Raw genomic sequence first — 128432 nt, forward strand, 5'->3', positions numbered from 1 at the left:
TCACCTTCGAGTGTACATATGTCGTATCTTTCCTTTTTCGACTGCTGTAGACTTGCTCTGAATTGTGTCTCACATACACTAGTACTTTGTATGCTATTAGGTTTTTAATGATTCGTACTTTTATATTACTATACCTTTAGCTTCCGCACGCGCACATGGCTACGTCACCTTCGCGTGACGGCCAGCATGCCCTGATCTCGGTCGGGGTGTGTCAGCTTGGTATCAGAGCCTAGGTTTGGCAGTCCTGTGTCTTTGTGAGTATTCTAATAGTTGGTGTCTTCTGTCAGAATCATGCCGCCTCGTCGGGAACCACGTCGCTCAGATGAGTCTAGTTTTCCTGATCTTACTCAGTTGGGGGAAGTGATTGCTACAGCCCTTCAAGCAGTGATGCGCCCTCCCCAGAGGACTCCTCTGGAGACTATGTATAACTTGAAGTTGGATAAGTTTAAAGGTAACGAGGGTCACGAAGGCGCAGAACGTTGGTTGGAACACATAGAGAAGACTTTCCGTGTGTTGCATAACCAGGGGAACCTTCCTATGGAAAGGTGGGTTGAGACAACCTCTTGGTTTCTGGAGATGGAGTCTGCAGCTTGGTGGGAGCAAGAACTTCGTAGGTTGACTCCAGCTCAGAGAACCGATTGGAATGTTTTCAAGGACGTGTTTCAAAGGAGATTTGTACCCCCTGAGTATATCGACCGAAAGAAACAAGAATTCACTGAGTTGAAACAGCGAAAGTTGACGGCTAACGAGTATTATCGTAAGTTCACTGATTTGTCTCGTTACTATCCTGATGTCGCTGGTAATCCGGCGGAGATGCTTCGTCGTTTTCGCTTGGGCACTAAGAAGAAATGGCGTTCTATGGTAACTACTACTCACTGTGAGTCATATCAGGAGTTCTATGAGATATTGTTGAGGGTAGAGGACTCTGAGAATATGTCAAGTGATAGTGACGAAGAGAAAAACGGCAATCAGAAGAAAGACGACAAAGGAAAAGGTCAAACATCGTTGGGGCCTCGCCAAACTCAGAACTTTAAAAGGGGTGGTGCAAGTTCAAGTTCGTCTAGTGGTGGTTTCAGTGCCTCTGGACAAGGACGTGGAGGTAGGTTTTATGGAGGTGCTCGAGGCCAGAGACAAGATGATGGTGGCCGAAACCGACTCCCATTTTGCCGTAGATGTAATAATCGACATTTCGGCGAGTGTAGGCGTGGCAACGGTGCTTGTTTCACGTGTGGGCAGATGGGACATAGAGCGGTGAATTGTCCCCAGGGTCAGCAACAGAAGCCGCAGCAGACCTTTATGCCGCCACCTGCACCGATTCGGCAAATCCAAGGTCCGAGTAATTATGGTCAAACAGGTAGAGGTGGTGCCTATCATTATCAGGGTGATGCTGTTCCCTATGCCCCGGGACCGTATCAGTACCCCCAGGACCCGTATTCACAAGGTGGTTATCCCCCGTATCCCAGCAACTACATGCCGTATCCTCCAGCTCCAACAAGTGGTTCTCAGTGGTACCAAGGAGGACAGTATCAGCAGAATGAGAATGCCACTAGTAGTGCAGGGTCTTCGAGGCAGATGGGTCAGCCCAGTCAGGGGCGTGGAGCTCAAGGTCGCGGTGTTCAAGCGAGCAGAGGTCGTGGAGGACGACAGCAGGGCCAGGGGCGTATTCACAATATTTCCCTGCAGGATGCTCAGAACAACCCGGACTTGATAATGGGTACGTTAAACATTCTTGGTTATTTTGCTAGAGTCTTAATTGATTGTGGAGCTACACATTCCGTTATTTCTCATACATTTGCTCAAGTAACGCAACCTCGCCCCACACCTCTAGGGTACGATTTAGAGTTCGCTATGCCTAGAGGAGAGAGATGTGTTGTAGATTGTGTGTACCCAGGATGTCCAGTGATAGTAGAGGGTGTAGTTATGCCCGCGGATCTTATTCCGTTAGATATTGTCGATTTTGATGTGATTTTGGGCAATGATTGGTTGCACTTCTATCGTGCCAACATTGATTGTTACGGGAAAGTAGTTACTTTTCACCGTCCTGGATTACCTGAGGTTACTTTTGTGGGTGAGCCGAGTGGAGTAAGACATGGTGTTATTTCGGCTTTACGAGCGAAGAAGTTGTTGACTAAAGGTTGTCAGGGGTATCTAGCTCATGTGGTACTAGAGGAGGCCGTTCCAAGCAGAATTGAGGATGTGAGAGTGGTTAGACACTTCCCTGATGTTTTTCCTGAAGATTTACCTGGTTTACCCCCAGATCGAGATGTGGATTTCACTGTTGAGTTGCTTCCAGGTACCAATCCTATTTCATTAACTCCTTATCGAATGGCTCCTGCTGAGTTAAAGGAATTGAAAGTGCAATTACAGGAATTAGTGGATAAGGGATTCATTCAGCCTAGTATTTCACCTTGGGGCGCTCCAGTGTTGTTTGTGAAAAAGAAAGATGGGACTTTGAGGCTGTGTATCGACTACAGACAATTGAATCGGGTGACGATTAAAAACCGTTATCCATTGCCTCGTATCGACGATTTGTTTGATCAGCTGAGAGGTGCTTGTGTATTTTCTAAGATAGACTTGAGGTCTGGGTACTATCAGCTGAAGATTAGTAGGGATGATGTTCCTAAGACGGCGTTCAGGACTCGTTACGGTCATTACGAGTTTCTGGTTATGCCATTTGGGTTGACGAATGCACCAGCAGCTTTTATGGATTTAATGAACCGGGTATTTCAGCCTTACCTGGATAGATTTGTCATTGTCTTCATTGACGATATTCTGGTGTATTCTAAGTCCAAAGCGGAACATGTCCGACATCTTACTTTGGTGTTGAAAAGGTTGAGAGAACACCAATTGTATGCTAAGTTTAGTAAGTGCCAGTTCTGGTTAGATCAAGTCGCGTTTTTGGGGCACATCATTTCTGCTCAAGGTATTCTGGTTGATACTCAGAAGGTTGCAGCTGTGGAGAGTTGGGAGCAACCACGAACCGTCACTGAGGTGAGAAGTTTCATTGGTTTGGCGGGATATTATCGGAGATTCGTTAAGGATTTTTCGGTAATTGCTTTGCCACTGACGAGGTTAACAAGGAAAGATGTTAAGTTTGAGTGGAATGATAAGTGTGAGCAAAGTTTCCAGCAGTTGAAGCATTGTCTTACTAATGCACCTGTTTTGGCACTTCCAGACGATAGTGGTGATTTCGAGGTTTATAGCGATGCTTCCTTGAATGGTCTGGGATGTGTATTGATGCAGCATGGTAGGGTGATTGCTTATGCTTCGCGGCAGTTGAAAACCCATGAAATGAATTACCCTACACATGATTTGGAGTTGGCTGCTATTATCTTTGCATTGAAGTTGTGGAGACACTATCTTTATGGAGAAAAGTGTAGGATCTTCACAGATCACAAGAGTCTTCAGTATCTCTTTACCCAGAAGGAACTTAATCTTCGTCAACGGAGGTGGTTGGAGTTGCTCAGCGATTACGATTGCACGATTGATTATCACCCTGGTCGTGCGAACGTAGTAGCCGACGCACTTAGCAGGAAGTCACATGGCCGTATCAATGCGTTGTACGCTAGTCGTATTCCTCTTTTGGTGGACTTGCGTGCTACGGGAGTAAGGTTAGAAGCAGAAGATCGAGAAGTGGCATTACTTGCTAATTTTCAAGTTAGGCCAATCTTAGTTGATCGGGTGCTTGAAGCTCAGGTAGCTGATGAACAGATTCAAGAACTAATTCGAGCTCGAGATCAAGGAAGGAGGCGAGATCTCAGAGTTCGTGATTCTGATGGCATGTTGATGTTAGAGGGTAGAATGTTCGTGCCTAGTAATGTGGACTTGAAGAAGGAAATTCTTGATGAAGCACATATCTCGGCTTATGCCATGCACCCAGGGGCAACCAAAATGTATCATACCATTCGACCATTTTACTATTGGCCGGGTATGAAAAGGGAGATAGCTGAGTATGTGAGCAGTTGTGCTGTTTGTCAGCAGGTTAAAGCAGAAAGAAAGAAGCCGTTTGGATTGTTACAGCCGCTTCCCGTTCCAGAGTGGAAGTGGGAAAATATCACTATGGATTTTGTGTACAAGTTGCCGCGTACACATAATGGCTTTGATGGCATTTGGGTGATCGTTGATCGGCTCACTAAGTCGGCACATTTCATTCCAGTAAGAGAGAAGTATTCTTTGAGCCGGTTAGCGGAATTGTTTATCTCAAAGGTTGTGAAGTACCATGGTGTCCCTGTAAGTATTGTCTCGGATCGTGATCCACGATTCACATCAAAGTTTTGGGTAGCCTTTCAGGAAGCTTTGGGTACGAGACTACTTTACAGTACGGCATATCATCCACAAACGGACGGACAGTCTGAGAGAACTATTCAGACCTTGGAAGATATGCTGCGAGCATCAGTGTTACAGTTCAGTGATGCTTGGCACCAGCGGTTAGATTTGATGGAATTTGCTTACAACAACAGTTTCCATTCGAGCATTGGCATGGCGCCATTTGAGGCTTTGTATGGTAGATCTTGTCGCACTCCGTTATGTTGGTCGGAGGTTGGCGAAAGAGTTTTAGTAGGTCCGGAGATTGTCGAGGAGACTACTCAAAATGTTCAGGTAATTAGGTCTAACCTGAAAGCAGCTCAGGACAGGCAGAAAAGTTTAGCAGATCGACATGCTACGGACAGAACGTATGAGGTCGGAGATTGGGTATTTCTGAAGCTTTCACCGTGGAGAGGTGTTGTGCGGTTTGGAAAGAAAGGGAAGTTGAGTCCCAGGTATATCGGACCGTACATAGTCACAGAAAAAGTTGGTGAGGTAGCTTATAGGTTGGAGTTGCCTCCGGAGTTGGCTAAAGTGCATAACGTTTTTCACGTGTCTATGCTCCGACATTACGTTGCTGATCCATTGCATGTGATCCCTCCTCAACCGTTAGAGATAAATCCAGATTTGACGTACGACGAGGAACCGTTAACGATCTTAGATTGGAAAGAGAAGGTTCTGAGGAACAAAACGGTGAATTTGGTGAAAGTCTTGTGGAGGAATCACTCGGTTGAAGAAGCGACATGGGAGACAGAAAATAGGATGAGGGATTTGTATCCAAGATTATTCTTTGACCGTTAGGGGTGTAATTAGTTAGTTTGAATTTCGGGACGAAATTCTATTAAGGTGGGTAGGTTGTAACATCCCGTCCCGAAACTAACGAAACGTACGTGTGAATTTACAATTTTACCCCCCTAGCTGTTATTTTACGTGTATTTTTGTGTTGTGTGGTGTGGTAGGACCACACACAATCATACATTTTCTTTTTCTTCCCGGGATTCCCTCCCTCATTCCCTCACTCTGTCTCTTCTCTCAGTCTCTCTCTCTCTCTCTCTCTTCCTCCCCGAGTTCACCTTCTTCTTCTTCTTCTTCCTCTACACACGGACACACATACAAACCTAATCAAATCTTCACCAAACAAGAAACCAAGACCACCATCGTGTTCGTGGAGCTGAGAGGAGTTCAAAGGTGCCATTTTCAGGTAAGGAAAACACCATTTTCACGTCGATATCACGAGGTCCGATTTGAACACTGTTCATGCAAACCTAAACTAGCTTGTTTTTGGAATTTCTAAGCTTGTAGTTGTGCTTGTGAGGTCCCAAGGAGCCTCGGAGTAGTTCGTTGGGTGAATTTGGACGTCGGGATCGTCCTGTACGAAGTTGGCCGATTCTTGAAGTTGAAGACAGGTATGATCTAGCAATTTTTAGGCCTTAAAACTAGTCTAACGTGATTCTACTAGTCCTAAGCTTCATTTTGGTATAAAGAACGTGAAAAATGGTTGAAAAACGAAGGAGAAAACTTAGTTTGAAAATTACCCAGTTTTCCGGCGCCGTCGCCGGCGCCGGCGTCTCGCCGGAGAAGAAAGGAGAATATTCCGTTAAGTCTAACGGAATATTCCTAACGGCAGTGACAGAATCCGGTTAGATTTGACGGAATATTCCGTCAGTTAACGGAATATTCCTGACGGCGTCAACTGACGCCGTCAGTGTGCAGTGCACGTGGGCCGCGCGTGGGGGCGCGTAGGTCCGTGCGTGTTCAGGCGCGTGGGGGCGCGTGCGTGGTCCAAAAATTTTTCTAAAAATATGGGCGTGATCCTGAGGTTGTGTAGGTCACGTTGGTATATTCATTTGTCCAATTTGAGCAATGTATGAGAAGTTATTACGAGAAGTTGCTTAGGTGCTTTTAAATTAATGTTTTCGTAACTTTGTCGCGTATAGGTGATTTGTTTTCCGAGGACGAGCGTACGCACTCGAGGCAGGGGGGCTACGACCCTTCTAATTATCAGTGAGTGGGCTTTTGTTTTCCGTATATACCTATATACATATTAATTCCCAGAAATTAAATAGAAAAGGTTATATGTTTTATGCCATGCATCATTTGAATATTGTTTACGCATCATCACGTGCGTTGGTAGTTGGCATACATATATAAAGGTGTATTTGGTGCTGTGGACGCACAGGTAAGTGCCAGGTAAGCGGTATTCATGTGGTTATGCATTCCTGTTTATTATGCAATAGTAGTTTGAAATGCTTAGAGAGCTCATAATCTGCACCCCCGGTGTTAGTGCTCCCGCCCAGGGCCAGGGCACAGTCCTTCACGTGATGTTCACCAGCACCACACGCTCGCCTTGGATCCAAGTTAGGTGCAAGCCTTGTCGTACAGACCACATTAGGTGGTTCCGACTCGTAGGTGACCCGCGATTATTCGCACAGTCTTCACGTGATCGTAGCACTAGAGCGTATATATTACACCCAGTCTTGTCGTACAGACCACGTTAGGTGGTTCCGACTCGTGTGCAGATTCAGATATTGAGTTGAGATTGAAGCTCTATATGCAGCCGTACAGGTCACGTTAGGTGACTCCCGGCTGCCAGATTATATATATTCGATGTGAATTACGCTTGAGCATTTATAATTGATTATGATATTCTGTAATGGCATATTCTCAAGCATGAATGGCATATTGCAAAGCATGAATGGCATATTGTGAGCATGAATGGCATATGTGGAGCATGATTGACATATCTATACATACGTATATATGTTCATTTTCTGGGAAGTATACAGGTTTTACGGCGAGGGGTTAGAATGTGTTTTGCTAAAGAGTTTTCAAAGAACTTTGTTTTTGCCCACTCACGCTTTTGTTTTTGCGCCCCTCCAGGTTCTAGTGGTCTAGCAAGTTCGGTGGTCTATCCCAGAGGGCGTCCCGGCATTTCTGACAGACACTCACCATTGTAGGGTCACCTTCGGGTGTACATATGTCGTATCTTTCCTTTTTCGACTGCTGTAGACTTGCTCTGAATTGTGTCTCACATACACTAGTACTTTGTATGCTATTAGGTTTTTAATGATTCGTACTTTTATATTACTATACCTTTAGCTTCCGCACGCGCACATGGCTACGTCACCTTCGCGTGACGGCCAGCATGCCCTGATCTCGGTCGGGGTGTGTCAATGAGCGCCAACAAAGATTATGCATTCATATACGAAAATACAGCAGAAAAAAACACGTTAAATTGTATGGCATATATAACATATCATTTTTTATGTCTATATTTTGTGGTGGAAAAATCACCAGACGCATCAAATTATTCTCCAAGCCGGGCGTTGAAAACTCGAACCCCAACAAGCGGCAGCAGACAAATTAATCAAATGCAGGCATATACGTTGTGGTAGTTGACGCCATTTGGAAGACTAATATATAAAATCTGTCTTTTTAAGTGGAAACATACTTCACAAAAAATACGACATGTATATTTTTCAAATGCATGGAGCCATTGAGTCCTTGACTTTGAAGTCGAGCGCCCTTTGCGTTCACATTGCATTCACATTGCATTCGGGCTTAGATTATCTCTAGGACACTGAATCTGAGATTGTCCTGCAAAATATGAGAATATGTAGATGAAAATATTGTGATCTATATACGGAGTTTCTTTTACACGCCTTAATAGTGATCAAATCTTGATTAACTCCACCATTAAATACTAAAATAAAAAAGCCGTGCATTTACATTTGAATTCCTTGGTTTCATACGAAAAATTATAGAATAGTTATATGTAGTGGCAGATCTAAGATTCAAACATTGTAAGGATTTAGTGTTAAGGTTCAAGTTTTCTAGATAGAAATAAAGTGCGAAACACATAAAAAAAAATCAATTTATTCACTGAGTCATTTTTTTCGAATATTTGGTGGTTTTGTTGTCGTTAGCCAAACCATGTTGCCACATGTCAACAAATATCAACATATATCGCAACAACTTGATGAATGATAGCGAGAGAGTTTGTCAATTGTTGTTGATGCAACTTGTCGAGATATGCTTAACAAACATTAAACCAAACACACCAGGGCACCAAAAAACTCTTACCAAACATTCAGAGGGTCCTCAAAAAACCTTCATGCGTATATTTTCTGAAGTCGAAATAATCTTGAGACTACCTTGGTCTCAATGCACATTCGCCTCTTGTTGCCTGTATTTGAATGGGATAAAAATCTAGAAAGAGAGAAAAAGGATTAATAATGGCACTGCTGCTGCATGCTGTAAAGTGCCTTAAATAGTCTAATTTCATCTACTTTGTTTGTTTGCTATATATTTATGAGCTGTTTAATTATTCAAAACTATGATTCAAAGAAAGAATTATTATTTTCGTGGACCAAAAAAAAAATTGTTCAAAACTTGTGTAGCAAAAAGAAACAATGAACTTATTCAACATTACTTAAAGGAAAATCATTTTCTAAGTCATAAAAAAAATACTCTTCAAAAGAATGAAAATAAATAAGAGTCAATTTAATTTTTCATAATCGTTTGCTCGCAAGAGAAGAGAAAACTCGCCACTGTATATATCAAGTGAAAAAAATCCAGCAGAAATAGACTACTTTTATACTTATCTGAAATTTTAAAGAATACGTAACCGAGACAAATAATTAAAATCGATGTTTCAATAAAAGAGGAAAAAAAGAAGAATAATGATGTCATTGTGAGCAGAGAAAAAAAGAAAAATGATGTCATCTAATTGACAACAGAGGCATGATTAATGATGCAATTTATGACTATATGAGTAGTCAAACAAACACACAGATAGAGGGAAAGAAATTAGAGCCAAAAAAACAAAGAAAAAAAAAAAAAGAGGGAAGGAAGAAAAATGGTCGCTTTCAAGTTTTGAGCACCGGCAGCAACTCCACCCGCCTAATTAAGAAACACAGAAAACAGAGCACCTCGTGTCCCTCTACGACTCGCGATTTTTAAAACCAAGAGAGACGGGCACTAAAGCTTTCTCATTTTCCATTTCCTTTCCTTTTTTATATTACAAAGATTGAATCTTTCTCTCTCTCGCTCTCCATGGCTGCTGCCAGAAACAGATGCTAAAAGGATTCGGGACATCGAAACTTGATCAGTAGTCTGCAAATCCACCAGGTGGGGTTTTTTTTTCTTTCTTTTTTTTGTTGATTTTCTTGGTTGCAACTTTTGGAAGCTTAATAAGTTTCATTTTTTTGGTGTTTTGATGAAGTTTTTGTGATTTTTTGTTGTGAAATTTAGGATTTTGGCAACAGGGGTCGGTCCAAATCTGATTAGGGAAGGCTCTCTGATCGAAAGGGAGCTGTTTTCTGAAAATTTGTTGAGGACCCAGAAGGCAGAATTTGATTATTGTGGACAAATTAATATGAGTTGCAGCTGCTTCGGTGCTTCAGCTGCTGACAGGAAAAAGGGTTCTGGTTCTGGTCGATTTGGCCGTGATCAGGATGGTACGGACATGAATAAATTGTTCCACGCTCTTTGGTTTTGTTACTTTTTTTACCTCCATATTTGGTCTTTGTTCGTGTTAATGGGCTGGATCATCATTGTTATTGTGATTGATTGTTTGTTTTGTGTGTTGCATAGAGAATTTGCTGGAGAATACCAAGGCTTTCTCCTACAACGAATTAAGATTGGCGACGGATAATTTCCATTCGAGTAATAAGATAGGGAGAGGAGGTTTTGGAACTGTATACAAGGTACTCAGATTCTGCAGATGTCTTGTAATTGGTTCCATTGGGAAGTTTGCACCATTTTTTGAGAATTCATGATATCTGTGGTTTGAATTATGTTGTTTTGTTTCCAATCTGTCGCAATGTGAAATGAGTTGGCTCAAAACATCAAGCATTTAAAACCTGATAGCTGACACTGGGAATTGGGTTTGCGTTTTAAGAACGCTTCAAGTTCTATCCTTCTGTTTTTCTAACACATAGATGCATTGTTTCGTATGGTGAAAACTCTCACCTGTAGTTCAAGATTTGAGGGAAAAAAAAAAGAAAAAGAAAAAGGATTTTGTATCTTCCTTGTATTTTGTTTTTGCTTTAGATCATGTGGTGATTAAGAATGCTAGCTACCAATTTGGATTGAATTCTGTGACTTTTAAACACAGTTTCCAAGCTTTCCTTGCTGGTCTTAATTGACTTTTTAACCAAAATGGTTCATGAGATTTGCCTAGCACCTCACTTTGATCCCTGGTATTTGAAATCAATAGAAGTGGTCCTGAGATTGTCCATCATCAACCATTTTGGTCCCTTAGTGAAAAGTTATGTTAAATAAGGATCAAAATGAGAAAATTACCATCAATACAATAAACAATAGGCCAAAATGATTTGACAAAACTTGAGGGTATTTTTGTTATTTTATCCTTATTTTATGGAGATTTTTCATGAAAGAGCCAAATTGATTGATTGTGAACAAACTCAGTGACCAAGTCTATCGATTTCAAATCTTAAGGATCAAAGTGAGGAGTTATACAAATCGCATGGACCATTTTGGCAAAAAAAAAAACCTGTCTTAATTTTCAAAGGACAAACTATAATAATGATTTTGCATTAATCAGAACACGTAGATGGTTTTCGTCCATGGCACTTCATATTATCTTAGTTGTTTAGCTACGTTTTGCCAGGGGATCCTGAAAAGTGGAAAGCATGTTGCTGTCAAGACACTTGCTGCTCGGTCGAAGCAGGGAGTCCGTGAATTCTTAAATGAGATCAACGCTATCTCAAATGTCCGGCATCCAAACCTTGTTGAGTTGATTGGGTGCTGTGTTCAGGGAGACGATCGAGTTTTGGTCTATGAATATGTTGAAAATAAAAGCCTTGATCATGCGCTATTAGGTAGTTGGACAAATTCTTTAGCATGTAAAGAAAACTGAAGGTACGTATACACAAGGATGGATTTACAAGTCTAATTTGTTTTCGTTTTGTTTGTAGGTCCAACGAGTAGAACCATCCAACTGGATTGGGAAAAAAGATCAGCCATTTGCCTGGGTACTGCCAGGGGTCTTACGTATCTTCATGAAGAACTGGTGCCACATATTGTACATAGAGATATCAAGGCTAGTAACATACTTTTAGATGGAGATTTGAACCCGAAAATTGGAGACTTTGGGTTGGCTAAACTCTTCCCTGACAATATCACTCATATCAGCACAAGGATTGCGGGAACAACGTACGTTATTTCATTTTTCTTGTTGATTGCTATTCATGATTTGACCTTCTATTTTCCATGATTGAACCAGTTAGGAGATTCTGTTACATCGTAACTGTTTTCCTCGCTTAATTCAATCGTTATAGAGAGATTATGTGATAAGTGTGAGAATTTAGCTGCTTATGATTTAGTTTCGGTTTTGCAGTGGTTATTTGGCACCAGAATATGCATTGGGAGGTCAGTTAACCTTCAAGGCCGACGTTTACAGTTTTGGCGTTCTTATTCTTGAAATAGTATGCGGCGGAAGCAGTGCCAAGGGAAACTGGGGTGGGACAGAAAAGTTTCTGCTCGAATGGGTGCGTTGTTTATTTCCATTTTTCGACAAAACTCTTGGCATCATCAGATTCATTCCATTTTTTCCATGATCATATGCGCAGTTATATACTGCGATTTTTGTGTGCCTTTATAGCAACTGAGTTCTTATAATTTTTTGTACCTGTTTCAGTTTCTATTTACGTTCTTTTCCATGATCATACTCGCAGTCTTATTCCGCTTTCTTTTACAACTCTTTCGTTTCTTCACTAGGCATGGCAGCTCCATGAAGAAGGGAGACTGTTGGAGCTAGCTGACCCGGAAATGGGAGAGTTTCCCGAGGAAGAACTCCTTAGGTACATGAAGGTGGCATTTTTCTGCACCCAAGCAGCAGCAAGCCGAAGGCCAAAGATGAGCCAGGTTGTTGACATGCTCTCGAGAAACATCAGAATCAACGAGAACCAACTTACAGCCCCGGGTTTCTTCAACAGCGCGGAGAGCCTAAGCGGGCCTTCGAGTAAAAAATCAGGTTCCGAAACCACTACCTATCAGATGACTTCCGTCCCCGACACCATAACCCAAGTAACACCTCGCTGAAGAACAAATGTAATTGCAATTCATAGGAGGAAGGTGAAATTATCTGCATATCCACAACAAATCATTCAACGGTTTATACCGTTGTTTTCGTTAACCTTTTTAGACGATTTTTTATTTTTTATTAGCCGTGTTGAGTAGGGCTTGTTTGAGATACTGAAAAGTACTTGATTTGTGTAGCCAGGATGACGGTTAATATTAACGGGAAACACTTCAAGAATCAAACAAGAAGGAAAAAAAACATATAACAAAGTTTTGAGGGTTTTTGACCAAAGCAAGAATGTCGGATGCCGTAATAGTTGGGTTTGAGGGTTTTCATTTTTATTTTTCGACATGGAACTTCATATTTTTTGGTCTAAGAAAGTTTTAAGAAGCCTCTTTGTAAAAGAGCCATGGAAATTTTCGGACAATACAATATTTGTAAACTCCAAGAATGGGGTTCCAAACTTAAATGCAGAAATGAAAACATAATTTTCTAACTAACTTGACTAAATCCGTAAATATTTAAACAAGATGATCAAATGTATCATGGTTGAGGGAATCTACAAATTTAAATTCAAACTTTATACCCAAAGACTTCTTTTTACTTCTTTTTACCTAATTCTGACCCAAAAAGACGCTGCTCTGGTCCAAAAAAGTAATATTCATAAAATGTGTGTAAACAATGAAAATTCCAACTCTCAAAAGCCAAATATTACAATATTCTGATAAGCGGTAGCAAATGAATCCGGCGATACGTAGCCGATAGTTGATTAGAATCTCAAAAATAATAAAATCGATCAATAAAATACGGAAGGAATCAAATCAAGCAGTGAGTTCCTCAGTAGGTGCCGGAGCGGCTTGTTCGGGTGCATCTGAAGAACTATTGGAGGTGGCATCCTTGGCTTCTGAAGCAGGCACCTCAGCTTCTGCAGACCCATTAGCTTTTGGTGCTGCATCCTTTACATTTTTGGTATCTTTGGCAGGAGCCTTCCCATCTTTGGCGTCTTTGGCATCTTTGGCGTCTTTGGCGTCTTTGGCTGGAGCGGGTGGGGGTGGAATCATGTGAGGTGGAGTTTTATGCTTCAGCTTCACAAGTATTTGCCGCAGACGCGAAAGATCAGTGGGTTTTCCAGGCTTTGGGCCCTGAATGACTTGGATCCCTGGTTTCTTTTCCTGGTCCTTCTTGCCTCTCCTCTTCTCAATGTTGGGAACCTCGTGAGGAATGAGCTCCGCGATTGCTTTCCAACTTTGCTTGTCAGCATTTTTATGGAAATTCTCTTGATTAACCAAGAATAACTGCTCAACGCACAAACCAACTTGTTAGTGTTAGGAACAAAAAACCAAAGCTGGTGTCATGAAAAGAGTAGTTAATAAAGGCATTCCAATATTTACCTTCTCCTTTTCTCTGTTCTCGACCTTGTTGGTCTCAACGTTAAGCTTCCTTTTCTCGTAGAATGCACGCTTGAACTCCTCAGCCTCTTCAATAATTTGGTTCCTCAGTTCTTTCTCCCTCTTCTCCTTCTCCTCAAGTAGGATTGCATTTTGACTATACCACAAAAGTCAAGTTAGGTCATTAATTTTCTAGTACCACTAGTTAACTTGTAGTTTTCTGTGCAGATCAACCAATGCGTGCACAACTCACTAAAGGAAAAAACTACTATCAACTTATCATTATCCTTGTGTGTTTTTTCTTTTCGGAAGTATGATCAAATGACTACGATCAACTTACCGTAAAGTCTCAAGTAACACAGTGCTGCCACATCATCATGCTATTTAAAAAGTTGTCGAATCTACGTGATGTTAATGACATAGATTCCGGTAATAAATGATACTGAGTCCCGTCAACAACGATAACATGTTATTTCATTATTGGTTTCTTGTAGTTCAACTGTTATACCCAAGACTTTTCTCCTAACGACCATCCCATTGGATTCGTTGGAAAAACTGAACCACCCTTTTTTGTCAACGAGTTGATTAAAACTCAGATGAAGTTTGATTACCCTCAAATCAAACTAAATCACATAACTCACTAACTCTAGCAACGAAATAAAGAACTTATTCTTATATGATTATCTAAACAGATAATTTTCCTTCTGACAATCAGATTCAGATCCAAGAAAATCAATAGCAACCCTCATTCCCACACACTAAATTTGACTTGAAAAGCACTACAATTTGGTTTACAAGCAGCTCCAAACTACACAAACACACTATCAACAGCTGATCTATATGTTTAAATACAGCACGAATTTAACAATCACAAAGCTTTACTTTGATCAATGACTTACCGAAAATCGCAACTAAAGAACTAACATTTCCATACCTTCTGGTGATCATAACTACAATAAATCACAGATCCAACAGTATTTCCATACAAACACCTACAATTAGCTCAAAATCTAAGATCAAACGGATGCAATTTCCATAAAGATGCAGAATTTCACAGATCTGAAGCAGCAGCTCACAAAGCAAGCAACTAAATTTACCAAAAAAAAGCGAATCGGATCCGAATCTTACCGGCGCCACTCACGAAGAGCTGCACCTTCCTCGACAAACTCGCTAGGTTCCGGGAGCACGGGACCGTCCGATGTGAAGACGCCATCGTCGATTCCGTTCTCGCCGACGCCGTAGCCATTGCCGTTGCCGTTCTCAACGGGAACGGAATCGAAAGGAGTGGAGTGGGAGTAGTTGGGGCTGGGATCTTCGAAACCGAAAACATCCGGGGAGGCAGGGGCGGCGGCAGCGGGGTCGGTGTAGGAGCCGTAGTCAGCGTAGCTCTCGACGACGACGTCGTCCTGGTCAAAGTGGCTGTTGGGGGCGTGGAGATCGTCGCCGTCCATGCTGAACGCGTCGAAGGAAGCCATTTTTCGCGGTGGTGATTTCTCCCTCTCTGTCTTTCTGTCCGAAGAGGATTTCAGTGGAAATGTATCGAATGGGAGGAAACTTGATGGAAGGAGCTCTAATTTTTTTGACTCTTTTTCCCCTTTTTATATAGTTAACGGAGAAGGTGGGCGACTGAAATATAGAACAGAGTAAATTGCCGTTGGATCCCTGGCTATTACCCAATTGAAATTGACTCCTTCAACTATTTTTTCGGTAAATTAATTTTCTAAAAACATCTTTAAAGGAGATATCAAATTTTAACTATCAAAATGATAGTTGATAGCTTATGTGACAATTTGACTGTTTGTAGTACAACATCTTGCTCTACCCGGTATGTTAAATAATAATGTCATTTAATAATTTTTTTTTATCTTTTTGTGGAGTTCAATAAATAAGGCAACCAATCAAATATTTCAAAAACATAACAACATTTATTATATATTATATTAATCTATTAAAAAATTATTTAATAAATTTGACAGCAAAAGGCTTTGCCTTCAAATGACTCAGCGCCACGTAAGAAATTGAAGGTTCGGTTGGAGAGCATTTGCTGCCATTTTTTACTGTTGTATGCCTCTGTGGCAATTTTGACATCTCATTTGGAGATGCTTTAAACTATTTGAAATTAGCAAATTAATCTCTCACCGTCATATTTGATGAAATTTTATCCACTTTGCTGGTAAATTTTGTTACGTGCACGTGATTCACTCTAAAGAGTAAAGTTGTGCCAATTTTGATGGCAAAATGGATGATTATCAAATCTGACCGTGAGGGTTAATTGGTTGATTTCAAATAATTTAGGGGGTTAATTTACTAAAAAATTGTTTGGCCATTTTCATCTTAAGTATTAGCATTTTTACACTACATAATTGGGTAATTGATGTACATAATCAACTTACACTATTGTAGATGGTTATATTAACTTGAGCGGATGTGCTCCACTATATACACCAGATTCAAATTCTTGCATACAATTTTTTTTTTTTTTTCAATTGAGCGATAACTTTCGTAAGTTAAATAGTTAGTTGTTAGGGACGGAGAATTAGTAGGAATCAAACCCGCACCAAGATACATATGCATACAACTAACAAACGAATATCAATTGTAGAAGAAAAATAGAATGACGAAATAAATTTGTTAATTGGCAAGACATGTACATCAAATTTGCATTATGTTATGATGGATGTTTGGTAACCACTTGAGTCAATTTCAAAGCAAAAGCACCAACTAGCAACAAACCGATTTGCACACTCTACTCAACATGTCGCATGCGTATACTTCCTTCTGTTTATCTCTCTCCTCGCGTGACGGTATGTCCCGACGTTTCTATTTTGTGCTCGTGCCGCACCCTGCGCTTATGCGAGGTTGCTACCAGATTCATCAAAGTAACAACAAACGGAATACCGGTACAGAAATTTCCATTCCGTCGGCGGTGGGTGAACCATTTTACATTAGCTTGATTTACATCAGTAAGCCGTTCCACCTCAGGTAACATATCCGGAAATGGACATTTTCGCAGAGATGGACACTGAAAGAAAACTGGCAATTGGACTGAAATAACTGTCAATGGTTAGAGTGTACCGTGACTACATATCCGCGACTTTGAGCATAGCCAAAAGCTGCCCTCGAAGCCTCTGTGTCCCGTTTACTTCCGGTAAATAAACATCAATACACTGTCAATCCGACCTAAATAGGCTCTTTCAAAGGTCAGGGAAGAAATGCATCAACCACACAAAAAAGGAGTTACACGGCATTGCCTTCGGTAAATGTGCGAGGAGGCTTATAAGCATTTGGTTGGGGGGAAGGAAATCGTTACAACGACTGGAAACCCCAAGAATGTTAGGACTGTAGTCGCCTCACAAGCACCTCCCCGTTCTTTCAGAAGAATCTGGAACGAAGCTGCAAGCTCAATCTCGTCTGCATTGTAAGAGGTTTGGGCTCTCCATGGTCCTCGCCCTTCTCTATAATATGTACGGCAGACATGTTGCCTCAGTAGCTATACCAAAATGGGATGAAATGGTGGTATGACTTTCAAGGAACTGGCGGAGCATTTTTCGGATATCTAGAAGAAGAGGGCATCCGTTGCAGAACTTGTGGAAACTCCTGCTTCATACGTTTATTTGGCATCCCTTGGAAAGACCTTTTTTGCCAGAAACACCAAGTTAGAAGGGAAGAATACACATAAGTTCTAGTTTGTTGGCCACAGCTGTACAACTAATCAAAGCTGCAAGAGCTTTCATGTCATGTGCACCAAGAGCGACGAAATAGAGCCAACTGAAATATTGGCTAGCTTTTGGGGATGGTTGATCCAGCCATAGTTCAAACTTCAATAAAAAACTGGCAAAAATAATTAAACGCTTGCAGCTGATGAATTCACACACCTTGGAGAACCCTGACGTTTCTGAGCAAATAGAGTTGATCTTAGACTTCTGAGCGCTTTTTCAGCAGCCTAAGGAAAAGGTTGTTTAGGTGCTCAGATATTAAATTTTGAAAAGAATTAAGACCCCACGAAGGGTACTCGGAATTGGAAGAGTAGAAAAATTACCTGCATCTTAGCCTCATCCCACGTCAACCCAATCCCCTTCCCCAGAACCTCTCCATCTATTTCAACCTGTAACATGATAACAACACAGAATTATAAAGAAAAGAAAGAGAAAAGAAACATGCATCAAGGTTACTGAAAGATTGTCCACGAAAAATCATACAGCTCCAAATTCAGTGTCAGTACCGACACTTCTGGAAAGCATGACCAAGAAATGATTCGTACTTACTACAGCCATCGTCTGGAAGTTGATGGCCCAAACAAAAATTCTCAGAGCTCATGAATTATTTTTCTTGAACCCCGAAAACAACTTTCAAACCCCCAGTTCTAACTTTTCCCTCACACCACCCTTTAATTTCTTTATTGATTAACCAAGTGGAGGATGCATTATTCTATATCCAGTACATAAAAAAAGCACCCAATCTCAAAGGGAGTCTGCTTCCAGATTCAAATTAAGAAGAATAGATATTGTGATCTGAATCTGAAGTTCTTAAATTATTTTTGTGTATTTCTTTCAGCATTTAACTGAGTTTCCTCAGGAATTCTGTGAAGGGCGGTGTTCTACAATTCTATACGATGAAATGTAGAAACTTCAACACAAAATTCAAATGTCATTCAGAATAATGAAGCATGTAATATTGGCAAATACAAACCTGTACATGCACTTCATCTTTCTCGACTGAATTAGCTGAGGGTGGAGGTCGCGGTTGAAAAACTACACCACCAAGGCCCTCCATCATACACTAAAATAGTACAAAATTATGGAAAGTCAATAATCATAACATCATTCAGCACCTGCAAATAAGGGAGAAAAAAGAGAGAGACTAGCAAACTATCATGTTTTGAGTCTTACAAGTTCTTTGAGGGCAGATACTGAACTCATAGATTTTTTAGAGCCTTCAAGCCTAGGGTCTAGCGGCCTAGAAGACTCTGATGAAGATGAAAGGGACTCATCTTTGGGAAATGACTGGATCCCAAAAGAATTCGCATTACCCACAAAACCATTGTTGTTAACATTAGGAAACTTGCTCATTTCCCCTTGAACAGGCACAGAATCATGCTTGACGCGGGAAAGGTATATATCTGCAAAAATGTTGTCCAGGTTTCTCATATACACACAATAAAAAAGGGAAACTAGAGATATGTCAAGAATACTTTCCCATCTATGAACAGAACCAAGCCAACCCAATATTCCCTAGTACAGATCCTGTTTTGTGCAATAATTTCATAAGCAAGTTGACTTTGTTTTGGCTCAGTAGTTCCTCGGCCAGTAGGTTCATATTTTTCTAACACTTAATTGTACACTTCAAAACTTTCAAAATTGATTGACTGGCATCTTTAACCCCTGATGGAAAGCTGACAAGTTCAAAATAACCCCTCAATCCTTCATCCATGACTTTTGCTAAAAAAGCACTTTGTTGAGCAGAATAATCATCTAAGATCAGCTCCAGTATGATTATATCAGCGACTCGAGAGTTCACAATATTTAGCTGATATCAGAAACATGTGATCAAAGCAAAGTAGAAGATAGATCTTAAAAATATGTCATATATTGACTTAGTATTCTACAATATCCTTTTCCATCGGAAGTTAAGAGATTGTAGCGTTTGTGGCTGAACAGTCAAGGACAGAACTTCTTAGAACTCTTTGCCCTCATTTAATTCACTCGGAAAGAAAATAAGCAAATAGAATATTAGCCTTGAGGTGGGCTTCACATGTCAATATCAATTAGTTGTCAATTTGTTTTATCACTGCTCTAGTATCAAGTTCAGGTTGTTGAGCACTAATTTCCCAGTATAAGAACTACTAAAAGAGGCACGACAAGAATTATTGAGACATATCGCCCCCTAGCTAGTGGCAATAAATACAGCAATAAGGAATCTTACTGGCTAAGTTTTTTAGAGAACCCTCAGCAGCCTGGAAATGAGCTTCCCTTCTTGTTTTACCAGTTCCTTCACCAATTTTCTCTCCTGCAAACCAAGCCTATAAAAGGCAAAATGGATAAGCTAATTAACGTGTAACAAAGGAATAGGCAACATTGTGAAGTCAGAAAGTAATAAAAACAATTTCTGGGAATAGCTACATGGTATCAGTTTGACCTACAAGGCATATAAAATTCATTGATTCAGATAATCAGGCCCATTTACTACTGATTACCAACACTAATTACACCCATTACCATCAATTAGATCTGCTCCATTCAATTGTACTGTATAGCTATGAAATAGGGAGTGCAAATATTTACTATTTCAGATCTAAAATATTAATATGATCACCAAACTTAGTAAGATGTGGTCTTTAGAAGCAAACCATCATTTCAATACGAAATAAAATACAAACAGAATGTAATTTACTGTATAGCTCCTTCTTCACTTGAAGCCAAAATTACAACTCATGGACATAAAGTCCCTAAAATATCAAAAATTGAAATGTACATCAAAAGTCACATACTCATACGACTTACTACTGAATTGCTTAACTTTTCATAAGACAAGATAAATTATTTAAGTAGTCTTGCATTTATGCATTTACGCATCACTAACTCTCCCCAACTTCAAAATATAAAAATAAAAAAACTCTCCCCAAGAAAACATTAAACTATGGTTAGATAAGTTCAAAACTTGATATCCCAAAAACTAATGTGCAATTATAAGGTAGCAAGTCAAAGAAATGAAAGTACCTCAACATAAAACTGCAGTTCTGTGCTAGCAACCAAAGCTGGCCTTAACTCCACCTGTAAATTTCCATTTAGAAAAGGGGGGAAAAGGGGAAAAGAAATAAGATGGAGCACGAGGGTTTGATATATGCAAACATGAAGACTAAATTTTCTATTGCAACACAAACAGCTCAAAATACCTTGGCTCCACACTTCCTTGCAATTTCCTGTAAGGCTCCAGCAGGAGTTTCTGCATTTGATATAGATCGTCCAGATTCAAAGTCCACATCTCTATTCATGGAAGAGGAACGACTCAAGGGAATCTCCTCACCTTCAAAATTCATATCCCCATTATATAACACCACTCTCATGATAATATAACATAAATAATTACATATAAATTAGAAGACTGTTATTGACAGTTACACATTTTAAGAAAGACAAGAACCATTAATGTTCCATTTGGATAAAAATTCAAAATGAAGATCAGATAAACCAATTGGGTAATAATACTCAATTAATAACCTTCCAAAAAGGAAATAATCATCGCCACAGTATAGTTTCAATCATGTGAAACTCTAGGCAAATTATGATAGTAGACTGCTAAAGTACTTTTTAAAAATGTTAAGCATTGAAAACAGCATCTATCAGATATGTACTAAAATAAAAAAAATAAAAGCATGAAAATCATCGTAGTACTCAATTGTGCACGTCATAGTTCACCTGACATTGAATGATAGCCAGCCAATTCATGGTTGAATCTCAGCCGATCATCTCTATGAAATGCCTGGAAAACAATAATCTTTTAGGACTGATCTTGTCCAAATCCAATCACATGCAACATCCACCACTCAACATAAAAATTAGGATTTAAAGCCAAAACAACAAAGTGTAAATACCTCTTTGGGCAATCTTTGATTTTCTTGAAGAATCCGATCAGATGCAATAGAATTATCAACCTTAGAGAAAAAAGATGAATGATGAGGTCGATGCTTCTCAATCTGCATTGGATCTGGATCTAATGGAAGTTCTTTGGGTACCATCCGGCTCAGTTGCTGTGGGCTCATTTCTTCTTCCACTGGAAACCAGCCTGAACGCGGTTGCACCCGTGGAACAGAGGCCTGTACTGGAGGTCTGACAGGAAATGGAGGCTCACTCGGTGGTGGTTCTCTTGTATCTTGGCCATGCTGCAAAATCAGTAGCCTCCGTCTTGTATCAGGGTCTAACTCTGATTCAGGTACCTCTCCCTCCTCTCTAGCAGGAGAACTATGCAAGCTTGGTTCTGCAGCGCCAAGATGACCCAACGGTTTAACTACTGAAGCTGCCTGAGGGAACTGTATACTAGGAAAAGGCATCGCTGATGGCTGACTTGATGGCAGTGAAATTGTGCTAGAGGAAGGAGCCATTGAGTACTGAAGAGGAGCAAGCCTTGGATCTACGTTAGTGACTACTGAAGAAGCCGTTAAAGCAGCTGAGGTTGCTTCCTATGTACCAGCAATAGGTCAACAAGCAAATCAACATTCACAAAATCACAAATGCGGATGCAAAAATACGTTCATCCAGAGTGTAAAAATTGCATGTCAATAAAAATACTTCTGTCGGTCGGGCTTACAAGCCAAATGGTACATGTATCGAAATTGAATCTTTAAATACCTTCAGTCTTCTTTCAACCTCAACGTCTGCCATGCCATCAAAAGTAAGTGGGTCCCTGTTTCCATTTATAGCAGAACCGTCATCCTGAACAACAAAAAACTATTAGTGAAACTATTATGGTAATCGTGGAGTGGGTAGAGTTTTCAGGAAGAATGTTATAAAAAATTTAAAGAGTCATAAAACTGTTCCAACTGACCTCTGAAACTAGATAATTGCTCACATCAGGCGAAGGGACATCTTTAATATCATCTTCAAAAAAAATTTCAGGAATCTTTTGTAGAAGACTGTCATCAAATTCTCTGTTATCACATCCAAAGGTGATGTCATGCTAACAGAACACCATTATGCTCATAAACAGAGCATGGCTTTACATAAAAACAGTTTAGAGTCATTAATTTAATTCCTTTACCTAAAAAATCCACCTCTAACATTGCACGCAACATTTCTTGCAACACACAGGACAGGGACAGTATTATTTGCCTGTAATATTAAGAGTTACAATGCGTTCAAGTTAAAGAGGAAAAAAAACAATTAAGCAAAACGGGCATTTTTGACAATAGAACAGTTTTAGAAAGTTAATAGCCATATAAAACAAAGCAAATATTTTACTTCAGCTTGAGGAGCATAATACGGGGCAAATGCAGGAACAACATGCACCCGAGGTTGATCTCTGTCATCCCACACTTTCAAGCGATCATCAATTACCAATGCCATCTTAGGATGACATAAGCTTTCTTGGAAGACACTGAACAACGACTTTCTTGAACCTATCATAATATATGGAAGACATCAGTTAAAAGGAGAAATGTATGAGGCTTTCAGTGCAATTGCAAAACAAAATTTATAAATGAAGTATAACAGTTACCAGACTTCACACAGACAATGCGATCCAGTAGTTTAGTTGGGTTTATCAAATTTGAATCAGGATCAAGAAGCCTCCACATTTCTAAAGCATAATCCCTTTCAGCCATTGTGCAAACATAAACCTCAAACCGCTTGCGCCCCCTTGCAGTCAAGTAGCTCCGAAGATCCTCCCATGCAGGTCTCAACCTCACGAGAACACTTGTATCACGAATCTAAGGCAGAAATTCTATGTTACTTACCCGATCAAGCAGATGTTGAACAAAATGACCAAATGGGGATAAATAAATGAATGACGAAGATAATAAACAAGGTAATTACATACGTGCGGATTAATGCGAGTCAGTATAATATTTTTCTCGTGTAATCGTATAAGGGGCCGAATAATAGGTTGATGATTGTCAGACAAGGCTGGAACAACCTCAGCTTGAGTTTTGATGACCCTCGCATTATCAACAACTTGATCATTTTCAGCATATTGTTTCAATATACTCTTGTCATCTTGATACCGCTTGATCTCTGCAAGCATACCAGAAATGCGTTGTGGGTCCACCTCAGTGCTTATCTTCCTCTGCAAGGCCTCAATTCGATCTTCAAAGGAGCGCATTGTATTTGCAACAATGAGTGTTTCATCAAGATCAAATACAATGCCCAGACATCTAAGATTCAGCATGACAAGGCAAGAATTGTAAAGTCCTGATGCAACATAGAATCCCCAGAAACATGGACACTGTTCATCACCATTCCTGGATTGCATGGCAACCAAATGAAGCTCCTCCCCTCCTAGTGGCATTACTGCAGTCTGAAGATAAGCATGACGGGAACCATTCATTCCGGATAACATAGGAAAAGACAAACTTACATTCCAATCAACATTAACACATAAAGATCAAACCATAATAAGAAGTGGGCAACTGCAGGTTTCCATTTTATAAAGGACTCTATGCTGCATTCCAACAGATAACAAAACTGAAAACTTGTAATCCAGAATTCTAGAGTTCTTCATTAAACACTCTAACATCCGATTGCAGCAACAACAAAAATAAAATCATCCAATTTTCATAAATGAAATATTCACGCTATCGTCATCTCTACATGGACAGCAAGAACAATCACAAAAAACCATATGGTATATTCTTAGCATCAAAACATTCTGTCATTGTACAATACTCAGTAAGTTAAGAAATAAAGCTCATCTTACAGTTCTAGGAAGTAAGTCCACAGCTTCAGTTCAAAACAGATAGTTCCCAAAACAGTTAAAAGTTCAAACAGCTCATGTAATTTGGGGCAACAATTTTACTGGGTTCATTCAAAGTTTCAAACTTTACAGTGAAATTCAAAAATGGGTCCCTGTAACATTGTTCAGAGTCCTCAGTAATAACATTATAAAGTTAAAAAGGGTTTTTTAGAATCTGGGTTTTCAATTTTTATCTTATATTTTTTTTCAAATTCTGCAGAGTTGATATTTTCTTGGAGGTGGGAGTTTAATTCAATGGTTGTGCTGCTATACCTTGTTCTCCTGAGTCATGGAGGAGTGCAAAAGAAAGAGCGGCGTGTCCGGAGACGTCGACGTCTTTGACTCCATCATTTTGAAGCAAACTCCATTGGAGGAGCTTATGGTATGAAGCACTGCCACTGGTGGACATCTTTCACTTGGTTGAGAAAAATAGCTTATTCTGATTTCCTTCAACTCATCCTGAACATTCTTGTTCTCGTTCTCTGTTGGATATATCTCTACTTCCCCAAGTAAATCTTCACCTTTATACACCGACTTATACATTTTCTCACTTGCCAAACACCAATTTTCTCACTGCCCAAACACCATCCAAGAAGAACCCAGAAATTTTATTCCCTCCTTTGATCTCTCATCAAAGTTTCATTCAATAAAAACATCGATTTCGTTGATTTCTTTCAAAATCGTCGTCATCTCCAAAAGAATCCCAATTTTGGTCTTAAATCACTGAAATTCATAGAAAAAAAAAAGTAAAAAGAATAAAAATTAGGGTTTTATTTTCGAGTGAAGATCTTAGATCCTTGATTGATTTACGAAATGGAATTGGATTTTTGTTCTGAATTGTGGTTCTAAAAGCTAGGGTTTGGTGGTGACGATGAAGAACGAAGGAGTCTTCGAGAGGAGAAACCCTAGATCCAGATAGCAAAAGGTCAAATTAGCACTGCAACTCACAACCGAGATAATAATAATATTTATAAAACAAGACTTTAGTATCAATATAATACTAAAACGACACCTCGACTCTTGGGCCATTTTCCTAATTTATACTTCTTTCATGCTATTTTTATAAATTTCCAATTCTGCTATAATTTGTAATTTCTCAAGATTTTGTAGTACGATGTTTAAACTACTTTTAATCTACAAAAATAGATATCAAATTGGATTCAAGTGAAATTTTATAGTATAATTATTAACACGCTTGCCTACTTTGAAAGAAAATATTCATGAATCAAGAAAGTCATAAACAGAAAAAAGAGAATGAACGAGATAGATTCACTTTTTTCGTGATCAATCTAATTTCAAGTTGTTTAAGTTTTAAATTCTTAATATAATTGTGACAGCGGCGCAATTTTAATCAATGTAAGTTAGTAAACGCATAGGAACTAGAATAAAAAAAAATTATGACAACCGTGCCTTAATAAAAACAGAACAAGTCGTAGATCAAAATAATGTCGATAGTCGTTTTAAGTAAAACGTCATAAATTTTCTCGTACGCGTACACTATATTTGGATGAGGGAAATAAATTTAGAATTTTGACAAAAGTTAGAATTTATAAATTGACATGCACCAATCTCCTTGTTTGGATTCATAAACATAAAAATTAGAATCCAGCGAAAAAAAAAAAAAAAAACTTTTGGAATTTGGAACCTCCAATTTCCAAATTTAAATTTCATGTAAATATGTGTCATTTCTCCCAAACAAGAAAATTCAGAAATTCTAGAAAATAAAATTCCCTATTTCAATTTCCATTATTTTAGAATTTCATAATAATCTTAAATTTCCTCATCCAAATAGAATGTTAAACTGTTACACAAAGTTAAAGTAAATGTGACGGTATTTAAAAGCAGGGGCTCAGGTGAAACGTGAGTTCATAAAGCTGGGGCGAATAAGCAATATGGAAAGTTGTGGGTGACAGGTTAGAGTTTGGGTCGTAATTTGTGCCAGATGGATGTTGGTTGACATTATGTACAGCTATGGTTTTAAGATTCTCAAATTTTGACTTGTCTGGTGAAATATTACACTTTGCCCTCGTTCTGTCTGCCAACTTTCATTTCTATATATGAGATAATCCTGTTATAATTTCTTTTTCTATATGTGCGTATTTACGACACTCGAAACATTTCATAAAGTTACTGCACACAAAACGTTTAATAGAGTTGCAAGTTTACTAATTTTGGTTTTGTTGGGCATCCAATTGGAATACTTTGAGCCTTGAAATTTACTAATTTTGGTTGAAAAAAATACGTATACATACTGATATTTTGCAATCAAAGCAAACATGAACGTATTATGGCCCACCTAATCTCAACCCACCCCCACCTACTAGAAGGATAAAATTTTTACTCTGCCAGAAACACGACATATTACATAAAGTGTCATAATACAATTGGCTAGAGTTTTTCTTTAAGTTTTCAACCAATTGTATTACTACATTTAGTATACCGGACCGTATTTCTGACACACTAAATAATTTCTCATAAATGGTTTCCCTCACTTTTTATAGATGATTGTTTAATTATTTTGTTGAACTACAATTCATTCCATTTCTTGAAACCTTGATTTCATACATATGTTATGTACAAAGAACCTTCAAAAAACGTTATGACTACCACAATACAAATTGAGAAACAGTAAGTCTACAAAAGTAGTCCCATGATCAAGACTTTATATGTCATTTATCTCGTTTAATTTTTCAATCTAATCTGAATCTTTAAGAAAAATCTTGATATGATTGTACCTTCTAATGTAGTATATTCGTGAGTAACGAGCTTAGGTTTTTACTCTACATTTTTATTTTTTTTTCATATACTCTATCTTCTTATACGAATTAGTTGAAATTAATGAATATTGTATATCTTTTAAAAAATGATAAAATGTTAAATTAGTTAGGCAACATTACCCAAACCTTATAGTAATCATCAACAAGCAGTTCCCCCACCCCGAGTCCCACTAAACTAAAGAATAAAATAAAACAAAACAAAAAAAAATTAGGCAGTTGGTTAATATGGGCTGGGCCTGATTTCCTTGCACATAGGCCCAGGCCTATCTGAAAGGACTTCGGCTCCGAAAATATATGCCCTGCAACCAAATGGAACTTAATTAGCTTCTGGTAATGTCCTCAAAAGCTTTAGCTTTTGTAATTTAAGAAAAAAAAAGTTTAAGCTTTTGCAACTTTCAGCTGGAGATGTCGTTTCTAAGACATGACATGACTACTTTGGTTATGTCCAGAAAAGGGGAATTAAGATTTTTTTCGGCTCTTTTGTGTCCGGAGGCGATAAGACTCGAAAATTCAAGCTGTTAGAGAGAGAGAGAAAGAGGGATTCAGACCGTTTAAGAGTTTAATTTATGTAAAGTGGGCTAGTAAAATGCGTTAATCAAAACCACATAATTTAAATTGAGTGGTTCATATTTCAAGTCCGGTGACTCCAGACATAGAGATTCGAAAAGGATCTCGAGTCTTGAAAAGGTTTAAGCTTTGCAACTAGGAAAGTATTTGTCGGTTGATTATCTATCACGTCTTGTATATTTGGATTAAAGACTAATTACTTGGTTATTTTGAATAATTAGAAGCAAAGTGCTATAACAAGTAGCAACTCCGTAATTTTTGAATTTTACAAGGAAATTAGAGTTTCCAATGCTTCCCTAATTTACCTCACTCCGCTAAGACAGAAAGAAAAAAAAAAAATGAAAAAAAAAAAGAGGCTTCGAAAAAGGAAATTAGAGTTTCCATTGCTTCCCATTCCCAGTCCCAATTATGGAAGAAGAAAGGGATTGAGGCAAATTAGGGAATTTTGAATTATATCCTCCCTTGAAAAACAAGTAGCAAACTAAGCAATTAGAAAGTGACAAAGCACAATTAAGCACTTTCTTGTGACGTGGTTGGACATTTATAATTATAGTAATTACGAATTTTTTTCCCCATATAAAACATAATCATACTGTCAAAGTAAGTAGTAAATTGTTATGGTGATTAAACATTTATCCTTGATCCACTACATATCGAATCCAAACTTTTTTTGAATATAAAATAACGCTCGTACCCAAAAAAAAAAAAAAAATCTTAAATTATATTTTCAATAAGAGCACTTCTAGTGTAGAAAGGCCCCCCATGTCAATTGACAATTGAATCCTCTCTACTGAATAGTAACTGCCTTTAATGAATAATAATTGTCTTTTGCATCTCCACTCTTAAACTGAATAGCCTTGGCAATATGCAATAAAATATTAGCAATTTTTATTTTATAAAATAATAAAAAATATTTTTTAATTTCAAATAGGATTTTTAAATAATCTCATCAAACCATGTGTCATTATCCGAAAGTAAAATTTTTGTAGATAGATTATAATAAAATTTTTAACCAATTCCGTCTCGCAACATGCTCTTAATTGTTTAAAATTGTTGAAAATATTGAAAGGTGTAAAGTGGGAGAAAATGAAAAGGTATTTATAGAAAAAAAATTATAATTTTTAAAATTTTTTTTGAAAATTTTCAAATCTTTAATATTTTTTTTAAGAAAATTTATTAACTTAATTAATATGGACAGTTGGATTACAAAAAAAAAAAAAAATTGAAATCCAACCGTCCATAATGTGACATTTGGCCCATCATAACATTTCTGGTTTTTTTCCATTTTTTTTCTTTTTAATTATTAAAGCCTAAAAACTTGGACCGTTAATTCAAAGGTAACTGAGTGGGGCTGACATGCGGGTCCCAACATCTTAAAATGTGCCTTCACGAGGACATGTTATGCACGCACCTGACGCAAAATTTTTTATAACGTGATTGACGTCATTCTAACGTTAGCTTTGCATCAATCCCCTCAGATGCTTGGGCTTTGAACTCCTGTCTGCCCTCTCCCACAGGCTCCCCCTTGGCCCAATCATCCGAATGGGCTGGAGTTAGTTTGGGAGGGAATTGGGTTGATTTAGTTCCCTGTCCACAGGGCTAAACCCAACGCTGGATTTGCTCTTAGCCATCATCACTTCTATCCCATTGTTATGATTTGATTTAAATCCCAAAATGTATTAAATGACGAAAGTACCCTTAGTTAGATATAATCAAGAAAAATGTGATTGGACAAAGGAGAGGAAAAGGGCACAGAATTTCACAAAAGGGCAGCCCAAGCATTTGAAAACCAAACCAAACCAAATCGAAAGCCAAACCTAAAACCCCGATCTCTCTCTCTCTCTCTCCTCCGCGACCCAGTTTCTCTCTCCTCAATTTTGGCACAAGACCTCCTTCTTCGTCTTCTTCAGCTGAAGTACCAGTCTTCCAGACCTCCAATTTTCCAATTTTGCCCTTCAATTTCAAATCTTGAATCCCCCAGAACAAAAACCCTTGTCCATTTCTGTTCAGAAATGCCCATCCCGAACTGATAACGCAGAGGAAGGAACGCCGCCGTTTACCAAGATGATCGTGAGAACGTACGGCCGTCGCAAGGGAGGGGGTATTCCCAGAACTTATTCCGACACAGAGCTAAACGACGCCGTTCACGACGACGACGATGTCGGCAGCGACCCCTTCGGATTTTCCCTGTCGCAGCCGCAAGAAAGCAGCGACCCTTTCAATTTCTCGTCTCAGGAGGACTCGTCTTCCGGGTGGGCCCATTTCGATTCGGACCCCTACGTCACCAAGGTCGACTCCTTGAAGCGCTTTTCGCTGGACGGCGTCGTCGCGGGGGGTTCCAAGAAAGCCAAGACTCGGAAGGAGGTGGTGGGAAAGAACTCCTACAGGCCGCCACCGCCGCCGTCAATTCTTGCGACTTCGACTTTGATGGAGGCCCAGGAGTTTGGGGAGATGATGGAGCATGTGGACGAGGTCAACTTCGCTTTGGATGGGCTCCGGAAAGGTCAACCGGTTCGGATCAGAAGGGCTAGCTTGCTCTCATTGCTGTCTATTTGTGGGACGGCGCAGCAGAGGCGGCTTCTCAGGACTCAGGGGTAAGTTAGGCTGACTTTAAACTACTTCTTCATTGGTTCTTGGATATAAAAATTCGACTTTTGAAATGGAGTTTATTGAAATGTCAAGAATTTCTTGGTGGGGAATTGGAAATGTTAGTTTGAAGTCGTTTTTTTCTTATGGATATTTGAATTTTGGGTATGTGAGGTTTTCGAATTATAAGTAGTTCTTGATAGGTATGTGAATTTGGAGAGTGTGGGGGTGTGTATTTTAAGTAAGCCTTGATTGCACTTTGAGTTTACAACTTTGCTTTGAGGTTTTGGAGATCTGTGGTTAGAGATGCATGGTTTTTATTCGAATTTTGTTTACTGGTATGTAGATGCCTAGCTGTGTTGAATGTATCCGAGGTTACATGATAGTGCAATAGAAAACTTGATTTGACTGCTAATTTTTCATTTCAAATTATCAAGTGTATTTGCATCTTCTTTGGGGCCCATTTATTCCCAATATTGTGACACTGTGTAATGATTGCCTATGATATTGTTGTTTATCAAGTTTTTGCTTACTCCTTGTTTCTATCAAAATTATTGTGCGTTGTTTTATGGGTTATAAATTGATCGGTAGTCCCTTCGTTTCAGGATGGCTAAAACAATAATAGAGGCTATAATGGGTCTCAGCTTTGATGATTCACCTAGCAATCTGGCTGCTGCAACTACTTTCTATGTTTTGACAAGTGATGTAAGTCATTTAGTATTTGAAAAGTGATGATTCTAACTTGAAGTTTTTATCATTATAAGTACCTTTCATGAAGTTTTCTTGTGCACGGCTCATGTCTGCTGTGAGTCTGTAATTTTTCAAGAGTACATACAAAGAAGTTTATTTTTTTCTTACTAGTAAACCTAAGGGATTGTCATCTTTTACTGTTGCAGGGTCAGGATGATCATCTTCTGGAATCACCGAACTGTATTAATTTTTTGATTAGGTTTTGCAAACCAATTGTCTCAAACACCACTGAAGATAAAGTACCAAAAATTGGACGTAAGCTTCTAGCATTGCGTATCGGTGCTGACATCTCGCAGTGTACGACAAAAAGATTGGACTCCAGCTCTGCCGCTATCTTTTCCAAAGTTCAAGAAATTCTTGTAGGTTGCAAGGACTTGAAGCCGAGTTGTGTGGATGATGGAGGAATGGAAAAGCCGGAGTTATGCCCAAAATGGATAGCTTTGCTGACTATTGAGAAAGCTTGCTTATCTACTATTTCTCTTGAAGGTCTGTTTCTGTGTTGAAGCTGATGGTTTTCTGGTTATGATACACATTGTTATGTTTGATTTAGTCAGGATCTCAAGCATTCATAAGATTGTATTTTAATGTTTAATTTAGGCATGAGATTATGCACCATGTAGAACATCACATAGTTGCTTGAACTGTTTCATTTGTGTTAAAACATCCACTGTGCATTATAATTTACAATGTAGAGGGAACAGTTATAACGTTCAAATAGTTCTGATGACTATGCAATAGATTTTCAAATAGTTCTTCCTTAATCCTGGGTTGGGATGAGTAGGTAACCATCATGTTTCTTTTTGTTTTACATCCTTATTTTTTTTTTCATTTTCCTCTTATTTATTCCTGATTGTTTTGTTTTCCAATTGGCCTGCACTTTCAGAAACCACTGGCGCAGTAAGGAAGTCAGGGGGCAACTTTAAGGAAAAATTACGAGAGCTTGGAGGTCTAGATGCTGTATTTGAGGTGACCATGGGTTGCCATTCCAATTTGGAGGTGTGAACCTGTATGTTTGTTTGATCTCATTGTCTGTTTCATCATGTCAGAACTTACATTCTGTGAAAAATAATGCATGCCCATGGTAAAGAACCAAAATGATAGTGGGCAGCCTTAATTGTATCTAGATTCACAAGTTTCTTCTGTTTCTTCACCCATATGCTTCTTTAGTTTATGAGCAACACTGACTACACATTATAGTAAGAAATGGGCAGTTATCTATTTGATAGCATCATCTTCTTTATTGTTCATTGTAGTTCCTGATTTTCTTCTTGGAGTAACATGAGTGGCTTTGCATGCTAACAGTATCACTTCTCAATCATGAATTTATTGAATTTATCTCTGCTTTTGAACAATTTGTTTATGGTGGTGCTATCCACACACCCCAACCCTGTTAAATTCTGTCCTTTGATCTTCTTCAATTCATTCCATCCAATGGCCGGAAATTGACAGGAGTGTTTGGAACATAAAAAGAGGTATGTGGATAGCACCACACTTTGTTTTATTTCTTTATTACATGCACATCATACATGTTCAGTTGTGATAAGTTGGTAACGAACCATAGTCACGACTCACAATGTAACTATTTCCTTATATACTTTCTTGGTTTTTCATTTGGAACCTGGGGTCTATATGGTACTCAATTGTTATTGGTGAAATTGCCCTTTTAAGCACAAGAAACTAATATGCAGGGTTGGCTAAAAGATAGCTCGCATTCTATTTGGGAAAAGGAAATCGACAAGGTGCGGAGCCTGGTTCTTCTTTTGAAATGTTTGAAGATCATGGAAAATGCGACATTCCTAAGTAAAGAGAATCAGGTATTTTTAATGTGATTTACTCCCGCTCTGTCCGTTGGTCTGTCTGTCTATCTCTCTCACGCTTTTCTTCTCCTTTTTAGTTTGTAAAAATCATACTGCATTATGATGTTAGGATTATTGTTAACTATTGAAAGGGGTAATAAATCTCCACATCCATGTTTTCTAAACAGAGCCATTTGCTAGGAATGAAAAGGAAGTTGGATCCCATGGCAATTCCTATGTCTTTTACAGAACTTGTTATAAGTGCCATCAATATTCTATCAGGTAACTATTAGTTTTTGGAGTTACGTTTGATTCTTAATCTTTTTGGGTTTCTGATAATTAATGGCATTGTTTTCTAGGTCTTTATCTGCAGGAAAGTTCCTCATCTGCCTCTAATGAAGAAAAATCTTATAGTCTCTCTAATGGGGTTGAACATGTTTCTGAGAAGAGATCCGATATATGTCAGAGCAATCAGTTAATGTCAACGCCTCGCTCAGGGTATACTATATTCAGTTCGGAAACTACCAGCACCTCCATGACTGATGCTTATTCATTGAAGACAAGACTCAATTCTTCTAGAAATGGTTCTTCCAATGGTGTATCAAGCCATGTAAGCAGTGGAATCGGTAAATTTAGTAATCTTTCCACGAGGAATGCTGGTTTTAGACGGCGATCCTCTAACTTTGACGACTCCAAAATTGATCTTTCAGAAGAGAGTCAAGATCCTTTCGCATTTAGCGATGATTCCAGGATGGATGCTGATCTCAGTCAGAGATCCTATATTTCCCAAGACTCGAAGACTGATCTTTCACAGGGGAGTCAAGATCCTTTTGCATTTGATGAAGATGATTATAAACCTTCTAAGTGGGACAAGTTATCTGGCAAGAAAAAGTTCTCTCTTTCGCAAGAGAATGCAACAGCATACAGAGAAATTGATGACATTTGTCAATTGCAGCTTATTATGAGCCAAGAAGCATCGAGTAATGGAGAAAACCATCAGACGCAAGAGACCACCTGTTCAGGTGCTGTTAACAGAGAAGGTTCCAGTCTTGTAGCAGACTGCCTTCTTACCGCTGTCAAGGTAATTCTGCAGTCCACTATATTAAACCTTTTTCACATCGCATTGAACTTTTGTTGCTCTCCCTCTCAACTTCTATGCAGTTGAGGGTGGGGTGGTGGTGTTACTGGTGTACAGTGTAGTTGTTTTTTGGTCTCTTGATCAGATGCAGGTTTTATTTTTAGATTCATTAGTTACTGTTTACTTCTCTCTTGGTCTACTAACAGCTCTCAACTATGACTTATTCAGTTATTTTCCAGTGTAAGTTTTATGTTTATAATACTCATCAGCTGTTTGATTATTTTGGTTACTCATATTAATGGAAGATCGCTTTTTCAATTAATCGAAATCCCATCGTCCATGCAGTGTGTTGGAACACAGAAAAAGCCATTAAACCGTGCAAACTCATTAAAGTCTTTCTTGGCAGGTTCTGATGAACTTAGCAAATGATAATCCTGTTGGGTGTCAGCAAATTGCTGCCTATGGAGGACTGGAAACCTTGTCTTCCTTGATTGCCAACCACTTTCCATCTTTCAACTCATTATCTTCTCCCTTCAGCGAGAGAAGTGAGAATACTTCCAGCATGGAACTTGACCATCAGAATGATAAACGTCTCACTGATCAAGAGCTGGACTTTCTTGTTGCTATTTTAGGCCTGCTTGTGAACTTAGTGGAGAAAGATGGCCAAAACAGGTTAATTTCCATCTCATTTTTTGTCCATCTGTTTATACATTCTCATTTTAACAACCGACCTCCATTTTTTAGCTCAATTTATAGTTCAACTAAGAGAACACGTTACCACAGTTGGTTCCAATGAAGTGGTATCGTTGAGAGAGTGGAAATGTCTTCCATATCCTATTCTTATAGAGTCCAAATTGCTTCTTAAGGTGTAACAGAGATGCTCCTTTTAAAGTATCTGGAATAATATGCACGAATACGTTACTGTTAGGCCAGTTTTGAATAATTGTATGGATAGGATGAGGGGTCTGTACAAGAATTTGTCCAATATTCTTGTATACATGTATGTGGAGATAATGGCAGGGTTATAGAGGTGACTGCTTCCATTAAACAACTTGTAGATACAAAAAAAATTAAGTCAGTGAAAGTTGCTATATTGTAATCATAGTGCTTGTCTGCGGATTAACTAGTCTTAGTGTCTAATTCAGATTAACTAGTCTTAGTTTCTAATTCTTTATAAATTATTCTGCCGCATTAGGACTGTCATGCTCTTAAATTTAACAAACTTGCTTTTCATCCAGATCGCGTCTTGCAGCAGCTAGTGTTCACTTACCTAGTTCAGAAGGGTTTAAAGAGGGGAGTCGCAAGGATCTAATTCTGCTAATCTGCTCTATCTTTCTAGCCAACCAAGGTGCAGGCGAGGGAGGTGGAGAAGAAACGATTTTACCAGTATGTTCCTGTTGACTATGGAAATTTCAGTTTTGTTGTTTAAGTTGTGATTTCTTGAAAACACAAGTGCCTGCCTCCTACTGTCTTGCAAAACAAAGACAAGAAATTGAAATTTTATTTACCATATAATTGGTTGTGCTCTGGTTAACTGTTTTCATCTCATATCTGATATTAGTTGATGTTTTCTAACTTTGATTTTGTTGTATGGGTACAGACTGATGAGGCAGCTGTCTTACAAGGAGAACAGGAAGCGGAGAAAATGATAGTAGAAGCTTATTCTGCCTTGCTTCTAGCATTTCTTTCAACTGAGAGGTAGGTTTGTTTGCTCTCTTTCCTGTTTATCAAGCACATCGTTGTGCATATTCTCATCAGAATTTGTTTGCTGCCCTCAGTAAGAGTATACGTGATGCAATTTCTGACTGTCTCCCAGACCGCAACCTGGCTATCCTAGTACCTGTGTTGGACAGATTTGTGGTATGTGTATTAAGTTCAAAACCATGATATATATGATGTTAGAGCTTAACAGAACGAAATTTGTCGATGCCAAGTTATGCTAGATTTGAAACATCAAAAAATTGGTGCACGTAGTTTGTTAACTGACGGAAAGTTATAATTGCTCTAATGTGATTATATATATCTATGATTTCTTCCTCAGGCATTCCATTTGACGCTAAACATGATATCGCCCGAGACTCATAAAGCTGTGAGCGAAGTAATTGAATCATGTAGGATACGGTGAGAGCTTCAGAGATGGACGAGAATCCTGTACAGATTTGGCTTTCCTTTTAGAAAAATGGTTGTTTACCCATCTCCACGACGCTCATCGAGCCTGGATTCAGGTGCACGCCGTGTTGAGCTGACTGCAGGCAGGCCTGTTTGCTTTGTTAATTTTTTTAGGTTTTCGTTTTCCTTCCCCATGTCACGCTATTCTTTTGTATCTTTCTTTTTTCTTGCCCCACCATTTTTAATAGGTCAGAGGCAGAGACCATACTTGTATACGAAGAATAGTAGCTTAATGAAAATGTCTTGCTTTCGTTGTAATTAGCATTTCTTCCTTTTGTTTTCCCCACTATTTTTTGTTTTTGTCGTTCGTAATAATGAGTAATGTTCTCCTAGATCCGTGGTCTAAGAAAATTGTGGTCAATCACCGTTTGTTTTTGTCTTCCGAAAAGGTATTATAGGCTAAAATCGGACTCCGAGATCAAAAGTTGTGCTAAACCGTTGGGACGAAGATGTTCATATTTGGGAGATGAATGTTGAGGATGGCTGTTGTTACAGTATTTGACACAAGGTTTGCTTATTGCCCAGGAAGGAACGAGAGAACTACAAATTTTGCCTTCTGCATAAGATTCCTCACCACTACATTATTGGCAGTTTCACATCACATGCATCTTTTTCCCAAGGACAAATCTCACTTCCATCTCTGGCAATCTTCAAGCAAAGCCGTTTCAAATGTGCTTTCCGAGGAAGGTGAGGATAAGCTGATTGACCTCGTCAGGTGACTGTTCTTGAACAAAATGCGTTCCTTCGGGAAGAAATACAATCTCCAAATTGGGGGCAAACTCTTTGAACTTTCCACTGCTTATGTAATCCTCTATCCCTGGAAATTTGTTCGAATAATCCTTGCCACCCCTTATAAGAAGTGCCGGAGCTTTAACTACTGGATTTGATACAGCAGACTCGTCTCTAATTGCCCTATCAATGTGCAAAAAAGAGTTCAACACTCCTTAAAATGTGGTTACAACTTGGTCGAATGCTGGGTGCGATCGTTCCACACTAGTTATGACAGCAAAAACCACTTTCATCAACTGCATTACCTGTACGGAACTTGCAGCGCAGTTCGGAAACCTGATTTCTCATACAAAGCTCCATATGCTGCAAGATCTTCCTCACTGAACCAAGGGGGAAGAGGCGTAGATGGATCCACGAGGTCCATAATCTCCTGGTCTTCTGCAGCTATTGGTATTTCGCTTCTGGAGAAAAGGATGTAAACATTACGAACAACTGTTTTCGCATCAAGGCGCCCAAAATCAGCCTCTGCCCGTCCAGGTTCCTGCAACAGAGGTAACAGTTAGTTGCAAAACTCGCAAGCAAATCATGCTTGCAAAAGTATAGAACATGTAATAAGGTAAATGCACACCTGCCATCTTGAAATGTAGAGACCTTCTTGGAGAGATTTATCGATTCTACGAGGGCCTGGTGGCATGATGGGCGCTCCCATTGTTACAACGCCGAAGATCCTCTCCGCGTGCAGAAGGGAAAATAATGTCGCCACCCCAACTCCAAAATCTTTTGCAATTAGGAAAACCTATGCAGATTTGAATACAATTTTTAGAGCCTTAAATCTTGAATACAATTACCAATTAGCTCTTATGTGTAGTGATACTTTGAATTCTACTTCGATTACAACAACAACAAAGCCTTATTCCACTAGTTTGCGATTTTGGAGATGCCACTGAATCACATCCCAAACTAATTATTCGCCGACATGCATAACAATGACATCTCGTCATATGTAAGTTTCTCTCAACTTCTACCAAAACAAAAGGGAGAAAGACTTGTGTAATTAAAAAAAATTAATCGGAATTAATAATTAAGGAGAAGAATCCGGAGACAAGGATTCTTTCTAACAAGTACCTTGGGAATAGCAAGGGAATCAAGAATTCCAAGGATGTCACTGGCGAGGTCACGGTACGAGGTCTTCTCCGATTGGGGAGGCGGGTCGGATAGTCCGTATCCGCGGTAGTCGGGAGCGATGGCCCGGAAGCCGGCGTTGGCTACCGCAACCATCTGGTGCCGCCACGAGTACCAAATTTCCGGGAAACCGTGCAGGAACACGACCACATTGGAGCCTATGATAAACAAAAAAAAAAGACGGGATCGATTATATTAAGAATAATAAATGGTGTGCGGACGAGGAAGTGGGGAGGAAGATAATCTGACCTGTTCCGATGTCGGCGACGTGGAGCTTCAGGCCTTGTACGGTTACGTACTTGTGCTGGATTTGCTCCATTTCAGGTCGTTTATCAGGCAAGACAATGTGTACGAACAAGAGAGGGAGAGTTCAGTTTTAGTTCCGATCAGTTCCGACAAGACAATGTTTGGACTTGCAAATTAATGAAATTTCCTGTCTTAATGACACGTAGACAATGTTTGGACTTGCAAATGTTAATACCAAAACGCCATGTCGTTCAATGCAGTTTCTGTAAAACTATAGATCGCTGCCTTTCTCACACAGGACATACTCTGATCTCGCGGCAGACCGAGTTTGACTCAGCGTGTTTATTGTCTTTTCCTAAAAAAGGCAGGATCTTTTCAGATTTTGCCCTTGAATCCCTCAACTCTATTGCTTGTATCTGGCACCGTTGGATTATCTTTGAGTAGTATAATAAGAATGACAGAGTCGCCACCCTTCAAATTGAAGACAACGTTTGATATCTGTGTCATCCAAAGGTAATCGTGCTAATTTTGTGATTTGGATGTATTTTGTCTCCTGTTTGATTGGATTCATTGGGTTCGAGAATGAACAAAAAGAATAAGGAATGTTTCAGTATGTGACGGCTACATAGTTATGCAAATGCATCAACCATTACTTGATTTATATATGAGAGGGATTGCCAACTTACATTCTTATCTCTAATTGAGCATGATTTAATGATTACGTTTTATGAAATGTTTTATGAGATATTATGCTTACTGCTAATATTTTGGAATATCATATTTTATCAAACTGATGTTCTTTGTAGTATATATGATGGATGACTATATGCTATGAAGATGATGGATGACTTTATACTATGAAGATGTTTCGAGATATATGTACCTATGTTTGGAAAGACTATATTTAACAGTTTTGTGCCTATCTAATGGTCGCTGTTCTGCGAATGGGCGAGGGATATGGTAGTTGGTTGCAGGCCGAGCGAAATAATCTCTGGCTTCGGGCCGAGAAACATGGAGCTGGCATTGGGCCGGGATATATTATTATTGGATACCACTATTTAGCCCACTATATTATAGATATGTTTTATGAAAGGTTTTATGACATGCTAAGGTTTCGGAAACCTATTACATATTATGCTATTGATGTTTTCATAAAACTTTGAGGGTTAGTATGTTGATAACTGTTTCAGTATTTTATATATATATATATATATATATATATATATATCAACTTGGTCTACTCATGTTTGTTTTGCCCCCCCTTAGGACTTAGAATTGAGGTGTACAATCCTGACGTTAAGGCACTTCCGTTTCGGCATTTTCGAGTCCTCTCGGTGTAGGACCTATTCTCTTATTCATTAAATTTTATATTATTTTCTTTTTAGTGTTCTAGATTAGTTGTATGCTTTGAACATGTTCCTCATTTGCATAATCATTGTATTTTAATTCATAACTTTTATTCATATTCGTTGTTCTCATGCATTCTAATATGGCTTCGTCACCTTCGGGTGTAGGCCAGCACGTGCCTACCCTGGTGTTCGGGGAATATCAGAGTCGGATGTGTCATAAACAATATAGACTCCTGATATCGTTAGGAATTTCCTTTAAATTGCAGCCACCAAGACGTAATTTTATTAATGCATGCATGCCCATTAACGAAGGAGGTAACTTCAAAGACCTACTATAAATATAGAAATTGAATATTCCTCTTTCATTCAATACAATGAATAATTACAACAATGTTTATTATATATACTTGTGGGCTTTCTTACAGATTACACTAATGCCCTTAACCAAACTAATAATATACAAAACTCTCTAACAAACTATAACTAACTCTTAACAACAATTTTGATAACTAAACTTTAGCTTCTTTAGGAAATACCTTAACTGGAAACTCTAATCACATCATGAAGAAGAATCGAAGTGAATTACCTGAAGAAGACATTGTCAATGTTTCACGAAACTTTTCTACTCACGTGAGACCTTATATTCTTATGGTGGTAGAACCCTTTATCGTAGAATGGTATCTCTTAGTGAGCAGGGAGTTCCTCCATATATAGTGCCAATGGCAGCCAACTTCCATCCATTATGGAAAGGTGGTTTATGTCCCGTTGCACTAAATCCCGATAAACATGAAGTAGTGGAGTTGTGCTATTGTGGGGGAGGTGGTTATATCCAGTATTCAGAATGTGTTACCACAATAATAGTACATTAGCTTATTCACGTATTCAAACTCTTATAAAATTGTATTATCGACATATATATTTACAACTTCTCCATTATCACAACTAGTTAAGTCCAAATAGGTTTTTTACAAGACCACCTCAAGTTACGCAAAGAGAAGTACTCGAGCTTCTCCAGTTGTAAGGTGGAAGATGGTACTTTTGTTATGGCCGTCTCATCTGCAAGAAGTGTTCTCAAGGATGCCATTTCTCCCAAGTCCTCAGACAAGATTTGGAATCTTGAACATCCTATAAGAACAAGAATTTCAGTAGTTTTCAACTTGTAGAAACTTCTCGGGAGATCGTTAAGCATTTTGCAGCTTTCCAAATTTACCAAAGCAAGACTCTTCAGATCTCCAATCGATTCGTGAACATTACACAATCTCTTACAATCATTGAGTATCAATTTAACAGGCTGGGAGCCTGGGAGTTGCTGCTCAAGTCTTTTCTGCTCTTCTCCTTTTGGAACTCCATTCTTGTTCGCCTGTGTTACTCAGTTAAACGTCAATCTTTTGGAAGGTCTATGAATTGTGTCGTCATCATAATCATCATCATAATCACCATAACCATCATCATCAGAATTAGAATCATCATCGTCATATATAATCACCACAATAATCATCATCATCAGAAGCAAAATCATCATCATCATAATTGAAAGATAATTTGTAGATGGCCTCATCATAAGGGATTGAACCCTTAAGAAAAAATGAAGATTCGAAGCTAATAAGTTTGTCAGATACTAGACGTACCCCTGTTTTCGTCACCCTGATGAGCTCAGTCTCACTGTGTTGTACTTGGATTTGTACAATAACATGGACATAGTCGCCGCCCTCCAAATTGAAGATGACGTTTGGTACATGTCCCATCCAAAGGTAATCTTTAAAGCGAACAGGTGTGTAGAAATCGATTATAGAGGCAAAAATGCAAGTGCACTTGGTATGGTTAATAACAAAAATGTAATTTCCCAAAAAAGGGTTCAACTCGTAATGACGAGAACCGATGCACACAGCCAACGCTTTTAAATTACAACCGATTTCCTAAGGCACTTGAAAATAGACTTGGTCACCATTGTTGTTGACATGATCGAACCAAGTCGGAATATGCTTTCTTAGAAGAGAAATATATCCACAACCAGTCCATCCCTGTAGATGTTCAACAGGATTTGTATAAGTAATCTGTGTGTGTGTGTGAGAGAGAGAGAGAGAGAGAGAACGAGCTTGTAGTGTGCTATCCTTGAGTAGGAATTTAGTGATTCTGTTGTGTGCTCGCATGCCAAGTATCATGCCCGTGTTTAACATGCTATCCAAGCCCCGAAACTCAATGAGCTTGGGGCAACCATCTAGAGACAACACTTCTGGCCTTCCCGGTAAGTTTGGCATTCTTTCTAGTGCAGTGCAGATGTTCATCGATAGGTAACCCAAATTTGGTGGTAAATCATCAGTGATTTCAACCAGGTTGCTGCAAAAATCCAAGCTTAGTGTTTGAAGCTTGGAGAGGCCATTGAAGCTTGGAAGGCTATGGAAACCATTGCGGTCCAGATTTACCTCTTCTAAAGAAGATAGATTCCTGATATCGCTAGGAATTTCCTTTAAATTGCAGCCACTAAGATGTAATTTTCTTAATGCGTACATGCCCATTAACAAAGGAGGTAACTTCAAAGACCACCTCAAGTTACACAGAGATAAGTACTCGAGCTTCTCCAGTCGTACGATGGAAGATGGTATTTTTAGTATGGCCGTCTCATCTGCAAGAAGTGTTCTCAAGGATGCCATTTCTCCCAAATCCTCAGACAAGATTTGGAATCTTGAACATCCTATAAGAACAAGAATTTCAATAGTTTTTAACTTATAGAAACTTCTCGGGAGGTCATTAAGCATTTCGCAGCCTTCCAAATTTACCAAAGCAAGACTCTTCAGATCTCCAATCGATTCGTGAACATTACACAATCTCTTACAACCTTTGAGTATCAATTTCTCAAGATTTGGGAGTTTTGAGAAGTCTGGCGATCGTGTTAGGTCATGGGAATGGCTGAGATTTAGAATCTTCAACTTGTTAAGCAACTATTAGACAAAACCAAATTGAAAATCAAAATCAAAATCCAAAAAGAATATAAAGAGAGCATGATGTTATGCAAAATACCAGAAGGAAAAAAATTATTAATTTGGTTGAGGTTACATAGTACTTACCCCGGAATCCTCACAAAGAACTTGTTTGAGGTTGCCATATCGCATGTCGATCGCAACTATATTTGGTTGACACAAGTCTTTTGGTATGAACTCTAGAGAGAATCCACGCCAGCACAACCATTTTAATTTTTTGGAAAGATATTGATATCCTCCTGTGAGCTGAACGTACTTGAGTTGGAGCAATCTGAGTCTCTTCATATTTGTAAATGCCTCAGTACTGAAAGTAGCCTCTTCATCAAGACTCGGCAAATTCAAAGCCAGTCCTTCAATTTCTTCAGTTCCCTGCTAAATAAGTGAAGGTTTTGCATGCAAAAAAGTTCGATTACTTACGTATATATGCTTCTCTTCTATATTTCTATTACTTACACATTTGACATAAAGTTTGATTGGTAAAGTACTTACAGATTTGTCTATTAATAAATCTTTTACGTCTTCAGGATACCAGAGTTTACTCCGTTTTCCAGGATACTTAGGATTTTCTGCACGCACGATTTCTCTTCCCATGTCCCGAAGCAAATCATGCATCATCAGCTTGTTTTTTCTATTAACAGTTACAAGGCATCGTTCAAGGAGGACCTTGATTCCTGCCGTTGCGGAAAAGCCACAACCATCCAAGATATACATGACATCATTCTTGTCCATTCCAATGAAGAAACAAGATATATCGCAGAATATCTCCCTCTCATAATCATCATTTAGTCCATCGTAGCTTATTTTTAGCTGTTCCTGAATTTTACCAAGAGGAATTTTTTTCAATTTATCCAATGTACTTTTCCATTCTCCTATGCTTCCTTTGAACAGGGTAGAGCCTAAAACTTGAAGAGCTAATGACAGTCCTCCACAGTAATCGACAACTTCTCTTGCGAGGTTCAGATATTTTCTAGGACAACAACTACTTCTGATAGCATGCCAACTAAAAAGCTCAAGAGCTTCTTCTCATTCCATTCCTTGTGACCGATATATCAAATCAACTACAAATTCATTTAACACATGTTCATTTCTTGTTGTTATGATAATTCTGCTCCCCAGACCAAAAGAGTGGCGATTTACAACTAATTCGTCTAGTTGCTTCACATCATCTACATCATCCAAGATGACAAGTACTCTTAAGCATCGAAATCTTTTCCCTACCAAGGCGGTCCCTTTGGCAATACTGCTTACTTTTTGTCTTAGTTTGCAAGATATCAGAAAGAAGTTGGTTTTGCAAGTTAACTAGGTTCTTTCCCCTCATGTTTTCAAGGAAACTCTTACCTTCAAACTTGTCACAAAATTGGTTATAAATGGCTTTAGCAATTGTTGTTTTACCTATTCCACCCATACCTGAAATTCCAATCATGCGAACACCATCCGAATCTCCGACACCTAAATAATTACTAGTATCTTTAACTCGAGATTCTATTCCTACTTGGTATTTCACTACATTTAAGTATGTGTTGTTCAGCTTCGTACTGACTTCATTAGTAATCATCCCGATAAACTTTGCTTCATTCCTGGCATTAGTCAAGTTGAGAAGGAAAACTAAGATTGTTATACAACTACAAGACTAAATAATAAAACTAAAGCATATTATTAATCACGAGTACCATGGATTTTCAAGGCAAAATATATGTTAACTAATTTAAGCTGCGCTCACGAAGTTTGGCTGAATCAAATCTTTCATTGCCCTTAATTTTGTTGAACTTCTCAAACATTCATAATTAAAGAGGCCAAATATTGAAAAACAGTACATAATAGTACATGATGGTGAATAAATTATGTAAAATAAAATGAAAGAGAAATTAGTAAGTACCTGTCCAAAGTGTTATTGAGAACCCAGCCAGACAAATTCGAAGCTTCAGTAAGAGCAGTCATCCACCTTCCTGCCTTCTTTTCATCTGTATGTTTCAGAAACGATTGTGCAAAACTACCAGTCTGTTTCCTGACATGCAAAGGATCAACGTCATAGAATATCGGCAAAACTAATTGCCCCAGCGTTGTTTTACACTCCATGATCTTAACCAGCTCCTCGAGGCACCAGCTGGAGTCCGCGTACCGTCTTGAGAAGACAATGATAGAGATCCTAGAACCCTGAATTACCCGCACAAGTTCGGTAGTTATATCTTCTCCTCTTCTTAGTTCTTCGTCGTCAATAAAGGCGTTGATTCCAGCCTTTGTTAATGCTTCATGGAGGTGGCCCGTGAAGTTTTTACGTGTGTCTTCACCTCTGAAGCTTATGAACACTTCGTAGGGTGAACCTTTCAAGAAGGAGAAAGATGAGGAGGAGGACAAGGAGGCGGAGGATGATGAAGAGGAGGCTTCATCGGGGACTGAGATGTTCATTTGGCGAAAGACAAGGCCGATGGAGAAGAGGATGAAGACGAGGACAGCAAAGTGGTAGGACTCTAAGCAACCACATACCAGCACCATGATTGACAGCGCCACTAATTTCCGCCAGTTATCCATTTCTTTGATTTTCTTTAGGATAATTGAAATGGATATATAACACACAGCTAGCTCGTCCGAAGGTTGTTTGGTGAATGGCGATTTTAACAATAAAGTTCGATTTTAACAATATGGATTTTAACATTTACAAACCGACATTTGTGGAAGTTTCCTTCTACATTTGATCTCACGGCAAGACTTGTTGATGGATGACCCGTTGACCCATGCTCTTTATTAATTTTAAAAAAGAATTATAGAAAAAAAACTAAATATAAACAAAAGCAAAAATACCCAACTGATAATGTTTTATAAATTTAGTATTTTGTATGATGATGTTGGAAGGATTGAAGGCACCAAGGATGGTGATGTTTGCACAGAAATATAGAAGGGAATATCGGTTAAAAGAGCTGCTGTGAGCTGCTCCTAGACAGATATATAGGTGTGTGTGTAAATTAAGAAGAAAGAAAGAGTGAAAAATTAACTAATATTGTAGCTAACAGAATAGACATGATCACCTGGTGCCGTATACCTGATTGTCGCGAGGGTCTTGGTTCGTGCTGTAGATGCCCCTACGCCCAAGATTTTGGAAATGCCAAAATCAGATACATGCGCAACCATATCTTCATCAAGAAGAACATTGCTTGGCTTTATGTCACAATGAACGATCGGCATTGAATAACCATGATGCAGATACTCCAACGCTAATGCAACATCCACAGTTACGTTGAGTCTTTGCAGCATGTCCAAAAAACAGTTGTGAGAGTGCAACCATTTCTCGAGGCTTCCGTTAGGCATGTATTCGAGTATCAAAGCTTTGAAATCAAAACTGGAACACTGATTTTGATGAGATTTCTGTGGCGGACATTTCGCAGTGTTTTACATTCAGTATCAAAAGTCTTGGAAGCTGCTTCTGCTCTGTGTCCCTGTTGAATACCTTGATAGCCACGTTCTCATTGAAAAGTATTGCTTTGTATACATAACTGAAGCCTCCTCCGCCTAGCAAGTTGCTCTCATCGAAAAAATTCCTGGCAAGCAGAAGTTTGTGGTAGGAATCCCTTTTGGCGCTGGTAAAGGGGATGATGCATCCTCTGGATTTAGTACTTTGCTTTGCCTTCCTATGATATTTTTTTCCTTACAAGTACACAAACTAGTAGCAGCATTATTGACACAGTTGTTGGCAGTACAATCTTCAATACACGCAACTGACCTCTCCTTGCTTTCGCAGGTTTTCTAGTGCAGGCTGGGACATTCAATCTAGCAGTGCCATATAGTGCTTTGTTAATCATAAAAGATTCAGCTGCAAAGTTGGACCCCTTTTTGGAATTTCTCCTTCCATACTCTCAGGTTCGTTCATCAGCTAGATTTGCTAACAGGGCAGCTGCCAAGGATGATGCATTGAATGAGTTACGAGCAAAACGTTTGAAGAAGCAATACCCTGAGGCTTACCGCAAGTTGAAAGATGCTTCTGGAGGAGGAAGTTCAAGCTATCAAAATTTCTCACACCTGAATACAGTGGGTTGGAGTAGCTCTAGTCAGAGTGACAGTGATAGTAGGTCTCGCAGTGAAGATGAAGGATCATCAGGGGATGACGCAATGATTGACAGTGACGATGAAAGGTCAGAGGGACTAACGTTTGATGATATAATGGAGATTACCATTCGAAGGTCAAACTTGCAAAGTGGTTTATGAATCCGTTCTTTGAAGAGTTAATTGTGTGTTGCTTTGTGAGGGTTGGAATTGGGAGGTCAAAATCTGGGCCTATCTACAGGCTCTGCATGGTCTGGAATGTTGATGCGTCAGATCCTGATCGACAGTACGAACTAGAGAACAAAACCACACATAAGTATCTAAATGTTGTTTGGGGCAATGAGAACTCTGCTGCAGGTGGCAGATGGCTATGATTTCCGACTGCGCGCCGCTGGAGGAGGAGTTTAAACAGTGGGTTAGAGAGGTGGAGAGAAGTGGTGGCCAGTTGCCAAGCAAAGAGGATGTGTTGGAAAAGGATGATGCCATAAAAAAAAGAACTCATTTGTCAACTCAGCCGTAACCGTGAAGCAGATGATACAGGAGAAAAAGTCTGTTTCGTCAAGGCCATTAAACATTGCGCTTGAGAAGAACCGGTTGAGGAGGGAGTTAGAAGTTGCAAAAAGTAAGCAAGATGATGCAGAGGTGGAGAGGATTCAGGCAAGATTGCAGCAATTAGCAAGCCGACAATCACAGGGGAAAGATAGCATGGCTATTAGGCTTGCTGAGATGAACAGAAAAAACAGGGTTGCAAAAAGAATTAAAACCTAAGAATATAGGTTTGAAAGCGGGGGGAGGCCAATTATGATCCTTTTTCAAGAAGATGGACTAGGTCAAGGAATTATTGTGTCAAAGACCGGTGAACAAAAAGGAGAGGCAGACGCAATTGCCGAGGCTGATGAAGCCTTGGCAGATATAGAAAGTAACGGAACAGCAGTGGTGGGAGCAGTATGGGCATGTATGGCAGCTACTGCGGCAGCTCTGGAAGCTGCAGCTGGTGCGGGGAAGCTGATTGATAAGAGTGCTACTCTTGATTTTGGAATAGATTCAAATCTAAGGCACAATTTTGAGCTGCCAATGTCAATGGCCGCTCTTCAAAAGTTTGGCGTGCCACAAGGAGCTCAGGAAGGGTTCCTGGCAAGAAAACAGCGAATAGAAGCAACAGTTGGGTGTCGAGTCCCAAAGAATGACGGGCAGAGGCATACACTGACACTTACAGTTAGCGACTACAAGAGAATAAGAGGGCTTCTCTGAAAAGCGCTAGAGCCGAATAACAGCCACATAGGCAATGATAGAGTCAGCATGAGGTCATTGGTTGTCTTTGATCTCAACAACTTCAAAATCCCCCATGTATATTTGCTTGTATATTGTATTTGACTCCTATAAACAGTTAAGACAAACTAAATTACAACTTCCTCCTCCTACTTCTATTTTCTTCTATTATATTTGTCATCCTATTCTCTCTTGTATGAATACTTTAGTTGAAAAAGTCTCGGTAGTCGTCAACATTACTTCACAATATTCTACATCCATCCTCGACAAACCTCTACAAATAACAATAGATGTTGACATATGTTGACATAACTTTAGGCATATGTTAATAAGGATTGGCAAATGCCTACTAGGTACTAGACGAAATGGCCCTATAAAGCTTTTTTGATTGATATTATGACCCCATTGTGTAAAAATCCTGGTTACGCCACTACACAGAGGCGATATAGACATTATCTTCACCAACAAACTGAAAAGGTGGTGCTGGTCTTCAAAAGTAAAAGCTTTAGGGCTTGTTTAGATGTGTTTTTGAAATGGCTGAAAGCGCTTTTACAGAAAATATTTTTGGGTTTCAAAATACTTTATGTGCTTTCTGCAAGAAGCACTAATTATGTGTTTTTCCATGAAGCATTTAAGTGCTTTTCCAGGATTTACTTGCATCAAAAGCGCTTTCAGTTATTTTAAAAGGACATCTAAAGCGCTTCCAGGATTTATTTTCATCAAAAGCGCTTTCAGTTATTTTAAAAACACATCCAAATGAGTTCTTATATTACTTGGAAGTTAAAGCTATAATTACACTTGCTTCGAGCAGTAAGTGTGATGGCATATTGAGGTCTTTATAACGAGCATTGATTCCTAATTTTGAATAAAAACATTGGCGTGTTTTATTTGTTTAAAGAGAAATCACAAAATGCAGCTTGTGGGACTTGATATGTAGAACCTTAATAAGATCACTGTTGTTTCAATAATAAGTCATAAGTTTATACAATTTCTTTTCGTCATTTTCTGGATGGATGAATTCGGTATGTTTTCTCGAGCGCTGCCGAGCAAAATTGAAACTCAGCATTGTTTTTGTTGATACAAGCGATATTTGCTCGTTCATTGTTGGCATGTCTCAAGTACAAAAAGTATAAATTAAAAACAAAATGTTAAACGACCACTCACAGTCCCTAAATAACAACAATGAGAGACTTAAGAAGACATATCTCAAGCGTTAAACGACCACTCCCAGTCCCCAAATGCTCGCTCATTGAAGACATATCTCAAGTATTTCTTTTTTAAATTGCTTTTCCAAAACTTAAAAATGCATTGATGATAGAAATTAACCACCACCGCAACAGTTGAAAATAAAAAGGTATTAACCACACTGAGTGAATGCATTTTTAAAGAAATAATATAACCACACTAGGTGAAAGCTGATCCGTCTCTGTACACGTATCAAACCTCAATCTCTAATGGTCTATGATAAATGATCGTCAGCGTCGTCCTTGTCGTCATCATCATCATGATCGGCATGATCATCATCATCGTCATCGTCATGATCGGCATGATCGTCGTCATTGTCATGATCGGCATGATCAAGATCATCATCATACAATTTGTTGATGGCCTCATCATAAGAGATGGAACCGTAATGAATAGACGAAAAGCTGAAGTTAATACGTTTGTCAGATACTAGACGTACCCCTGTTTTCTCCACCCTGATGAACCCAGTCTCAATGTCTCGGGCTTGTACAATAACATGGACGGAGTCGCCGCCCTCCAATTTGAAGTCGTCGTTTGAGAAATGTCCCATCCAAAGGTATTCTTCCAAGCGAGCAGGCGGATAGAAATCGGATACATCGGCATGAATGCAAGTGCACTTGGTATGATTGATAACAGAAATGGAATATGTCAAAGGAGAGTTCAACTTATAAGGACGACAAGAGAAGCACACAGCCAACGCTTTTAACTTATAACCGATTTCATGAGGCACTTGAAAATAGACTCGGTCACCCTTCTTGTTGACAATATTGAACCAAGTCGGAATATGATTTGCTCGAAGATAAATATATCCAGTACCAGTCCATCCCTATAGCATGTTCAACAAGATTTACATAAGGTATATGACATTGAGAGAGAGAGAGAGAGAGAGAGAGAGAGAGAACCTGTAGTGTGCTATCCTTGAATAGGAATTCAGTGATTCTGTTGTGCGCTCGCATGCCAAGTGTCATACCCGTGTTTAACGCCCTGTCCAAGCCCTGAAACTCAATGAGATTGGAGGAACCATCTAGAGCCACAACTCTCGGCCATCCTGATAAATTTGCCATTCTTTCTAGTGCTGTGCAGTCATTCATACTCAAAAGACTCAAATTTGGTGGTAAATCATCAGTGATTTCAACCAGGTCTTCGCAACCATTCAGGCTTAGTCTTTGAAGCCTGGAGAGGCTACTGAAGCTTGGAAGGCTATGGAAACCATTGCGGTCCAGAAGTAATGATACCAAAGAAGATAGACTCCTGATATCGTTAGGAATTTCCTTTAAATTGCCGCCACTAAGATCTAATTCTCTTAATGCGTGCATGCCCATTAACGAAGGAGGTAACTTCAAAGACGACCTCATGTTACGCAGAGATAAGGACTGAAGCTTCCCCAGTCGTGCGATGGAAGATGGTACTTCTGTTATGGCCGTCTCATCTGCAACAAGAGTTGTCAAGGATGACATTTTTCCTAAGTCCTCAGACAAGTTTTTGAATTCTGAACAACCTTTAAGAACAACAAATTTAGCAGATTCCAACTTATAAAAAGTATTGGGGAGATTCTTAAGCATTTTGCAGCCTTCCAAATTTACCAAAAATAGACTCTTCAGATCTCCAATCGATTCGTGAACATTACACAATCTCTTACAACCTTTGAGTATCAATTTCTCAAGATTTGGGAGTTTTGAAAAGTCCGGTGATCGTGTTAGGTCATGGGAATGGCTGAGATTTAGAATCTTCAACTTGTCAAGCAACTGTTAGACAAAACCAAATTAAAAATCAAAATCAAAAACCAAAAAGAAGATAAAGAGAGCATGATGTTTTGCACGGTACCAGAAGTAAAAAAAAAAATATTAATTTGGTTGAGGTTACTTAGTACTTACCCCGGATTCCTCACAAAGAACTTGTCTGAGGCTACTATATCTTATGTCAATAGCAACTATATTTGGTTGACACATGTCTTTTGGTATGAACTTTAGAGGGAATCCACGCCAGCACAACCATTTTAATTTTTTGGAAAGACAATGATATTCTCCTGTGAGCTGAATGTACTTGAGTTGGAGCAATCTGAGTCTCTTCATATTTGTAAATGCCTCAGTGCTGAAACTAGTCTCTTCATCATGACTCGGCAAATTCAAAGACAGTCCTTCAATTTCTTCAGTTCCCTGCTAACCAAAAACAGGCTCTAATAATGAGAAGGTTTTGCATGCAAAAAAGTTCGATTGCTTACGTACACATATATGCTTCTCTTCTATTCCTTACGCATTTAACATAAAGTTCAATTGGTAAAGTACTTACAGAATTGTCTATCAATAAAGCTTTTACATCCTCAGGACGCCACAACCTACTCCGTTTTTCAGGATACTTGGGATTTTCTGCACGCACGATTTCTCTGCCCATGTCCCGAAGCAAATCGTGCATCATTAACAGTTACAAGGCACCGTCCATGGAGGACCTCGATTCCTGCCGTTGCAGAAAAGCCACAACCATCCAAGATTTGCATGACATCATTCTTGTCCATCCCAATAAAGAAACAAGATATATCGCGGAATATCTCCCTCTCGTAATCATCTAGCCCGTCATAGCTTATTTTCAGCTGTTCATGAATTCTTCCAGGAGGAATTTTTTCCAGTTTATCCAATGTACTTTTCCACTCTCCTATGCTTCTTTTGAACAGGGTCGAACCTAAAACTTGAAGAGCCAATGGCAGTCCTCCACAGTAATCGACAACTTTTCTTGCGAGCTTGAGATATCCACTCGGACAATACTTACTTCCGAAAGCATGCAAACTTAGGAGCTCAAGAGCTTCTTCTTGTTCCATTCCTTTCGCCGGATATATCTCATCAACTTCAAATTCTTGTAGCATATGTTTGTTTCTTGTTGTGATGATAATTCTGCTCCCTAGGCCAAAAGAGCGGCAATTTCCAGCTAATTCGCGTAGCTGCTTCACATCGTCTACATCATCAAATATGACAAGTACCTTTAAGCGTCGAAATCTTTCCCTTACCAAGGCGGTCCCTGCAGCGACACTGCTTACCTTTGTCTTGGTCATTTGCAAGATATCTGAAAGAAGTTGTTTTTGCAATTTTTCTACTGCCTTTTCCCTCACTTTTTCAAGGAAACTTTTACATTCAAACTTGTCATAATATTCGTTATAAACAGCTTTGGCAATCGTTGTTTTTCCTATTCCACCCATGCCTGAAATTCCAATCACGCGAACACCATCTGAATCTCCAATGCCTAAATATTTACTAATATCTAACACTCGAGAATCTATTCCGACTTGGTAGGGCGCTACGTCTAAATATGTGTTGTTCAGTTTGACAAGGACTTTACTAGTAATATGTTCGATCAAATTTGCTTCATTCCTGGCATTAGTCGAGTTTAGAAGCAAAACGAAGATTGTTATACAACTACAAGACTAAAATGAACTAATACACAAAATTATTTATCATGACTAGAGATTTTTATTTAAGACAATTTTTCTTTTGAGATGTTTTGTTTAAATTTAGCAAACATCAAGTAAAATTTAAATTTAAATAAGAAACACAAACAAACAGAACCCAGCATCCCCTTCCTACCGCAGCCATTCGCCGGCGGCTTCCCTGCTGTGATTAGTGTAGCCTTAACAGTTTAGCTTTATTGTATGAATTTATTAAGAGAGGTTTAAGAATTCACAGTTGTATGTATAAACATGGTCTGAAGAAGGGAAAGGTTTTCCTTTATTTTATTTTATGTTCCACAGATTCGGAGGGGCTTTTTAACTTTAATCCTTGAAAAAAATTGAAATTTTATAAAAACCTAGTGTTAAACTACATATTGATTATAGTCCATTGATATGTTCTTAATTCAAATTAATTATTGTGTATTTTATTCAACGTATCCCATTAAATATTTGATTTTATTAATATACACATTTTAATTTATTTTTTTATCGAAAAAAGTTTTTTAATTTATTAATTTTATTTAGCATTTTTTAAACTTAAAAGACTCAGTTAATGTACCTAAAATATATGTACTGAAATGTATGAACCGAATTGTATACATTAAAATGTATTATATTAAATTAATGCACTTAAATGTGTGTAACGAAATGTATGCACAAAAATGTATTATATTAAATTAACGTACCGACATGTTTGTACCGAAATATATATACTAAAATGCATGCACAGAGATGTATTATATTAAATTTAATATACCTGATCAAGATATATTGCATAACAAAAATTAGTTTATTTAAATTTTTACAACAAAATATATTATGATGAAGGAAATGAAAATAATAATTAAAACTTTAAATATAATTAATAAATGAGGTGATTAATATCAAGGACTAAAATTAAATTTTAACCGTACCCATGATTCCCGGCAACCCAGCCAGCCAAATTTGCAGCATGAGTAAGAGCAGCTCTCCACCTCGCTACATTCTTTTTATCTGTATGTTTCAGAAACGATTGCGCAAAAGGACCTTTCTGTTTCCTGACATCCGAAGGATCAACTTGATAGAATATCGGCAAAACTAATTGCCCCAGCGTTGTTTTACACTCCATGATCTTAACCAGCTCCTCGAGGCACCAGCTAGAGTCCGCGTACCGTATTGAGAAGACGATGAGAGAGATCTTAGAACCTTGGATTGCCCGCACTAGGTGGGTAGTTATATTTTCTCCTCTTGTTAGTTCTTCGTCGTCAATAAAGGCGTGGACTCCGGCATTTGTCAATGCTTTATAGAGGTGGCTTGTGAAGCTTTTACGTGTGTCTTCGCCTCTGAAGCTTATGAACACATCGTAGAGCGAACCCTTCGACGAGGAGGACAAGGAGGTGGAGGATGATGAAGAGGAGGCTTCATCGGGGACCGAGATGGAAGACGAGGAGGACGAGGTGGTGGAGGATGATGAAGAGGAGGCTTCATCGGGGACCGAGATGTTCATTTGGCGAAAGACAAGGCCGATAGAGAAGAGGAGGAAGACGAGGACAGCAAAGTGGTAGGACTCTAAGCAACCACATACCAGCACCATGATTGACAGCGTCACTAATTTCAGCCAGTTATCCATTTCTTTGATTTTTTTTCTACTCCAATTGACCACGTGAGGGAAGGAAATCTCAGAATTAGCGCCGCCGCAACCCCAATTGAACCTACGATCACATGCTCTCTAGCATTTCGTTGGAATGCAAACGGATCGTCTCTCTGCTGCAGAGGGCCGGCATTTCCAACTTGATTGGGGTTCAGGGTGCAGTTAATATCCAAGGAGAGGACCAGAAGAAACTTGATGTTGTCTCCAATGGATGTTCTCTCTCTCTCGGTGGTCTCTGTGGCTCCAAGTAGCAGCGGCTGCAAAAAGTTCAAACGAAAAAGAGGAGGAAGGGGGCACGGTTAGAGGGCTAGGGTTTTGGAAACAGAGAAAAATATGCAAAAGTAAAGGAGGAAACCCTTGGGCCTTGGGCTGCTGCAAACATGCCGCTGGGCCCAAATGTGTCTGGTTGTTGAAATTAAAAATCAAAGGGAGGGTCACAGCCACAACGTAACAAGGAGAGCAATTTAGAATGAAGCAATAACCCTATGTTTGGATAAGAAAAATGAACTTGAAATTTTGACAAAAGTTATAATTTATAAATTGATATGCACTAATTTCTTATTTAAATTTATAAACATAGAAATTTAGAATTTTCGCGTTGAAAAAAACTTGGAATTTGGGATCTCAATTTCCAAGTTTAAATTCCATGTAAATATGTGTCATTTCTAAATTTTCATGAGCGAAAGTTTATAAATAATAAATTTCGTATTTAAATTTCATTGTTCTTTTAAGTTAACCAAACAATAAAACTCACAAATCTTGAGATGACCAAATAACTCTCGAGAGATGACCATATAATTTTTAACACTATTCCGTTGCCATGCGTAACCCATTATCCAAATGACAAAGCCATTGTATCTTTGAGAATCCATTTTCTTATCCCCTAAAAAACGTTTTCTTCAATTTTTATTTTTTATTTTTATTTATTTTTATGCATACGGGTCCGTTGATCCATGTCTCCATCACCATATTATATGGTGGAAGTTTCCTTGTTGATACATTTGTGGAAGTTTCACGGGAAGACTTGTTGATGGATGACCCATTGACCCATGACCCCGTCACCATTGAATTGCTCATTAAAATTTTGAAGGAAACAAAACAATGTTTGTTAGATAAAATTGAAATGAAAAGGCAATCCAACCAATTTTTGGCATGAAATAACCTTAGTTAAAAAGAATCTAACACTTTGATGGAGTCAAAAAATTTCTTTAACGGAGTAACCTTAATCTGGAGTTATATTTGAGGTAAAAAAATTCATCATAACCATAACTTCGTTGCCGTTTCTTTTTTCTCAGACTTCATTAAACCACAACTTGTAGTTATTACAATGACGGGGATATAAAATGGTTGTTTTCCTGACTCCACAACGCTCATATAACCGGGATTAGGCACGCCATGTTGGGCTTACTGCAGGTCTGTTTGCTTTGTATTATTTTTTACTTCCCTCTGTTACTCTATTCTTTTGTATCTTTCATTTTTCTTTTCCCACCATTTTTAAGCATGTCAGAGACCATACACTTGTATACGAAGAATAATAGCTTACTGAAAACGTCTTGCTTTCGTTGTAATTAACATTTGTTCTTTTTGTTTTCCCCATAATTTTTCTTTGGCTTAAATGTCAAAATGGTCACTGTGTTTTACTTCATTAGCTAAGTTAATAATGTGTTTTCAATTTGGCCAAATTGGTCATGTGTTTATATCTGTTAGCTAATTCAACACATTCCATTAAAGGACCTGTAAAATTGACATGTGTTAAGCACGTGAGAGGACAAAACATAATTTTATGCACACCCACTAAGCAAATACGGTGCCTATCTTTAGAAATTAATGTTTCGTTCGATTCACCTGAGTACTATGTGATTTAGGACATGTCAGTTTTAACAGATTGTCTTGAATTGACTACTAGATGTAAACTAACTGTTTGTGGTCTCAAACTAACTGTAGGTGGCCATTTAATTTTTATTATTGTATTTTCTCTTTCGCACTTGGATTAAGATCAGTCTCCACTTTGCATCATTAACATTAATTCCGAAACGCTTGGGTTTATAAGCAGGACTTCTTAAATTGTACAAGAACTTAAATTCAGTGACTTTATGTGGACCTTGATTCAACCAAATTGGCTAGTGTTGTGTGCTTCAATGCTTTGCACCCAATTTTGAATCATTTTTTCGTAATTCAGATAAATTTAGTGTAATTATCCTCATTGTTGGACGAATTGGAGCCCCCAATATTGATCCAAAACATGATTGATGAAGGATGTATTAACCTTGTACAATGACTAGTTTTATACCGCTGGGGATTTCCGCCTTGTGATGAACAAGCATTGAGAGATTACTACATCATTTGCAATCCATACACCAGGCAATCGGTTGCTCCAGCTCCCCGCCAGAATTCGACGTCTACTGCAATGACACCTTTCGTCGTCCAGGTTTTCCTTACAAAGGAACGTTGTACCGGGCAGGCGTATTGGTGGCATTATGGCGTTGGATCTGTTGGCGTACAACGGCAATAATCTAGTAGTGCTTGTTATGGTTGTGAAGTTTTTGAGAAATGTTTCATAGAAATTGATGAGGTTAAGCTGCCTGTACACCTTGACAAGTTTGTATGTGAGAGTCGAGGCATGTTATGCCTCGTAGTGTTTTGCCATGGGGACGAAGATATTCATATCTGGGAGATGAATGTTGAGGATGGCTGCTGTTTCAGTATTAGACACAAGGTTAGCTTATTGCCAAGAATGGAACGAGAAACGTTACATGCCACAACAGAATTACAAAGTTTGCCTTCTGCATAAGATTCGTTGCCACTACATTACCGGCAGTTTCACATCACATGCATCTTTTTCCCAAGACAAATCTCAGTTCATCTCTGGCAATCTTCACGCAAAGCATTAGCGTTTCAAATGTGCCTTCCGAGGAAGGTGAGGATCAGCTGATTGACCTCGTCAGGCGACTGTTCTTGAACAAAATGCGTTCCTTTGGGAAGAAATACAATCTCTGAATTAGGGGCAAACTCTTTGACCTTTCCACTGTTTATGTAATCCTCTATCCCTGGAAATTTGTTCGAATAATCCTTGCCTCCCCTTATAAGAAGTGCCGGAGCTTTAACTACTGGATCTGATACAGCGAACTCGTCTCTAATTGCCCTATCAATGTGTAATCCTTAAATGTGGTTACAACTTGGTCGAATGCTAGGTGCGATCGTTCCACATTAGTTAGTTTCCATCAACAGTTAGGAGTATATGACAGCATAAACCACTTTCATCAACTGCATTACCTGTATGGAACTTGTAGCGCAGTTCGGAAACCTGATTTCTCATACAAAGCTCCATATGCTGCAAGATCTTCCTCACTGAACCAAGGGGGAAGAGGCTTAGATGGATCCACGAGGTCCATAATCTCCTGGTCTTCTGCAGCTATTGGTATTTCGCTTCTGGAGAAAAGGATGTAAACATTACGAACAACTGTTTTCGCATCAAGGCGCCCAAAATCAGCCTCTGCCCGTCCAGGTTCCTGCAACAGAGGTAATAGTTAGTTGCAAAACTCGCAAGCAAATCATGCTTGCAAAAGTATAGAACATGTAATAAGGTAAATGCACACCTGCCATCTTGAAATGTAGAGACCTTCTTGGAGAGATTTATCGATTCTACGAGGGCCTCTTTCTTACTATAATAACCTGCTTTAGTAGATCTAGAATAAGCAGGTGCCTAAGCCAGCTAACAGCTAACGGGGCCACGAAGCGCCCAAGGAATTGCGACTGCCTGGTGGCATGATTGGCGCTCCCATTGTTACAACGCCGAAGACCCTCTCCGCGTGCAGAAGGGAAAATAATGTCGCCACCCGAACTCCAAAATCTTTTGCAATTAGGAAAACCTATGCAGATTTGAATACAATTTTTAGAGCCTTAAATCGTGAATATAATTACCAATTAGCTCTTATGTGTAGTGATACTTTGAATTCTACTTCGATTACAACAACAACAAAGCCTTATTCCACTAGTTATTCGCTGCGATTTTGGAGATGCCACTGAATCACATCCCAAACTAATTATTCGCCGACATGCATAACAATGACATCTCATCATATATAAGTTTCTCTCAACTTCTACCAAAACAAAAGGGAGAAAGACTTGTGTAATTAAAAAAAATTAATCGGAATTAATAATTAAGGAGAAGAATCCGGAGACAAGGATTCTTTCTAACAAGTACCTTGGGAATAGCAAGGGAATCAAGAATTCCAAGGATGTCACTGGCGAGGTCACGGTACGAGGTCTTCTCGGATTGGGGAGGCGGGTCGGATAGTCCGTATCCGCGGTAGTCGGGAGCGATGGCCCGGAAGCCGGCGTTGGCTACCGCAATCATGTGGTGCCGCCACGAGTACCAAATTTCCGGGAAACCGTGCAGGAACACGACCACATTGGAGCCTATGATAAACAAAAAAAAAAAGACGGGATCGATTATATTAAGAATAATAAATGGTGTGCGGACGAGGAAGTGGGGAGGAAGACAATCTGACCTGTTCCGATGTCGGCGACGTGGAGCTTCAGGCCTTGTACGGTTACGTACTTGTGCTGGATTTGCTCCATTTCAGGTCGTTTATCAGGCTAGACAATGTGTACGAACAAGAGAGAGAGAGTTCAGTTTTATTTCCGACGAGACAATGTTTGGACTTGCAAATTAATGAAATTTCCTGTCTTAATGACACGTAGATAATGTTTGGACTTGCAAATATTAATACCAAAACGCCATGTCGTTCAATGCAGTTTCTGTAAAACTATAGATCGCTGCCTTTCTCACACAGGACATACTCTGATCTCGCGGCAGACCGAGTTTGACTCAGCGTGTTTATTGTCTTTTCCTAAAAAAGGCAGGATCTTTTCAGATTTTGCCCTTGAATCCCTCAACTCTATTGCTTGTATCTGGCACTGTTGGATTATCTTTGACTAGTATAATAAGAATGACAGAGTCGCCGCCCTTCAAATTGAAGACGACGTTTGATATCTGTGTCATCCAAAGGTAATCGTGCTAACTTTGTGATTTGGATGTATTTTGTCTCCTGTTTGATTGGATTTATTGGGTTCGAGAATGAACAAAAAGAATAAGGAATGTTTCAGTATGTGACGGCTACATAGTTATGCAAATGCATCAACCATTACTTGATTTATATATGAGAGGGATTGCCAACTTACATTCTTATCTCTAATTGAGCATGATTTAATGATTACGTTTTATGAGATATTATGCTTACTGCGAATATTTTGGAATATCATATTTTATCAAACTGATGTTCTTTGTAGTATATATGATGGATGACTATATGCTATTTAGAACATGTTTTTACACACTTCTTTATTATATAGATGATGGATGACTTTATACTATGAAGATGTTTCGAGATATATGTACCTATGTTTGGAAAGACTATGTTTAACGGTTTTGTGCCTATCTAATGGTCGTTGTTCTGCCAACGGGCGAGGGATATGGTAGTTGGTTGCGGGCCGAGCGAAATAATCTCTGGCTTCGGGCCGAGAAACATGGAGCTGGCATTGGGCCGGGATATATTATTATTGGATACCACTATTTAGCCCACTATATTATAGATATATTTTATGAAAGGTTTTATGGCATGCTAGGGTTTCGGAAACCTATTACATATTATGCTATTGATGTTTTCATAAAACTTTGAGGGTTAATATGTTGATAACTGTTTCAGTATTATATATATATATATATCAACTTGGTCCACTCATGTTTGTTTTGCGCCCCCCTTAGGACTTAGAATTGAGGCGTACAATCCTGACGTTAAGGCACTTCCGTTTCAGCATTTTCGAGTCCTCTCGGTGTAGGACCCATTCTCTTATTCATTAAATTTTATATTATTTTCTTTTTAGTGTTCTAGATTAGTTGTATGCTTTGAACATGTTCCTCATTTGCATAATCATTGTATTTTAATTCATAACTTTTATTCATATTCGTTGTTCTCATGCATTCTAATATGGCTTCGTCACCTTCGGGTGTCGGCCAGCACGTGCCTACCCTGGTGTTCGGGAAATATCAGAGTCGGATGTGTCATAAACAATATAGACTCCTGATATCGTTAGGAATTTCCTTTAAATTGCAGCCACCAAGACGTAATTTTATTAATGCGTGCATGCCCATTAACGAATGAGGTAACTTCAAAGACCTACTGTAAATATAGAAACTGAATATTCCTCTTTCATTCAATACAATGAATAATTACAACAATGTTTATTATATATACTTGTGAGCTTTCTTGCAGATTACACTAATGCCCTTAACCAAACTAACAATATACAAAACTCTCTAACAAACTATAACTAACTCTTAACAACAATTTTGATAACTAAACTTTAGCTTCTTTAGGAAATACCTTAACTGGAAACTCTAATCACATCATGAAGAAGAATCGAAGTGAATTACCTGAAGAAGACATTGTCAATGTTTCACGAAACTCTTCTACTCACGTGAGACCTTATATTCTTATGGTGGTAGAACCCTTTATCGTAGAATGGTATCTCTTAGTGAGCAGGGAGTTCCTCCATATGTAGTGCCAATGGCAGCCAACTTCCATCCATTATGGAAAGGTGGTTTATGTCCCGTTGCACTAAATCCCGATAAACATGAAGTAGTGGAGTTGTGCTATTGTGGGGGAGGTGGTTATATCCAGTATTCAGAATGTGTTACCACAATAATAGGACATTAGCTTATTCACGTATTCAAACTCTTATAAAATTGTATTATCAACATATATATTTAAAACTTCTCCATTATCACAACTAGTTAAGTCCAAATAGGTTTTTTACAAGACCACCTCAAGTTACACAAAGAGAAGTACTCGAGCTTCTCCAGTTGTAAGGTGGAAGATGGTACTTTTGTTATAGCCGTCTCATCTGCAAGAAGTGTTCTCAAGGATGCCATTTCTCCCAAGTCCTCAGACAAGATTTGGAATCTTGAACATCCTATAAGAACAAGAATTTCAGTAGTTTTCAACTTATAGAAACTTCTCGGGAGATCGTTAAGCATTTTGCAGCCTTCTAAATTTACCAAAGCAAGACTCTTCAGATCTCCAATCGATTCGTGAACATTACACAATCTCTTACAATCATTGAGTATCAATTTAACAGGCTGGGAACCTGGGAGTTGCTGCTCAAGTCTTTTCTGCTTTTCTCCTTTTGGAACTCCATTCTTGTTCGCCTGTGTTACTGAGTTAAACGTCAATCTTTTGGAAGGTCTATGAATTGTGTCGTCATCATAATCATCATCATCATAATCACCATAACCATCATCATCAGAATCAGAATCATCATCGTCATATATAATCACCATAATAATAATCATCATCAGAAGCAGAATCATCATCATCATAATTGAAAGATAATTTGTAGATGGCCTCATCATAAGGGATTGAACCCTTAAGAAAAAACAAAGATTCGAAGCTAATAAGTTTGTCAGATACTAGACGTACCCCTGTTTTTGTCACCCTGATGAGCTCAGTCTCACTGTGTTGTACTTGGATTTGTACAATAACATGGACATAGTCGCCGCCCTCCAAATTGAAGATGACGTTTGGTACATGTCCCATTCTCCTATGCTTCCTTTGAACAGGGTAGAGCCTAAAACTTGAAGAGCTAATGGCAGTCCTCCACAGTAATCGACAACTTCTCTTGCGAGGTTCAGATATTTTCTAGGACAACAACTACTTCTGATAGCATGCCAACTAAAAAGCTCAAGAGCTTCTTCTCGTTCCATTCCTTGTGACCGATATATCAAATCAACTGCAAATTCATTTAACACATGTTCATTTCTTGTTGTTATGATAATTCTGCTCCCCAGACCAAAAGAATGGCGATTTACAACTAATTCGTCTAGTTGCTTCACATCATCTACATCATCCAAGATGACAAGTACTCTTAAGCATCGAAATCTTTTCCCTACCAAGGCGGTCCCTTTGGCAATACTGCTTACTTTTGTCTTAGTTTGCAAGATATCATAAAGAAGTTGGTTTTGCAAGTTAACTAGGTTCTTTCCCCTCATGTTTTCAAGGAAACTCTTACCTTCAAACTTGTCACAAAATTGGTTATAAATGGCTTTAGCAATTGTTGTTTTACCTATTCCACCCATACCTGAAATTCCAATCATGCGAACATCATCCGAATCTCCGACACCTAAATAATTACTAGTATCTTTAACTCGAGATTCTATTCCTACTTGGTATTTCACTACATTTAAGTATGTGTTGTTCAGCTTCGTACTGACTTCATTAGTAATCATCCCGATAAACTTTGCTTCATTCCTGGCATTAGTCAAGTTGAGAAGGAAAATTAAGATTGTTATACAACTACAAGACTAAATAATAAAACTAAAGCATATTATTAATCACGAGTACCATGGATTTTCAAGGAAAAATATATGTTAACTAATTTAAGCTGCGCTCACGAAGTTTGGCTGAATCAAATCTTTCATTGCCCTTAATTTTGTTGAACTTCTCAAACATTCATAATTAAAGAGGCCTAATATTGAAAAACAGTACATAATAGTACATGATGGTGAATAAATTATGTAAAATAAAATGAAAGAGAAATTAGTAAGTACCTGTCCAAAGTGTTATTGAGAACCCAGCCAGACAAATTCGAAGCTTCAGTAAGAGCAGTCATCCACCTTCCTGCCTTCTTTTCATCTGTATGTTTCAGAAACGATTGTGCAAAACTACCAGTCTGTTTCCTGACATGCAAAGGATCAACGTCATATAATATCGGCAAAACTAATTGCCCCAGCGTTGTTTTACACTCCATGATCTTAACCAGCTCTTCGAGGCACCAGCTGGAGTCCGCGTACCGTCTTGAGAAGACAATGATAGAGATCCTAGAACCCTGAATTACCCGCACAAGTTCGGTAGTTATATCTTCTCCTCTTCTTAGTTCTTCGTCGTCAATAAAGGCGTTGATTCCAGCCTTTGTTAATGCTTCATGGAGGTGGCCCGTGAAGTTTTTACGTGTGTCTTCACCTCTGAAGCTTATGAACACTTCGTAGAGTGAACCTTTCAAGAAGGAGAAAGATGAGGAGGAGGACAAGGAGGCGGAGGATGATGAAGATGAGGCTTCATCGGGGACTGAGATGTTCATTTGGCGAAAGACAAGGCCGATGGAGAAGAGGATGAAAACGAGGACAGCAAAGTGGTAGGACTCTAAGCAACCACATACCAGCACCATAATTGACAGCGCCACTAATTTCCGCCAGTTATCCATTTCTTTGATTTTCTTTAGGATAATTGAAATGGATATATAACACACAGCTAGCTCGTCCGAAGGTTGTTTGGTGAATGGCGATTTTAACAATAAAGTTCGATTTTAACAATATGGATTTTAACATTTACAAATAGACATTTGTGGAAATTTCCTTCTACATTTGATCTCACGGCAAGACTTGTTGATGGATGACCCGTTGACCCATGCTCTTTATTAATTTTTAAAAAGAATTATAGAAAAAAAAACTAAATATAAAAAAAAGCAAAAATACCCAACTGATAATGTTTTATAAATTTAGTATTTTGTATGATGATTTTGGAAGGATTGAAGGCACCAAGGATGATGATGTTTGCACAGAAATATAGAAGGGAATATCGGTTAAAAGAGCTGTTGTGAGATGCTCTTAGACAGATATATAGGTGTGTGTGTAAATTAAGAAGAAAGAAAAAGGGAAAAATTAACTAATATTGTAGCTAACAGAATAGACATGATCACCTGGTACCGTATACCCGATTGTTGCAAGGGTCTTGGTTCGTGCTGTAGATGCCCCTACGCCCAAGATTTTGGAAATGCCAAAATCAGATACATGCGCAACCATATCTTCATCAAGAAGAACATTGCTTGGCCTTATGTCAAAATGAATGATCGGCATTGAATAACCATGATGCAGATACTCCAATGCTAATGCAACATCCACAGTTACGTTGAGTCTTTGCAGCATGTCCAAAAAAACAGTTGTGAGAGTGCAACCATTTCTCGAGGCTTCCGTTAGGCATGTATTCGAGTATCAAAGCTTTGAAATCAAAACTGGAACAACTTGCGCTGATTTTGATGAGATTTCTGTGGCAGACATTTCGCAGTGTTTTACATTCAGTATCAAAAGTCTTGGAAGCTGCTTCTGGTCTGTGTCCCTGTTGAATACCTTCATAGCCACGTTATCATTGAAAAGTATTGCTTTGTACACATAACTGAAGCCTCATCCGCCTAGCAAGTTGCTCTCATCGAAAAAATTCCTGGCAAGCAGAAGTTTGTGGTAGGAAAACTGATGATGCATCATCTGGATTTAATACTTTGCTTTGCCTTCCTATGATATTTTTTTCCTTGCAAGTACACAAACTAGTAGCAGCATTATTGACACAGTTGTTGGCAGTAGTACAATCTTCAATACACACAACTGACCTCTCCTTGCTTTCGCAGGTTTTCTAGTGCAGGCTGGGACATTCAATCTAGCAGTGCCATATAGTGCTTTGTTAATCATAAAAGATTCAGCCGCAAAGTTGGACCCCTTTTTGGAATTTCTCCTTCCATACTCTCAGGTTCGTTCATCAGCAAGATCTGCTCACAGGGCAGCTGCCAAGGATGATGCATTGAATGAGTTACGAGCAAAACGTTTGAAGAAGCAATACCCTGAGGCTCACCACAAGTTGAAAGATGCTTCTGGAGGAGGAAGTTCAAGCTATCGAAATTTCTCACACCTGAATACAGTGGGTCGGAGTAGCTCTAGTCAGAGTGACAGTGATAGTAGGTCTCGCAGTGAAGATGAAGGATCATCAGGGGATGACGCAATGATTGACAGTGACAATGAAAGGTCAGAGGGACTAACTTTTGATGATATAATGGAGATTACCATTCGAAGGTCAAACTTGCAAAGTGGTTTATGAATCCGTTCTTTGAAGAGTTAATTGTGTGTTGCTTTGTGAGGGTTGGATTTGGGAGGTCAAAATCTGGGCCTATCTACAGACTCTGCATGGTCTGGAATGTTGATGCTTCAGATCCTGATTGACAGTACGAACTAGAGAACAAAACCACACATAAGTATCTAAATGTTGTTTGGGGCAATGAGAACTCTGCTGCAGGTGGCAGATGGCAATGATTTCCGACTGCGCGCTACTGGAGGAGGAGTTTAAACATAATAACCATAGAGTCATGTTGACATATGGCAGTGTGTCATTGGTTAGTTACTTGGTTTGAGTTAGTTAGAATGGAGTTGTTAGAAAAGGTAATAGAGTCATTGTGTAATGTGATATTGGCTAGTATAAATAGCTGATATAGATGTTATGTGTGTGCATTCAGAAAACTCTATTTCTTTACTATGTGAAATACAAAACCTCTCGACTTCTCTTCTTTCTTCACTTCTGTTCACATATCTCTGTTCAATATAATTAGGGCATCATACATTCATTAGTTATTATGTAATATTTGTTGATGAATATACGAGATTTGTTTGGATATTCCCGATGAGCAATAAATTTGATGTGTTTACAATCTTTGTTCGGTTTTATCAGTTTGTCCTGACTCAGTTTGGCATTCCAATTAAGTCCTTGCAAACAGATGGGGGAGGTGAATATACAAGCAAGAGGTTTTCTTCCTTTCTTGCTGCCAAAGGAATTCTGCAACTAATTTCCTGTCCTTATACTCCTCAACAGAATGGAGTTGCTGAAAGGAAACATAGGCATATTTTGGACATTGCAATTACTCTTCTTAGTGCTTCTGGCTTACCTTCTGTGTTCTGGTATTTTGCTTGTGCTCATTCAGTTAGGCTAATTAATAACATGCCTTGCAAAAGCTTGTGTTTTAGCTCTCCGTACTTGTCTTTATATAAGAAGCTACCAGATATCCAATTCCTTAAGATCTTTGGTTCTGCTGTATTTCCATGTCTCAGACCATACAATAGTAACAAATTACAACCAAGATTAGTGATGTGTGCATTTTTGGGTTATTACCAAGGATACAAAGGAGTGATTTGTTATAACTTGCAAACCAAGAAGTTGGTTATTTCCAGGCATGTCTATTTTGATGAATCTCTATTTCCTGCTAGAATGGTTTCACATACAAGCCCTGCAAGAATGTATAGTCATGAGGACCAGGAACAATCAAGGCATGTACATGTGTTTGTCACTATACCAGTGTCTTATTCACAGCGCAATACAACTTCTGCAGGTTCTCAATAGTCTTTATCTCAGTCATGTGTCGAATTATTTTCTCCAAATACTACCCCATCCGAAGAACATGTATCACCAGAGTCAGAAGTTCAGGGGTCTGAGACATCTCTTGTTCACTCATCTTCACCAGTTACTACTCCATTGCTACCTGTCATTGCACCTGTTCACCTACAGGAAGTTATTCCCTCTCCCTCACCTCCACATACTACTAATTTAGTCCCCACACCTATCAATAGGGAGTGTATCCAAACCAGGTTAAGAACTGGTGCTATTTCCAGGAAAAGCTTTGTGGGTTGTCTTGCTTCTCTACCTCAGTTGTGTTCTTTACAACTTGATGATTTATCTTCTGATGGTTCATCTACCACCTTGAGTGTGCCTGTCTCTGGGGGTTTTTCCTTTCTTGCTGACATTTCAACCTGTGAAGAACCTAGGACATTTAAAGCTGCTTCTTTGTCATCAGAATGGCAAACTGCCATGCAGGAGGAGTTCAATGCATTGAAATCTCAAGGCACTTGGATACTTGTTCCACCACCTTCCCATAGGTCTGTTATTGGCAGTAAATGGGTGTATAAGGTTAAGAAAAATCCAAATGGTAGCATCTCTCGGTTCAAAGCTCGTTTGGTAGCACAAAGGTATACTCAGGAGCAAGGCTTGGAATACTCAGAGACATTCAGTCCAGTGGTTCGACATACCACTGTGAGACTTATCCTGGCTTTAGCTACTCAGTTCAGTTGGTCATTAAGACAACTCGATATCAAAAATGCTTTCCTTCATGGCGACTTGGAAGAGGATGTCTATATGAAACAACCACAAGGGTTTGTGGATGCTACCTGTCCTAGATATGTTTGCAAATTGGTCAAATCCCTTTATGGGTTAAAACAGGCCCTTCGAGCTTGGAACTCGAAGTTCACGAACTATCTTTCAGCTGTTGGGTTTCAATCCTCTTCTTCTGATTCTAGTCTTTTTGTCAAGATTGATGGTAGTGATATAATTCTGCTCTTATTGTATGTTGATGACATCATTCTCACTGGTTCAGATTCTACTAAAATTCAATCTGTCATTGATGATCTTGCTGGTGTATTTGAACTCAAGGATATGGGGAGGTTAACATACTTTTTGGGATTGCATATCCAATATAGAGATGATGGTTCACTGTTTATCTCCCAAGCTAAATATGCCAAGGATGTGTTACAAAAGGCAGGAATGGATACCTGCAAATCTACATCTACGCCATGTAAGCCTCATACTCAAATTCTTGCTGGTGAAGGAACATTGGTGTCTGATCCTAGTCATTATAGGAGCATCGTTGGGGCTCTACAATACCTTACTTTTACTCGCCCTGATATAGCCCACTCAGTGAACATGGTCTGCCAATTCATGGCACAACCAACTGATGTCCACATGGTTTTGGTCAAAATGATCTTGAGATATATTCAGGGGACAATTGGTTATGGCTTACACTATACCAAAAGCAAGGACTTCAATATTGCTGCCTATTCTGACTCAGATTAGGCAGCAGATATCAACACCAGAAGATCAATCACAGGTTTTGTTGTCTATTTGGGGAACAATCCAGTTTCTTGGCAGTCTAAAAAACAGTCCACAGTCTCTTGAAGCTCCACGAAGGCAGAGTATAAGGCATTAGCTCACTGTGCAGCTGATGTTTTTTGGATTCGCTCTGTGTTTAAGGATCTTCATCAATCCATATCAGTTCCACCATTCATATACTGTGATAACATTTCTGCCCTGGCTTTAAGTTCAAATCCTGTTTTTCACTCCAAGATCAAGCATCTTGACACGGACTATCACTTTGTGCGTGAAAAGGTTCAACGAGGAGATCTTATGGTTCACTATATTCCCACAGATGATCAGGTGGCCGATGTCTTTACAAAGGGTTTACATAATCCCATTTTTCATAAACATTGCAGGTCTCTTGGATTGGGCATTGGTTCTGCAGCAAACTTAGCTTCCGTAACTCAGCTCAGTTTGTGGGGGGAGTAATAACCATAGAGTCATGTTGACATATGGCAGTGTGTCATTGGTTAGTTACTTGGTTTGAGTTAGTTAGAATGGAGTTGTTAGAAAGGGTAATAGAGTCATTGGGTAATGTGATATTAGCTAGTATAAATAGCTGATATAGATGTTATGTGTGTGCATTCAGAAAACTCTATTTCTTTACTCTGTGAAATACAAAACCTCTCGACTTCTCTTCTTTCTTCACTTCTGTTCACATATCTCTGTTCAATATAATTAGGGCATCATACATTCATTAGTTAATAAAACAGTGGGTTAGAAAGGTGGAGAGAAGTGGTGGCCAGTTACCAAGCAAAGAGGATGTGTTGGAAAATGATGATGCCATAAAAAAAAAAAGAACTCATTTGTCAACTCAGCCGTAACCGTGAAGCAGATGATACAGGAGAAAAAGTCTGTTTCGTCAAGGCCATTAAACATTGCGCTTGAGAAGAACCGGTTGAGGAGGGAGTTAGAAGTTGCAAAAAGTAAGCAAGATGATGCAGAGGTGGAGAGGATTCAGGCAAGATTGCAGCAATTAGCAAGCCGACAATCATAGGGGAAAGATAACATGGCTATTAGGCTTGCTGAGATGAACAGAAAAAACAGGGTTGCAAAAAGAATTAAAACCTAAGAATATAGGTTTGAAAGCAGGGGGAGGTCAATTATGATCATTTTTCAAGAAGATGGACTAGGTCAAGGAACTATTGTGTCAAAGACCGGTGAATAAAAATGAGAGGCAGACGCAATTGCCGAGGCTGATGAAGCCTTGGCAGATATAGAAAGTAACGGAACAGCAGTGGTGGGAGCAGTATGGGCATGTATGACAGCTACTGCGGCAGCTCTGGAAGCTGCAGCTGGTGCGGGGAAGCTGATTGATAAGAGTGCTACTCTTGATTTTGGAATAGAGTCAAATCTAAGGCACAATTTTGAGCTGCCAATGTCAATGGCCGCTCTTCAAAAGTTTGGCGTGCCACAAGGAGCTCAGGAAGGGTTCCTGGCAAGAAAACAGCGAATAGAAGCAACAGTTGGGTGTCGAGTCCCAAAGAATGACGGGCAGAGGCATACACTGACACTTACAGTTAGCGACTACAAGAGAATAAGAGGGCTTCTCTGAAAAGCGCTAGAGCCGAATAACAGCCACAGAGGCAATGACAGAGTCAGCATGAGGTCATTGGTTGTCTTTGATCCCAACAACTTCAAAATCCCCTATGTATATTTGCTTGTATATTGTATTTGACTCCTATAAACAGTTAAGACAAACTAAATTACAACTTCCTCCTCCTACTTCCATTTTCTTCTATTATATTTGCCATCATATTCTCTCTTGTATGAATACTTTAGTTGAAAAAGTCTCGGTAGTCGTCAACATTACTTCACAATATTCTACATTCATCCTCGACAAACCTCTACAAATAACAATAGATGTTGACATATGTTGACATAACTTTAGGCATATGTTAATAAGGATTGGAAAATGCCTACTAGGTACTAGACGAAATGGCCCTATAAAGCTTTTTTGATTGATATTATGACCCCATTGTGTAAAAATCCTGGTTACGCCACTCCACAGAGGCGATATAGACATTATCTTCACCAACAAACTGAAAAGGTGGTGTTGGTCTTCAAAAGTAAAAGCTTTAGGGCTTGTTTAGATGTGCTTTTCAAATGGCTGAAAGCGCTTTTAGAGAAAATATTTTTGGATTCCAAAACACTTTATGTGTTTTTTGCAAGAAGCACCAGTTATGTGTTTTTTCCAGGAAGCACTTTAAGTACTTTTCCAGGAAGCACTTTAAGTACTTTTCCAGGATTTACTTGCATTTTTACTAAGGATTGGTTTCGAAAACATTTTCATCAAAAGCACTTTCAGTTATTTTAAAAGCATATCCAAACGAGTCCTTATATTACTTGGAAGTTAAAGCTATAATTACAATTGCTTCGAGCTGTAAGTGTTATGGCATATTGAGGTCTTTATAACGAGCATTGATTCCTAATTTTGAATAAAACATGGCGTGTTTTATTTGTTTAAAGAGAAATCACAAAATGCAGCTTGTGGGACTTGATATATAGAACCTTAATAAGATCACTGTTGTTTCAATAATAAGTCATAAGTTTATACAATTTCTTTTCGTCATTTTCTGGATGGATGAATTCGGTGTGTTTTCTCGAGCGCTGCCGTACAAAATTGAAACTCAGTGTTGTTTTTGTTGATACAAGCGATATTTGAGGCGGCACAGGATCTTGGGTGAAACAATAAATGCTCGTTCATTGTTGGCATGTCTCAAGTACAAAAAGTATAAATTAAAAACAAAATGTTAAACGACCACTCACAGTCCCTAAATAACAACAATGAGAGACTTAAGAAGACATATCTCAAACGTTAAACGACCACTCCCAGTCCCCAAATGCTCGCTCATTGAAGACATATCTCAAGTATTTCTTTTTTAAATTGCTTTTCCAAAACTTAAAAATGCATTGATGATAGAAATTAACCACCACCGCAACAGTTGAAAATAAAAAGGTATTAACCACACTGAGTGAATGCATTTTTAAAGAAATAATATAACCACACTAGGTGAAAGCTGATCCGTCTCTGTACACGTATCAAACCTCAATCTCTAATGGTCTATGATAAATGATCGTCAGCGTCGTCCTTGTCGTCATCATCATCATGATCGGCATGATCATCATCATCGTCATCGTCATGATCGGCATGATCGTCGTCATTGTCATGATCGGCATGATCAAGATCATCATCATACAATTTGTTGATGGCCTCATCATAAGAGATGGAACCGTAATGAATAGACGAAAAGCTGAAGTTAATACGTTTGTCAGATACTAGACGTACCCCTGTTTTCTCCACCCTGATGAACCCAGTCTCAATGTCTCGGGCTTGTACAATAACATGGACGGAGTCGCCGCCCTCCAATTTGAAGTCGTCGTTTGAGAAATGTCCCATCCAAAGGTATTCTTCCAAGCGAGCAGGCGGATAGAAATCGGATACATCGGCATGAATGCAAGTGCACTTGGTATGATTGATAACAGAAATGGAATATGTCAAAGGAGAGTTCAACTTATAAGGACGACAAGAGAAGCACACAGCCAACGCTTTTAACTTATAACCGATTTCATGAGGCACTTGAAAATAGACTCGGTCACCCTTCTTGTTGACAATATTGAACCAAGTCGGAATATGATTTGCTCGAAGATAAATATATCCAGTACCAGTCCATCCCTATAGCATGTTCAACAAGATTTACATAAGGTATATGACATTGAGAGAGAGAGAGAGAGAGAGAGAGAGAGAGAACCTGTAGTGTGCTATCCTTGAATAGGAATTCAGTGATTCTGTTGTGCGCTCGCATGCCAAGTGTCATACCCGTGTTTAACGCCCTGTCCAAGCCCTGAAACTCAATGAGATTGGAGGAACCATCTAGAGCCACAACTCTCGGCCATCCTGATAAATTTGCCATTCTTTCTAGTGCTGTGCAGTCATTCATACTCAAAAGACTCAAATTTGGTGGTAAATCATCAGTGATTTCAACCAGGTCTTCGCAACCATTCAGGCTTAGTCTTTGAAGCCTGGAGAGGCTACTGAAGCTTGGAAGGCTATGGAAACCATTGCGGTCCAGAAGTAATGATACCAAAGAAGATAGACTCCTGATATCGTTAGGAATTTCCTTTAAATTGCCGCCACTAAGATCTAATTCTCTTAATGCGTGCATGCCCATTAACGAAGGAGGTAACTTCAAAGACGACCTCATGTTACGCAGAGATAAGGACTGAAGCTTCCCCAGTCGTGCGATGGAAGATGGTACTTCTGTTATGGCCGTCTCATCTGCAACAAGAGTTGTCAAGGATGACATTTTTCCCAAGTCCTCAGACAAGTTTTTGAATTCTGAACAACCTTTAAGAACAAGAAATTTAGCAGATTCCAACTTATAAAAAGTATTGGGGAGACTCTTAAGCATTTTGCAGCCTTCCAAATTTACCAAAAATAGACTCTTCAGATCTCCAATCGATTCGTGAACATTACACAATCTCTTACAACCTTTGAGTATCAATTTCTCAAGATTTGGGAGTTTTGAAAAGTCCGGTGATCGTGTTAGGTCATGGGAATGGCTGAGATTTAGAATCTTCAACTTGTCAAGCAACTGTTAGACAAAACCAAATTAAAAATCAAAATCAAAAACCAAAAAGAAGATAAAGAGAGCATGATGTTTTGCACGGTACCAGAAGTAAAAAAAAAATATTAATTTGGTTGAGGTTACTTAGTACTTACCCCGGATTCCTCACAAAGAACTTGTCTGAGGCTACTATATCTTATGTCAATAGCAACTATATTTGGTTGACACATGTCTTTTGGTATGAACTTTAGAGGGAATCCACGCCAGCACAACCATTTTAATTTTTTGGAAAGACAATGATATTCTCCTGTGAGCTGAATGTACTTGAGTTGGAGCAATCTGAGTCTCTTCATATTTGTAAATGCCTCAGTGCTGAAACTAGTCTCTTCATCATGACTCGGCAAATTCAAAGACAGTCCTTCAATTTCTTCAGTTCCCTGCTAACCAAAAACAGGCTCTAATAATGAGAAGGTTTTGCATGCAAAAAAGTTCGATTGCTTACGTACACATATATGCTTCTCTTCTATTCCTTACGCATTTAACATAAAGTTCAATTGGTAAAGTACTTACAGAATTGTCTATCAATAAAGCTTTTACATCCTCAGGACACCACAACCTACTCCGTTTTTCAGGATACTTGGGATTTTCTGCACGCACGATTTCTCTGCCCATGTCCCGAAGCAAATCGTGCATCATTAGCTTGTTTTTTCGATTAACAGTTACAAGGCACCGTCCATGGAGGACCTCGATTCCTGCCGTTGCAGAAAAGCCACAACCATCCAAGATCTGCATGACATCATTCTTGTCCATCCCAATAAAGAAACAAGATATATCGCAGAATATCTCCCTCTCATAATCATCATTTAGCCCGTCGTAGCTTATTTTCAGCTGTTCATGAATTTTTCCAGCAGGAATTTTTTCCAGTTTATCCAATGTACTTTTCCACTCTCCTATGCTTCTTTTGAACAGGGTAGAACCTAAAACTTGAAGAGCCAATGGTAGTCCTCCACAGTAATCGATAACTTCTCTTGCGAGCTCAAGATAATCGCTAGGACAACACTCACTTCCGAAAGCATACCAACTTAGGAGCTCAAGAGCTTCTTCTCGTTCCATTCCTTTCGCCGGATATATCTTATCAACTGCAAATTCTTGTAGCATATGTTTGTTTCTTGTTGTAATGATAATTATGCTCCCCGGGCCAAAAGAGTGGCGATTTGCAGCTAATTCGCGTAGCTGCTTCACATCCTCTACATCATCAAATATGACAAGTACTTTTAAGCGTCGAAATCTTTCCCCTACCAAGGCAGTCCCTGCAGCAACACTGCTTACCTTTGTCTTGGTCGTTTGTAAGATATCTGAAAGAAGTTGTGTTTGCAATTTTTCTACTTCCTTTTCCCTCACTTTTTCAAGGAAACTTTTATGCTCAAACTTGTCATAAAATTTGTTATAAACAGCTTTGGCAATCGTTGTTTTTCCTATTCCACCCATGCCCGAAATTCCAATCACACGAACATCATTTGAGTCTCTGACGTCTAAATATTCACTGATATCTAGCATTCGAGAATCTATTCCAACTTGGTAGGGTGCTACATCTAAGTATGTGTTGTTCAGCTTCATAGTGACTTCACTAGTAATCATACTGATCAACTTTGCGTCATCCCACCTGCCATTAGTCGAGTTGAGAGCAAAACGAAGATTATTATACAACTATAAGACTAAATTGAACTAATACACAAAATTATTCATCCTGACTAGAGATTTTTATTTAAGACAATTTTCTTTGAGATGTTTTGTTTAAACTCAGAAAACATCAAGTAAAATTTAAGTTAAAATTAAAATAAGAAACACAAACAAACAAAACCCAGCATCCCCTTTCATCCGCAGCCATTCGCCGGCGGGGCTTCCCTGTTGTGATTAGTGTAGCCTTAACAGTTTAAGCTTTACTGTATGATTTTATTAAGAGAGGACTAAGAATTCACAGTTGTATGTATAAACATGATCCGAAGAAGGGAAAGGTTTTCCTTTATTTTATTTTATGTTGCAAAGATACGCACACGGATACGACGAAATGCATCACGCCGACACAAAAAATCTCAAAAGGTACGAACACAAACATAGTTAGGACATGACAATTAAAGTCTAATAAATTTAAAATAAATATTACATAAGTTTTTATATTTATGAAACCGCCCAAAATGTTAGGTGTTATAAGTTAATATGTGCTCCAAAATATCTTTAGATTAAAGGTTTTTTTTTTTTTTTTTTAAATTTATTTATTTTTTATACTTAAATCCTTGAAAAAGATTGAAATTTGATAAAAATATGGTGTCAAACTAGATATTGATAGAGTTACGTTAATGCCTGAATTCATAAAAGAAGGAATTAGTAGATACCCGTCGAAAGTGTTTCTGTGATCCCAGCCAAACAAATATGAAGCTTTAGTAAGAGCAGCTCTCCACCTTTCGACCTTCTTTTTATCTGTATGTTTCAGAAACGAATGTGCAAAACTACCAGTCTGTCTCCTGACATGCGAAGGGTCAACGTGATAGAATATCGGCAAAACTATTTGGCCCAGCGTGTGTCTACACGTCATGATATGATCTAGCTCTTCGAGACACGATCTGGAGTCCGCGTACCGGTTTGAGAAGACGATGAGAGAGATCTTAGAACCTTGGATTGCCCGCACTAGTTCATTGGTTATATCTTCTCCTCTTTTTAGTTCTACGTCGTCAATAAAGGCGTTGACTCCGGCATTTGTTAATGCTTTATAGAGGTGGCTTGTGAAGCTTTTACGTGTGTCTTCACCTCTGAAGCTTATGAACACATCATAGAGCGAACCTTTCGAGAAGGAGAAAGACAACGAGGAGGACAAGGAGGTGGAGGATGATGAAGATGAGGCTTTAGCAATCGTTGTTTTTCTTATTCCACCCGTGCCCGAAATTCCATTCACGCGAACATCATTTGAATCTCCTACACCTAAATATTTACTGATATCTAGCACTTGAGAATCTATTCCAACTTGGTAGGGCACTACGTTCAAGTATGTGTTGTTCAGCCTCAAAGTGATGTCACTAGTAATCTTACTGATAAGCACTGCTTCATTCCTGGCATTAGTCAAGTTGAGAAGCAAAATGAAGATTGTTATACAACTACAAGACTAAAATGAACTGATACACAAAATTATTTATCATGACTGGAGATTTTTAAATAAGACAATTTTCGTGAGATGTTTGGTTTAATCTTAGTAAACATCAATTAAATTTAAATTTAAATAAGAAACACAAACAAACAAAACCCAGCATCCGCAGCCATTCGCCGGCGACTTCCCTGCTGTGATTAATGTAGCCTTAACAGCTTAAGCTTTATTGTACGATTTTATTAAGAGAGGTCTAAGAATTCACAGTTGTATGTCGAAACGGGACACTACTACACGAAACATCTCAAAAGATAAGAACACGAACACAACTAGGACATGACAATTAAATTCTAATAAAATTTTAAGAAATATTACATAAGTTTTTATATTTACATAACTGCCCGAAATGTTAGGTGTTTTAAGTTTTTGATATTTACAAATATGCCCCAAAATATTTTAGATTAAAGGGTTTTTTAACTTTAATCCTTGAAAAATATTGAAATTTAATAAAAACTTGGTGTTATACTACATACTAATTATAGTCCATTGATAAGTCCTTAATTCAAATTAATTAATGTGTATTTTATTTAATGTTTCCCATTAAATATTTGATTTTATTAATGTACACACTTTAACTTTTTTACTTTTTTTTTTTTATCAAAATTTTTTTTTTTAATTTATTCATTTTATTTAACATTCTTTAAACTTGAAAGACTCAATTAGTGTACCTAAAATGTTAGTACCGAGTATGTACCGAAGTGTTCGTATCAAAATGTATGTATCAAATTGTATGCACCGAAATGTATTATATTAAATTAATACACCCAAATGTATTGAAATGTATGCACCAAAATGTTATGACTAAATTGTATTATACTAAATTAATGTATTAAATGTGTGTACCAAAATGTATGTACAGAAATGTTAGTACCAAAATGTATTATATTGAATTAATGTACTGACGTGTTTGTATCAAAATGTATGTACTGAAATGTGTGTACGGTGTACCCGAATGTATGCACTAAAATGTATTATATTGAATTTAATATACCTAAATGAAGACAATATATATCTCGATATATTGTATAATAAAAATTAGTTTATCTAAATATTTAAAATAAAATATATTGAATAAAATGAAAATGAAAATTATAATATAAGATAATTAATAGATCAAAATTTGGAAGAAAAAGAGAGATAACTAAAACTTCTAAATATAAATTATAATTAATAATGAGGTGATTAATGTCATGAGACTAAAATTAAATTTTGATATTATTTATGGTTTTAGTCAAAAAGTCATCTTTATTAAGGATTAGAACGAAGTTTCGTATAAATTGAATTGTCCCAAAATGTTTTTATATTTACAAAAAAGTCCCTACCGTGTCTTGACCGTATCTGAAACCGTGTAGTCGGCGTATTGTCCAACACTCGGACACTTTGGGGTTTCCCAGTGTTCGTGCAACATAGGTTTTATTGAATCTATAAACCGAAAGTAAATAAAGATACGTTAAAGCCTGAATTCATAAAAGAAGAAATTAGTAGATACCTGTTTTCGACATACCATCCAGCCAAATTTGCAGCATGAGAAAGAGCAGCTCTCCACCTCGCTACCTTCTTTTTATCTGTATGTTTCAGTAACGATTGCGCAACACGACCAGTCTGTTTCCTGACATCCGAAGGATCAACGTCATAGAATATCGGGTAAACCATTTGCCCCAGCGTTGTTCTACACTCAATGATATGAACCAGCTCATCGAGGCACCAGCTGGAGTCCGCGAACCCGCTTGAGAAGACGACGATAGACATCTTAGAACCTTGGATTGCCCGCACTAGTTCGTTAGTTATTTCTTCTCCTTTTTTTAGTTCTTCGTCGTCAAAAAAGACGTTGATTCCGGCATTTGTTAATGCTTTACGGAGGTGGCTTGTGAAGCTTTTACGTGTGTCTTTGCCTCTGAAGTTTATGAAAACATCGTAGAGCGAATCTTTCGAGAAGGAGAAAGACGACGAGGAGGACAAGGAGGTGGAGGATGATGAAGAGGAGGAGGCTTCATCGGGGACCGAGAAGGACGACGAGGAGGACAAGGAGGTGGAGGATGATGAAGAGGAGGCTTCATCGGGGACCGAGATGTTCATTTGGCGAAAGACAAGGCCGATAGAGAAGAGGAGGAAGACGAGGACAGCAAAGTGGTAGGACTCTAAGCAACCACATACCAGCACCATGATTGACAGCGTCACTAATTTCAGCCAGTTATCCATTTCTTTGATTTTTTTTTACCAGCTCAGCTGCTAGCCAACCCGCTCCAGCTACAAAACAGAGAGGATGAGCAGCTGCAGACCCACGCCAGCAAATTTGTGAATAGCTTCCTGCAGCAACCCACTTGTTCGAGTAAATATGTTTTTATTTAAATATTTTAATTGTTATGTTTTTTAACGTTGTGCCTTTTATTCTATTAAGAGAATTCTAAAAATTAACACGTGCAAAAAATGAGTGTAGCGAAATTGAGAATGCTTCGTGAAATGTGTGAGCACACGAGAAAGAATAAAATTAAGAACGGAATATCTGAGGTAAAGTAGAAGTAACCCTAATTGAAGATAAGATAAGAAAATGTCGGCTAAGGTGGTTTGGACATGTGAACTAAAAACCTACAAATGCTTTAGTTAAAAGATATGACTATGAGACGGAGGCGTAGAGTGAAATGGGTAGAGGAAAACTTAGGAAGCTTGGAAGCAGACCTTGAGAAAAGATATTGAGTAATTGGAGTTAACGGAAGACATGACGCAAATCAAGTCCAGTAATATTCCAAGATTCATACAGTTGACCTCACTTAGTGAAATAAGGCTTGGCTGTTGTTGTAAGTTTGGAGGGCTGTTCTTGCAAGAAATGCTTTTGACTCTGGAAACATGCAATTTGCTGTGAATTCATATTATCTGATGAATTCCACTTCCAAGTGAATTATCAAATAAAATGACGATTATGAATTTTATGTACCTCTGTTCGACAATTAGACCAGAATAAAGATATCAATTCTTAGTTTATGGGACCCACGCTTGACTTTAAGTGTCGCTAACTGGGTTTAATAGTTTTGTACTCTAATGTCAAATTTGTGGAAGTAAACCAAGCACCTCATCCTCACGTTGCGCAAGATGTCTATTAGCAATAGATAATGATGATGACGGATACAAGATCAAGAAATATCTTCTTCTTTGTACAATTATGTTTTGAATAAAAGCTAAAGCCGAAGTTAATTCATAAACAAAAAAGCTAATTCGTCATTCTTTTACACGTCGGGTTTGGTCAGTTAGTTAAGACAACGTGTTCATCCTTATATATTAGAGTAATTTAAAATATAGTCATATAGAGAAAAGAAAAAAGAAAAAAAAATCGTACCTTTGAAACTGTTGTAGCCCAAATATAACCCGGCAAGCACGGTGAGATTCGAAATGCCGGCAGGTATGCTTCCGGTGAAGGTATTGTAAGACAGAGATAGAAATTGGAGTTTGGAGCAACTGAAAAATGGTTAAGTGACAAATAAATCCCTTGCAAATTAGGAAGCTGACTAAAAATGTTCCCTGGAAGTTCATCAGATAGGCTACAGTTGGGGAGATCAATGCCCTGCAATGAGGACATGTTGAAAATGGTAGAGGGCATAGAACCCGAAAGGGCGTTGTCAGAAAGAACGAGCTTTTGCAGTGATGAGGAGGATGCATTGAAGAGGCTTGCAGGTATAGAACCCGAAAGTTCATTGCCACCCAAATGCAAGTACCCGAGTTTTGGCAGTGACCCGAAAAATGATGGGATCTCCCCGCTTAAGCGGTTGTATGCAAAGGTGATGAACTTCAATCTTCGCAGACGAACCATCTGATAGGGCAGAGAACCGTGAAAGCTGTTGTTTGGGAGATGGAGCTGCGCGAGGAACGAGAGGTTTCCTAGGTATGGAGGGATGGTGCCCTCCAGCCCCATGTAAGAAAGGTTCAAGGCATGGACTCTGTTGTGGGGAGCATTACATGTGACACCAATCCATGCACAAACAGAAGCAGTTGCAGACCAGTTTTTTGCCAGGATACTGTGAGGGTCATAAGTGATGTGGGATTTGAGAGCAAGCAGGGCAGATTGGTCTGTGGTGATGTTGGTTGCTGCTGCCACCACAACGAAGCTACGAAGAAAGCAGTGCAGCAGCAACAGATTTGTACACCGAAATGGCGAGGACTGAGCTCTTCCCTCCATGAGCTGTTGACTTTGTCTCATACACGAAGCTGCAAGTGAAGAAATTTTATGAAGTAATTTTCTCTGTTTCAGTTGTATGTCACACCTTCATGCTTGAAATATTTCTTGATCTATGAAAAGAAACTTATGTGCTCTCCACGTTTATACCATGAAAAGACATCTCCCACAATCAATGCTAGTGACACTTTCATTTCTTCTTTTTTAGTAGTATGTCGCTTTTAATCCTCTGTTTGAAGAGCGCCTACAGAGAGACTAGTAAGAACCTTATAGAAGTCAATGTGCCCTTTGAGGAATTAAGGGGACAGAAGGCCTCTTAAAAACCTTAATAAGATAACTATAAACAAAAGAAGATGGGATAACTTCTATAGGAAAATTAAGTAGAACAAAGCCTTTGCCTAATCCTCGATTCAAATTGCAAACGAGCATGATGGTTAGAATTGCAGAAGACCGGAAATTAATCCTTATTGTTTCAATTAAATCAATACAATCTGATTTCCAACTCCATCAGCCTTCAAAGTGAAGTTCATGGAAGATCTAAATAAGTTTACATGGGAGCCAAGAACAAGATGACCTGAAAAACATTTCTCTTTTGGTTCTGCTGTAATATATGCAATCGGGTACATTTTGCAGTCAAACAAATTGAGGAAACGTAAGTATACTAAAACTAATATATGTAACGCGCAACCTGCCTATTATGGCTCCAGATTTGTTGCAGGCTCTACTATTGGAAGTTTGTTCTGCACTAGACGTTCTGCATCTCCCATTTCAACCTCACTACCGCCTTGCCATTCTCCTTCGTCTTGGAAAAGCTTTTCAATTTCTTCCAAAGTCTTTCCTTTTGTTTCTGGAACACATGTGTGGACAAAAGCAACAGAGAGAGCTGAAATCAATGAAAAAATAAAGAAGGTTCCTGCCACTGTTATTGCTCCAGACACGGAGAGGAATGACATGGTAATCACACCGCTACTAACCCTACTGCCAACAGCCCCAAGGGCGGATGCTTGAGCTCGAAGCTTTAGAGGGAAGACTTCCGATGACAATACCCAACAAATTGGGCCAATTCCTACTGAGAAGAAAGCTACATTCCCGCAAACAGCTAATATTGCCATTCCAATCCCCAGTTTCCCCTGTCCTGGCAATGCTAGAGCAACGCTCAGAACAAATAAACAAGAGGTCATTCCTATAGTGCCCACATAAAGCAAAGGCTTTCTCCCCACTCTGTCAATTAGAAAGATAGCTACCAAAATGAACACAGTTTTGGTAAACCCGACAACAACAGTTGCAGCAAGAACTTCAGTGTTGCCTTTAATCCCAGCATCTTTGAAAATCGTAGGACTATAATACACAAGTGCATCAATACCAGTAATCTGTTGGAAACATTGGATTCCACAACCAGTAATCAGCATTCGTCGAACTGCAGGATTAGGATTAAAAATTTCACGCCATATAGCTTTTGCTTCGTAGTTTTCAGCATTGGCCATCCCTGCGGCTTGCTGTATTTCTGCCAATCTATCCTCAACATCTTTTTCACTCTCATTAGTCTTGGTCAATACCATCCTTGCTTCTTCCATCCTATTCTGCGTCACCAACCACCTCGGGGACTCCGGGATCACAAAAAGAGCAAATCCAAGAAAGACCGAAGGTATGATCCCCACACCAAGCATGACCCTCCAGCTTATATGTACCGGAAGTCCAGAAAAAACATAATTTGATATATATCCAAGCAGAATCCCAAAATTTATAAATATCTCAGGAAAAGATGTAAGAGAGCCTCGTGCTGTTGCAGAAGAAATCTCAGCAATGTAAACAGGCGCAACCATGACCCCGAACCCTATCCCCACCCCAGCAAAGAGTCTGCCAATCATCAGTACTGTGAAACTAGGAGCAAGTGCCATTATAAGAGCACCAGTCTGAAAGACAATTGATGCCAATGCAATTGTCCACTTTCTACCAATGACATCGGATGTTTTTCCACCGGCTAAGCTTCCCAATAGGGAGACGATACTCAAAATTCCAACAAGAAGTTCTAGTTGTACGTTGCTGATTTTCAGATCCTCTTGGATGAATATAATTGCTCCACTCATAACACCCACATCTGCATTGTGATAAAACACACATCATAAACCAGGCAGTTGTACTGCATAAAAGTTACCAGCCAAGTAAAGGGACATAAACAAACACCGGTGAAGAAGTATTAAAGTTTCCACTTACACAAGACCAAAATCACAATGAACCAAGCCAATGTTACGGCATTTTTTTCGAAGAGGAGCCCCTTTCTTCTGGTGCATTTAGCATTGAACACATCAAAGGAGAATCAATGGATAAAAACAAAGGGAGGAATGCAGAAGTAAAAAACGGGAGTATGAAAACCTTGCTCTTTTTCGAAAAAGCCATAACTTTAAGAATCAAAACAGATTCTTTACTTCGCTAAGCCATTCAACTGCTCAAAGCATTGAAAAAGGATCTTGCAACATGACACATTAACTTCACATTGGCAAAATTTGTCACTCAAAATTTCTGGAACTTAAATCCAAATTGGATACACTTACTCGGATTATCTTACTGAAATTTAGACAACTAGACAAGTGTTATTAAGTCGGAAAAACATCCTTAAAAATTCTACATCTAAATATAGTTGTCTAGTTAATTTCAATAATTAAATATATTTCCAACCATTAAATCCGGATAGGAGTTTGCCAAACAAGCAGATCAAACAGAATTACAGAAAGATATAATTATACCAACAAAATAAAATAAAACAAGAAAAATGAAAAAAAAAAAGAAGCAAAATGGTCGGGCAGATCAAGCGAAAAAACAAAACAAACATAGATCAAGGAAAGAGAATGAAACAAACCGTATCCAAGAAGCACGGAATTGAGGGAGGCAAAGATTGCGCAGGCGAAGACATATCTCCCGGTATTTTTGTCGGTCAATGGAGCATCTTCCTCTGTCTCTCCGACCTCGGACTCCATTCTCTTGTACTTGTTCTTGCTCCCTCCGAGTTGAAATTCGCACCCAGCAACCCCATTCTCAGCTGCATTCCCGTTTTGCTGCCCACCCAGCAACCCCATCACCCTCTCTCTCTCTCTCTCTCTCTCTCTCTCTCTCTTCCCTCTGTTCTGACGAGGTGGGAAAGAAAGGAAGGACCTTTTTACGTGGACAGCTGTTTTTTCGAGTTCTCAATCCGATCGAACTCAGATTTCCGAAAAAAACAAAAGAATTTATGTGGGTTTTGTCTCAGATCTGGAACAGAGGAGGAGGGATTTTTGGTTATGTTTTCTGTCTGTACGGACGAGCCCGCGTTTATCGGGTATTTTTTCTTCCTTTATTGCCGTCTGTGTCGGCTGTTCCCTTTTTTCTGAAGCAAAACGGAGGGTTCTTTTACCTTCTACTTGAAGAAATTGGGTGTTTTGTGATTTACCGAAGAAATTACTATTTATAAACCAAATTAGGATCTAATTAGTACAGTGTTTGACGTACAGTACATGTCAGAATTAATGAATAAATCGAGTGTATTTTGGCTCTCACCACCTATTTATCATTATTTAATGGATTTAAAATTTAAAATTTGTATCTATCCACTAAATAGATTTCTAAATTTAAATTTATATAACGATGATAAATAAAGTGATGAACAAAAATATTTCTGTATAAATTACTACGGTTAAAGTTACGATTGATACATTTGTTGTACAATTACAGTGCCTTAATTTTTTTAAATAAAACGTAAAATTATTTAGACACATTTTCTAACACAATCTCTAATATAATTGAGATTCATATAGAGTAGAGTTTTATCTTTTGTGAGTGATTTTTTATTGACATATGTGTTAGTTTAGACGTACAAATAAAAGTATCATTCAACCGTCACGTAAAGTCATTTTATATAACACTTTGGACGAATCAATGTTGAAACTTACTTCTTCTTTCAAAAAATATAAACGTTGAAACTTATTTTTTTGGAAAATTAAGGCAAAATATTCCTTCAAATCAAGAATCAAAATGATAAGACTAGTAATTCCATTTAAATTGGAAGACAATCTTCTTCGGATTATATACTTTTAAAAAATCCACCATAATTATAAATTCATGCTACTTACAAAAAAATGAAACTAATTGGTAACTTCGTTATAATATTCTACTATTTCCGTGGCGGGAGAGAGATCAAAGTGAAATAGCAAATCACTCTCTCTATTTATTAGGCACAGAAAAGGTATGTCCAGCCTGAAAGTGACGTCAAGTAATATATAATATAATTATAAAAGAATGCACATCATGAAAGTGACGTCAATAAATATTATATATATAAGTACAAAAATATATAAAAACACAGAGAATACCATTCCAAAACTTACGTTGCCAGCAAGCAAAGTGGGGCCAGATGTCGCTTTGTAGTTGAGTTAAATTTTCATATATTTTGGGCTTAGCCCACTCAAACTGTTATACGGGCCTGAAATTTCATGCCCAATTATTATTATAGTAGCTTCTCTCACGTTGAATAATTAGGGTTTTGTAGATGTATTTTCAGATAATTAAAAGCATTGGTGTAAAAGTGTTTTTAAAATGAATAAAAGAAATTGTGATGAAATTACTTTCAGAACCAATCTCAAGTAAAAAAACTATTTTTTTATCGATTTTTCAAGTTGAAAATGTCACATCCCGACCTGGACTTCCACCACAATCCGGACTCGACTTCACCGTAGCATGTTATTGTCCGCTTAGGACCCCGACCACACCCTCATGGTTTTTTTTTTTCTAGGGAACTCACACGAGAACTTCCCAGTGGGTCACCCATCATGGGATTGCTCTCGCGCGCTACTCGCTTAACTTCGGAGTTCTTACAGAATCCGAAGCCAGTGAGCTCCCAAAAAGACTCGTGTTAGGTAGAGATGAGAATATACATATAAGGCTTACAGGATCCACTCCCCTAGGCAATGTGGGATGTTACAATCCACCTCCCTTAGAGACCCGACGTCCTCATTGGCACACTTCCGGGCAGGGATTGACTCTGATACCAAATTGTCACATTCCGGCCTGGGCCCCCACCACATCCCAGGCTCAACTCCACCATAGCACGATATTTTCTGCTTTAGGCCCCAACCACGTCCTCACGGTTTTGTTTCTGGGAACTCACACAAAAATTTCCCAGTAGGTCACCCATCCTAAGAATGCTCTCACCTGAACTCACTTAACTTCGGAGTTCCGATGAACTCCGAAACCAGTGAGCTCCCAAAAGGCATTCTGATAGGTAGAGATGAGAATATACATATAAGACTTACAAGATCCACTTCCTTGGACGATGTGGGATGTTACAGAAAATATGAGAGTATCTTTAAATTTAGGTTTTAAATCATTAATTTCAAGTGTTTAAATATTAATTAAAATAGATTTAGCATGGGAAAATATATTTTGAAGAACATGATGATGATAGTTTGTAGTTGTGGTAAGAGAAATAAAATAAAATAAAATAAAATAAATAAAAAGAAAAAAAATTGAAAAGAGGGGGATCGATATGAATTTAGTGACTTTAATTCAGTATAATTGCTAGCGTACTAGCGATTGTAGAATATAATCGCTAAAAAGCTAGCAACTCTTTTGAAGGAGGATCGGGACCAAAATACCGATCGTAACATTTTTCCCCTCTTTTTTCTTTTTATTTTCCCCTTGAATTTCTTTTTCTTAGTGCGTTACTTTATTTAGATTCAAATGCCTTTTATATTTATATCCTTATTTTTCAAAATTTTTGACATGGATTATAACAAAATTTTCACCAAAAATACATTTTGTAGAACATCAAGATGATAGTTTTGTATTGTGGTATGGGCAAGACGAAAATTTAACAAAAATAAAATAAAACTTTAAATAAATAAAATTAATGGTTTAGACGCAGTCCAAACTCACGCCTAAACCCAAACTTATACCCACTAGAAAGTTCAAGACGCAGTGGAGGCCTATGAGGTTTAGTGTTTAGGGGCATGTGAATAGTAACACCCTGAGTTCAAGTGTTTAGGGGCGTGTTAATTTTATAGACATTTTAATCTAAAAATATTTAGAATCCGATAAATATTGAAAAATCACTAAACCTAACACTTATTAACTATATAAAATTAATTAGTAAATCATAATTACTAATTACTAAACCATAACCTTTAGCTCTAGAAAATATTTTACACGGGAATTAACGAAAATGTTCACTTGATGTGATTTTATCCTTTATTAAGCTCCGAAACTATTTCTCGTTAATTTTTTGAAGTTGAAAAATAGAAAGAAAAAAAAATAAAACTAACAGTGGGGTCTCCCAAAGAGATTTGTAGGTGTCCAAAATCTTGGGAATGTGCTAAATTAATTTTAGGAAGCATGTGGTGCGAGTAAAATGACTATAACTTTGGCTTATAAGTTTATAACGAATATTGTAAAAGTTCTCAACATCGATTAGAGAACTATGGGTTATAAATCACAGTTTTTGTGAAAATTTGAAATTTTTAGCTTTAGGAAATATTTGCGTCGGAGTTAAGGAAAATATTAGAAGACCTTTGGACATGATACTGTTTATTAGGTCTTGAAACTATATTTTTTTATTGATTTTTCAAGTTGAAAATATGAGAGTATCTTTAAATTTAGGTTTTAAATCATTAATTTCAAGTGTTTAAATATTAATTATAATAAATGTAGCATAGGAAAATATATTTTGAAGAACATGAAGATGATAGTTTGTAGTTATGGTAAGAGAAATAAAATAAATAAAAAGAAAAAAATTGAAAAGAGGGAGATCGGTATGAACTTAGCGACTTTAATGGAGAAAAATTGCTATCGTGCTAGCGATTATGAAGGAATATAATCGCTAGAAATCTAGCAACTCTTTTCAAGAAGGATCGGGACCAAAGTACCGATCGTAACATTTCCCCCCCTTCTTTTTCCATTGAATTTCTTTTTCTTAGTGCATTACTTTATTTAGACTCAAATACCTTTTATATTTATATCTTATTTTTCAAATTTTTTGACATGGATTATAACAAAATTTTCACCAAAAATTCATTTTGTAGAACATCAAGATGATAGTTTCGTATTGTGGTATGGGCAAGACGAAAATTTAACAAAAATAAAAAGATAAAACTTTAAATCAATATAATTAATGGTTTGGACGCAGTCCAAACTCACGCCTAAACCCAAACTTATGCTCACTAGAAAGTTCAAGGTGCAGTAGAAGCAATGAAGGGCCTGAAGGCCCATGAGGTTTAATGTTTAAGGGAACGTGAATAGTAACACCATGAGTTCAAGTGTTTAGGGGCGTGTTTCATTGACCGACGCATTCGATTTTTTTTCCCTTGCCACATCATAGTGGGGAAATGTTTTTTTTCCCTTAAACAGAGGTTACTCTGTTACAACTTATGACTTTAGTGCAAATCCTATCATGATTGATAGTGACTTATAATATGCCTACCCCAGGCAAAAATGCTTTGTCTGACCAACTATGGTTGACCCTTGAGATTAAAACAAAACCATACCCCATATTGATAACAGCCTATAAATGCCTTATTCCGACACCGATGCTTCATGCAGGCAACAACAGTTGACCCCTTAAATTAAAACTAAACACACCCCCTATAAATGCCTTACCCCTGACACCTATGTTTCGTACGACAAACCATGACTAACATGTGAGATTAAAACTAAACCATACCCCCTATAAACGCCCTACCCTTGACACAATTCGTTTGTACATGCAACAATAGTTGACCCGTGAGATTAAAACTAAACCTTATCCCATATGGACAGTGGCTTATATATGCTCCACCTCGACACCATTCTTCGTGCGGGCAACAATGTGCCTGGGCCCGCATCATTTTGCGTGCGTCAGTTCGCCTTGTTTTGCATGCACCAGCCTGTCTTATTAATGCAAGTGAATCCATAAAAAGCACTTAAAGAACATTCATAAAAAACGCTTCTAATCATTTTAAAAGCACAAGTTTTAAATTAAACGATTGAAGTGTTTCTTCAAAAAGCGTTTTCTAGTGTTTTGTATTAAGAACTTGAATTTTTATAATACAATGTCCAAGAGTCAAAACGCTTCGTACGAAAAAACCTTCAGCAGAACAATGAACACCCTTACTAATAACTTATTGGAAGACTATGAAAGTCCGACCGCGTGACACCCCTACTGAAGAGATTCTCTCACTTAATTGGGCTTGATTTGGATCCCCGGCCCACTTAAAACCCGACGCATTCACAAACTTTGATATGGGCTATCAGGCCCAACTACAGTAGCCTCTCACGTGGTGAGTCACGTGCCAATTCTTGCACACTATAAATACCATTCCCCAATCAAGTTTCCCAGATTGTGTACCCGCACAGCCACTCTGAGAGAGCCTCTTATTTCCTGTCGATTTGGTTTTCCGCTGTGCGCTTCCGATCCCGAACCATGACTGCGGAGGTTCTCTCGCAGCCAAACGGCGTCGTCGCGAACGGCGACCTGAACGGAATCACTAACAACAACGCCGCCGCTGCCGCCAAGAAGTCGAGGGAGAGCGAGCGACGCCGTCGCAGGAGAAAGCAGAAGAAGAACAACAAAGCCTCTCAGGCGCCGGAGTCCAGCGCCGGCGAGACTGACGATGACGTCAAGGAGAATAATGATACTCAGCAGGTTCTTGGCCTCCCTCTCCCTCTGATTCTTTTGTGAAGTGTCTGTTTAGTTATTGTTCGTCGCAGTTTGATTTCTGGGGTTTTAACGAAGTCTCTGATTTGGATGCTGTTCTGTTGGGTAGATTTTCGGGTTTTATCGAAGGGTTGTACTCTGATTTGGATGCCATTGTTTCTATTAGTTTATTTTTGTTTAGATTGGAGGTTTTAGGGTTTGCATTCAACTCCTTTGGCTAATTAGATTAGGGTTTTGGCTCCGCGGTTACTTCGTATATATTAGCTATGTAACGAAAACAAAGAACAATGTGTAGGGTTGCCAAGCCATTAATTGAACTACACCGCTGAGTAAATCTTAGAAAAAGAAATGGTTATCCTGTAACTTCTTATCTTGCAGTGAAGATTTAGGCGGGGAAAGTGGAACCCGGAACTCTATTTTAATTCGCTTTTCTACACACTGGTGTTAATCTTTGAAAACCATTGTGAAAGTTGTTAACTGTAATTTTCAATTCCATGTGAACAGCCAAATAAGTGTTTGTAATAGTGTTGATTTGTTGTTTTTGTTTTTTTGTTTCTAGTCTGCTAATTCTGGTCTATTATCTTATCATTTGTATTAATGAAACTTTTGAACTGTGTAGATTATTGAGCAAGTTCAAATTGAATATGTTCCAGAGAAACCTGAGTTAATTGATGGCATGGATGAGGAATTCAGAAAAATTTTCGAGAAATTCTCCTTCCAGGACTCTGAGGGTGTTGAGGTAAAAGGGCATCTTTTGTAACATCTGAATGTCAGTGCACGTTTTTTTGTATTTGCTAGAATGTTCCATGATGCATTTCTCTGATCTATCCAGGTGGATAAGAAGGATGAGTCTGAAGGAGTCCCCAAAAAGAAGGCTGACTCAGATTCTGAAGAGGAAGAGCAGGATAATGAACAAAAAGAGAGAGGAATATCAAACAAGAAGAAAAAGGTTTGTTAGTATTTTCTTTCTGTTAATGTTGTGTTTTTTTATTTTATTTTATTGTTATCGTTATATCAACAACATTTTGTCGAGGCTAAATAAATGTGTTGTTATCTTTCAGCTTCAGCGGAGAATGAAGATTGCAGAATTGAAACAGATTTGCCAAAGGCCTGATGTTGTTGAGGTCTGGATACCTTGATCTTTTTATATGTTTGAATTTGTTTTATATGTTGTTCCTGTTGTTTTCCCTTTTTTTATGTTTGAAATTAAGCTTGTCTGTCTACATATTCTCAGGTGTGGGATGCAACTGCAGCTGATCCTAAGCTACTGGTGTTTCTAAAATCATATCGCAATACTGTACCTGTGCCAAGACATTGGTGTCAGAAAAGGAAATTTCTGCAGGTTAGTGATTACCCAGATGTTAAAACTATCTATTAAAATGTGGATGCATGATTAATGGGTATGATTAACATGATGGGATTAGGGATAGGGTGTGGTAAGATCACATCGATGAGGTTTCTCTTATATGTATACATGTGGTTCTTGCAGGGGAGCGGCTGTGACAACCATGGAGCCTGGACTTGTAGGTGTTTGGAAAATTTAACCTTGAATGTTTATCTTTATATATCTACTAGTGCCTAGTGGGGTGGGGATCTGGGCATAATTTAGTGCTATTATTGGGGGATATTTTTAGTATCTGTGCATGATGGATTTTGGGATTTCATTCAGGTGCTGATATATATATTTTGAATTTTCAATGCCTTCCCATAATGCTTTTTCATTGGGCCCAATTCTGCTATACTTTTAATATTTAAGACTGCTGATTTGATGTAGAAATCTATGCTGATGATTGTAAAATATTACATGTATCTCATCGAGACTGGATTGATTTTGCAGGGTAAACGTGGTATTGAGAAACAACCGTTTCAGCTTCCAGACTTCATTGCTGCTACAGGAATTGAGAAAATTAGACAGGTAAATTGGTAATGAGATTTTTAAAAATCTCAATTCTTGTTCAAGCATGGCTTGTTTGTTAAGTCTTGCTTGTAACATATAACTTTAACCTCATAAGTAAAATATTTCTTTTGTGCCTGAATCTTAATTAAGTTTTAACAAAGAAACATGCATCAAATTCTTGTTACCTTTGCTTAATTATATTTATGGTTTTATCTGCCTTATCTTTCCAATTTTCTAATTATGTTGCGTGTTGATTGTGATTTGGTTGTCTTGTGCAGGCATACATTGAAAAAGAAGATAGCAAGAAGTTGAAGCAAAAACAACGGGAGCGTATGCAACCAAAGATGGGGAAAATGGATATCGATTATCAGGTGTTCATTTATCATAATTCAGACTTTTTAATCTTGTGTTTTAATGTAATTCATGAGGACATGCATCTGTAATCATTATCTTGATTTACTGATGAGATTGGTTTCTGTTTGTTAGGTTCTCCATGATGCATTTTTCAAGTACCAGACTAAGCCAAAGTTGACAACTCTTGGTGATCTGTACCATGAAGGGAAGGAATTTGAGGTATATTATTCCAGCATCTATTCATAAACACCTCTATGCTATTGGTCGTGTGAATATTCTATCCGTGTATCTTGTGTGATGGTGTAACATAATTTTTATTTGTGTTGTTTTTGGGTTTTGTGTTCAGGTGAAATTGAGGGAGATGAAACCAGGCATGCTTTCACATGAACTAAAAGAAGCTCTGGGTATGCCAGATGGTGCTCCTCCCCCATGGCTCATCAATATGCAGGTGAGTGTGCTAATATATTGTGTTTGGTGTTCAACTCTTTGTTGTATCTATGTATAACTTTGTTAATGTTGGGTATTGCCTTTATTTGACTTTTTTTTTTTCTTGTAGAGATATGGTCCTCCACCATCATATCCACATCTGAAAATTCCCGGGTTGAATGCTCCTATCCCTCCTGGAGCCAGCTTTGGGTACCATCCTGGTGGCTGGGGAAAGCCTCCTGTTGATGAAGTAAGTTTTAAATTCTTGGTATTGTTTCCTTTGTTTTATTCCAATTTCAAACTACTATATATATATATATATATTCGTTTTTTAAACTTTGGTCGTTTAACAGTATGGCCAACCGTTGTATGGAGATGTATTTGGCGTTCAGCAACAAGATCAGCCCAATTATGAGGTACAGCTTTTGTTCATTAGATTTAACTTTGTAATTTCTATTTGTCTGATGAGCCTATAGAGTACTACTTTAATTACTAGGAGATATATTTATGATTGACTTGTATTATTGTTTCTAGTTCATTGAATTGTCATCGGACCACGGCCTTTACTTAATATATTGCAAATAACATTTTCATTTAAATTCAGGAGGAGCCTGTTGACAAGACAAAGCATTGGGGTGATTTGGAGGAAGAGGAAGAGGAGGAGGAAGAAGAAGAAGAGGAAGAGGAAGAACAGCCTGAGGACGAAGATTTAGAGGATGGCATTCAATCTGTAGACAGCATGTCAAGGTATCTTATTTCCGGTGTTTTCCATATTTATTTGTTTTAACATGCTTTGTCGGTGGTACATTTGTTAGTTTTTCTTTCCATTTTTTCCAGATTGGTTGTTTTATCTTTTCGTTCCACTGAAGATTGCAATGTAAACTCTTTTTTTCTTTTTACTAATTTTCCACCTTTTCCTCAGTACTCCCACTGGCGTTGAGACACCTGCTCAAATTGAACTTCGCAAGGATCAGAAAAAAGAACCTGAAAAGCCTTTATACCAAGTAAGCCCAGTGATTAGAGACTTTTGTCGTTTGTGTAGTATGTTTGATTAACAACATTTTGTAATTCTTCGTCTGACTTGTTTTGCAAAGGTACTTGAACAAAAAGAGGAAAGAATTGCTCCCGGGACACTTCTTGCAACGGGTCACACGTATGCAATCTGCTTCATCTCTTTAAACATTGTGTGTCTACCTTGTTGTTTTTCAATTTGATTAGTTTCTAAACTTGTCCTTCTCCATGTGCAGGTATAATTTGAGTGGCACCCAAGACAAAGCAGGGGCAAAAAAGGTAAGGACTGCATGAATTGTTCCTTTCTAAGCTCTAAAAGAAATTCTGATGTATCCATACCTTCTTACTTTAAATCTCTGTCTGGCAACTATTTGTTATTTTGTTTATTATTCTCGATTGTGTATTGTTGATTGATTTGTCATTGTTGTCTTAGGTTGAGCTGCTTAGAGGTCAGAAAGCAGATAAGGTGGAGGTCACTATACAACCCGAAGAATTGGATGATATGGAGACCGTTTTGCCTGCAAAGTAAGTCCGAAACATGAAGATATGGAACTTTACTTCTACCGTTTACCTTAGCAGCAGATAGCGTATAACTAATATATGGCCTTTAACAGGTATGAAGAAGCGAGGGAGGAGGAGAAGCTGCGAAGTCAGAAGGAAGATTTCAGCGACATGGTCGCAGAGGTGTGCGCCTCTACTATACCCTTGGGCAAATTCTAACAATTAGTTTTTTCATTTACGCGTTTAACAAATTCTAATGAGTTGGTTTTGGTGCAGAACGAGAAGAAGAGGAAACGTAAAATGCAAGAGAAAGAAGGTAAAAACAAGAAGAGGGACTTCAAGTTTTAGGCTCTACCGGTGTTGTTATTACGATTTTTTTTTTTTCTGGAGGCCACCCTGATGTTGAGATTTTGGTGCCGGTGTTTGAAACTTACCGAGAAATATGATACGTTTGCTCCGTTGGTAGCACTTTGATACACATTTAGTGATCTGTATCGTAATATAGTCAAATCACCTTTTGTCATGTTAATCCGTATTTGTTAGAGACTTAAGAGTAAATCAAATCGAAAATAAATTTAGTGGTCTATGTGAATCCCACAATTGAGATTAAGATTTGCATTTTTTTATTGAGTAAATTGTAGCAATGGTCTCTCAACTTTAATAAAATGACTAGAATTCTCTTCTCTCGTCTTTCCATCCCCTTTCATCCTCTCTTTTCACATTCTCAATTTTGTCTTTTTCTTTTTATAAAAAATTAATATAAGATGTTGACGTGACTTAATTGTGACCGTTCAAATAGGAGGAGAGGGAAGGGGAGGGAAAAAAAGAGGAGAGATAATCCTACTCCTTAATCAAATTGGAGTAATGGTCTTTCAACTAAAAATCTATTACCATTGGTCTCTCAACTCATCAAAATGTATAGTTATGGTTTTTTTTCAAACTTCGTCAGGATTTTGTTAAAATAAGTTATGTTGGAGGGACTATTGCTACAATTGAGGTCTCTCAATTCATCAAAACGTGCAGTTATAGTTATTTTCGTCAACTTTGTCAGAATTTTGACAAAATGAGTTATGTTGGAAGGACCATTGCTAATTTGCTAGAATTGGGTTAAAGTTGAGGGATCATTGCTCCAATTGGGGTTAAAGTTAAGGGACCATTTCTCCAATTGGGGTTTTAGTTGAGGGACCATAGTCGCACGTTTTGATGAGTTAAGGGACAAATGGTAATGGATTTTTAATTGAGGGATCATTGCTCCAATTGAGTTAAAGTTAAAAAATCATTGCTATAATGTACTCTTTTTCATTTCTAATATACGATTAGGATCCCATGCCAAAAAGACTAAAAAAAGCAAAGGGAGATTCAAAAGGAAAACGTAGTCTTGTTTCTTCGCCACTAAGAAATGAGGTTTTGTTCCCCTTTTCGCTCTTTTTTTATTTTATTTTTTCCCGGCACTTCTCTTATTTTCATCCCTTAAATTTATTGCGCTTTCTTCAACTCGAAGGCTATCAAAAGGGAAGAGCGCACTAGGGGAGAAAAGAGGATTGCGAAAATCGCTCATTAAATTTTATGACCCATTTGGAACTTTCACGTTAAACTCTTCCAATTGTTTTATTTTAGTGATACTATCTTTTTTTCTTTTTTTTTTATTGAAAAAAATCTTAACTTCAAATCTTATGACTAAAAAACGTGACGTTTGGTATTGCATGGCGATATTGCAGCAGAAGGGGCATGGGACGGGACCTACGGTATTTGTACTTTTCCATGGAGTTGAGTTCTCGTTTAGTTTCTTGGGAACTGATGTTGGTTATTATGGTGAGGTTTGAATAAGAGCATTAGGGCAAAGTTGTGGACGTTGTGAAAGTTAGGGAGCTGCAAAGTTCAAACCCTAATTTGAGACTCTAGGGTGTTTAGTCGGCTCAATTATTGACGTAAACAACCAAATTATGTTTCCTCTCACACTTAATTTCCACTACCACTATAGAGTATTAGGGCATAGGCCCATCCATTGGAGAGATTTTTTCAGTGTTGGGAACATGATTTTGTACATCAAGCATTTTAAAAATATTTAACCATTTATATTATGAAATTTAGTGTCCCGTGAAGTATTTTTGGCATAATGAAAATTTTATCCAGCATTGTCCCTCTTAATACTCTACACCCATTTCTTGAGTGTCACAATTACTTTATTCACCTTTCATGTCATTTGACTAGTATATGTATAGTTACCCATGAATTCGCCTCCAACCTTTCGTGGATGGGGAGGTTCTTGGTAATCACATTGTTTCATTCACAAAACTTCCTATCATTTTAGCAAAGTTCACAATTTCATTACTAAATTTGTAACACTACCGTGCAACCCGAATGTTAACATGATTGGAAAAATAGCAACTTAAAAAAGAAGAATTAAAACAAACAAAGCCGCACAAACAAATAACAAACGTATCAACAAAATATAGAACAATTCTCATCCCAAGTCATGCAATTCAAAACAATCAAAACCCTAACTTATTTCGTAATCCATGTGTATATAACAGCGAATAACAATTCTGATTTGACAAGGTAATTTGCTTGATTTCCAAACAAATTAATTAGTCAAATTAATCAAAGTGACCATAATTAGTGTTGCATGCAAAAACCTAAACACCTAAAGTTACCATCATCAATTACACACCTGGTCCAACCCCAGCCCCCTTTACTGTACCAATGACATCGCGACACATGAAACAATCATATTTGGACCCTTCCTAGAACTTCCTCCCTCCCACATGGAAAATATAATAATCCATCTTAATAATTTAATTAGTCTGACAACGATTGTAAACCATAAAAACAAATAAAAGTGTTGGCATGCGTTTTAAGCTTTTGGAATTCTTCATTTGGTCACTGAGATTGAATTGTTAAATATTATATTATTAAAGTATGAATTAATGTGGTACGATGGCTTCGTTTCTTTGGTTAATAAGACTATTCTTTTGCTTAATTAATTTTAAACTTTGGTATTCTTTTTTTAAGTTTAATTCGTTTACGACATGTTCTGTCGTAAACTTTTTAATTAATTAATTAAAATGTGTGGGAGACGACCATGTAAACAAGAACCTTTACCTAACAAAACCACTCGATCGAACAAGTTTGATTTCAACATCTAACAAAGATTGGAATTTGCTTCAAATTATTTAATAAGTTTGGTGCCTTCATCATATTCATACGTATGTGGATCTCGTGGTCTTATATGTTCGACGGCCAAACCTTCATCCATTGATGATGATAATATAAACTCATCATAAATAATTAATTCACTCTTTGCTCATAATTAGGAAGTTAAGAACCATGTTAATGAGAAATTTTTCAATATGCCGGGAGTAAGCTCGTTACACTAAGTGTTATAATACAAGTGGTTGAATTTTTTTTGTTACAAGTATCCAACCACTTATATTATGACACTTGATATGAGATATGCTAAGGAAACTCTCAAAAGTGGGACTTTGCTCGACTCTCTGCCACCTCACAATTTAACTTTAACATTTCTCAATATATTGGTACTCAGTCTCCACTTTATTACAAATTAAAGATATGCTAAATTTTTTAAAATATTAATATTGACATGAGAATTAACATTAAATTATGATGTGTTGGAGGGTTCATGGAGAGTCCCACTTTGAGAGAGCAACATTTCTCAATATAGTGGTACTCAGTCTCCACTTTATTACAAATTAAGGGCATGATAAATTTTTTTAAAATATTAATGTTGACATGAGAATTAACGTTAAACTGTGAGGTGTCAAATGATCCATGGAGAGTCCCACTTTGAGAGAGCAACATTTCTCAATATAGTGGTACTCAATCTCGTCTTTGTTACAAATTAAGACATGTAAATTTTTTAAAATATTATCTATGTAAAGAGATAGGGAGATGTCTAAACCTCACGATAGGCTAGCTATAATAATTTGGTTCGAAATTGCCTTTGACAATAATTGAACCTAAAACCTCTTATTTACAAGTGAAGAGGAATGTACACCACTACTAAGTGATAAAGACACATCGAGTTTAAATATATCATAGAAGACAACTGTTCTTGAACACAATTTGCATAAAAAAATTATTATTACACACTCATTTTCTTCTCTGCATATGCATATTTATGTATGACCATATAATAAAATAAATAAAGAATAAATAAAAAACAGAGATACACAGAAATTAGAGTCTAGGTTTAGAGATTAACTATTTCCCTTTGCAAGGACCACATACTTTGTAGCTACATTGCACATATTTGCATGGTGCATGGATGTGATTAGAACACATAAGGCCAACCTGTAACATGTAATCACATGTATATAGGGCCACAGGGTCATCAAAACCATCCAAATATTGTAATACAAATGCCCCACTTGTGACCACGTGATGCTCGACTGTGCAATTTGTCCCAGCAAAATTGGGTCTACCCGCCACCCCTCTACAAAATTTGATCCCCCAACAAGTCGAGCTAGCTAGTCCATGGATCCTAGTGTACTTTTTTCCTTTTTATGTCCATGTATATATTTTCATTGCCAAATTTTCCCAAATTATATTATTGTATATGGTACTGTCACACATAATGTCATCTAGGACTATTGAGCTTGATTTTGGAAACAATAGTAGTTGACGACGTGACGTGATAATAATAAGAGTACTACATCGATTGATGTGACAATATTTTATATTTCATGTTTAGCTTGAATCTAAACCTTTTATGTAGCTACTCAATGTGATAAATTAAACTTATACACAAGCATAATTATTAACATCAAAATGTTATAATCGCTTTAGTTATTAGCTGAATTTGTTTGATTTAATCCAAACATTCTAATCTAGTTTTTTTGTAAAACGATGCATCACATACACCATTGTATTTTATGGTATACTCTTGTTAAACTATTCTATATAGCATTGCATACACAAACGCCGTTGTATATGTTCTGTTTACATAGCCAACGTATAAAGCACTATCAATGGTGCTGAAGGTAGCCAGATGTTAACAACTCACTTTCACCTTCGAGGTTAAGTAATTTTCTCTCTCTTTCTCTTTGTCTCCTCCACGCTGTTTCTTCTCGTATATTACTTTAGTCCTTCAATATTTGTTTCTATAAAATTGTGGGGGTGATGAGTAAGGAATATATAAGAGCATGGTAGTATGGTACTATTGATTGTCACCTAAGTTTGCATAATTTTATAGGGTTGCCACCGCCCACCAGTACCAAACCCCACACATCTATCAATCACAACTATCCTCGACCATACAAAAACCTTTCCTCTTCCATCATCATATCTTAATATTCTTCTCACACTTATATCATTAATAGTTATATACACATATATACACACACTTACATATACATATATATTAAAATTATTGAGATAAGGAGACTCAACTTAGACATGCTCACTTCTCAGGAGCTTCCTAGGCATTTCATTGCACCTGAAACCAGAATCACTCATTTCCTCCGATCAAAGCGCTACCCTTTTGCTTATAAACAACCCTAGCTAGTCTCATCCTCGTCAACTTCTTCAGACTGCTTTCTCTTTTCGACGTCTGCGTTTCAAGGGCTAGATATAAGTATACCAGAAGAAGAAAAAGAAAAATCAAACACTTGTTCCTTGATCTTCATCTTCATTCGGGTTACTCGTAATCGATTCGTTGTTTCGGGTTTTGAGAGGGTTTAAGGAGATGGGATTGAGTACTAAGCAGGTCAACAGTAACGGGATGGATTGGAGTCAGACAAGCTTGCTGCAAGTTCAGACGTTTCAGCTGCCAAAACCACCAACCGCCGTCAGGAGGCAGCAGCAACAAAATCAGCAGCAGCAATCTGAGCCGTTAAAGTGTCCGAGATGTGAATCAATGAACACAAAGTTTTGCTACTACAATAACTACAACAAGTCACAGCCAAGACACTTCTGCAGAGCTTGCAAGAGGCACTGGACAAAAGGTGGGACTCTCCGAAACGTCCCCGTTGGCGGCGTCCGCAAAAACAAGCGCCACAAAAAGTCATCAAACAATTCTCCCTCGGAAGCAGCTGCCACAACCGCCGCAAACAGTGCGACGATCGAGGATCATCATGAGCAAAAAACCACTGCGCAAGCTCTCTATCACGCGCTTATCGGTCCCCAATCTTCACTTCCGCAACAGAATTTGGACAACACAATCATATTTTCATCAGCAGGTTTAAGTAGTGCTACTACTTTGCCTTTTCTTCATCAAAGTAGAAACCTAATAAACTTTGATCCCTTCTCAAGCTCAATTAATACTACTACTTCAAGTTCCTTTGACACAAACTTCTCTTCAATCTCAACATCCTTGCAATCCTTAAACGTTTATAACTACGCTGGCACCGAAGATCAGTTCAAAGCCACCGTAGAGGAGCCAACCATTACAAGCATCATGCCAAATATTCTTCCTCAGCAACCCAATTGGAAAGCCCCTTCCACAAGTAACGCCGCCACGGATGTGTACTCGAATGACTGGAATTGGGAAGACATTGAAACCCTCGTTTCTACTGATCTCAACTTGCCTCATTGGGATGATTCTTCTGATCACATGAAACCGTAAAATTAAAGAATTAGCCATCTTCATTAGCGGTATGTTAATTTGAATTGCGTGTGTGAGAAATCTACGACACAGAAACAGTCTCCCCGTTCTCTCGATGTGTCACTTTCAGTTTGTCACATTTTGCGATCTTCAGGTGATATAATTTCTGGTAGTTTGCTCTCTCAATCTTGTAATTTCTAAAGAGTGATGTAGACTGTTTGAAGCTGTCCTTGTCCTTAGGTTTCAGCTTCAAGATATTTAATTTGAAAAAATTATATATATGTATTAATTTGTAAGTTTGTAACTCTTATCTTGATTGCTCTTTGATTTTCTTTAACCTGATGGAAGAAGCAAATACATGCATGTAAAGGTTTATATTAGGGTTTCTTTTTGGTTCAATGATATAGAACTAATTGGTTTATTGATTTTATTTTATTTATTTTTATTGAAATTTTGGTGAGTGGTTTGTGATAGGAATGGAAATGGGGACTCCTACACAGCAGGGCGAAGGACAGAATGTGATGAAAGATTCTTGAAAGATATGTATGTATATTTGGACAACTGAATAAGCTTGCACAGATTTGTTTCCCCATATTTTATGGCCACTGGTTCTAGTCCCTACAGAGTTTGGGTTGTAAAGTAATTTTATAACACAATTTTTATGTTTTTTTTAATTATATTTAATGATTTTTGTGCACTTCTTCATTTTTTTAGGACATACTTGAATGAATCAAAAGAGAATAAAAAAACAGAATAAGAATTGCACGGGAAGAAAACGAGAGTGAAAATTCACGACCCGTTCCATATTTAATTGTTTTATTATTCCCTTCCTGGTGTTGTGTATTTGATCCTTCATAAAGCACTATTTTAAAAATTTCCGCCTAGCGCCACCTAGGTGCTAGGCGGCTGACCACCGTCCCGATTAATGCCTAGGCATTTGAAAATTAAGAAAGGATGTTTGGACCTGATGAGGCACCCACCTAGCCCGCCCAGACCCGCTTAGGTTGCGACTCACTTAGACAAAAAATATATAACTTTCATTTTGTATTTCATTTTTTTTTTTTTGCAATAAATTGTAAGAAACTTGCTGAATAGTTACATGAACACACATTATATGCTTGTTCCCCATGTTTTCATTATGTTCCAATACTTCATAATATATATGTCATTCTATTTTGTAGTTTATGATGAAAAAATATATTTTTTAAGTATAAACAACACTTATTTACATGAAATATAATTGATTTACTTAAATTCGCCTAGTCTGCCTAGGCACTAGGCCCCAGGCCACTGCCCGACTAGCGCCTAGCCCGCCGTCCGGCTAGCGCCTAGCGTTTTTTAGAACCTTGCCATAAAGTTGTAAGATTGAGCCCTAAAATCCAGATCGTTTCGAAGTGGTCCTATTCTCATACTCTCACTCCAGTTCTAAAGACTACGGATTTAGCATGTGCATTTGGGGCCACAGTTCTGAGACATATTTTTCTTTTTGTTAAAAATAGATCATGTTTTGATGCTTCAAACCTACGTTTCCTCAGATCCATCTGTAAAATAATTAGGATTATGAAGCAAATTGCCATCGATGGATGGCTCCAAAAGCACCAGTCCAATGCTTGTGCTGTAAAGTGAGGGAGCAAAATTGATCTAGGAATGGACTGAGGCACCGGACAAATGCCAGATACTAGTTTGGCGGCTCGGTTTGGAATGGGCCATCCATTTTCGAATGTCTGATGAGGGCTAGTGGACTATTGTCTTGGCCGTTGTTTGACGCTGGAACTGGAACTGGACTAGTTAAACTGGACAACAATCCAATGTACCGTGTCTTAGTTACAGGTTCCACCGAGAGGAGTGAGACTATAACACTGACTTGGACTCAATTCTAATCTCATCCAGTTCCATCCGTCGAACGAGCCTTGTGGTAATAGGACACTGAACTCCAAATTAGTAAATTTAAAGAGACATAATTTCCAAATTCTGCACTCACAATTTATTTTGGTGTTGCAATCGGGCACAAGTTTGGGCACCAATCGCCTGATTGGGCAGTCCGGCACTGCTGGGCCCACAGATTGCCCGGCTTTTTGTCATGGGCTGGAGCTGGGTTTTCCATCTTTTGGGGAATACTTGCCCATTTGCCTGACTTTTTGTCATGGGCTGGAAACGTTGAAGACATCCCCCAAAACCCCTCTTTTTCTCTCGAGCTCGAATTTCGTCTAAAACCCCAACACAAATCACAGAGACAGAGACAGAGAAACGAAATGAAGATAAAGCGTTTGATGTTACAATCGTTGTTGCAAATCAAGAGTCCACAAAACGCCCACTTTTTTTACCTTTTTTTTCTTTTTTAAGTGCGACTTTTTCTTCTCTTTTTATTTACAGTTATTTACTTCTCGGTGAAGAACATGAATACAAGTGAAAGGGAGTCCAAATAATTATTGAATAAAAAGAAAAAGAAATAAACCCTCGCCGCCCCAAGCAAATAAACGAAATCTAAATTCTCTTACCACTGAGAAAATTTTGAATCCAACTGCTTAAATCAGAGCGTGTCGCTTATATTGTGTCAATATCAATATGTTTAGATAACAGAGAATCGATATAATGTTAGGATAATCTAATTCGAATTATACATGTCATGTTCCTTATGGTTGATGGTTGAAGCTATTTTGACATTCACTTTTACCATAAAGTAAAGTCAATTGTAATTGGATCTATCTATGAACGTTATTGATACCACAAAATCAACAAGTTATGAGAGAATGAGTAGATAGAATCAAATAATTGCATGTTTATTTCATTTCTCAAGTTTCATCCTCAGTCAAACAATACCATATTCTCACATCAGTATATATTGATTTCTATCACTAAATTTACTAATGCATACCAAGAAAAAAAAAATTAAGGTGACCATCTTGTTTTCCTTGGCACCAAAGCTACCACCAGACTGCTATCATCTTCAACTCATCCCACAGCAAGTCCTTTATTTCTATACGCAAACTTTTTTCTATTTATATGATTTTTATGTTAATTGTATCGAAAATTAAGAGGTTGCGCATAGAGATAACCAACTTGTTGGAGGATGAGTTGAATGCGATAACAGTCGGGTGGTAACTTTGGTGCCAAGATATAAAAAATGGCGTCCCAGGTTTTGTTTGTGCATAGCTTGCATGTGCTTAACAAAATATATGAGATCGAAGTGGTAACATGAGTGCAAGGACAAGGGACTTGTTGGAGGACTTGGAAGCTGAAGGTGATGAAAGTAGCACTCCGGTGATGAATTTGGTGCCGATTGTGGATGCCATAAATTCAGGCAGGCTCATTCGATCGACGGGAACGACGAACTCAAACCATAATACTGCATTGGATCGTCTCCAATTCCTGACAAAAAATGCTCAGATTAACTAATGACAGAAACAAAAGAAGTGCATAAGGAAAAAACGAGAGTGTGGAAATTTCCTCCTATGCACTCCGCTCTTTGTTTCTAGCATTTGAATTGAATAAATCAAACGGAACAAAGATCAAATGAAAAACTTACTTGAAGTTAAAGTGGTAAAGTTGCTGAGCTGATTTCTGCTGCGATGGTAATAGAGAGATGATGTATTTATAGGTGTTGATGCAATATAATCAAAGTTGGAGTACTAGAATTTAGTACTCACTGGTACTTGTACATCTAAGATGTAGTACAATTTGGTTTGCAGTGCAATTGTAGTACGACTGAGAAAAGAACAGAATAGGGCAACAAATGAAATCGCGTTTGCATCGAGATTCAACAACTGATTACTTTTAAGGAAAAAAAAAGTTGGGCTATCATAGTTAACTTTGGTGGAACATAATCATGTTAATGATTGGGCCGGCCTAAGCTTTTGATATCTGCCCAATTTGCTTGTACGATCTAGTGTCGGTTTGGTGATGTTAAAAGTGCTTATTGAAGAAGCACTTATAGAAAATGCTAAATGTTCTTAAAATTTATGATCACTTTAAGATTTCGCCTTAAACATGGCTTTAATTTTCTTTTGATTACAAGAAAAGTAGTGCAAAATGAGTGATTTAGCTCTTTAAAGTATGCAGGTTTTAACAAACTATAGCCGAAAAAAGTAGAAATCCTTAAGCATAGTTGTTTGTGTAACGCTACTCGTCCAATGTGTTGAGGATAGTGATAGTGATCCAATGGTCAATAAGATGCCATTTGTCATTAGATAAGAAAGGTTGTTAGATTAGGTAGTTATAAGGTAACTTAAGAGATCAGCTTTAGTAATAAAAAAGAATATAAGTATGTAAGTATCTCTAACAGAAAATGTAATGAAATTCTTGAGTATTAATCATTGAAATCTCTCTCTCTCTCTTTCTTCTCCAAGCTATCTCTGGTATCTTCTTCATTACTTCTTCTTCATCATATTACAGTAAGGTTTACTCAATGAAGCTAAGGATGACGAGAATCAATGCATCATGATCCAACCAAGTGGCTTGGTGTAGGACACGAATGCAAAAAGCTATCGTTATGTATGTTTTAAGTGAACAAATTAACATGACATGGGTGCCGTATTAAAAAAAAAAAATGTAAATGAATTTTTTAAGTGGGTGTGATTTTGACCCAACATGATCCTCTTTGGATTTTTTTGGTGACGATCTTTGGATTAGTGAATCGTGTCTGTTTATCGTATATCGTGCGGTCAGTTTTTGTCAAGTATTGTTTATGTTTAATTTTAAATAAAAATATTTAAAATAAATTTTAATCACTCAATATACAATGAACGAACACAATTTACAAATTTCAAAGATTTTCATAAAGATGATCCAGGAAGGATTTGGATTCGATTTTGTCAAAAGTAGGCCCTGATAACAAAAAGTCTCGTCCTTATCTAGACTAATGGCTACGTAGAACGTGTGGCTGTAAATGTGATTAGACACTGCAAATGACATAAATTGTTCATCCATACATAGCTCTTGACAAAAAGGAAACAAAAACCATGGCTTCTTCTCTTCCACTATCATCCAACACCAAGATTACCACTTGCGCCATCGCCCCTTCACTCCCTCACATCTTCCCAAACAAATCCCAGATCTCCTTAGTCAGAAATCTTAGAGGTTCATGTAAAGCAACAACAATCAACAGTGACCAAAACCTTAATCAAGATCCGCAAACTTGTCTGGTAAAATTGGATAGGAGAAATCTTCTCCTTGGTCTTGGAGGACTTGCCTTGGGGACTCATAACCTAACAAGGCCAGCAAACGCGGCAGAGGCGTCAAAAAAGGTAGTGAACTGTCTTCAGAATAGTGTTAAACATTTGCCTCGATCAATTTTCATGTTTCTATGCATAAATTAAATTGCATATTTAATTTGTTGAATCATGAGTGATTAAAATTTAGCAATTATATTCTGTATTTTTTCAATAGGTAGTTTTGGTGGGGAGTAGTGAGTTGCCAATAGTTTTGGACTCTGTGGTGAGCGTGATCGTGCCGCGGCCGAGGAGGTCGAGGAGCAAGAAGGACAAGGAGGAGGAAGAGGAGGTGTTGGCGATTGAAGGGATTGAGTTTGTGGCAGACAAGGTGCTCAAGTTCGACGTGCATGTGAACGATGATGAGGACTCGCTGAGTCGACCTGACAAGTCCGAGTTTGCAGGGAGCTTGGTGTTTTTGCCACAGTCCAAGAAAAAGGTTAAAACCAGCCTGCATCTTGGGATTTCGGACTTGCTGGAGGACTTGGGAGCTGACGATGATGGCAGTATCAAGGTAACTTTGGTGCCAAGGAATGTCCAGCGACCTGTCACCATTGGTCGGATCAGGATCGAATATTTTGCCTAGATAATTAGAAAAGAAGCTTGCACATAACATTGTGTAAGATGATCAAGATTCAAAAGACAATGGTATACCTATAAATCAATCATCAGATTCAGAATTTCAGACCAAGTAACCATGCCGGCTGCCGACTAAACTACCTGCTCTCCTCCACTTGATCTTGTACTAGTACTATTAGTACTGCCAAAGATTCCACTCTTAAATCATTTGTCCGCATGAAAGTTGTACCTTTTTCTCTTCAACATATCTTCTGCTGCGCTTTGATTGTTGTTCACTATCGTGTCTTCGTCATTGGCTTTCCTCTTCTTACCTGCTTCAGCCACATGATTCGAAGTACTAGAGCCCGATTTATGTCTAGTAACTTGTGTCAGCCACCATGGGAGCGCAAATGGGAAGACAGCCATCGCTGAGTTATTACTGGAGCATAATTAACCGGAGTGACCTAGTAGTCTTACTTACCTTTCTTGCACGAATGTTGCACATGACATTGTGTTCATTGAGTTCTAGATATAAGATATCTTCACTACTTAGGTCGAAAGCAAGCACCCCTACTGTGTTGGTCAAAGCATTTCGCATAACCATTCTGGATACGAAACCGCTGCCTACCAAACATCATTTGCCTGCAGAGTTGTCAACCTGATCATCATCTATCAACTCCCGAACACTCAGATCATTCGCTCGATTATGAGCTAACTGGCACTTTCGCAGACACGTACCTCCTCTAGCTCTGTTACACACACCTAGAGATTCAAATCTTGTAGTGAGAGTGACCAGATCATCTTTAGGCATACCAATGAAGCAACAATTAATATTTGTATCACCAGTGCTATTACTTGTAGAGCTTGTTGTGTTATTACTAATTGAGCTGGGATCCATCCCAATAACAAATCCGTCGTACATGCTCCCCCAGTACAACATGCCGTTGTAAGCAACCCTTGCTCCGAGAGTCGAGCTATTGAAACAAAAGCTTCGTGGGCTTAAGACAACAGTAGTTGTCCATTTAAGAGTCTCAGAAGAGAAGATCTCCGCTTCGAACTGGAAGGATGAGTCTGTCGGAAATTCAGAAAAAATCTGCACAACCTTGTGCTCCCAATGGAATTAAGTTTTCTTATGTTTATGATGTCGTTGCTTGCTTGTATTGTTGTTTTTGGAGAAGTTTTGCAGTGTCTGAAGTATGGTTCGATTCATCAAGTGTTATAATACAAATGATTAAATTTTTTTTTTTCTTCAAGTGTTATAATACAAATGATTAAATTTTTTTTTTCTTCAAGTATCCAATTACTTGTATTATGATATTTGGTGTACCCTGTGTGTTATTGGCACACTGAAAAATGTCACTTGTTTGTGTTGTATTTTCTCTTATTAATGAATTCTGTAATTCTGTTATCTTTTGCTGATTAACAACAACTATCAGAAATGATTTACCTGATTGGTATTAAAAAAATAAAATTATTATTGCTCACCCTCCAAAACAAAATCATTTACTACGGCAAATTTCACTCTTGCGCAGGCCCAACCCAACATGGATATCATAGCAGATTAGGCTAGCCCGGTAATTTGGAACAAACGGGCCTGACCCACCATTTTTTTTTTTTGTTTAATTAATAGAGATCCCCAATTTGATCATTGTATGGTGCGGTGCTGTACAATTTGGATAGCTTCGACCTAAACCCAGTTTTCTGTGGTCTGGTTAGTGGGTTTGGAGGGTGAGTCATGCTTTGATTGTTAATAATTGACCCATTTTAAAAGGATGGGGTGTAATGTGCAAAAACTAAAACTATGTGACCCATTTTAAAAATGACTTCTAACGTTGATGGTGTAAAATATATCTAGCCCAACAAAAAATCAATGTTAAATGGCTCGTTAAATTAAGAGAAATAGGGGGAGGGTTTGAATTCGGGCACATCAAATTAAAGAGAAGACTCTAACCACCAAGACAATCAATCACTTAGTTACATTCACATGATTGAAGGCATTGCAAAATATTGACAATTCGTACATGGTTAACACAAATATATTTTCTTTAAAAATGACTAGTTGGTGGCTTTGTCACGTTAGTTCACATTTTTTTAGGCCAAGAAGATTCACTAAGGCATTTCAGCCTCTCCCTGACCACCACTGCTACGATTTGAACCCATGATGTGTCATATAAAACACAGGTCTGAAATTCGTTGCCAATAACTAGACCACCTCATAGTAATATTTTAACACAAATAATTAGCTACCATAAGATGTACTGTACATGGTTAAACAAGGTAGTTGTATTTGTAAATGATAAATCTAGATACATTTTTTTTTAAAGAAAAGAGAGAAAAATGGGGCTCTCTTCTTCTCTTCTCATCCAGATCTATATGTGAAAATGGAACAGTCTTAAATTTTGTCAACGTAACAGATTTCTATCCCCATTGTCCCACTTTAAATGCTAGAGACTTCTACCTTCCACAACCACAACTTATTGTGATGACGAATGAGGCCTCTGGCGGGTTACGAGTTGGGTGTCTCGTTGGGTGTTAGTTTTGTTATTTTTGAATATGATTCTCTTGAAGCGATTTCTTGTCTCAGTTGTCCTATTGATAATGGCAGTTGGGAGGCTTTCCCCATCTTGGCAAGGGTCCGACGGTTGAGTGGGGCTTTCCAGATCTGTCGTTGGTCTTGGGTGCCAAGATCAGCCAATTGTGCAGCGGATGTTCTTACATCGGCTGGTCTTACGGAGATGTGCGATTTTGTTTGGGTCGATAGGCCCCCATCTTCGTTAATTCATGTCTTGTGTAATGATGGTCTTCCGTGTCCTCATTAGCTTTGTTGTGGTGGTGTTTGGGGTGACAATTTTACTTGGTGGAAGTGTATGATGCTTGTATCCCTACTCACTGCCTTAGTCTTGGTTGGTCTTTCTTGGTGTTTGCCTCTTGGTAAGTTTTCTTGTCCCTATTTGGCTTCTTTGCCCTGAAATGTGAATTCCTAATTTTCAAAAAAAAGAAAAAAAAAAAGGAAGAAAAGAAATCAAAGTTGTTGCAAAATATTGGTGAATAAGGACAATGACATTTTGTATTACAGGCTTATGAATCATGTGATAGTGAAATGACAACTGCTCAGATGTGCATGCAATTCAAGTGGGAAGATCACACCAACAAGAAATTTTTTTAGTGTATCGAGTACGATTCGATACATTAAGTGTAATAATACAAGTAACTTGATACTTAAAAAAATTTCAACCACTTTTATTATAACACTTAATATACTGATGCGTGTTCCAAATTATAATTTAAAAGATGAATGAAATAGCGTAACACTGAGGAGTCAAATCATACATACTAAAACATTTATAATTATTACGTTTTATTTTATGCAATGTAAAATAAACAAATAAAATTGAAAGGAACACTTTTATCATCTTCATTTATTTTATTAATATTTTGATACACTTAACGTCGGGGAGAAGTACAATCAACCGTTCACTTGAGAACCATTGCGGACAACGTTTTGTATCCTCAGAAAAAAAAATAATAATAAAAAAAAAAATATATATATATATATATATATATATATATATGTGTGTGTGTGAGACTCATTGTCTTACCTAGTCCAACCACCATGTATTCGAAAAAACAATGAAATAAAATTGTACGGAAGTAAAACAAAAGCACAATGACAGCGGTGAGCCCCCACAATACTTATGACTTTACCTAATAGCCTAATCCAGTCCAGCAGAGATTGTTAAAGCTATCAGGAATGTTTTGTTAAACTTCTCATAAATAAATGCTGCACAGTTAGTGGGCCTAATTGGCGAACCCAGCACTTTCGACTTACACTGCTTCTACACCAGATTATCACCGCATGTGCGATTATTGTTTCATGGAGCCGTGTTTCCGACAAATAATATTATTAAATTTGAATATCGGACCGTGTTTCTGACATACTAAAAATCTCTCATCTGTCCTGCGCATGTGAATTGCAAAATCGTATATGGCATATGCCTAAACTTCCATTACATTAATGACCGGATTAATGTCTTTAACAATGTTAAAAATTAATTTGAATTGGATAACTCAATATTTTTTTGTAACAATCGATAATATTTACACTAAGGGAGAGGGGGTGAGCTTAGCCTAGTAATGGGATATCAATAATGTGGTTCAAATTCGCCTTTGGTAAGAATTGAACGCAAGAACTCTTACTTACAAGTGAAAAAGAATACCACTAAACCGTAATATTAAGTGGCCGGATAACTCAATATATTGGACGAGCATTAGGGATAAAGTGAGCGTAGGGCCACGAAGCACTCACCCGCTCTCAAACTTTTTATTTGAAACTTTTAGTATTAATCTCTTACAAAATGTTATTGAATTTTGAAGTGTCCGTCCTCTTATTTTTGCTTGTCTAAAACCGTGTTGAGTTGCATATCTTTGTTAGTATGAATGTGTGTTCAGATTATTAATATAACAAGAAAAGAAAATATTAGAGAAAAGAGCGACAAAATTCGGGTTTTTGTAGCAAGTTTAACAAATTAGCTTGATTTGTGCTCGCTCTTAAATTTATATCTTCTACCTTCATTTAGACACAAAAATATGCAAGGGGGTACCAATCTCTTCATTCAACATTTCTTCAATACTATGGTTTATCGTATTCAAGCTAAATCCAAGCCAACAAAACCAGTTTACGAAGATTAAAACCACTTTAGGTCGTGAAGATGTATTTAAATATTATAATTAACTTGTAGAAACGGTTTTTTGTTACCTAATAACTCTAGGTCTAGCACAGCTGCAAAGGTTTGATGCAAATGCACAAACTTTCTTAAGTTTGTTACGTGTAGGGTTACACTGACCACACCCAAAATTGTGTATAAATTTTCCCTAGTCCTTACAATCTAAGTTGCCATATTTATTTGTCAACAAGAGTTGGTTGAGTTGATAAGGATATACTTGCGGCTAACCTTCAATTCAAGTTTGATTCTCGTTGCCAGTACTTCTCGTTGGTGTGCAATATGTAAACTCATACGTAAATTAAATACTAGTAGCAACTAGCAATCACTACAAAAAAAATGAGCACTGCACACAATAAATTATATGTGCCCTTTGAGGCCAAAAAGCACCAACATTTGTGCTCATAGAGCCATAGCAACAGTGCAGCAACTAAGTTTGTATATGTGCCCTCTATGGGCGTCACCATTGCTTATAGCACACAATATGATGTTTTGTGCCCAAAACTAAGCACAAATACAACCCTTATTGTGTCTCACCTCTAATAAAGGCTATTGAATGTATGGTGTAAGATGGGCACAATTGCTATTTTAAAGGCTTAGATTGTTGTAGAAATGTTAAAGCAAGGGCATAACTTTAAAATTGTGCCACTATTATAGTTTAAAAAATACAATAAAACTCCAGCACAATTGAAAATTTGTGGCACAATTGGATATTTTTATTTAAATATAGAAATCTCAGGTTGCTCACAGAACCTAATTTCCACCAAATTTTAGAAACTTACAAATCATCCATTACAAACTAAACATAAATCAACATTAGCACTAAAATAGTGAAGTTAATATATTACATAACCCATGTTCTTGGCTAAGACTGATTCATGCAACCTAACAATACAACCCATCCAAATGTTAAACCAAAAAATACATGTTATCCTATGTTGGACATACCCGGTATTCTCTATATACAACAAAATATAACATATCCAAGCTTGTATCCCCAATTCAAACGTACTAATGGTTAAACAAGCAATATGTAAACAAAATACACATCTACAAAGGCTGCTTGATGACAACTAACCAGTATTCTCACTTTGGCAGTCCTCATGCATCATAGCACTGGAAATTGGAGGTCTACACTACACATTCTTGTCATTTTCACCTTCGAAACGCGTTGAAATCTGAGCGTGTGAGATTCCACACCTTGCTGCTGAGTTAAAGTACTTTGTGGAGCACCCACTCCAAATGAACCAATGTTGATGCCTACATGTGCACTTTGCAAACATATGTTGTCACCTTTTGCGAACATATGTTGTTACCTTTTCACCACGCTCACGAACCTCCACTTCCCGATTTTCAAACTCCAACTGTTTGAAAAAGCCTTAATCATTCGTAAATGCATAAAATTTCATTAAAGATTGCTGGAAATAAGTTTGGTCAAGTGAAAATGTACAAATTACCATCATTTTGGCAGATTCATCATCAACTGGGAGTTGCTTAGGTCCTCTTGTGTGTGTCATTTTGGAAAAAGTCACACGATCAAGTTCATTTCCATCATGTTCTTCAGCCTAAGACACAAAAAAAGATCCCAAAAACAACCACAATCATTAAACAATCACAGTTACAATGACTAAAAATATAGTGCACTATATATAAACACAAACATCAATGAGGGTAATAAACCGCCGTGCCTGAAAAATTGGAAGAAAAAAATACTTTAGTTTATGTCAAATGTGTACTCATTTGAACTAAAATTAAATGTGAGATGTAGTTTTTGAGACATTTGGATGTTTGTATTGATCTTGTACATTATATGCATGCATGCCAATCCAGTTATCATTGACAGGATTGGGACATGATGACTACTTAATGCTTTCATTTTCTATTTCATTTTGTTCAAGCATTAACCTGAATAACTGCAGTATTCTTTTTGACAACGTCTTCTTTTTGCTCAACGTCTTCTTTTTGACAAGACTACTCCATTACTGGGACATTATTACTTTTTGGATAATGCATTATCAATTTGAGGCAGGTCCAAGAACAATTAAATCCTATTACCATCCTTAAACTAACCTATGATACAAAATGAGGAACAATTCATAGAAACATAACACAAAGCATTTTACACATTTTCCACCAGCTGAACAATTCCCCACCAGTAAAGAGAAAGTTAAAACACCCAAATAACAGATCACAACCTTTTCTTTTTTAATGAAAAGTCTTAGTTTTTAACAGTTACTAATACCTCTCCAAGAAGAACTTTGAACTTCGAAGCCACAACATGAACTCCCAAATCTAATTTGACAACATATTAAATCACAGTTCTAAAACACAAGCCCCAAATTCAACCCTGAAATTTAAAACAGAATAGACTTGAACTTAAGTCCAACTATATCCCAGTTCCTATATTAGAAACAAATGAGCTAAAAGCTAAAAAACAAAAACAATCAAATGAATAAACACAATACCCAAAAATATGACTTATTTGGAAATGGAATGGGTGATTATAATGAAAAAATGAAAAGCCTTGCCACTATATCGAAGTCTAAGAGGAAGAGAGGAGTGAGAAGTTGTCCTCCCTGCAACTCTGTCGTCATCCAGCTGGTCATTTGGACTGGAGAAATGGACCTTCCAGTTCCCACCATTAATACCAATGCATACATAATCAAAATACGCTAGAAACTGACAACATATAAACCCCAAATTCATAAACCCATGACTTATTCCATCAACAATTCCAAAACCTACCAATCATTTCATACAAATTTTCAAACGCAATCAATCATTTCATGCTTGATTTTAGTGACTAAAAGACCCACTCGGCTAACAGACTACAATATTCATCGGGTACACATGGATTCTATAGCCATCACTCATCAGAAACCAAGATAAATATAGTCGAATGCAAAACCATTCCCACAGGATGGACTACCAATACTCCATTCGTTATTTTCGTGCTTTCCTTCTTTTTTTTTAACGGACTGTAAATTTCTTATTCACACCAGCAAATCTTAAAAAAAATTACAGATTATTGAATCTGGGATCAACAGAAGCAATTTACAACATTTCAAATATGGGATACAATACTAATTGACATCTATAATGGAATTAAAATTTGAAATCTAGAATTGATCCCAAAACTGAAATTTCTATTTTGGAAAAGCACTTACATTAGAGGACAACCCACAAGGAGAGGATCATTTTTACCTCTTAGGTCGAGGTCCAATTCCTGCAAGCTTGGCCAAAAATTGGCCGGAAAACCCGCGATCACCGTTTCTTAGATCTGAAATTGAGAAAATTCGGTTATGAATTTGTAGAAACAAACTTAGGGGTTGGAAAGAGGACTGGAAGATGATTCTGGAGGTATAATTTGGCGGCCGTTGGTGACTTTGCGTGAAAGAGTAGAGGAAGAGAGAGGATACGAGAGGGAGAAAGATGATTGAGGAGGAAATGGGGGATAGTTTAAGTAAGGCTGTGGTTGACGATGAGAGCCCAGGGTTGGTGAGAGGCTTGGGTTGATTGGGAAAGGGAGAGACAGAGGAGATGCGGGAGGAATTGAGAGGAAATGTTGGGGTTGACAAGGAAGGGAAAGAGAAAGAGGAAAGGCGGAAGGAAGGAATTGAGAAGAGTGAAGATTGACAAGAGAGAGAGTGGTATTTTTTTTTTTTTTTTGGTCTAAAGAGAGTGGTATTCTTATTTTATTTAAAACAAAGGGCACGAAAATATTATTGTGTCAGTTTGAAATTAATAAATAATCTTATTATTGTGGAATAGGAAAAAGTAAATATGTAGAGGACACAAAAAATATACTTTTTATTTAATTATATTAAATTAGAGGGCACGAAAACTGTTATCGTGTCTTTGTAAATTAATATTAAATCGTCATTTCTGACATTAAAGGGACACGTGAAAGCTTGATGGACATTTGGGCACAAAAGTCTCGGTTTTTGTGCCCAATAATGTGTTTGTGTCCACTTTTTTTACATTTGGGCACAATACTTGGTGCCCTTTATAAAATGCGCACTATTTCACCCTATTAGTGTTCAAAGGGACACAAACTCCTCCTATGTGTCCTCAATTTTGTATCCATAGCCCATTTTTCTTGTAGTGAATTAGGTGTCATGCATAAGTCCTTCCGGCTTAAGGTTGTGAGTATGCCATGGCGCTGACGGCGAGAGTATCCAATTCACACCCCGCCCCCACCGCATGTGTGCGGACGTCCAAAAAAAAAACCTTTTCTTCACAAAAAAAAAAAGGTTGCCATATTTATTTGTTACTTTAATACTTGGGTACTCATTTTCTGATTTTTGTCCAATTATATTTAACACATGTCTTATTACTTATTATTTTATTTACTTTAAAAAACAAAGAACACGTTTATTATCCTTAAACAAGAGTAACAGTGGCGAAGTTTTAATACGAGTAAACATAATTGTGCAAAGAATAGATAAATGGAAAATATGACGTCTTTTATGATAGACGTTGGCGCATCAAAGCTTTTTTCTTTTGTTGGGATAACCGAAAAAAAGTTGGATTCTCTCTTCTTGTAATCCCTTTCTTTTTAACTTTCACTTTTATCTCTTTACAAAGAAATTAATACAACATAATAACGTGACTTAATCGTAAATAAGAGGAGACAAACGAAGAGGAGGATTGAAGGGGAGAGACTACTCCAACCCAATAAAAATTACATATTGTACATAGTTATAGTGATCAAGGTGCTTGGAAGAAGGAAGAAAAAAAAAAACAAAAAAAAAAAAAAAAAGAGAAAATTTTGTTTGAACCTACAATTTGTCTCTTCACATCTATATTTTATTTTCCTTCTTTTTACATCCAACGATTATGGCTGAATACCCTCGTCATAATATAACTACGGTCCTCTGATTTCTTTAGGTAATGTTAAGAAAATTAAATTTGTAAGCTAAATGACATAGAAGCCGATGATTAAATTATTATTTAAGTGTTGATTAATATGCTTATTTTTTTATTGATGACACATCATTTAGTTTATAAGCTTAGTCTACAAATTTAGTTTACTTGACATTACTCTATCTCATTATACATCCAAAAAATTTTTCCGAACAGGGTAAAAGTTAAAAACTTACTGCCACTACTTCCCTGATTCTGCCGACCAGGGTAAAAGTTAAACATTTTTTTCCCACTCTTTCTATCTCCAATCTGTCTGATTGCCAACAATGATGGAAAAAGAATAACAAAAAATAAAAAATAAAAACAATAATAATAATCCACACATATTTTTCCAACGCCAATAGTCCCTCACCACACGATCTACATGTACACTTATAAGAAACTGAAAAGAGGGAAATGTGAGAGACAAGGGTAAACAGGGAAGAGAGAGGAAGGGTGAGAATGGTCTTTTACTTTTACTATTGAAATGCATTTTTGTCCTTATAGGTAACTTCATACAAAAGTATATTAGACTCTTTATATTTAATTTTTAAGTTGGGGGTAGACAAACAAACTTTGAGTTTGATCAAAATTCTCAAAAAAAACAAAAATGCAAGGACTTAATTGGCGGTTACAATGAACAATACAGAAAATGAACTTGTTAGTGTTAATTGGCATGTAAAGAGTCATTCATATATTCCTCCTAATCCATATTTGTACCACTTCGTAAGGTTTATCTGTTTGAGTAATGCTAAACTCAGCTTCAATAGAGATCACCAATTTGATCATTGTAGGGAGTGGTGGTGTACAATTTGGATAGGTTCGACCCAAACTCAGCTTCAAATTTCAATCCGGCAGGTGCAAGGAAAAGGCTAAAACACTTTACGACAAGAGGTGATTGGTTTGGAGTCTGTTTTATAATTGATTAGGAGGTTTTTTTTTTGTTTTTTTGTTTTTTATTTTTTAGTTAAAATGGTTTCTGAGATTAACATAACTCTTTATTTTGATTTTGAGGATTTGAAATCGATAGAAATAGTCCATGAGTTTGTCCACCATCAATAATTTTGGCTCTTATGTGAAAATTTTCCATTATTTTGTCAAATCATTTTGGGGCCATTGTTTGTTAAATTGAGGATATTTTTGTTATTTTAGTCCTTACTTAACAAAATTTTTCACGAATGACCAAAATCATTAATAGTGAACAAACTCAGAGACTACTTCTATCGATTTCAAATCTCAATGACCAAAGTGAGGAAGCCTATCTCAAGGACCATTTTGGCTAAAAAATATGAAATTGGACCAATAAGTAGACACTATTTATGAAATGAAAACAAGAATTAGGCATTATTTCCAAAACTAAACCAATAGGTGGAAACTATTTATGAAACTAAAGTAAGAACTAGACAATATTTATGAAATATGACCAAAAACTAGACACTATTTATGAAAGTCGACAAAAAACTAGGCACTATTTATGAAATTTGACCAATAAATAGTACACTACCGTTTAGTTTCATACATAGTGTTTAGTTTTATAAATAATGTTCAGTTTCATAAATAATATTCAGTTTCATAAACAGTGTACAGATTCCGCGCGTCAAATTTTTATTTTTATTTTTTTAAATTGTGTCATTTTCTTTAAAAGTAAAGTTCTTTAGCCATTTTTATTAAAATTTACCAATTTTTCATTAAAATTTAATTTTTTTCATTAAATAAAATTAAAGCATAATTTTTTGTTAAAATAAACTTAAACCAAATTTTTTTCATGAAAGTTCCCATAAATAAATGCTGCATAGTCGGCGGTCCTAAATTGGCGAGCCTAGCACTTATGACGTCATGGAGATGACGTTGATGACTCCATGTAATAGTATTTTATCTTCCATTAAATACCATCTGCCATGCGTTTATTTAGGCTCATTTATTCTTTTTTTACGCTCAATTTATTATTATTTATCTTAAAATTTTAAATGTGTTTAATAATTCTTTTTCTACACCTAATAAAACACTTAATGATCATTCGACGGACCGACCGTTTCAGAGGAATTCTAACATGTCAAAAGGACTGCATGGAAGAGAAAGTTGTTATGTGGCTGGAGAAAGATGGCGAGAGGGGATAGTGATAGCTGAGATCTTTAAGGTTTTCATTATAGATGATAGGGAAGGTGGCGGTGGGGGGTTGGGATTGGGAGAAATTAGGGGTGGTTAGGGTTTGGAAAGGGGTAGGGATCTGCTGTCCCCAAATTTGTGTCTCGTCCATGTCTCCTCTTTAATTTTTGAACACGTGTCCTTTGCCTTAACTCAAAGTTAACAGTGTTAACTTTTCTAATTCATTAAAGAAAATTAAAATAATAAACACAACAAAACTCAACACTGGAAGTATTGAGTCGAAGCCGACGACAATTCTCACCGTCCTTGAAGCTTCTTTCCAATCTCTCTTTCTATCTCTCACCGGAGAAGCAGTGTAGGAGGATTGAGTCGAAGCCGCGTTCCCGTCGATTAAGATCTCGCAGTTTTTTGTTATCGAGTCGATTCATCGAGTTTATATCGATCGATCAGATCTCTTCCTTGCTTCCTCAAACCAAACTTTACATGAAATTTGTTGTTTGATGGGCTGGGAAATTGAACAGACAAAAAGTCGAGGAGAGAGAAAATGAGGCTTCGGAAGATGAAGGGTTATCCAGGCAAAGGATTGGTGTTGATGTTGAATAGTAGATGGGTAGTGGGAGTGATGATTGGTTTTACTTTTTAACTTTTAATTATTTACATATTTAATATTATTTAACATTGACACGGTTAAACCATGAGTTAAAAATAAAACAGGCGCCGAAATATTAGAAATGAGACATAAATTTGGGAACATCAGATTTCTGGCCTTGGAAAGGTGGGGTGATCGGAGTTTCCAAGTGCTGGAATTTTATTTTTTTATTTTTTTCCATTATAAGTGTAGGAAGAGAATTGTACATTCAGAATTTCAAGATAAAAAAGTATGAATTGGATGTAAAAAGAAGATAAAAGGATTTGAATAAAATTTCCCGTTGCAGACTCGTGCATGGCATATGCCTAAACATCCATTCCATATTACTGTTTGTATTTTTCATTATTGGGCCTGTTTAGCTTTCGCAATTTTTTAAGATTTTTTGCTTATCTGTTAATCTGACTGGTTGGCTTTACCCAAATATAATAATTTATTCTGCTTAATCAATATTTGCTCTTTCAACCAAAAAAAATAAAAAAAATAAAAAAATTCAGCATTAATTACAGAGTAAAATCTCCAAAACCACCTCAAAAAGAGATGTCAAATCTTAAGTGAAATATCATGTAATCAAATTTGAAAATAGGAATAAACTCCAACCGTCAATCCTATATGGATTGACATATGAATTTTCATATGTCAAATTTGACATATGAGAAAATGTGACGTCAAATATTTTTCAACACCAATTATAGATCTTAAAATTTTATTTTAATTTATTTCTTTTTTTAAATGGATCCTACAAATATTATTTATAACAAAAAAGAAAATATGGGTACGAAGAAGAGAAAATCTGATATTGCCATGTAAGCTATAAAATTAACATTTTTTTTTTGTCAAATGATAAATTTGTTAGATTAGGGAGCCAGCAAAGTTCGAACCTACGTCGTGGTATAAAGACAATACTCATATTTACCATTGTAATAAAGGGCTACTGGCAAGCTATCAAATTAACATTTAACATCTTCGCATTGTTAAAAATTAACTTGGATTGGATACCACCTTGGACGAGCATTGTTGATGAAGGGAGAGGATAGGCTCATGGAGCACGTACTCTCAACCATTTTATTTGAAATTTTTAGTATTAATCTTTGTTGGGGAAACTTGATATAAGTTCAATTTTTTTAGCCAATACTAGGAATAGTCTAGTTTATTAAAATTAGTCCAATTTTATAAATTTAATTATTTAATTATCAGTAATTATCTCTTCAAAGATAAGATTTATTATAAAAATCAAATATCTTCCTAATTATCTCTTTGATTATTTATTTTTATTTTTATTTTTTGTTTTTTCTTGTTCTTTCCTCCTGCTTTAAACCCCATTTATAGATTTTATTTTTAATTTTTATAATCAACCTATATAACAGGTTAATTGTATTTATTACCTATATAACAGATTCTTTTTTATAATCAACCTGTCTTACTTGTAGGTATGTTATGTTTTTTCTACCTTTTAGTTAGGTTTCATCTCTCACGTATAAGTATAATATATATTCATATATTTGTTACTTGAGTTAGGGCAGAATGTTTTGCAGATAGATTTATGTTAGTATATTTTTTTGTTATAAGATATTAATTAGATTTTTTGAAGTTGGAAAATGCATAATATTAAAAGATTTTAATTGATTTTTAATATTTTTAGAAAATATAAAATGAGTATAAAAGAAATAAAAACATATAATTAGATAATTGGACTCTCTCCTAAAAGCACTCTATGTTTTTGGACCTGTATCTAAAAGCCCCATCTTTGTTTATGTATTTACAAAATTCTTGTTAAATTCTTAAGTGTCCCTTCTTTATTTTTGTTTTGTCTAAAACCATGTTGAGTTGCATATCTTTGTTAGTATGAATGAGTGTTTAGATTATTAATACTAGTAGTAATTGGATACATGTTATGCATGTGCTTATTAGAAAAATTTAAAATAAAATTTACAAAAATATAATATGGTCGTTAAAGTTTTTTGGTGACGACGATTTTTCGTCACTAAAGGGGTTATCATTTTTGCAGAGACTGTTTCTAGATAACTATTTCGTCACAAAAAAAGTTTATTTTATTTGAGAGAAAGCCACCGACGTTGTTCGAACTCACACTGTCATGCAAGGACTCAACTCCTTTTCACCAATGTGGTAAAGGGCCACTTGCATATGGTTACATGGTTGTGAGGCTTTAAAAAAAGAAGAAGTAAATTCATTTACTATATTGCCCAGAACTTTTATTTTGGTTATTTTTCTTTATTTTTTTGTTAGAGTTAATTTGGTATTTTCATCCTATCTTGATTGACAAAGAAGGTTTTTTTTGTAGATAGTTTAGAAAACAAATAAATAAAGTATTAAAAAAAAAAGCGACAAAATTGGGGTTTCCGTAACAAGTTTAACACATCGGCTTGATTTGTCACGAAACAAAGGCTTGAATTGTTAGAAGTGCCCCTTTTAGTTAAATTTCTATCTTCTACTTTCACTTAGACCAAAAAAAAAAAAAAAAAAAAAAAAAAAAAAAAAAAAAAAAAAAAGGTAATTCGACATTTATTCAATGCTATGGTTTATCGTATTCAAGCTAAATCCAAGACAAAACAATGTTAAGATGATTAATTAAAACCACTTTAGGTCGTGAAGATGATTTAATTATTATAATTAACTTGTAGAAAACGCTTTTTTGTGACCTAATAACTCTAGGTCTAGCACACAGTAGGGTTCTCTCCTCTCCTAATCTCCTCCTCTCACACTTCTTTTGTTGTCTTTCTCTCTATAAAAAAATCAATACAAGATGTTGATGTAGCTTAATCGTAACCGTTTAAATATGAGAGGAGGAAAGGAGAGAGATATTAAAAGGGGATAAAATCCTACTCCGTCAAGCACAGCTGCAGAGGGGTATGATGCAAAAGCACAAACTTTCCTAAGTTTGTTAATTTGCTTATGACATGGTTACACTGACCTGACCCAAAATCGTGAATAAATTTTCCTAAGTTTGTAACCTAATAACATTATTAATGCCCTTTTTCCTCATTTTCTTTTTGCAAATCATTAATTTTATTTTTTTACAATTCGCATAGAATTAAGGAAGTTTTAACGAAAAGCTCACGATACTGTTCACTTTAACGAAAAACCATAGTTTTACACTAAAAAGTCAATCCTGGTAGTATTCACTTTACCCTTTATTTTGTCCTTATCATTAAAACTCAAAGCTTTCAAGCCCTTTTCATTAATTTTCCTTAGAATTTGTTGATGCACAAAATCGGCGAGGACTTTGGTACAACAGAAAGTGTCAAGTTTGTGACCTTCACTAGGTTGCTCTGGTCATTAGTGTGGATAAATATGTAAATGAATAAAGACAGGGAAGCAAATAACACAAGATGTACATGGTTCACCCAGATTGGCTACGTCCACAGAGTAGAGGAGTTCTCATTAGTTGTGAAGGGTTTACACAAATACATAGGTTCAAGCTCTTTTTTTGTGAGTTCTAGTGAATAGTTTAATACAAATGACATTAGGGATTATTGTGGGAGAATGATCCCCCTTTATAGAAGAGAGTTTCTAGCTTTGTTCTGACATTGACACGTGTTGTGTTGTGATTGGCCTCTGATATCGACACGTGTCGCGCTGTGATTGGCTTCTGATACCGACATGTGTCGTGTTGTGATTGGCCTCCTGGTTGGAGGAAAAGTCTTGTGCGTCCTTGATGGTATGCTGTTGACCGGTGCTTAGTAGTTTCGGGATTGGTCAAGTATGGTACAAACAGAATTAATTGTATACATCAAACATGCAATAGAGGTGTTTTTGGTTTCTAAAAAATGTGAAAGGTAAAATGTATAAAGTAAAACATAATTAATGAATTTATTTATATGAATTCTAATTACTAGGTCTTCTTTGAGACCTTGAGTAACGTTAAGTTTTATGTGAAAAAAATTAAGTTTTGAGAGCTAAAGTAACATTTTCAGGTTTTATTATTATTATTATTATTATTATTATTATTATTATTATTATTATTATTATTATTATATTGGTCCAATTTGTTTTTAGTCCTTGTTTTTGTTTTTTTCTGTACTGTGCCATCTGGTCGACGACATATTTATAGAGGGGCGGTGTTACTTAGCGCTAAGAATATCTTCAATGGTATTCTTTGGTTTTTAATGTTCAGTATGCGAGTCATGTATTTAATGTTGGCACACTTACTCAAACTCGTCAAGTTGAATACTTAACGGTTGAGGCGGTGAGTTTTAAACAAGAGATTAGAAAACTCAAGCATGGGAATATAGAGTTGCACCCAACGCCTCCCCCTTCTAAAGTTTTGTCAAGCAATGGGGAATCACATAATCAACCATCATGAAAGCTCCCTCTTTTTCCTTATTTTTTTGTTGTTGTTATTGTAGCTGTAACTGTTTAAGTAAGATGAGAGGAAAGAAGAGAGAGATTAAGAGGGGAGAGAATTATCCTCCTTGAATATAAGTTGTTTGTTAATTCATTTAAATATATAAGAACTAACAGGAAATCAAGTCATTTGATATAAAACTAAAAATAAAAAACTCACCAACCAGACCTCAACCCAACCATTCCTCTCCATCTCTGCCTCTGTCGTCTTTCAACAATTTGAAATTGATGGTGAGTTTGTGACGTATGGGCAATGGTGGTTGTGGTGAAGTCTATTTCTTTGAAGATTTAGTTTACAGGGTTATGATTTTGTGTTGATTTGAGTGTGGGGAGTTTGGTTTTTGACATTTTGTTGAAAAAATAACTAAAACTGCGGAATGGTTCTTCTTCAGCTTTCGCTTGATCTTGTTTTCTGGTTGTTGTGGAAGATGATGGTGGGTCTGTGGCCTTGGGAAAGCAGGAAGGGGATGGTAGTGAAGGGGAAGGAGACAGACTAGCGCTGGGCACGAGTTTTTTTTTTTTTTTTTTTTTTTTTTCTTTTTTTGGGAATTTCAGTGACTATGTGATGGTCTTATGGGTATGAAAAATGGATTTCTTCAATTACTCATTTTTCGGGAATTCAAATACCACTTATTATCAAGAGATCCAATTTCTCCTAAATAAGGAATTGAATTTTTAAATTTGTGTAGGTCCCACAGTCATTATGATTCTTTAATATTTAGCAAATACATGAGTAGTTCGTAATTGTATTTCAATGTTTTAGTTAGATTCCCATTATATGTACGTAAACACGATCATGGTGTTACACGATGCTTACACATCACCATTTAAAAAATATATCTATTTTTTCATTTTGCAAAATTACATAATTTAAAAGAGGGGGAGATCCGCTCAAAATAAATTCAGGAATGGAATCCAATCTTATTAGGGCAAGGGTTGTGAAATCATTTCCCATTGAATGAAATTTATTGGTTTTTGTCAATTTTCATACCAGTGTTTTTCTATTATATCATATGTTTTGTTTGGTCTTTTTTTATTTATAAATATGGTCCTTTTAAAATATCATTTATGGTCTATCATATGTTTTGTTTGGTCTTTTTTTTATTTATAAATATGGTCCTTCTAAAATATCATTTATGGTCTATCATATGTTTTGTTTGGTCTTTTTTTATTTATAAATATGGTCCTTCTAAAATATCATTTATGGTCTATCATATGTTTTGTTTGGTCTTTTTTTATTTATAAATATGGTCCTTCTAAAATATCATTTATGGTCTTTCTTTTTTATTATGGATAATATTTACATTCCTCTATGGCTCTATTGGATGAAAATATCATACTTTTTTAGAAAAACGTATATTTATCGTATAGAATTTTATGTTCGGAACCGTTCATTTTTTTATTTTCATTTGAAGATCATTCCTACAAAAATATCATTGGAATCGGATATCGTTTAGTCATCTATATGTATGAAACAAATCGACGGTATGAGTATCAGCATATTAATAATGAACCGTCTATTTATTTGATATATTTAGATGATTAAATGATTTCTGATTCGAATAATTTTTCATAAAAATAATCTTCAAATGAATATTAACAAATTGAATGGTTCTGATTATAAAGTTTACATGACATCCGTTATTTGTAATGTAATGTGGAATATGTGAGTTTTCCCATTAGGTATTGTAAATATTATTCTTTCATTATTAGTTCTTTTGTTTTTTATCCATGTTTCTCTGTCATTTAAGAAGAAACAAGGACCCAGTGTTAAACAGCGCTCTGCATGCAACTACCATTAGATATCTAAAATGTTTAACTAAATATATAGTTCATTCAATAACACAAGTATGGTACCGCTGTAATCCATACGACGGGGAAGGGATCATCTCCGGATCCCTTCCTCATAATCCACCAAATCAGGGGAATCCGTGCATTGAAATTTGATCCAATGGTTACAAACAAGGGCTCACTTTAAAAATTATAATAACTTCATCCGTTGGATTAAATTTTCACGCACGCATCCTCTTGATTTGGTAGATCAGAAGGAATGGATCCGGAGAGGTTCCGTTTCCCATACGACGTTTTTCAATTTACATGTTGTATATATGACTTTGGATGCAACCGTCAGGATGCCTACGTACATGTAGCGTGCATTTGTTTTCAAATTTTTTATTTTTTTATTAGAGAGATTATAATAGAAAAAAATTAAAAAAATAAAAAGGTGTGAGAGAAGTAATTTGTGGTGTGTGAATATAATCTCTCTTTTTACTATTATTAGGAGGAAAGAGTTCGAAACTATTATAATAATTTAGAAGTTTCGAACCCGGAACGCATAGGTAGACACCCAACACCCTATCTATTAGGATATTGAAACCGGGATGTATATATAGTGTGGCCATGATTACTTAATCTGACCAAAATACTATGTAAATAGGGCACTTATCGTTCATTGATGCAGAGGTAGAAACTGCAAAACCAATTAAGCCATGTCTTCTCCTTTGCGAACATCTGCATTATCCTCCATCTCTTCCTTCCGTCGTCCTCAGCCTTTTCCAAAGAAGTGCCAAAACACTTGTTCAGTTGGAAAACCAAGGGTTTGCTTTGTGGGTAGGTTACCGCCATGCAAAGCAACAATTAATAGTGATCAGAACCCCAGTAACCAAGACCCTAGGGCACCTCATGTGGGAAAAATATTAGACAGGAGAAATGTACTGATTGGTCTAGGAGCTGGAGGGCTATATGGCGCGGCCGGTCTCGGCCCCAGCCGATTCGCATTTGCTGATCCAATTCCACCGCCCGACATAAACACGTGCACTGAGACGACCGACCCCAAAATACCAACACAAGAGTGTTGCCCGCCAAAACCTGATAAAATCAAAATCATTGATTTTCAGCTACCGGCGTCACAACCCGCAATACTACGCAAGAGGCGTGCAGCTCAGGATGCCGCGAAGGACCGGGTGTATGTAGCAAACTACAAAGAGGCCATTAGGCGCATGAAGTCCCTTGACATAAACGATCCACGTAGTTTCTGGAGCCAAGCTAATGTTCACTGTGCCTATTGTGAGGGCTCATATCATTACGGTGAAAAGAAATTAGAAATACAAGTGCACTCCTCGTGGCTTTTCTATCCCTTCCACCGCTTGTACTTGTACTTCTACGAGCGAATCCTGGCGTCGTTGATTAAGGAACGCGACCCTAATTTTGCTTTGCCCTTTTGGAACTGGGATGCTCCAGAAGGGATGTACATGCCAACCATATTTGAGGAGGATGGTGTAATTAACCCTCTCTATGATCCCTACCGAAATGACAAGCACCGGCGTCCAGGGACAATCGTGGACCTCAACTACGGGCTAGGCATGGACAACAACACCCGAGACACTGACACAATAGAGAATTATAATCTCTTCACCATGCACAACAAAATGTTGAGTGGTGCTCGCTGGGACTGGTGCTTATTCTTTGGCCATCCTTACAGGGCAGGGGACAACCCAAATCCAGGAGCCGGCAACATCGAGCTTGTTCCCCATAACACCGTCCACGATTGGACTGGCACTACTCAAGACTCAACCCAGGGTGGGGTGGACATGGGGATATTCTACTCTGCAGGTAGAGATCCAGTGTTTTACGCTCACCATGCCAACGTGGACCGCATGTGGTACCTGTGGAAAAACAGATTCGGAGGCAAGGATATCAAGGACCTTGATTGGCTCGACACCGAGTTTCTATTCTACGACGAGAACAAGCAGCTAATGCGTGTTAAGGTCCGAGATTCTCTTGACACCGCCCTCCTTGGGTACGAATACCAAAGCGTTGAAATTCCATGGATTGATGACAACTTCAAGCCCACCGCTCGCTTTCCAACCAACAAGACAAAACCACAAGTTTTATTTACTGAGCATCACACCAAGTTCCCGTTTACCTTGGACTCCACGATCAGTGTCGAGGTGGCGAGGCCAGTGCCGAGAAGGCGAAGCGACTCTGAGAAGGCTAAACAGCAGGAGGTGTTGGTGGTCGGTGGGATTGGGTTCCCAGCTAACGAGAGTGTGAAGTTTGATGTGTACGTGAATGATGACGCGGACTCGCCCAGTGGACTGGACAAGTCTGAGTTTGCCGGGAGCTTTGTGCATATCCCGCACAGGCACAAAGAAAAGATTCAAACCAAGCTGACGTTAGGGATCACACAGCTGTTGGAGGATTTGCGTGCGGAAGAGGACAGCAGTGTGGTGGTGACTTTGGTCCCTAGGGTTGGGATAGGAAAGGTCACCCTTTCTTGCATAACCATCGAGCTCTCTGCTTGTCCGAATCAGGCTCTCTGATTTGATTGGCAAACTTTTCTGTCTACTTATTTGTTATTTAATTTCGTGTTTCTTCTATCAATCAATGTGTCGATCGCGATCAATGTAATAAAACCCCGCTAAATGCTTACGGGGTGGGATATCATGTTACTACTATTGTAAAAATGGGTCGTCGAACTCAGTGAGTTTCCGATCACTTTGGACTCGCTGATCAGTGTGATCGTACCGCGGCCAAAGAAGTCGGGGACCAAGGCGGTTAAGGAAGAGGAGGTGCTGGCGATTCAGGGGATCAAGTTCGTAGCGGACGACGCCGTGAAGTTCGCCGTTCTTGTGAACGACGGCGAGGACGCGCTGAGTCGACCCGAGAAGTCCGAGTTCGCTTGGAGCTTCATGTATTTGTCGCATAAGCGGAAGACGGTGACGACGAGCCTCCGACTTGGGATAACGAACTTGCTGGAGGGCTTGAGTGCTGACGGTGACGACGGTATCAAGTTTGCCTTGGTCCCTAACTATGTCAAACGGTACTATCCGTCAGATCAAGATTGAGTTTCTGAAAAAAAAAAAAAGAACACTTAAATTAAGTTTTCCTATTTTAATCATGTATTTAATTAGTTGCTTGCATTGTTGTTTTTTGAAGAAATTTTGTAGTGTCAGAAATACGGTCTAGTATACCGAACGTCATATACAAGTGGTTTAATTTTTTTTTTCAAGTATCCAACTATTTTTATTATGACACTTAATATACCAGATCGTATTCCCGTCACACTAAAAAATTACACTTGTTTTTGTTATATTGTCTCTTATTAATCAATTATGTAATTCTGTTCTCATTTGCTGTTTAACAACAAATATCAGAAATGATTAACCTGATTGGTGTTAAAAAAATAAAATTATTATTTCTCACCCTCCAAAACAACATCGTTTACTACAGCAAATTTCATTCTTGCGCAGGCTCAACCCAACCTGGTTATCATAGCAAATTGGGCTAGCCCTGTAATTTGGAACAAACGGGCCTGACCCAGATCACCATTTTGTTTCTTTTATCAATAGAGCACCAATTCTGATCATTGTATGGAATGATGGTGTACGATTTGGACACGTTCGACCCCAACTCAGCTTCAAATTTGGATCCCTGCAGGAGCAGGGAAAAAGGCCGAAACACTTTACACCAAGAGGAAGTTGGTTTGGAGTCAATTTTAAGATGAATTAGGAGGTTCTAATTTTTTATTTTTAAATTACACCCGAATGTTTTGACCTTCAATAACTGCTATTAACCAATGACTTGAAAGTGCGTGTTTATAGAAAAATGGATTTTGTAATAGATAGTTTAGCAACCTATAGTTTTGGCTTAGATTTAGGTAATTTTTATTTTGATACTCCTTATTCTTGTTCAGTTAGTTTTATTCGTAAGGATCGACTTGGAATGTCCTGGTCTAGATTTATTATTGACTAGGTTTGTTTGGGATCTTGCTCTTCTTTTTAGTACATTGATATTTTTATATTAAGGGGATGAGGAGTTTGGTTAAGCCACATAATGGGCAGCCTAATTTGGTATCGAATTCGCTATCTACGAGATTCGAACCTAAAACCTTTCACTTCCAAATGAAGATGAATACCATGGTTTATCACCCACTTTAGGTCGTGAAGAGTTATTAGGTCTGGCACAACTGCAGAGAGGTTTGACGCGCAAATGCCCAAATGCACAAACTTCCCTCAGTTTGTTAATTTGCTAATGACGTGTATGGTTACACTGACCTCACAAAAAATCGAGTATAAATTTTCCTAAGTTTGTAACCAAATAACATTAATGCCTTTTTTTCCTCCTTTTCTTTTTGCAAAATCATTCTTTTTTATTTTTTTCGGTCCGCATAAAATTAATTGTTTACATCAATCATGTGATAGGGGTATTTTACGTTTCCAAAAAATGTAAAATGTGTAAAGTAATGCATAATTAATAGGGACTCCCATATATTCCAATATTTGAGGAATTTCTTGTATATTCAATACTTCCAAAGTGAAGTATATATATGAGTTACAACTGGTATTAAATACACACAATATCGATGTGAGACAAAAGACTACTATTTACATTTAATTAATATTTACACATATAACTCACAACATTTCTCTCATTCAGTATTAAATTTACTACAAGCACGTCAGCAGATCGACGTACTGTGTGGAAATACGATGCCTTGATCAGCCATTATATAAAGAGAACACTTGATTTCATTTCTGCACATATGCATGTAGCTGAAAAAACCTAATTGATAAAGCCATGGCTTCATTTCTTCCACTTGCACCCGCCATTACGCTTATTAACCGCCCTTCTTCCATTTGTTCTAATACTTCAACTTCCCTTACTTGTTTCCCTAGACCTTTGTTCCCAATACATCGTTCATTAGTTGAAAAAGGTAAGCATGGATCTCCATGCAAAGCAAGAAAGAGCGATGATGAACAGGGTATTAACCAAGACGATAGAAAACTGGACAGGAGAAACATGCTGA

The 128432-nt window shown here is 37.6% G+C and overlaps 14 protein-coding genes, 2 long non-coding RNA genes and 7 pseudogenes across 19 annotated transcripts; 11 read left to right on the plus strand and 12 right to left on the minus strand.

Moving 5' to 3' along the window:
• The first annotated feature begins 9102 nt into the window (after positions 1-9102).
• LOC137728823 (cold-responsive protein kinase 1) lies at positions 9103-12650 on the plus strand. Its single transcript, XM_068467596.2, has 7 exons — positions 9103-9435; positions 9559-9764; positions 9901-10013; positions 10940-11150; positions 11247-11484; positions 11669-11819; positions 12049-12650. Exons 2-7 carry the CDS (start codon positions 9683-9685, stop codon positions 12370-12372), a joined length of 1119 nt encoding a protein of 372 aa, XP_068323697.2. The 5' UTR covers positions 9103-9435; positions 9559-9682; the 3' UTR covers positions 12373-12650.
• A 344-nt stretch (positions 12651-12994) lies between these two features.
• On the minus strand, positions 12995-16977 carry LOC137728824 (clathrin light chain 2). Its single transcript, XM_068467597.2, has 3 exons — positions 14869-16977; positions 13744-13897; positions 12995-13647 (listed from the first exon to the last, which is right to left on the minus strand). Exons 1-3 carry the CDS (start codon positions 15213-15215, stop codon positions 13174-13176), a joined length of 975 nt encoding a protein of 324 aa, XP_068323698.2. The 5' UTR covers positions 15216-16977; the 3' UTR covers positions 12995-13173.
• LOC137729017 (RNA polymerase II C-terminal domain phosphatase-like 1) lies at positions 16764-25155 on the minus strand. 2 transcript variants are annotated; one of them, XM_068467835.2, is made up of 17 exons: positions 24457-25155; positions 23272-23748; positions 22951-23161; positions 22695-22852; positions 22495-22565; positions 22282-22384; positions 22086-22169; positions 21332-21916; positions 21156-21219; positions 20633-20763; positions 20457-20510; positions 19663-19759; positions 18630-18859; positions 18430-18519; positions 17780-17845; positions 17616-17683; positions 16764-17374 (listed from the first exon to the last, which is right to left on the minus strand). In XM_068467835.2, exons 1-17 carry the CDS (start codon positions 24724-24726, stop codon positions 17266-17268), a joined length of 2868 nt encoding a protein of 955 aa, XP_068323936.2. In that variant the 5' UTR covers positions 24727-25155; the 3' UTR covers positions 16764-17265. The 2 variants fall into 2 exon arrangements, with proteins under 2 accessions (XP_068323936.2, XP_088534900.1); XM_088678774.1 differs by lacking the exons at positions 16764-17374; positions 17616-17683; positions 17780-17845; positions 18430-18519; positions 18630-18859 and adding an exon at positions 19094-19266 and having other exon boundaries at positions 24457-25131.
• A 4108-nt stretch (positions 25156-29263) lies between these two features.
• On the plus strand, positions 29264-36164 carry LOC137729555 (wings apart-like protein 1). The gene is made up of 12 exons (XM_068468530.2): positions 29264-30121; positions 30719-30818; positions 31010-31349; positions 31747-31859; positions 32552-32677; positions 32848-32941; positions 33019-33740; positions 34144-34409; positions 34976-35123; positions 35338-35435; positions 35516-35597; positions 35779-36164. Exons 1-12 carry the CDS (start codon positions 29592-29594, stop codon positions 35860-35862), a joined length of 2703 nt encoding a protein of 900 aa, XP_068324631.2. The 5' UTR covers positions 29264-29591; the 3' UTR covers positions 35863-36164.
• Positions 36165-36321: 157 nt separating this feature from the next.
• Positions 36322-38234, minus strand: LOC137730205 (epoxide hydrolase 3). Its single transcript, XM_068469276.2, has 5 exons — positions 38067-38234; positions 37761-37975; positions 37264-37431; positions 36941-37176; positions 36322-36818 (listed from the first exon to the last, which is right to left on the minus strand). The coding sequence occupies exons 1-5, from the start codon at positions 38134-38136 to the stop codon at positions 36572-36574; spliced, it is 936 nt and encodes a 311-aa protein (XP_068325377.2). The 5' UTR covers positions 38137-38234; the 3' UTR covers positions 36322-36571.
• A 2020-nt stretch (positions 38235-40254) lies between these two features.
• Positions 40255-45670, minus strand: LOC137728559 (disease resistance protein Roq1-like; annotated as a pseudogene). The gene is made up of 4 exons (XR_015952304.1): positions 44267-45670; positions 42880-43967; positions 42478-42759; positions 40255-42351 (listed from the first exon to the last, which is right to left on the minus strand). The product of XR_015952304.1 is annotated as a disease resistance protein Roq1-like (transcript).
• Positions 45671-46110: 440 nt separating this feature from the next.
• Positions 46111-47694, plus strand: LOC148693877 (protein RTF1 homolog pseudogene; annotated as a pseudogene).
• A 1258-nt stretch (positions 47695-48952) lies between these two features.
• On the minus strand, positions 48953-53423 carry LOC148693878 (TMV resistance protein N-like). 2 transcript variants are annotated; one of them, XM_088677794.1, is made up of 5 exons: positions 53290-53423; positions 51229-52298; positions 50814-51095; positions 49842-50684; positions 48953-49765 (listed from the first exon to the last, which is right to left on the minus strand). In XM_088677794.1, exons 2-5 carry the CDS (start codon positions 51352-51354, stop codon positions 49154-49156), a joined length of 1863 nt encoding a protein of 620 aa, XP_088533920.1. In that variant the 5' UTR covers positions 51355-52298; positions 53290-53423; the 3' UTR covers positions 48953-49153. The 2 variants fall into 2 exon arrangements, with proteins under 2 accessions (XP_088533920.1, XP_088533919.1); XM_088677793.1 differs by lacking the exons at positions 51229-52298; positions 53290-53423.
• On the minus strand, positions 51361-52126 carry LOC148693879 (disease resistance protein RUN1 pseudogene; annotated as a pseudogene).
• LOC148693880 (toll/interleukin-1 receptor-like protein pseudogene) lies at positions 53147-53984 on the minus strand (annotated as a pseudogene).
• A 2251-nt stretch (positions 53985-56235) lies between these two features.
• Positions 56236-58676, minus strand: LOC148693881 (epoxide hydrolase 3-like). Its single transcript, XM_088677795.1, has 6 exons — positions 58517-58676; positions 58210-58424; positions 57763-57874; positions 57602-57657; positions 57279-57514; positions 56236-57147 (listed from the first exon to the last, which is right to left on the minus strand). Exons 1-6 carry the CDS (start codon positions 58584-58586, stop codon positions 56901-56903), a joined length of 936 nt encoding a protein of 311 aa, XP_088533921.1. The 5' UTR covers positions 58587-58676; the 3' UTR covers positions 56236-56900.
• Positions 58677-61497: 2821 nt separating this feature from the next.
• LOC148693882 (disease resistance protein RPV1 pseudogene) lies at positions 61498-63287 on the minus strand (annotated as a pseudogene).
• Positions 63288-64040: 753 nt separating this feature from the next.
• Positions 64041-69422, plus strand: LOC137728560 (protein RTF1 homolog; annotated as a pseudogene).
• A 1221-nt stretch (positions 69423-70643) lies between these two features.
• Positions 70644-77769, minus strand: LOC137728561 (TMV resistance protein N-like). Its single transcript, XM_088677792.1, has 6 exons — positions 77034-77769; positions 74742-75452; positions 72919-74011; positions 72504-72785; positions 71533-72375; positions 70644-71456 (listed from the first exon to the last, which is right to left on the minus strand). Exons 1-6 carry the CDS (start codon positions 77741-77743, stop codon positions 70845-70847), a joined length of 4251 nt encoding a protein of 1416 aa, XP_088533918.1. The 5' UTR covers positions 77744-77769; the 3' UTR covers positions 70644-70844.
• Positions 77552-77918, plus strand: LOC148693883 (uncharacterized). Its single transcript, XR_015952305.1, has 2 exons — positions 77552-77674; positions 77766-77918. It is a non-coding gene; the product is annotated as an uncharacterized LOC148693883 (long non-coding RNA).
• A 2206-nt stretch (positions 77919-80124) lies between these two features.
• Positions 80125-83119, minus strand: LOC137729600 (putative polyol transporter 4). The gene is made up of 2 exons (XM_068468578.2): positions 82567-83119; positions 80125-81807 (listed from the first exon to the last, which is right to left on the minus strand). The coding sequence occupies exons 1-2, from the start codon at positions 82781-82783 to the stop codon at positions 80405-80407; spliced, it is 1620 nt and encodes a 539-aa protein (XP_068324679.2). The 5' UTR covers positions 82784-83119; the 3' UTR covers positions 80125-80404.
• Positions 83120-88051: 4932 nt separating this feature from the next.
• LOC137728026 (uncharacterized) lies at positions 88052-93164 on the plus strand. The gene is made up of 18 exons (XM_068466901.2): positions 88052-88353; positions 88985-89104; positions 89198-89314; positions 89427-89489; positions 89600-89707; positions 90203-90280; positions 90541-90633; positions 90749-90835; positions 90963-91064; positions 91173-91292; positions 91396-91458; positions 91647-91789; positions 91965-92046; positions 92137-92195; positions 92290-92332; positions 92487-92578; positions 92668-92737; positions 92831-93164. The coding sequence occupies exons 1-18, from the start codon at positions 88132-88134 to the stop codon at positions 92900-92902; spliced, it is 1734 nt and encodes a 577-aa protein (XP_068323002.2). The 5' UTR covers positions 88052-88131; the 3' UTR covers positions 92903-93164.
• Positions 93165-97685: 4521 nt separating this feature from the next.
• On the plus strand, positions 97686-99551 carry LOC137730346 (uncharacterized). Its single transcript, XM_068469410.2, has one exon. The coding sequence runs from the start codon at positions 98259-98261 to the stop codon at positions 99135-99137; it is 879 nt and encodes a 292-aa protein (XP_068325511.1). The 5' UTR covers positions 97686-98258; the 3' UTR covers positions 99138-99551.
• Positions 99552-101875: 2324 nt separating this feature from the next.
• Positions 101876-102756, minus strand: LOC137730353 (uncharacterized). The gene is made up of 2 exons (XR_011068121.2): positions 102643-102756; positions 101876-102485 (listed from the first exon to the last, which is right to left on the minus strand). It is a non-coding gene; the product is annotated as an uncharacterized LOC137730353 (long non-coding RNA).
• Positions 102757-103996: 1240 nt separating this feature from the next.
• LOC137729003 (polyphenol oxidase, chloroplastic) lies at positions 103997-105177 on the plus strand. The gene is made up of 2 exons (XM_068467820.2): positions 103997-104359; positions 104502-105177. The coding sequence occupies exons 1-2, from the start codon at positions 104075-104077 to the stop codon at positions 104907-104909; spliced, it is 693 nt and encodes a 230-aa protein (XP_068323921.2). The 5' UTR covers positions 103997-104074; the 3' UTR covers positions 104910-105177.
• An 18927-nt stretch (positions 105178-124104) lies between these two features.
• LOC137728562 (polyphenol oxidase, chloroplastic-like) lies at positions 124105-125946 on the plus strand. Its single transcript, XM_068467314.2, has one exon. The coding sequence runs from the start codon at positions 124114-124116 to the stop codon at positions 125944-125946; it is 1833 nt and encodes a 610-aa protein (XP_068323415.2). The 5' UTR covers positions 124105-124113.
• A 64-nt stretch (positions 125947-126010) lies between these two features.
• On the plus strand, positions 126011-126471 carry LOC148693884 (polyphenol oxidase, chloroplastic-like). The gene is made up of 2 exons (XM_088678130.1): positions 126011-126030; positions 126141-126471. The coding sequence occupies exons 1-2, from the start codon at positions 126011-126013 to the stop codon at positions 126469-126471; spliced, it is 351 nt and encodes a 116-aa protein (XP_088534256.1).
• A 1732-nt stretch (positions 126472-128203) lies between these two features.
• LOC137728563 (polyphenol oxidase I, chloroplastic-like) overlaps positions 128204-128432 on the plus strand; it is a 6927-nt pseudogene continuing 6698 nt past the window's right edge.

Source organism: Pyrus communis, chromosome 10 (genome assembly GCF_041283825.1).
Source record: "Pyrus communis isolate YQ-2024b chromosome 10, ASM4128382v1, whole genome shotgun sequence".
Taxonomy (NCBI): Eukaryota; Viridiplantae; Streptophyta; class Magnoliopsida; order Rosales; family Rosaceae; genus Pyrus; species Pyrus communis.

What these genes read in the sequence shown, in the direction of transcription:
- LOC137728823 (XM_068467596.2), top strand. Translation starts at nt 9,683, where the DNA reads ATGAGTTGCAGCTGCTTCGGTGCTTCAGCTGCTGACAGGAAAAAGGGT. An exon ending in GTTTTGGAACTGTATACAAG is followed by an intron (nt 10,014 to 10,939) that starts GTACTCAGATTC and finishes ACGTTTTGCCAG; the next exon opens with GGGATCCTGAAAAGTGGAAA. An exon ending in ACAAGGATTGCGGGAACAAC is followed by an intron (nt 11,485 to 11,668) that starts GTACGTTATTTC and finishes TCGGTTTTGCAG; the next exon opens with TGGTTATTTGGCACCAGAAT.
- LOC137728824 (XM_068467597.2), bottom strand. Translation starts at nt 15,215, where the DNA reads ATGGCTTCCTTCGACGCGTTCAGCATGGACGGCGACGATCTCCACGCC. An exon ending in GCTCTTCGTGAGTGGCGCCG is followed by an intron (nt 13,898 to 14,868) that starts GTAAGATTCGGA and finishes TTTGTGGTATAG; the next exon opens with TCAAAATGCAATCCTACTTG. An exon ending in AGAACAGAGAAAAGGAGAAG is followed by an intron (nt 13,648 to 13,743) that starts GTAAATATTGGA and finishes TGCGTTGAGCAG; the next exon opens with TTATTCTTGGTTAATCAAGA.
- LOC137729017 (XM_068467835.2), bottom strand. Translation starts at nt 24,726, where the DNA reads ATGTATAAGTCGGTGTATAAAGGTGAAGATTTACTTGGGGAAGTAGAG. An exon ending in CCATGACTCAGGAGAACAAG is followed by an intron (nt 23,749 to 24,456) that starts GTATAGCAGCAC and finishes GCTTATCTTCAG; the next exon opens with ACTGCAGTAATGCCACTAGG. An exon ending in TGACTCGCATTAATCCGCAC is followed by an intron (nt 23,162 to 23,271) that starts GTATGTAATTAC and finishes TTTCTGCCTTAG; the next exon opens with ATTCGTGATACAAGTGTTCT.
- LOC137729555 (XM_068468530.2), top strand. Translation starts at nt 29,592, where the DNA reads ATGATCGTGAGAACGTACGGCCGTCGCAAGGGAGGGGGTATTCCCAGA. An exon ending in ATCTACTATTTCTCTTGAAG is followed by an intron (nt 31,350 to 31,746) that starts GTCTGTTTCTGT and finishes CTGCACTTTCAG; the next exon opens with AAACCACTGGCGCAGTAAGG. An exon ending in GCATTTCTTTCAACTGAGAG is followed by an intron (nt 35,436 to 35,515) that starts GTAGGTTTGTTT and finishes TGCTGCCCTCAG; the next exon opens with TAAGAGTATACGTGATGCAA.
- LOC137730205 (XM_068469276.2), bottom strand. Translation starts at nt 38,136, where the DNA reads ATGGAGCAAATCCAGCACAAGTACGTAACCGTACAAGGCCTGAAGCTC. An exon ending in ATTCCCTTGCTATTCCCAAG is followed by an intron (nt 37,432 to 37,760) that starts GTACTTGTTAGA and finishes AAATCTGCATAG; the next exon opens with GTTTTCCTAATTGCAAAAGA. An exon ending in GCGCTGCAAGTTCCGTACAG is followed by an intron (nt 36,819 to 36,940) that starts GTAATGCAGTTG and finishes GCACATTGATAG; the next exon opens with GGCAATTAGAGACGAGTCTG.
- LOC148693878 (XM_088677794.1), bottom strand. Translation starts at nt 51,354, where the DNA reads ATGATGCACGATTTGCTTCGGGACATGGGCAGAGAAATCGTGCGTGCA. An exon ending in CTTTATTGATAGACAATTCT is followed by an intron (nt 51,096 to 51,228) that starts GTAAGTACTTTA and finishes TTTGGTTAGCAG; the next exon opens with GGAACTGAAGAAATTGAAGG. An exon ending in TTCTTTGTGAGGAATCCGGG is followed by an intron (nt 50,685 to 50,813) that starts GTAAGTACTAAG and finishes TTTGTCTAACAG; the next exon opens with TTGCTTGACAAGTTGAAGAT.
- LOC148693881 (XM_088677795.1), bottom strand. Translation starts at nt 58,586, where the DNA reads ATGGAGCAAATCCAGCACAAGTACGTAACCGTACAAGGCCTGAAGCTC. An exon ending in ATTCCCTTGCTATTCCCAAG is followed by an intron (nt 57,875 to 58,209) that starts GTACTTGTTAGA and finishes AAATCTGCATAG; the next exon opens with GTTTTCCTAATTGCAAAAGA. An exon ending in TCTACATTTCAAGATGGCAG is followed by an intron (nt 57,515 to 57,601) that starts GTGTGCATTTAC and finishes CCTCTGTTGCAG; the next exon opens with GAACCTGGACGGGCAGAGGC.
- LOC137728561 (XM_088677792.1), bottom strand. Translation starts at nt 77,743, where the DNA reads ATGGATAACTGGCTGAAATTAGTGACGCTGTCAATCATGGTGCTGGTA. An exon ending in CACAGAAACACTTTCGACGG is followed by an intron (nt 74,012 to 74,741) that starts GTATCTACTAAT and finishes GACTAATGGCAG; the next exon opens with GTGGGATGACGCAAAGTTGA. An exon ending in CTTTATTGATAGACAATTCT is followed by an intron (nt 72,786 to 72,918) that starts GTAAGTACTTTA and finishes TTTGGTTAGCAG; the next exon opens with GGAACTGAAGAAATTGAAGG.
- LOC137729600 (XM_068468578.2), bottom strand. Translation starts at nt 82,783, where the DNA reads ATGGGGTTGCTGGGTGGGCAGCAAAACGGGAATGCAGCTGAGAATGGG. An exon ending in TTCCGTGCTTCTTGGATACG is followed by an intron (nt 81,808 to 82,566) that starts GTTTGTTTCATT and finishes ATCACAATGCAG; the next exon opens with ATGTGGGTGTTATGAGTGGA.
- LOC137728026 (XM_068466901.2), top strand. Translation starts at nt 88,132, where the DNA reads ATGACTGCGGAGGTTCTCTCGCAGCCAAACGGCGTCGTCGCGAACGGC. An exon ending in AGAATAATGATACTCAGCAG is followed by an intron (nt 88,354 to 88,984) that starts GTTCTTGGCCTC and finishes TGAACTGTGTAG; the next exon opens with ATTATTGAGCAAGTTCAAAT. An exon ending in CATGGCTCATCAATATGCAG is followed by an intron (nt 91,065 to 91,172) that starts GTGAGTGTGCTA and finishes TTTTTCTTGTAG; the next exon opens with AGATATGGTCCTCCACCATC.
- LOC137730346 (XM_068469410.2), top strand. Translation starts at nt 98,259, where the DNA reads ATGGGATTGAGTACTAAGCAGGTCAACAGTAACGGGATGGATTGGAGT.
- LOC137729003 (XM_068467820.2), top strand. Translation starts at nt 104,075, where the DNA reads ATGGCTTCTTCTCTTCCACTATCATCCAACACCAAGATTACCACTTGC. An exon ending in CGGCAGAGGCGTCAAAAAAG is followed by an intron (nt 104,360 to 104,501) that starts GTAGTGAACTGT and finishes TTTTTTCAATAG; the next exon opens with GTAGTTTTGGTGGGGAGTAG.
- LOC137728562 (XM_068467314.2), top strand. Translation starts at nt 124,114, where the DNA reads ATGTCTTCTCCTTTGCGAACATCTGCATTATCCTCCATCTCTTCCTTC.
- LOC148693884 (XM_088678130.1), top strand. Translation starts at nt 126,011, where the DNA reads ATGTGTCGATCGCGATCAAT. An exon ending in ATGTGTCGATCGCGATCAAT is followed by an intron (nt 126,031 to 126,140) that starts GTAATAAAACCC and finishes CTCGCTGATCAG; the next exon opens with TGTGATCGTACCGCGGCCAA.